Genomic DNA, 126,088 nt, shown 5'->3' with positions numbered 1-126,088 from the left:
GATCACCTCTTCCTGAGGCAGCACCTTCAGTTGGTAACAGGAGACATTCGGGTGTTGGGGGCAGGATGGGCTTCCTTCCTCCGCGTTTTCCTCCTCGCCTTCTCGGGCAGCTCTGGCCGCTCCTCGGGCTCGGCCTCGGCCCGCCACTCGTCTGGCCTCTCCCAGCCCCCACAGCGCTCGCTGCCCTCTCCTCCCTTTCCCTTCTTTCCCTCCCCTCCCCTCACCCCGCCCCGGCCTCCCTCCTCCCCTACTGTCAGCCCTTTTTGGGGTGGGGGCTTCGGGGAGGGGGCAGACAAAAGGGCCCGGACGAACTCGGGGGCACCCTCTGAAGCGTCCCATCACGTGACCCCTCCCTTCGCGGGCGGCGTGCAGCTGCCCCTCCCCAGCCTAAGGTCTGGGGAGTTTGGGCCCCGAGGCCTCGACCTTTCCCGGCCTCGTTCGCGCCATTTGCTCAGCGGCGGGTGCTGAGCCTCCCGGTGCCTAGAACACCAAAGAATGCACCGGGAGCGGGTGGGGGAGACGCTCCAAGGACTGAGGCCGCTCTCTCGGTTCCCAGGCTGAGCACCGGTCCGCCTGGGAACTCGGGGAGACTCGGGCCTCAGGGTCGGAAAGCTCCCAGTCCTGTGGGGTGACAAGGTCTCTAACCTCAGGGAGCCTGAGTCTGATGGGAGAGATTCAGTCACCCTCCCCTTTGCAGGACAAACTCAGTTAAAAAAAAACACAGATGAATCCAAAAGTGTGCTGAAAGTGCCCTGCCAAAGCAGGGTACATGTTCGTGAACTTCTGGCAGAACCAGATTGTTTCCCTGCCCATCTTGCCCAGCACTGAGCTTCTGCTCCCAAGCCTACCAACCCCAGATGCCAAATTTTGGAATTAGAAATGAACTCTCCTCTCATTCCATACCAGGGTAAATTTTTCAACAAAGGCCATTTAAGATAGAAGTTATCAAGTGAATCAGACAAAACATTTTCAAAGCTGCGTCACTGTAAATGCACACTTAGCTAGTGGCTATAGCCAGGGTACTAGCCTGGTCCTAGACACCATGGGTATGCATTTGAGAGCCTGTGGGAGGGACAGCTTCACTGAGTGCCCCCCCAGGTGAGCACTTAAAACCGTTTTTTGGCAATAAAACTAAATTCCCTCGGGGGATATTGCCTGTGGCCAGAGCCACACTTGCTGTACCTTTGGCATACCCCAGGCCAATTCCGATTACAAATTACCCAAATGCTGGGAGGGGAGGGGTGTCAGAGGAATTTCATCTCTCCAGGATCTTAGGGAGGGACATGGGCTGAGAAATGCTCCAGGCTTGACAGGTACCAGGCAGAACAAGACTTGTTTGCAACGAAACCTAAGAAGAATGGTTACTACAGCCATAATTTATTGAGCACTTACAAAGTGCCAAGTACATAGTACACATCATATTTAATCCCCATAAGTCTCATGTAGTAGGTACTATTATTATCCCCCTTTAACAGATAAGGAAACTAAGGCTCAGAGAAGGTAACTTGAAGAGATGGTGAAGCTAGTTAGTGGCAGAGCTGGGTTTGGAATCCAGGTCTGGCCACAGCCCAAGTGCAGGCCCTCAACCATTATGTTATCCCACCTCTTTCCCACAGGGAGTGATTCTAAAACTCTCCCAGAAGGAACAAGGACAATCACGGGTCAGGGCACAATCTTGCTGGAAATGAGCTATTTACCAAACTGTGGAGGGGTCAATAAGGGCCCATAGTCATCCTGCTGGCTTTGTGAATGCCACAGACTCCCAAATAAAAGTACAGACGCCTAGGTTCCTATCCTAGAATCCAAAGGACATGTCCTATCTGCCCATCCCCACAGAAGTCATCCCACTTCCTGTTTCTGTTGTTTCTGGGTAGTGGCCAGATTTGCAGGATGCCAGGCCATGAGTGAGTTTCTTGGAGCAATGTTATAGGGGGGTGGGGGTAGGCTTGATCATGGACCCCCACTACCCCACCCCCAGTCCTCCCTAGAGGGAGGACAAATAGGCCCATTGATTCGAAAGTCTCCCAGAGGGCATTAGAGTAATGACTCTGGACTGTGTGATGCCTACACCACCTTTGACCTCCCGACTGACCCCTGCCCTGGGAGGTTCCAAAGGCTACAAATCTCTGTTGCTTGTAGGCCACGTGGTTTGTAGCTGGTTGTAGTTTTGGAAGGGAGGGGGAAACGATAGGGGTAGGGGACACTGCTTCTCACTGTGCCAGGCTTCCCCGAGAGAACTAGGAAGAGGAGGGCAGGGCCCCTTCCTAAGGCTGCCAAGACACACTACAACTACTGATATGGGCTCCATCATTTATTTTTGAAAGCAGCAGGGCTCTTGGCTCATTTGCATAAATGTTTGCACTGCTAGCTATATTATGGTTCCAGAGAAGGGCACCAGGGCACAGACCATACATAACAGATTTGTAACTGGGCAGCTCAAACCTGCCCCTGGATGGTGAGCTAACCAGCCAGCCAACGATGGCCCCTCACCCTCTATGTCTATTTTTGAAAGCCCTTCTAAGTGCAGAGTCCAGTACCAGGATATGTGGCAATAGTAAGATCTTGCCCCTAAAGGGGTACTTCTAAGCCAGTTGTGTGGGTGAATGGGAAGATAAGGCAGCATTTTGACTTGAAAATACCTGGGAGTCTAGACTCCTGATTTCTACTGTTCAATAAAGAAACATTTATTGGGTGTCATCTATGTGTCAGGCATTTAACTAGGCTCTGAGATAACATAATAAATATCAAGACCCTGTCTCCATCATTGAGACACTCATAGTCTAGCATGGGTGACAGAAACATAATCAAATAACCCTAGTGCGGTGTGCCATCAGAGAGAGGATAAGAGGATTGCTAAAGTAGCATTCACCTAGTTGGGGGCAGAGGCTGGAGAGACTTGGTGGGCGATGCAATTGCTCAGTCTGAATCTTAAGCATTGCCTCCCCGACCCCCCCCCCCCCCCCCCGTCTCCAAGCTGCGTTTTAACCTCTAAGATAACTGACTCCCTGTGTGAGCTCAGCAAATGTTTAAGTTCTCTGAGCTGCCTCAGTTTCTTCATCTTCAAAATGGGAGTAATAATCTGGGAAGTGCGCCCCTGTATGTCCTGTGTGCCCTACCCTCCATCTTGCCTGGTCCTATACCCAACACCGACCCCAGAGTAAAACTTCCAGTTTCTTCAAGATGCCATGCAAATCTGTGGCAGAGCGAGAAAGTAGGGAATATTGAGTGGGACTGGGAATGGAAAGGAGATGCAGTTACGTGCAGGGGGTGGGGCCCCAAAGTAAGGTGCGGGTAGATGTGCGGGTTAACTTTCTACGGATATAACCATCTTTATGTACCTAAGTCGCAGCGTCAGGGAGGAGAGTGGTTCTGCTGGGGAGAAGGCAGCGCTTCAGCCATCCTCTCCTCCATGCAATCCATCTTCAGGACCGAGGCACTGAGGGACGGGTTGTCCTTTCCGAATTCCACCCCTCAACGACTGCGATCCCCTTCGTTTCTCTCTGGAGTGGATCATTTGCCCGCACTTTTTAAAAATTCTAAATCTGGCCCACCTTTGGAGAGGGAGTCACCAGTTCCGTTACATTTTGCCCACGCTGAGTACAGAAGGTCTTAGGGCTTCAGGGGGGCGCGGGAACTCAGAGCCGGGCCGGGGCCCAGCCGGCGGCGCTGCCCCACCAGGATTTCCTGCACTCGGCGCGCCGAGGTCTGCTCGAACTTCGGCCTTGCACGAAGGCAACTGGGCTTCCCTTTAAACTACATCAACTCCGGGCCCCCGCCCCCGCCCCTGGGTCCGCCTCCGCCCCTCCCCCTCCGCCCCCGCCCCAGCGGAGGCTCCGCCCCAAGCCCTCGGCGTGGGGGCCACCCTGCCACCTGCCCGCTGCCCATCCGACATGCAAAGCGTGACCGCCTGGGAAGGCGGCCGCGCGCGCCCACACCGGTCCCGCGCCGCGGCGACCGCCAGCAGCTCGCCTACCTCGGCCGTCTGCGCTTACCCAGCATGCACTTGTAGGCCCAGAGCTATCTCGGAGCTGCAGCCCCGGGGTCAGAGCGGCCGAAAGAAACAGGAAGTTTGGGACGGTCCTAGTCGTGGGGCCGGGAGCACTAAACGGCAGGCCCTGCAATTGGCGCTGCCTCTCCCTCCCCCAACTCTGGCGGACTTCCCTGGGGGGCTGGCCTGAACTCCAAAAATCCAGATGTGCTTGAGGGTCATTCAAGGCACACTCCCAGGGTTCCCTTCGCCGTAGCATCTCCAGGCTTTCTGGATCGAGGGGTGGGAGTGGAGAAGTGCTCACGTCTTGGTGGGGTGGTAGGCCCCAGGGTAGTTCGTCTTCTACCCGCGGAGAGAGAGAAAGACGCTAGATGGGTGGAGGATGAGGGCTAGAGATTAGCCTCCCAGGGGCGCCTCTTGGGCAGGTAGGGTACGGGTTGGAACCGGGTGCTGAGTCTAGGGTTATTGTCTCCCCTCCTCTCTGCCAGTAAGCGGCTCTCATCTGCCCTCCACACTGATTACGCCTGCCCCACTATCCTCGACAATCATCTCACTAACAGGCACTGCTGTTCACCAGGGGCACGGGGCAAGGGAGAGGGGATGACCAATGCCCACTTCTTGGGCAGAAAAACGCAAAGGGCACACCTTGTTAAAGGTGTTCTCCATCCGCACATCCCTTTGGCTAGGCAGGAAGGACTGAAGTCTCAATTCCCTTGGCCTCCCTCTCAGTCTCCATCCCCACCCCAAGGTGAGCTAAACCAGTGCTGCTGGCAACTGCAACTATCCCCACTTGAGCCTCTCCCTGGCCTGTAGCTAAGAGGGACATGGGTAACGGTGGATCCCAGTGGGCCATGTTGATCCTAGCATGCTGCTTGGCCAATCCTTTTCAGGTTGTGCAGACAGGCCCTTTGTGTGGAAATGCTCATTCTCTTCACATAGTCTTACACTCCCAGCCAGGGACCCCTCACTTCCAGCTCACTAAGGGTTTCTAAGTTCTCCTGGTGTCCTTCACTCAGGGTGCAGCTTCCTAGATTTCCCAAGAGGAAGGGGTCGTGGTGGTGAGCAAAACGAGAATGAATATTTTGGAAGTAGGAAAGTGGAGATAAAACCTCATTGGCTATAGAATGATTGTGAGACTGTCACAGATTTGGTTTCTGCCCCAGACATCCCCAGGCAGAATTAATTGGTCTTTCTTGTGTGCTCCCATAGCATAGGATTTATACCTCTATTATCACATTATATTGTAATTATTTGTGTACATCCTTCTCCCCCATGCTAGACAGTGAGCTCCTGGAGGGCAGAAACTATGCCTTATTTATCTCTGCAGCTCTCCGCACAGATCCTGGATCACAAAAGGGCTGTTGGATAAATGAAGTAGAAATAGAAGGGATTCAATTAGATAACCTATAGGATCTCATTCAGCTCCAATATTCTGTGATGCAATTTAAATATGTACCTATAGATGCACTCACATGTAAACACACAGAGCAAAAAGACAAACACCATCACGCCATAGTCCATAGTCCAAGTGTCCGTGTAAGACCACTCCTTGGAAAGTGAACAGATGTTACATGATGCCAAGTAACTGGCCTTTTGAAAGTTGAATCGCCAAACCTAAACATCTGAAGTGTTGACAGCCAACGTCACAACTGGTTTGGCTGATTTTTTTCCCTCTGCCCTGACTTTTAAAGCAGTCACAGCCATAGATGTAGAAACAGTGAACATTCGAGCTGAAAGGGCCCTCTGAGATGCTCTGGTGTCTTCATTTTACAGATGAGAAGGTCCAAAGTCAGACAGGAGCAGAGATGTCAGTCCTGCATTCTTGCCACTTAGAGCATGCACATGTATGACACATGTTTGTATGCAGACACCTGCCTGGACCTGCACACATGGCTGCTGACATGCGTAGCCATGGGTGCATCCCCAAAACATGTGCCACCATGAAACCTGGGCACACCCTCCCCGCAACAACCCCCTAGCGAATGAGGATGGCCCCACCCCCATGCGGCTGCGGATCAGGGAAGGGAAGGCAGGGGTCACCTGGGCCTGGGCAGCCCTTGCCAGAGTGTGGAGGGGACAGAGAAGCCTACAGGTTTGCAGCTGTCATTTAACGTGCTCGGTTCACCCAGCTCCCTTCAGTTTGCCTCTGTCTGTAGAAGGCGAGGAGAGGAGACAAGGCGAGGAGAGGAGACATTCCGGGCTCATTCCAGCGAGCCTTGTGCACGCTGCAGGCATGGTATGCAAGTAAGCTGTGCATTTCCAGCTGCTGCCTTACACTTCAAGGGCTGACAGGCAGCCCCCTCCCCCCAAACAAAACTCCCTACCCACCGCTGGCCTCTCTTCACATGGGCATGATTAAGGCAACCAGGGCTGTTGCAAGCTCTTCTCAAAAGGAGAGAAATTATGGCTTTTTCTCCACTTCGCCTGCCGACCTTTTCCTTGGGGATCTCCTCTCTCAGACCCACCTCTAACTGGAAGCTGAGGCCGATTTCACACCCCACCCACCCCCGGTCGCCCCATTACATCATGCTCCTTTAATGCTCCCGTGGCTAGTTTGCACACTAAACATTGGTGCCTAGTCATTTTTCCCCAGCAGGGTCCTCTCTCCCACCTCCACCCTGCTTAGCATGAGCATCCCATCCTTGCCTTTGCACAGTGCTTTATAGTTTTCAAAGAACTTTCCCACACGTGTCTCATTTCACCTTTACCACAACCAAGTGAGGCAAGTATCAGTAGCTTCATTTTACACACCAGGAGACTGAAGCTCAGAGAAGATAAGCCAGCTGCCCAAAGTCACACAGCTAATACATGGGGATGGGGCAGCCACACCTCCATCTTTTACTACAAAGTGCAGGCTTTGTCCAGGCAGCCACCCTAATGCCCCGTTGATGTCCAGCTCCCCAAAGGGAGGGAGCTATCTTTCTGCTTCTTTGTACCTCCAGGGTACCTGATGTAGGACTGGCTCTGCACACAATGGGCATTCTGAAACCAAGGTAGACAGACAGACAGATGATACAACCAGCCAGCAAATCCTGAAAGCTCCAGGAAGGGAGAGGCACTTGCAGACTAACGCTGTGGTGTACCACCAGAGTCTTTCCAGCAGCCCCCACCCCTTATGTCTCTTCTCCGTCCTTACTGGCTCAGGGAAAGCGATTCCAGGGCCAGAGAGGAGAGCATTCCTACCGTGTAGACCCTGGCTCTCTCTTCCCCCTCTCCTTTGGGGCTTCGGAGTGTTCAGAGCTCATGAATAAAGCGAATATTGGAACTAGTCTTATACTAGTCAGAGAGGGGCTGTTGTCTGGATCCTTCTTTACAGGGACGGGTTGTGCCAATAGAATGCCCCGAGGCCCCAGCCCTCTCGGGCAGGCTGGCTCGAACTGAGGGCGCCCCCCCTTTTATGAGTCTCAGCTGATTTCCCTTGAGGGCGGCCCCACTTGGCAGCTCCCCCCCACCTCCCCACACACCAATCCGACTCCCTCACGGTACCTGGGCCCCGCCTCGACTGTCCTCAGGGGCGGGGCCAGCCTTAGGGCAAGCTGGGGCAGGAAGTGGTTGCAATTACACACTCCCGCCCCGCACTGGCTGCCACTGCCAGAGCGACAATGCTAACTCGGCCGGCCCCAAACGCCAGGTTAGAGGCTGGAAGCTGACTCGGCCGCGTGCTCCTGGGCTGGAAGAAAGCTCCTTTTTCTGAAGGAAGGGAGTTTCCCAAGGCTGGGAGAGGCTGGAAGCCTCAGTTGACTGCTAGTTACATTCCCTGATGAAGAGAGGGGGTCGTGGGTCTCAGTCCTCACCCCAGCATGGCAGCCACTTAGTGCCATCATCTCTTTTTAGCCTGGCCACTAGCTAAGAGCAGCGTTTCCTTGCTGTTTGGGCCCCCTGCTTTCAACTGCCAGGAGAGTGGGCCCTGACCCCTTCTACCTGGAGAGGACGGGCTTTAATCCTTTGCTACTCTGAACTACCAGGGCACAGTGGCTTTAAACCCCGCATTCCTCCCTAGTTTCTTGGGCATTCCCACGGAGGCTGACTCTGGGCCAGGTTGAGGGTGTAACTGGTGTGGCTACAGCCAAGGGCTAAGTACACTGTAGAGAGAGGGATGGGGGAGTTTGAGAATGTTTGGCTGGAGTGGCTTCAGGACTCTGGAGTGGGCTTTCACTGAAAGCACCTTTAGCTCGGAACATTGGGGCTACACTGGAGGAATGGAGGTAGAAGGGGGCTCAATGAAGAGAGTGGAGGAATTAAGACGATATGGGAGTACGGGACGGAATGGGATAAGTGAAGTAGGAAGGTTAATAAAAAAGGCCTAGAACCCAGTGGGTACAATGGAGTTCCTCTTTGCCCTTCACCAGGCATCTTCTCCTGCAAGTCCCAGGTTCCTTGGGTATGTCTTCACCCTACAAAGCCTGCACTCAGCAGTTGCCTCCCCAGCTTCAGAGTCCCATTTCATATCCTACCGTAAAAGCTTCACATCACCCTCCTTTCCTTCTCCTATTGACTCTGCCTGCCTTCTCCTAAGCCAGGCCTGCCGAATCTGCTGAGGTGGGTTGGAGTTCACTTTAGGGCTTGCCCAAAGAGGAGGGTCTCCCCTACCCATCCACCCATCTAGACAGGAGCCAAAGGCTTTGTGACCCAGCTGGGGGGGTTACTGATCAGCAGCCCTTTTCCCTGGGGTTCCAGGCTCCTGGGAGACTGGGAAGCTGAGTCATGGCAACTTGGAGCTCCACAGACAGCATAGCAAGAGAAAGAGGGAAGAAAAAAAGAAAAAGGTGCAAAATGACAAACCCACCATGATGTCTGTTACCAGGGGGCTGGAGGGACTCTTAACCCTGCCTTAGTCTTGCTTCACTAAATGATGGAGATCACAATCAGAAGATTGTCTTTGAATATGAAAGATGATGACAGGACATAGGATCAAATAAAGGAATAGGCATGGAAGTATTTTGCAAACTATTAAGTTCTGTACAGATGTGAGGGATTACTATTATTAATGTGCATTACAAATTTTCATTTTGCTTCCATGGATCTGGTTTATTCAATACTCTCCTTAATAGAGGAGCATGGAGTTTTAGAGGCCCTGAGTGAAGCATCCTGTTTGTGTGTGTGTGTGTGTGTGTGTGTGTGTGTGTGTGTGTCTGTGAGAGAGAGAGAGAGAGAGAGAGAGAGAGAGAGAGAGAGAGAGAGAGAGAGAGAGAGAGATGGGAGGGATTGATTTGGTGGAACCCCTTCCCTCAACATTTGTCCCCTGGCAAAATGGGGTTATAATGAACAAGGAGAGACTTGAAAAGGAGACCTAACAAATCACATGGTCAGTGAGGTCTAGGAGGCAAGTCTCATTCTCTCTGTACCCTCAATACACAGAACATGCTGGGGTGGGTGGAGAGGAACTGGAGCTCCTGATGTCTGTCTGCCCAATGAATGACTGATGGCACAAAATGAGGGAGGGCTGTTCCAACCCTACTGTCTCCACTGCTGCCACAACAGTGCTGATTATGTACAGATGAGTCTCAGCTCCTTGCAGCTGCAGGAGTCACGTCCTACCAGCCCAGTCCCCCAAGTGCTGGTGTGTCCCTGCAAGTCTGTGTCAGCAAGTCACTGTACTCCTGATGTCTCTACCACAACGAGAGGTCTGGTGTTCAGAGGCCCAGCACACAGACAAGGCCACTTGCACCACACATGTCACTGCTATTTGATTCTTCACAAGTCCCTCCAGGTTCTTGCAAAGCCGCTGGACAGCTCTGAACATCAATCTACAAACAAATGGGGTCACAGATGGGGAAGCACTTGGTGACCTGCAAAGCCCCACACAAATGCAAGGGATTATTGCATTGTATTACAGAAAGATTCAGATGCTTTGAGGGTTGTGGTTATTGGGATTTTGGCAAGCAGGAATTTACTGTGTTATAAAATCAGTATGTGTGGAAAGTATCTGCACACGTACGTGTTCAGTGATAAGACCCATAGATACTAGAAACCCACCCGGCCAAATAGCACAAACAAAGACTCCTTTAGACCATGCAAAGCCAATATTGGTAAATGAACAAGAAGTCCCAGGCCCTCTTTTTCAATATGTTTTATATAGGTGCTCTCATCAGTCTCCCCACAACTTTATGTCACTGTTAAGTCACTCTGACTTGAATTCAATGGAATAAAGCACACAGTCAGCTTGGAGTAATCTACTTTTGAGACTTGCAGGCTCTGAAAACTTTGCCTGGGAGAAATTTTCAGGCACAGAAAAACATGGTCTGTGTAGGTCCTGGCAGGGTGCCCCAGACTCATGCCAACTTCCCTCCATTCTCTGTCCCTACAGAACAGCTCTACAATGCCTCCATAATGACCTCCAGAACAAGAAGGCTCCCTTTCAGTCAGTCATGCAATCAACAAACATATTTTGAGTGTTTTCCTATCAGTGGCAGACCTTCTGCTGGGTGCCGGGGCTACAAAAATGAAGAAGCCTTCCTCACTCACCGTTCACTTCTCACCTCTTAAGCAACATGTTTTGTGGCATCTCTTCCCCTTCAAGGCTCTCCTTGATGTTCATTTCATTCTGTGGTGAAGCCAGTGTGAATGATTTTGAATCCAGCCTGGTTGTTTGGTCTCTGACAGGGCAACAAGAGACCCCTTTGGAGAGGGCAGTGATCAGAACATCAAATGGGGCTCTCAGATATGGGGAGCAAGTATCACAAACCTCCAGAAGGGATGCAAGCAAGCCTGTTTTTGTTTTGTTTTGTTTTTGTTGTGTTTTTGTTGTTGTTGTTGTTTTTTGTCCTCACTCTTGAAAAGTCAGGAGAAAAATCGTGTGACCAGCGTTGTGTTGGAACAATGTTCATACCTCAGGTTCTGTCAGAGCAGACACTTTGGGTCTGGAAGGCCTCTCTGGAAAGTCCAGCTTAGCCTGTCACCTTTGGCGGGACAGTTAAAGGGCTGTCATATTGGTTCCCAGTACATCGCCATGTGCATCCTTGGTGGGGAAACTCTAGTTTGTTAATTAGAACATTTCGCAGAATGACTTCCTGGATTTTGGAATTTTCTAATTTATTGAAGGTTCACCTCCAACTCCTTTCTTGTTTAGCTGCTTGGTGTGGAAAATCTTTCTAACATGCGTGGACCAATTTTCTAGATTGTCAGTAGAGTCTACTGAGCAACTTGATGGAACCTGTCTTTGTTGACTGGGTGTCTTGCAAGGATTTGCAATCAATGTATCCCAAACTGGGGTTCCTGAGCCCATAAAAGCCTGGGAGAGAGTCTATGAATTACGTCTGTATTTCATAAAGTCTAATGAAATGCACCCACATGAGGCTGCAGAGGTTAACTACAACATCAAATGTTTTTGGTTTTGGCTGGAATTAAATGACCTCTGTGTGGCTTTCTTGGGCTGATCTGAAGTTCTGGTGCAGTTTTATATGTATCCGATACATTTTTAAATGGCAAATTATTACTTGAAAATATATCCTGTTTAGGTAGATAAGTATTTTGAACACAGAAGGTTAAGAGCACATACTCTAGAACCAGACTGCCTGGATTCAGATACCGACTTGAAAATTTACTAGCTGGGAATGGATAAACAAATTGTAGTACATCCATATGATGGAATATTATTCGGCCATAAAAATGTATGAAGTACTGTTACATACTACAATGTGGATGATCCTTGAAAACATGCTAAGAAAAGAAGCCAGAAACAAAAAGCCACATATTATATGATTTCACTTAAATGAAATGTTTGGAATAGGTAAATTCATAGAAACAGAAAGCAGATAAGTGGTTGCCAGAGTCTGGAGGTGGGGGGAAATTGGAGCAATTGTTTAATGGGTATGGAGTTTCATTTTTGGGTGATGAAAATATTTTGGAGCTAGGTAGAGGTAGTGGCTGTACAATGTTGTGAATGTACTAAATGCCACTGAATTGTTCACTTTAAAATGGTTAATTTTATGCTACGGGAATTTGACTTCAATTGAAAAACTTAGTAGCTGGGCGACTTTGAGCAAGTCACTGAAACACTCTATACCTCAATGTCTTAATCTGTAAAAGGGGAAAGTAATAGCACTTACCTTATAGGGTTGTTATGAGTATTAAATGAGTTACTATTTGTAAAACCCTTCGGACAGTGTCTGGCATATACTAAGCGACATATAACTGTGTATTAAATGGAGTCCATGACGGGAAAGAAATAATAAAACCCATGGTAGTGAAAAGTTTGGGGACCTCTGGTGAAGATTAAAATGGGAAAAGTACTAAATGTCTTTCAAGGTGTAGTCCAAGAGTCCTCTGGTTCTGAATTCCGGGTAGAGATTGCTAGAAATTCAGAGGATGAGGTATCACACCCCAGATACCCTAGGTGGGAGGGTGCCTTTGGCATCTGACTTTTAACAAGCTCCCCCTTCCCCACCCCTCAATGATTCTTATGTATATTAAGGTTTGAGAAAATTTAGTGTGAGAGTTTAGACTGATTGTATACTGAAGGCAGGATACTGGCTCCCTGAATTTTTTAAAAATCTAAACCTCAGGTTTTAACTTGCTTTTTGAATCATTTTGTGACTTTCTTCCCAAAATAGACAATTCTTCCTCTGGAGCCCCTTGCAGTTTAACGAACAAGAACAGACACACAAGAACACATATAAACACACACGCCTGAAATAAGAATGGTATCTTCACCCAGTTATCTATAGCAGCAAAACTATGTGCTTCCTCTATTCTGTTCATGTTGGAAGCACTATGCTGGGCTGCATGGAGGACATAGTAAAAATGGCCCTCACCTCCAGATACTTACAGATTCTGAGACAAGATGGCTACTGAAAAGGCTGGTTAATTTGAGAAGTGTGATGTATGGGAGGACAGCAGGGTGGGCAGGACATGGGGAGTACCAGACCCCTCACTGAATGCCTACTGTCAATCAATCCCAAAGTATTCATGGAGCGCAGTCTGCAGGAACTGCTGCCAGGCACTGTGGGGGATGCTGCCTTCTACGACAAGGTGCCTGCCCTCAGACAGGGAAGGAGAATTAAGGCACAGAACACAGAAAAGTATTAAGAGCTAAGTCGTGCAGTACTTAATCATAGGGCCAAAAGTTCAGAGGCAAAAGAATTCAGAGGAAGCTTTGTGGACGTGGGGCTTGAAGGACTTGGCCAGGTGGAGGAGAGCTCAAGTATAGGCACACAGATAGGAGCGAGAATTGTATGCAGGGGTTCAGGAGGGCACTTCAGTCCCGTGCCAACATCCCTAAGCCTACACAGAATCATCACCACAGCCAGAGGAATGTGGCCACTGCAGGAATTGGAATTGGGTGAGCACCCATTGAACTGGGTGTTATTCTCAATATTCTTTAGACTTTTTTGGGGGGTGAGAAGTAATAATTTTACTGAAAGATCTTGCTAAATATTATCCCATTCCCCTTGCCCAAAACACACCTCTCTGTTTCTTTATGTTCAGATGGTGGCTTTTATTCCCGGGCTTGAATTAAGCAGGTGCTTCCAAGTTCTGAACGCTTTAAAAACTCCTCAAGTTCTGTTTGTTTGTTTTTTAACGACTATGGGGCTTCTATTAGGTGTCAGTGCTTAACATACAAGAACTCATCTGATCCTTGTAATATTTACAGGGGGTGTTTATTAGTCACCATTCTATAAATGAGGAAACTGAGGCTCAGAGAGAAGTTAAGTGTCCAAGGTGATATCTCTGGGAGTGGCGGAACCAGGATTCAAACCACCACGTCTGTCTAACTTCAGAGACTGTGTGTGTAACCACTAACTGGGAAGAAAAAGACAAAAAGAGACCAAGACTTGAAACAGTCTAACTGGCAAGAAGAGAAGCCAAGTGTGGGCCTCAGATTCCCCACTATAAAATAAGGGGGTTGATTAGATCATCCATTCATTCACTGATTTAACAAACACACGTGGGGGTGGGGGTGGAGGGGACACTGGAGGGAGAGGAAAGAGGCTGTGAGACACAAATGAGAAACACTGGGTCCCTTCAATACAAGGAAGTGAAAATCTAGTCAGAGAGACAGGCAGGGCGTAGAAGTGCTAAATAACGGGCCAAGCTCTGCATTGTGGGGTACCCTGAGGGGCAGTTCACTTCCTTGGGGAGGGAGCAGGGGTCAGGGAATGTTCCATGAAAGAGCTGGCTGGAGTAATGGTTGAGTAGGATTTAAACAAGCCAAGAAGGACATAGGAAAGGCTGAGGGAGCAGTCAAGAAAGCACTCGTCCAAGAAATGGCCAGAGGGCCGGTTGGGTGAGAACAGAGGCCTTGTAAGGGACACGAAAGGAAAGGAGATTGGAACCAGATCAGGGAGGGCCCTGAAAGCTAGGTGAAGGCTCGTGGACTTGATTTTGTCAGTGGGCAGCTACAGCAAGTTTTTCAGGAGGGCAGATGATCTCTTCTAGTCCCTTCTACCTCTAAGGCTGTCTGTTTGATTAAGAACGCTTGTTAAGTGCCTAGGAGTTTTAGGGAAGATGGACTTGACCTCTAGAGTAATTTTAGTCCCCTTTCTCATTTTCCCTCCTTTGCCTATAAAACCTAGAAAGGTTGTTGGCTGTTTACAGAGTTAAGTTTAACCAGACATACTGTCTCCCCATCTAGACCCAGGGCTCTGAGAACGCAGAGACCAGACCTTCCACAGCATGCAGTGGGCTGCTGGAATGCTTCTCCAGCAGCAACCTGCTGTAGTAGGGTTTGTGCATTTGAGATTTGGGAATAGCAAGTAGAGGCAATGAATTCTTCCCTTGGGCCTCTCCTAGGACATAAAGTGAAACACTAGAGAGCACGTAGTGTCTATAACTCATGGCCCGCTTTGCTGACCTAGTGTCTTCCCAGAGTTTGCAAGGTCCTTTCTCTACCTCTCTCTCGCTCTGGTCCCCTTTCAACTGGGGTGACATAGAATGAACCCTTTGGCAGTCCTGAGAACCTGAGTTCCAAAACTGACTTCATCTTCAACTGAGTGGGGTGCAGGAGATGAAGGGACAACCAGAAGATTCAAATTTACTTCATTCTGACACTCTACAGATCTAAACCACAGGAATTTTGTGGTTGTTGTTGTTGTTGTTGTTGTTGTTTTTGTAGGGCTGGGCTGTTTTATCAGACAGACAAGGCCTCTTATTGCAGAACAAAGCAGAGAATTGAAGGAATTATCCTATGAATTTAGGCAGAGGTTGGTTTGAGGCCTAAATTACCCTTGGACCCCCAAATGCCGTTTTGTCTAGTAAGCTTCAGGAGGGCAGGGCCCAGGCAGGTGTCACTCATGGGTCTCTGTGCGCACCTAGGGAGGCTGCTGATGCTGATCATAATAACTTCTGCATGAGTCCAGTAGTTTACAGTGTACAAAATTCTTTCCCATCCATTATCTCATTTGATACCCAAGGGTGTTCCTGTGAGGGAAGTAGGACAGGTACATTGACTTCCATATTTTAGAGTGGGGGGAAGACCCAAAACATAGTACTTGGCATCAGGCTGGTGCTACTCAAATGTTAGGACTTACTTAACAGATGTCCTACCGCTAGCTATCGATAAGACAGGACTGTGATCTGGTTCTTAGAACTCTCCAGACAGTCCACTTTCCATTATACCAAGTTGCCTGTCTGAGAGTCCAAGTCCAGGCCAGTAACTGCTATTGATGAGAGAAACAATTAGAAAAAAATCTGCCTGAAAAGGAATATTTTGGCATCAAATGGAGGTGTACCATATTGAAAAGAACTCTGAATGTGGAGTCAGGACTACTGTGGTTGAGTCCTAGCTCCGGAACTCACTAGCCACGTGACCTTGAGCAAGCCACTCATAGATGTTCATAGACTCAGTTTTTTTAATTACAAAATTGAGAGTTGTAATCAGAAAAAAATGAAATAACACAAGTGAAAGGACTTTGTAAACACTCTGATGGTATACAAAGGTAAGTCATTATTATTATGATTATGTTGTGCTTCTAGCCTCAAATAAAATAATTATTAATATCTACATTCTTTACAAGGTTTCCCACAGCTCTCCCAACCATGCTCCTTGGTTTTCCATCCTCTCCTGCAGGGCAGGAAGTGTGGCCCCCAACAGGAAAGGGCTCAGAGAAGCTAGAGCCTCAGCCAGGAAACAACCATCTTGCCCCAACTTTCATTTCACCAGGCAAATGATGTAGCCAAATGGTGAGACATAAATGAGTGTGAATGAAGCGGTCCAGAACCCATTTCAGCCTCAGACCAAGGAGCAAAGTAGCCCTAAGGCCCTAAGGGCCTTAAGAGAAGTGGAGATTTAGTGATTACCAGATTAATTAAAATCAGTGAAGACAGCCATCCCAAATCAAAGCAGAATTGGTGGGGCCTGCATTTCAGGCTCAATAGAGGTGACCCTCTCCTTAATAATGCAGTTTTGAGTTCATATGCTGATTAGTTTAAACAAATCCTTTCCAAACCTTTACTTTTCCTTGGTGCGACTTAGGCCAAAAACTTTTTAAGGTGTGTGTGTGGGGGGGTGCATGGCAGTGTGAGAGTGGTCAAGTAAAACAGAGGTTCCCAAAACAAAGTAAAATGACAAGTGTTATATTCACACTTCTGGCAATATATCCAAGGTTGGTGAGGACAGCAAGAGAGCTCACAGAACATCAGGTCTCAGACAATAAATAGCAAAGCCACTGCAGCCTTAGTGGCTTGCCATACTCCGCAATACTCACACACATCTTTCAAACCAGGTGAGAAAGACATACTAGGCAAGTCTCAACTGCCATCTCTAAAGTCTTTCTAAAGGAGAGAAGACACCCCATAACTTAGAGGTGGAACCTCTTGGCCTAGGACAGAGGAGGGGGGCAGGGACGAGGAGGAAGACATTAATCCAGCAGGGCTTCCTTCTAGTCCAAATGACCTTCTGGCTTCCTTAGTATAGATAAGTATATAATAAATAATATCGATATATCTGCACATAAAGACTTTTTTCAAATTCCTGCTATTCAGTTCACATTCCGCTTACAAAGCCGTGAACCTTCCAGGAACTGCTGGGCACCTCCCCTCATGCCCTCTAGGCTAAGGCAATACCTTTGAAGTCCCCACCACGGGCTCAGGGTTGGAGCTGCTAAGAACTACCCTAAGACTGAAAGCAAGTCTGCCGGCAGCTTCAACTCCTTTCGCAAGCTGCTCTCCTCTTCGGAGCTAGTGTAGAGTCATCTGAGTTCCAATGTGGACCACAGGCTTCTCAGCCCTTCAGTCCAGGGGACGGCCTGGGATGTAAACATATAAGAAGATTTATTCCTTTGGCTAGGCGGGGAGTCGTTAGGGTAAAGGGTAAGGGTCAAGGGGCTCGGTTTGATGACTGAGGAGCCCGGGAAACGCGGGCAGAAGCCCAGTCCTCTTCTAGTCAGGTTTTTGGCCCCGAGTCCTGCAGGCGTCCCCCTTTACAGACCTTTCGCCCCCCTCCTCCTCCTTCCTACCCCAGGCCTCTTGCTCCCGCCCCCCTCCCCCAGATGCCTCTACAGCCCAGGCTGGGGGCTGCCCTTTGAGGGCCCAGGGGTTTTGCAGCCCTGGAGGTTGCCACGAAGGGTGGGCCGCCCGGCAGACGCGAGGCAAGGCAGCGAGCCCCGGCATTTTCCCTTCTCCAGCACCTGTCCCACTTCGGCGCTGGGGCTGGGGCTTCGCCCTCGGGCTGCCTCGGTGCCCGAGCGCCAGAGCCTTGCATCGTGGTCGCCGGGGTTAGGGAAGTGGGGGGCCGGGAGCGGGGCGGGGCCTCTGGCGGGGGCGCCCCCCGCATGCAAGACCCTACGCCCCCGCATACATTAAGTCTAAACAGAGAGAGAGAATCACACATAAAGCATGAGCGAAAACGCTCGCTCTCCGACCCCGAGTGGCGTTGCTCGCCCCCCCTTCCTGGAGCCGGGGGCTGTCCAGGGAAGGTGGGTCCGTTCTTCCCCTGTTGCCAGTGCGGGGTCTGCGGCTGCCTGGTGAGGTTCCGGCTTCCCTGGGGCTAGCAGGGGGAGCCCCGAGAACTGCAGGCCCGCCCCCCCTTCCTCCTCCTCCTCCTTCCCCTCCTCCCCCACGTGTCCTCCGGGAGCCCAGCGGCCTGATCCCAGCACCCCCGCCACCTCCCTCCTCCTCCCGCTTCGCCCGCTTCCCCGGCGGCGTGGAGAGGAGCAAAGTTGCGACACTGGCCGGGGGATCTGCCCAGGTGAAGGGGGCTCTGGGGAGGGTGGGGGGACGATGCGGCCCTGCGGCGGGGGCGGGGGGAAGATAAAGAAACTTGCTTTTCGCGGCCCCCACCCCTCGCGGGTTCGGATCTTGCGTGGATCGAGCCCTCGTGGCGAGACGCGGCAACGCTGCCGGGACCGAGGCCGGCACCGGGACCCGGACCTGGACCGCGCTCCTGGGCCGGATCGGCGGGCGCAGGCAGCGGGCCAGGCCAGCACCCAGGCAAGGGCGGGGTGGGTGGCTGTACACCGGACCGAACCCGGGACTCCGGTGGCCTGGGCGCGGGCCGAACCCGGACCGAGCTGAGTTGGGTGGCGAAGTAGGACGTGGATTCGGGGGTGGGGCGCGGCAGGAGGGGGAAACCAGGCCGGGCCCGACTGGCCTGGGCGTGGGGGCGGGGGGCGAGTTCGGGGCACTTGCTGGGCTCCGGACCGAGCGGTAGGGCGGGGCGGCGCTAGGGGCTGGGTTGGACCCGCGGAGAGAGGGTGAGGGGAGGGGGAGCCGGGGGTGGAGTAGGGGCGTGGAGTTACGAGCGGGGTCTGGCCTCGGCCGGGGGCGAAGGTAGATCGGCGGGGCCGCCAGCGGAGGGAGGGAGGCCCGCGGCAGCGCGGCGGAGGGAAAGGCCAGCTTCCGCGGAGTTTGTGCCCTGGCTTCCCGGGCTTCGGCCGCCTCATGCGCACAAATGGGGTAGGGGATTGACTGGTAAGTAACTACGAGTGTTAGACGGTGTTCGGCAGCGATTCCTGCAAAAGCGAGGAAAGACACCATCTGCAATTATGCTGAACCCCCCACCCACTTCTTAGCATCTGGATTCTGCTCTCAGGGGGCCGCTGAACCTCCTCGACACAACCCTTTGACTCTCCAGCACTCTCACAGCCTACCCCTCCCTCGGCCAGCTGACCCTTCTAGGGGTATGTGTTTGGGGTGGATGAAGGCAGGGGGTATACTTCCCCTCCCGCCGCAGCAGCCTAGTTCGTATCTTATTCCTACATGTAGCGTCGCTTCGAGTCGTGTGGACATTGAGGTTTAGATAATCTACTACCACTACTCACCCCCCCCCAAAAAAAAGCGATTTGATAGATTTTAAGGACAGGGACGAACCCTGGATTTCCATACCTGGAATGAGGTTTGAGGATTGGGATTCACCCCCAGCTCACTTCCACTACCAACCCCTTTCCTTGTAAGCCATTTCCACGGGAATCCGAACTTGGGTGGGGGGAAACGGGAGTATTAATATGCTTCTCTATCTCTACACAGGGTCGGCGTGGCCAAGAACGGCTAGTCTCGGAAGGAAAGTAGCCACCGGTTCAACTCGGGTCGCCCCCTCTACTACCTCGGTGAGGGGGGCAACGCTAAGAAAGGGATACTGGTGGGTAGGGGCCCAGCATAAGGGAGACGGCTGGGTAGTCACCCCCGGAGGGACTCCGTTTCTTGGTGGGGAGGAAGACGTGAGCTTCGGCTTCAGGGAAGGGGTTCCAGGGAGGGGAATAGGGGATGGGGACGACGTGGGGGCTGGCAGGAAGAAAAGGGGAGTCACGCCCTGACAACAAGGGGAGCCTCCCTCAGTCCCCTGAGAGAGGGGACTCAACGTGTCTGCCCTATGATGCCCAGCAGGGGAGATCTGGGGTCTCTGGATTTGCACACTGGATCAGGCACCAGTGGCCTGAGAAAGTCAGGTCGGGGCAAAAGGCGGAGAGCGTTGGAAGAAAGAGAGAACCCCCAGGCCTTGGCGCACTGATCCTTTCCCTTCCTCAACCTCCTCCTTAGAGGGGCGTCGAGGGGGGGTGCTGGGGATCTTGCAGCCCCTCAGATGGAGCGCCCCCGCCTCTCTTGGGAGTCTAGCTTTTTGCCCGGCTTCCTGCAGCCACCGCTGCCTCGCTCTCTGGAATCCGCTGGGTCCTCACAGCGATCCCCTCCTCCTCGGCTCCCCTCCCAGTGTCACCGGGGCTGCTTGGCTCTGCCCCCTTCGCTGCCGCTTGCTCCTTGCTTTCGTCCCTCCCTCTCTCGCTCGCTCGCTCCCTTCGCCTCCTCCTCCCCATTCCTCCCCCCGGTCAGGCGGCATTCTGGGAGTTGTAGTCCCGTGGAACGCGGGCTGGCGCCGCCCGCGGACCCGGCCGGACTCCACTTCCCGTCGAGCCCTGCGACCGGCACCCACTCCACCAGGCTTCGCTCGCACACACAGACACACACACACACACCGCTCTCCCCCTCACTCTTTCGCTCGCCGCGGCTGCTGCCAGTGTGTGGCTCTGTCTCTCCTCCGCTTTGCTGAGCCCTCCCTTCTTCCTCTCAGTTCCTAGAGTCCGACCGCCGCCGCCGCCGCCGCCGAGAGGAGAAGGAGGTCGGTGGCGATTAGGGGCGAAGGGGGGCATCAGATCCGGGCAGTATGAAGCGGGTGGCGGTACTGAGGGGGTAAGAGAGAGCCCGGGTGGCGGCCTGAGCCTCCCCGCGGAGCCGACCCGGGAACAGGTGCGTCTTTTTTTTCTCTCCCCCAACCCCTCCACCCCTTTTGACTCCCCGGCTTTCTCGTATCCCCCTACACCCCGCTCCTTTCTATCTTAAGCCTTTCCTCAACCCTGTCCCACCTTCGCCCGGCGGCTGCTTTGCTTGCCCCCCGGGGCGCCGTCCTCTTCGTGTCGCCGGACGTAGCGCTCCCTGGAGCTCCCTCTGTTCTCGCCCCTCCCTTCGGGACAGCTCCCCTCCACTTCCCACCTTCGTACCCCATCCCTGCCCTACCTTCCCCTCTCCTCACCCCCTTCTCCCTCAGCCAGGTGAGACTTGTTCGCCACAATTCGAGATAGTCTTCTTCCCGGCTGGGCGGGGGTCTCCATGGAAACGGGGGGTCTGGTTGATCTTGGGGGGAAACCATTGGAATTACCCCACTCCTCGGGAAAGGAGGTGGAGGCTATAGTCTTGTTAACTACCTGGCCCCAATCCCCCCATCCAGGGATCCGACGATCGGAAGGGATGCTGGCCAGCAGGGCAGGGCGAGAAAGGGCTTGTTTTTTTGGGGGGTGGGGTGAGGGGTTGCTGTCCGTGATGAAGTCTTGAAGAGACCGGGAGAAAATACCCTCCAACCTCAGAGGGGAGGTGCGACGGGTGCTTTTCAGGGCTGCGTTCTTACCGGTGTTGGGGTGCAGGAACCTTAGGGTAAGGGGTACCCCTAGGTGGCGGCGGGGCCTGGGTTTGGGAGTGGGAGTGCTGTGATGGGGGCAGGGGCAATTATCCTAGTCCTTGGAAAAAAGGCGGGGGATGACTTCGGAGCGCCCTGGCTCCGCTGCCCTTGCTATAGGGGCGGGGGCCGCCGGGCCGGGCACCGCGGGGAGGGGGCTTAAATTGAAGAAGGATGAGATCGGGGGCAATTCCTACTAGCCCTGGCAAGCCAGGGGGGAGATCGGGCGTGCAAGCTCTCCACGCCAGGCCTGGAGGCAAGGGGTCTGAGAGCGAAGCCGAGGGCTGGAAGGAGGGAGGCTCCGGTTACGGGGCCGGGTTTCGGGATCAGGGGCAATCCCCCAGTCTCTGGAGAAGGAGGGCGAAGGATGGCCGCGAACCCCAGGGCTCCCCCACCTGGGTCCTAAGGGGCGTGAGGAACAGACAGCAGGCCCAGCGGAGCTGGATTCGAGCGGATCGCGGCTGGGGCGTGGGTGGGGGGGCTTAGTGGTGGGCTTCGGGGGGAGCAGTCCGGCAGCGGGGCGGGCGGGCGGGGCGTGGGGCTCCGGCGGGCGGCGGGGCGGGGCCGGGGCGGCGCTGCTGCCGCCGCCGCCGCCGCTGCCGCCGCCGCCGCTGCTCCTGCTGGGGCCGCCGCAGCCGTTGCCGCCGCCGCCGCCGCCGCCGCTTCTGGGCGGGGAACGGAGGCCAAAGGGAGTCCCGTGCCGGGGCAGAGGGCGCAGGCGGCGCGCGGTGGGGAGGGGGCCGTCCTGGGGGCGGGGGCAGGCCGGGGGTGGAGCCCCGACGGGGGCGGTACGAGCCCGGACAACGACGACGAAGAGCCCCGGGGGCCGGTGCATGGAGGACAAGGTGCTGGGAGAAGGAAGGGGGGGTGGGTCCCGCGACGGGCCTCGTGGGCTTGGCTTTTCGAGCTTCTGCTTCGGGACAGAGCCCTGCAGGGGCGTCCAGAAACCCGGGAAGGGACAGGTTGGTGAACTGGACGGTGGAGCGGGCCCTCCTTGCTAGGGTCCCGCCGAGAGGAAGGCTGGGCCAGAGGGACGTCCGGGGCAAGGCTGGGAGGAGCCGACCGCACCTCGGCTGGGGATTTCGCGTTATGGAGGTGCGGGAGATTGTTGTAGGGAAAGATGTGGTTGAGGAGAAAGGCGGGAGGGAAGCACACTGCAAATCCTGGAGGCCAACAGCATAAGCCGGTGGGGGTGCCCTTCTATTCCGCCCGCACCTCCCCCTCCCCCAGTGGAAGCACTATGTTTTTGTTTTATTGTTTTGAAATTTTCAACGTTGGTTGTGCGAAGCTGTCGATGTGATACTTGTCCATTCTTGGTGTCTACTAGAGTAGGCGAGTAAGGAAAGGCGTCCTTTGGAGAGGACGCATCTAGCACAGGGTTTAGGACCTCTTTAGGCGAGTATGGGAAGGGGGCCCAGTAACTTCGTGCGACAGCTGAATATTCTCAAGGCAATTTGGAGGTCGTCTCTGTGGCAGAGAGGTGGAGTACCTTTGCAAAAATCTTTGGTGACACTTCTGGGGTGCCGTTGTAGGTTAGCATTGCCCTGGTAGCCCCATGGTTTTTTTTAACTTAGAAGACTATTGCTCAAAGTCACACTGCTGAAACGTGGTTTTTTGTTTTGTTTTGTTTTGTTGTTGTTTTTTTGGAAATGAAGGGAGATGCATTTGGGGCTGGGAGTGGATTAGGTTGATAATAAACCTCCAAGGTTGAAGGAACTTTAAAGGTCATCTAGTTCTCTGTTTGCCTGTCTTATTCTTGAATGTTGGGATAGAGGGAGGTTTATTTTGGAGGGACATGGCAGGCAGGACAATGAAGGAGATTTTAGTTTAGTACCAAAGTACTTAAATTGGATGGTGATATCACCATGTGGTACCAAAGAGGATAGTATGTAGGAAAGAAATTTGGGGAATTCCACTGGAGAGTAAGTGGGATAACCCAATCCCAAGAATCACCCAGGGGCTCCAAATAGAAGTAAACGGTTGGAGGAGGAGCCTGTAAAATTTTGATGAAGAAGCAAAGTTAGTAGGAAAGACTGGGGGAGCTAGGAGGAGCAGGGGGCTTGGTAACTCAAATTCAGAGAATTTGAAGGTTGATGGAGTTTAGGAGGGACATGGCCATCTTGACTTAAGCCATGTGGATATTGAGAGGCAGACTCATTTTTTGATAGGGCAACTGAGGCAACTGCCCTCGGGGGAGATGTAGGGGACAAGAGGCACAGGTCGTCAGGCACAAAGCCTTACTCAAATTGACTTTTAAGAGGGCTGACCCTGTTACCAGCCTGTTTCAGCAAGGGTATGTAGGTTTCTTTCCATGCTGGCTCTGAGAAGTCATTGATAGAAGAAGGGGAGGGAGACTCTGATGTCTGGGTTAAGGGAGACTGGTTCTTTAGAACAGGCCAAGAAGGAAAAGGGTGAATTGTTGGGATTAGGGCAGAGGAAAGCCAGGTACCTGGCAGGCTCTGCTGTTGGAGTCTGGATTGGGCAGAGTTGAGGTGAGTTCCAGGAGAAATGGTGGCTGCACCAAGAACACTTGTAGATCTGACTCTTGATTTACCAGGAGAGGGGAGGGAGGAAGGATCCCTTTCTTTCTTAGTGGTGTAGACTTTCTTGGGAAGCAAAGGGTGCCCCTCCAGGAGTCTCTTTGCTTTGATCATGGTGCAGTTCACTACATAGGAAAAAGTGTTTTGTACAGGTGGCAGGTGATCTCAGGACATGACGATTCTGGATGATGGGTTTTAGAGAGGTGCTTCTTTTGGGGAAACAGAATTAAGGGAGAAAAGGACTTGAATACTGGAAAGAAGGGAAGTAAAAAGAGAAGTCAGGAGGGGGGGTTGGTTGGGCAGTAAAGGGGGAAGAAAGGTTATCATCATTGGTCCCGTGTTAGGGCCAACTAACATGGGAGAAAGTGGAACCTTGAAATCTCCAGGATAATGTTTTCCATAGTAAAGTTTGAAGAACCTTTAAGGCTCTTTACACTTTCATGATAGAATCACTAAGGTTGGGGCAAGAGAGAAGGATGATCCTGTGGAAAAATAGGGTTGGAGAGAAACTGGCATGTAGGAAGAAATATAAAAATATTTACCCATAAAGAAATAGAGAATCTAGAGATAGTGTACAGGCAGAATGTGAGAGAAAGAGAGTGGAATAACTAGCCAAAGGAGAAAGATGTGTATTCAGGTGTCATCTGGAGCTGGTGTTGGAGAAGGTAAAAACTTGCCTCTCCCTGGGGAGAGCCCAAGAAGCAGAGGTTAACTGAGATCCAGGACTTACAAGTCTAAGTAAGCATTAATTAGAAAGTCTATACAAAGTAAGGATAGTGAATGGGCGAAGGCATTCGTGGTCCTAAATAGAATGGTCTTGAAAGAAGAAGAAAGTAAGAATACACCAATTTTTCCAGTCTGCAAGTGGGAGGAATTCTAGATATAGGGAGGTGAATGATGAAAATTCTAGAGTGAAACAGGATAAAGAACAGTGGCCTGAGAGCCTTGGGCCAGAATTGGAGGGTGGGGTGGGAGCATGGAGGAGAGGTGCTATCCAGGGGTTGGGCATCTGGAGTGGTTCATTGATTCTAAGCTGAGCTAAGTGTGAGATGGAATAGAACAGCCACAGTGGGTAGGGAGCTGTTTTCCAGAGCCAACCAGCATCTGGGATTGTGAGAGGAGGAGCTCATGGTTGAGTTGGGTGGGAAAGTGAACACTAAAGTGAAAGAGAGAGAAAGCTAGGGAAAGTGGAAATTGTTGATGGGATAAAATAGACCGGAAAGTGGAGAAGCCCCTAATGATTATGTAGAGGGAAGGAAGACTCTAGACCTTTGAGTTTTTAAAAAGAAAGGAAATTTCTTAATGCTTGAGTTCCAGTTAGGTGTGAGTATGCTTGCCAGAAGGTTTAACTTCAGTACTGCCAAAGAGGAAGGGTAATAAGAGGTAATCTATCTTTTGGCCACTAGGATTCTAGTACAGTATTGTATATAATCTCACATGCAAACTAGGCTTTATTCATGTCAGTTTTTTAATGGTCATCCCTAAAATAGTGTAGACACTATTCTCTTTCTAAATCTACACTTTCCCATTATTTATAACTTAAAGGCAGTCTTTTATGATGAAAACTTTCTTTGGTGAACTGAAGTTGAATTCTGATAAAGAGTAAAATTTAACTCTGTTTCTATCCCCATAATTCAAACATGTTGTTCTGTTTCCCTCTTTTTTTTTTTTTTTTAAGCAAAAGCCACCCTTTCCCCATAAAACATTTAAAAAGTGGCTGCTGGCTGCATGTGAAGGTCATATTTTCCCTGGTCAATGAATTGTGATGAATTTGAAGAGAGATGATTTATTATTTATTTGTGAAACGTGGTAATTTTCAGATTTATTTGTGAGAGTATGTGAGCCAGGATACGTCTTTATTTGGATTTTAAGAAGACCTTAAGCTAAGCATTGAGAGTACTGAGGAGCAGGCAAAGCTTTGTGTTTCGGGTTTCTTTACCGACTGTCTGCTAAGAAATAAAATTTGGTTACCTCATTGCTAAGGTATGCCTAGAAATCTTAGTGTTAGTGCCATTTAAGGGTACAGCTAACTTTTGTTATAATGCTGGTATCCAGGGACAAGGAGAACAAGCAGATTTTCATTTTTCCAAGTTCTATAGAGAAGTGCACCATATGTGACTCTGATCCCCAGGAGGAGTCAGTGCGCTCTATACCGGGATCTATGAGGTGCTTAGGTATCTTATGATGACAAGGCTTTACTCAGTTTGACTTGGTCACAGCACACACAGGTTAGTATCTTGCGGTGGTTCTCAAACTTTAGCATGCATCAGAATTACCTCAGGCTTTGGAGACATACAGCCTTAGGTTAGAGTCCTTCCTCTTCTACTTCCTAGCTGGGTGGCAGGAAGCAAGTCACTTAACTTTCTTCAGCCTCAGTTTGTTCAACTATAAAACGGAGATGATAATGCCAATCTCTCAGGATTGTGAGAATTGCGTGAGGTGATATATATGTAGCACGAGGTTCATAGCAGGTGCCCAATAAATACCATCTATTATTATATTATTATCTAGTTTTTTTCTTGTTCAGTTGTGTCCTATGGCAGTACCTTTTATATTATACTGTGGTAAACTAGGTGGCAGAATGAAAACTGTTAATAGCTCCTGAGAACTCTCCTTGTGTCTTGACTTCTGTGCTCTTTCTCCATATTCCTGTTGTATTAGTACATATTTAGCATTTACAACGTGGTAGGAAGAAATAGCTTGGCTCATCACTGCATTATTGCTTCTACCTTTGAGGTCGAAGTGGCAGCTTCTTTAACAGCTGTGCTGTAATACTGCTCAATATTTCAGGGCAGGAACTGAAGAGTGTATATTTAGTTGAAACTTCAGGGGACATTTTGGCCGCATGCTTAAAAAATGACCCAAGCCTAGTTTACTAGGGTGACATTTCAAAAAAAACAACAACGACATTGCTTTCTGAAAAGGGATGCTGTGTTTAATTATGACTGTTTGGGCTTTCCAGCTGTCTCTAACATCTGGAAGTTCTACAAAAGCTGATATATAGAGCCCAGACTTAGTATGGCTCTATGACAAGGATGTTCGTCAGCGATTGGATGGGAGAGAGTAACATCTCAAACAGCTCAGGTATCATCAAACCGAACTTCTGAGAAGAGAAAAAAGATGGGCTGTAACATAGAGACCCTCTCTGCAGCCAGAATGGACTTTGATGCCAACAATCAGTTATGACAGTATAGGGAGAGAGTGATAGCAGGCCAATTTAAAACAGTAGATCAGTTAAGAATTACAGTTGACCCTGGAACAACATGGAGGTTAAGGGCACTGACCCTCCACAGTTTAAAATTTGTGTATAACTTTTGACTCCCCAAAAACTTAACTGTAGTTATCCCTGGTTGTCCTCGGGGGGATTGATTCCAGGACCCTCACAGATACCAAAATCTGTGGATGATCAAGCCCCTTATATAAAATGGCTTAGAACAATGTATACAGTCGACCCTCTGCATCCACAGATTCCCAACCTTGGATTGAAAATACTGTTTTCAATATACACTTGGTTGAATCCACAGATATGATATCCAGGGATATGGCAGGCCAACTGTATATTTATTGAAAAAAAATCTGTGTGTAAGTGGACCTGTGCAGTTCAAACCTGAGTTGTTCAAGGGTCAACTATAATAATTTCTGTTTGACTTTGGAAATGCGTTATTATTCTCTACCTGCCCCCATCCCCAGCAGATTTACGTTCCTATTTATATTCTGCTTAGGCAAATATTAAAATGACTTGTTCCTTGAGCACGAATCTACTGTAAGTGGTGGAAGGCAGTCCATAAGTAAGCTGGGTTTAAAAATTAGCTGTGGCTAAACCACGCTCAGATAATTGGAAGTTGATTTTATTGTTTTGCCCCATCTAATTTTATTTTATTTCTATAGTTGTCTTTATTGTGGAAGTAAGGAAAAGAAAGAAGAGAAAGTTTCTGAGAGAGCAAGGGAAGTAAAAGGAATCCATAGACCCAATGCTTTAGCTTGAAAGAAACCACAGGATCCTTGGTTTCTGTGTGATGTTGAGAGGATTTCAGTTTTTTTTCCAGTAGTTTAGCAAGTATTTATTGAGTGTGTATTGTGTGCCTCGTATCATGCTAGACACTATTGGGAGGGTGATTAAAAGAGTATAAAATATTCTTTCTGGCCCTGATACACCTATATACTGGTAGCAGGTTGAGCTAATACTGAGAGTCTCAAATTCTGTGAACTACTTGTGTGTGTGTGTGTGTGTGTGTGTGTGTGTGTGTGTACCTTTGAATGAATTATATATGTGTGTGTATGTGTATATATGTATATATACATATATACACACACACATATATATGTATATATATGTGTGTGTGTATATATATATGTATATATATATACACACACACACACACACACACACACACACACACACACATATAAAATGAGTGTATAGTCTGGGGTGAGAAAATAGAAAAGATAGCCTGATAATGACCTTTCCAAATATTTGTGTAAGAGGTCCAGGAGACTTAAAAAAACGAAAGGCCAAAGTTTGGTGAGGAGGAATCCTCTTTAGATTAAAAAAATATCCATATCATAAATGCAGTATATGGAAATGGAGATAGCCGAGGGCCACTGTCACAATTCATGGCAGAGAGGACACAGAGGAAGCATCGCAAAGGGGATTCAAGTTTCAGATTACAATGGCACAACTTTGGAGTGTGAAAGACACACCAAATATTCACGTGGTCCTACTGAAGACCAAGACTGAGGAAAGCCAAGTCTTATTTTTGATCTAGTAGAAATAAGAAGTGCTCAGAAGATGACTAGTTACTTAGGGTGACATTTTGAGGTGGCTTTGCATTTTGAAAAGGACTGATTTTGTGGTGATCACTTAGGTTTTTCTTGATATCTATGACATCTAGAAGTTGTACAAAATCTTACAGGTAGATCCTAGGTCTGGTATAAAGATTTGATGAGGTGTTTTCCTTAAAGTGAGTAAAATAATTTCTTTACAGCGGGAAATGGAAGTGAGTACTATTTGACTAATAGGGGAAAAGTATCATGGTCGTGGGTAGAAGAGCTAAACTGATCTGGTGGTATGAAAGTGTAAATGAGAGATTAAAACTTTTGCTTTTGCCCATCTCATTGTTGGAATTGATTACCTTTGGTCCTTTCAAGTGCTTTCATGTTATTCTTAGTTTTGAGTAGGGACTAGTTTTTTCCCATTTTGCAGATGACATAGTAAATGGACATAGTGAGGTGTGTCTGAGATGGTTGAGAAGTGGGGGCTGAAGATACTCTCCAAGTTTTTCCCCCACAGTTTAGGCTGTGGGTAGTAGAGTGTATCACACTTCAAGGGTGTTGCTGCTTTGTGATTAGCTGATCCCAAATGGATTTTGGCAGTTTTTAAACATCCAATTGAATGGATGGGGATCCCACACTAGTGAGGAGATTGAAAAGGGTGTGTTTTCGGTTGAAAAGGGTTTGTATGGTAATGCTCACCGAAGAAGTGCACCAGGGAGGTCGCAAGCCCTGGCCAGACCGTTGAGGTGAATGTCTAGCCTCCCAAGGTGACTACTTTGGAGGTAACTGCATTCATTTGAATGAATATGCTGGCATGTGTTTAACAGATAGTCAAGATTCCTTTGTATCCAGTCTCATAAATGTTTATAGGCAAGGTTAATAAACATTGAGGTACCCAAGGAGTCTATGAAGGTGTCCATGCTAGAGTTGTGTGCAGGCAATGATTTAGCCTTCTCAGTAAAGGACTGGAATTAATGTATCTGGGAACAGGACGCAATGCCCCTCATGAGACTGATTCCTTGGGGTAGAACCAGTGGAAATATATGGATAGGGAAAAAACAAAACAAAACAAAGGGGGAACTAGAAAGTGCTAGAATAGATTGTCAGGCAGAAGGTTGGGATGAACAGTGGAAAGGGTCCCTTCTGCCTTTCAATTACCCAGCAGATTATTTACAGTTGATTTTGTATGGGTGTATGTCTGTGTGTGGTGGTAGGGGAACCTGTTTTGCATGAAAGGAAGCAAAGTCAAGTGATTGGGGCATGTATGGTAGGGACAGATGAGGGAATATAGATACTGGGACTGGGGGGAGGATATTGAGGAGATTGTTAGAATAACCTTATATGGGAAATTAGTACATTAGAATAATTACATTGGGAGAGCTTCCTCAGTAGGAGATGAGGTTTGGCATAAGTAATTAAGTAGGGAGAACAGGAATGTTAGTCTGTTGAATACACATGGAAGAAGGCAGAGCGATAAGGAGGGTAAGATCTATGGTAGGGGTTCTATATCTAAAGCCAGGTAAAGTTATCCTTGTTGGGTATGTGTAGACTTTCCTATTGAAAGCAATGTTTTTGAGATGTTTAGACCTTTCTTTAAAGGCACTGTGGTGGCTGGGTGAAAGTCATGGCCTTTTCACTTTAGCCCTAGGATCTCAATGTCAGTGGTGTCTTGGATCTTCTTTGGGGGGTGTCTTAGATGCTGCTTTTCCCAAAGTGGGGTAATGGGGTAGCCTCTCCTTTGCTTCTGGGAAGTTTTAATGTGAATGCCTCTGTCTTATTGGAGCTTTACCCAGAGCTCTGGATTTCTATTGGAGCAATAGGTCCCAAAGTTGGTTTTCTTTACTCATTAGTCATCACTGACCCAACCCTCCTTCTTAAACTGTCTACTGGCCACACCTATCCTCTTGAGGACAGATTCAGGGTCAGGCTTCAAGATGAATATTTTCCAGCTCTTTCATTTTTTAAAGTCATAATTGCTTCCAGGTCACCAGGCAATGTGAACCAAAGAAGCTTGGGAGAGTACTACCAGATTTAGTTTAACTGAGACCTTCTTAATCTTGAGTTTCCAATTTACTGTCTCACTGGTAGAGTCCAATAGATGGTCAGGTTTCATGCTATGTTGTTCATGATTCTGGGGAACTTGTCCACTGGACAAGCACCCTCTCCGGTAATTTTCAAGGTTAACTTTTTAAACAATGCCTACCTTGATAAAAAGCATTTGTCGGATAGATGCTCTATTACCTCCTTTCCTGTCTTTCTCTTCCTCATATGCATGATGAGAATACTTTTGCTTGTAGTTGTTGTGAAATCTGCTTGCTTGGGCATCTTCATTTCAAAACAAAACCAAAAAATTCTACCAAGTTTGTAAAATCTTCTTTGAGTTTTAGTGCTGCCTGTCCCCTATTACCAACTCCCCTCAACCCTGACTTGGTCTATAATTTGATGTTCTTCCCCTTTTGATAGCACATTCTCTCTAAACTTTTCTAAAATGCCTGTCTTCAGTGCTTCCCCATAGTGTTTCAGTTTGGCCCATGATGGTGAAATATTTCAGGTTCCCCTATTTCATTTTTTCCCCTTTTGGTTGCTATATCCTATGGGCTTCTCCTTTATACCTTTCATGGCTGTCCTTGACTTCTAGGGGTTTTTTTGTGTTTTTTTTTTTTGGGGGGGGGTGTTGAGGAAGATCTCTGCTTCATTATGGTTTCTCTTCTACTATCTGTTCTCCCTCAGCTTAGCTGCTATTTTCCCCATTTTAAAGTTATTGCTCTCCTATTAGTCCAATTTTGTTTGGGTTTCCCCTGTTTTGTAGTGTGGTGATTATGTCTAGCTACTTATACTGCTGCCTGCTTTTTGGATTCATTCCCTTGAATCTTTCTCAGTCCTTCTACTAATGTGTACGTGTGCCTCCTAAATCGAAAAGTTTTGTTTGTTTTTTTCAGCCACATTTATCACTTTGCATTGGTGAGCATGTGCTCTCCTTTGTTCTGACCACGAATTGGATGTATCTTGAGTTTTCCTCCGCAAAGTGGGCATAGCTCACAGTGGTCCCATTACCTTCTAGGCAGTGACCAGCATTTGATTCTGGGGCTGTGCAGCTGTTCATTTCTTAACGATTACATGGCTGTGACATCTGGGAAAATCCTTTGAGGTATTTCATATCCTTGTGCCTGTGCTTCCTGGGTCATATGGGATTACCAGGTTTCTTCCAAGTTCCTTTTAGGAACTTTGCCTTTTGCCTTTGATGTGATGGTTCTCATCAGAGAGGGAGCGAGAGTAAGAGATTGAGAATGCCCACCACAAGTAAGTGCGGGTGCTGCGAGTGAAAGCAAGTGGTATGCAATTGTGTACAGCAGCAGAACCTACCAAGTGCGGCGTGTCTGTAAAGTTTTTCTTTTTTGCTCGCTTCTCCTGATAAGTAATGTACAGTTGAGTGGTTAATAATTTGATTGGACACAATAATAAAACCCTAGAATTTCCAGGATTGGGACATATGACTCTGTATTTTAAACAATCTCCTCAGTTATCCTGGCGTGGGAAACATTGGTGTCTGTTGGCCATCTTGAGTCCTCCTGTCCTAAATAGGCACTGACACCATCAGTGCCTCCCTAGAAGTTCCTTTTGCTTACTCTGGCTCAGGAGGGCACATCTTGCCTTTTTGTGTAGACCACTTATCTCGATGCTTTCCTGCCTGTGCTTTCCACCCCTCCCCGCCCCGCCCCGCCCCTCCGCAGCAAAGGCTGTTGTTAATTAGCAGCAGTGGGCTTCACATAGGAAGGGATGTTGCTCTGGTAAAATCATAACTGAAGAGTAGGAGGCCCAGATTTAAGCAGATGATCCATCTTTGGGATCTTGTGAAAATGGAGTGCCCAGTATCAGTTTTTCTTTCTAGGTAGTCATAAAATGTGTATCGTGTGGTAATTATTTTGGTTTTCACTTGGTTTTCTTTTTGTGGTTGTTATTATTTTGGGTTTTGGGGGGAGTGTAAAAACTCCTTTGTCTAGGTGATGATGATTTTATATGTTGTTCTGTTTCCAAATGCCAGGATCCCCCTCCTTTGATGTGTGTCCCAGGCCCTACAAGCTACTAACCCCTCTAAACAGAACAAAAACAACCTAAGAGTGAAAAAGCCCATGGTGACTGACTTATATCTGCTGCCTACAAATATTCAGGTAGCCACTATAATTTGTACTAGATACTGAAATTCATCTTATGGCAAGAACGGCCCCTTCCATGGCCTAAGTCTTTTAATGCTTTATAGAGAGAAAAGTTGAAAAAATTACCTGGAGTATCAGCCAACAGGCAGATCCATTGTTTCTTAAGCTGAGATATTCCAAGATATTCTAAGAAATAGTCAAAACTTGGTTAATCAGGATGTTCAGGGAATGGGATCCTGCTGAAATGATGTGAAGCAGACCGTCAATCCATTTGTCATACCCCATGTTGAAATCTTTCTAAAATTATGTTAACCCACATAACTGTCTAAGTAATATTAAAGATAATTTTCAGAAAAAGGTAAAATCATGAGTCGTACGGACATAAAAATGAACACGTGTTAAAGATTTTATTTTACTCATTAATCAACAAGGGAACCAGACAGATGTTATAGCAGGTTGAAAGAAAAAGTCCAAAAGCACAAATTTATATGGAGCAAAGGAATTGAGTTGCAAATGGAGGCAAAACTGGTTTTTCCACAGTGGGGAGGAAAGTCAGTCCAAACTCTATGGGACAAGACAGAGTTGGCATACCCATTAGTTACCTGTAATTTATAGAGGTGCAAAATAGCTTAAAGACAATGAACCAGGCTAGGATCAGTCAACTCCAAAGGGTGTACTATAGACAATGTATACTTTTTTCAGTGAAGTACAACATTTCTTTTCCTGTAGCAAGTAAGTGTGCATGGTGGACACATTTGTTTTGGTTGATTTTACTTCTTGACAATTTCTCAGGGTCATCACCTCAATTCTCATCCAGGATTCAGTTCCACACAACATGCAATTACTGAGTGCTTACTCTATGTAAGACATTGCAGAGGAACTAGAGACAAAAAAGACGGTGTTTCTTGTCTTAAGTAGCTGATTGTCTGGTGGGAGAGACAGACATGTCACATCCCCAGGTAACCACACTGGAGGAGAATAAGAATCAGGGCTGTGGTAGAGACAGGAATGAAATGTTTCAGAACCAGAGAGGGAGGAGGTAACTGACTATGGGCTGGGGCTGGGGAGAAAACATGATGACATTTAAGCTAGTCCTTGACGGTGACAGAGAGAGGAAGAGGGGGAACAGGAGAGAACATTTCAGGGTGAGGAAACATCAAAGTCATGAAACTGGATGGTCTGTTCAGGGAAGGGTCGGGATGGCAAGGGCAGCAGGGGAATGAAAGGATGTGGCAGAAAAAGAGACTAGAGAGGAGGTTTGAGGCCAGGTCATGGAGGGCCCCGAATGCTGTGCTAAGAAGCACAGGTTTGATTCTGAAGATGGAGGAAAACTATTGAAAGCATTGAGGAGGGAGGGGATGATGGGATCGAACTGGTGCTTTAGAAGATGAATTGATTGTAGAATCAAGAGATTGGAGGCAGAGGAATCAGTTAAGAGGCTATTGTAATATTCTGGGTGAGAGATGATGAGGGCCTGCGTCAGGATGGAGGTAGAAGGAGAGGACAGAGATGGCATTATTAAGGCTTGACTCCTGATTGGATGCAGGCAGTGGGGGAGAGAAGGAGTTGGAGACAACGACAATGCTGAAATTTCCAGACTAGAGGATGGATAGTGGTGCTATTAACTGGGATAGGTAACACACTGGGCGTGGGGGGTTTACGGAAACAGATAATGAGTTCAGTTTGAGACACATTGAGTTTGAGGGGCTCAGTGGACATCCAATTAAGAGTAAGTTGCTGGCAGTTGGAAATTCTGGTCTGGGTCTGAGGAGAGAGATCAGGGCTATACATACAAATTGGGGCGTCATCAGTGCACGAAGGGGCTGTGTTGAAACTGGGATCTCATAAGCTGAAAGAGAAGGAGGGGCAGGGTTGACATACCCAGAGAGGCGGGTAGTGGAGAACCAGCGAGAGCCACACTGACTAGTGAGACCGAAAGAGACAGAGAAGGAAGGAAGGCAAGAGACACAGAGGGAACCAGAAAGACAAAAGAGGGAGGCAAGGCTGAGATGTGAGGTAGGAGAGTGGTGGGGGGAGGAGGAGGAGAGTGGAGCCTGAGGGGAAAAGGAGAAAGCGAGATAAAGGAGGGAAAGGACAGGGGCAAGAGAGGTGAGAAAGGGGAGAAAGTTGGAGGCAAGGGAACTGTGCCAGAGAGAGATAGGAGATAAGGAGAAGAGAAGCAGGGGAGAAGGGTAGAGGGAGACAGCTGGGAGAATAATAGGGAGAAAAAGAGTAAGGAAAGGGGAAGAGATTGGAGAGGGTGTCAGAGACAAGCAGAGACTGAGTATGACGAGGGCCAGGTTTCTGGGGCAGGTGGAGGGAGAGAAGGACCCTAGAGAAGCCAGCAGGCACTGGATCCGGAGAGGGGCAAGTATAAGGAAAGGGGCGGGGCCAGAATCACCTGTGCTGCAGAGATAGGGAGTAGGGTGAGAACTGAGGAGAGAATGGGCTTATGTGGCTCAGCTCACCCCTCACTGCCTCTCCCCCTTTGCTCACTCTCTCTGCGCCATGCTGACCTGCTGGCTCTTCCTTGATGTTAGCAGGCAGCCTCCTGCCTTAGGACCTTTGTATCGTAGATTGTTGCCTCTGCCTGGAATGCTCTTCACCCAAATATCCGCATAGCTTACCCCTTTGCTTCCTTACAAGATGTTGAAATGTGTCCTCAGCATGACCTGTCCTGATCACCCCCTTTCAAACTGTAGCCCATTCTGCCCCCCTACCCGTACCATCACCATGACCCGTAGCCTCTGTTGTATACCACCTTCTAACATACTGTAAACAGAATCATTTAATGTGTTTATTGTCCGTCTCATCCCACTAGAATATAAGCTCCATGAAGGTAGGGAGTTTTTGTTAATTGTTGAATCCCCAGTACCTAGGACAATGCTGGCACATAGTAGGAGCTCAATAACTATCAGTTGAACGAATAGTGATATTGTGTTGCATATGGACAATCTCTGAAAATTGTTCAAAGAATAAAACAAATCCCTGATGTGACTATTTTATTGTGATTTGCTTCTTTGAAAACTGGAGAACAGCATTAAATTCTGATCAATGTAGGGTTCTGTTCAGTTGAGCCTTGATGATTGAGGCTTTCAGGTGATAAATCAACTCGAGAGTTGAAGGGTCTGAAGACAAGCTCATTGGAGAAATCTTTTTTTCTTTGCCTCGTTTTATCTAGAACGTGAATTGGCTGTGCAGTGGTTGTCAATAGCAAGAGCTGGACATTGGCTGGTGAAGGAGGTGGTAGGTCAGGGGTATGACGGGCAGATAGGAAGGGACAAGGACAGAAATATATGGTTCTTGACGGAACATTGTTTTCTGCTTGTTTATGGTCAGAGTACAAAGAGTATTGCATGATTTGGAGGAAGCTTTAAAACAGGTTAAATATAAGCATCATACCTATAACTCCCAACTTGAAACCAGAATAGAGTTAGTTTTGAAGGGCTTATAAAGAAAGTGTGTGCTTCCTCTGGAGAGCTTAAATTGGCTACGTCACTCAAATACTTCAGTACCTGGGCAGCCGGATGGCTCAGTTAGTTAGAACGTGAACTCTGAACAACAGGGTTTCGGGTTTGATTCCCACATGGTCCAGTGAGCTGCGCCCTCCACAACTAGAATGAAGTCAATGACCTGCCGCTGAGCTTCTGGAGGGGTGGCCAGATGGCTCAGTTGGTTAGAGCGCAAGCTCTCAGCAACAAGGTTGCCGGTTCAATTCCTGCGTGGGATGGTGGGCTGTGCCCCCTGCAACTAAAGATTGAAAACGGCGACTGGTCTTGGAGCTGAGCTGTGCCCTCCACAATTAGATTGAACGACAGCGACTTGGAGCTGATGGGCCCTGGAGAAACACACTGTTCCCCGATATTCCCCCAATAAAATAAAATAAAATAAAAAAAACTTCAGTACCTGTGGACTAGAGTTGATGAGAAAAAGATCCCCAGTAGTCTTTCAGTGCACTGTTCACGTAGGAGAACGACCCTATAATTGTAGTTGGTTAGGCTAAATGTCTGTAGAAAAATATACTGTCATCTCATTTGTCTGAAATAGATTGAATTTCCTCGAACACTCAAGCATATCTGTCTTTACGATAATTTAAAAATCACTCTAGGTGATTAACAGCATCTTCATTTCCATCCTGAAACCTATGGATTCCTGGAAAGCTGGTGCTCCCTCATCCCAATTTGGCCCTTCATTTCCCATAGCAGTCTGGCTTGTGAGAGAGACTGGTTTAACATTTTGGTGCTGTAACTGCCTTTAGTTAAGTGTTTCCTTGTTAAAGGTAGTTAAAGCAGCTGTCCCTGTTACGAGTTTTGATTTTTTTTTTTTGGGTTCTTTTTCCTCAGGGGGAGTGGCCACAGCAGGTCCTATCTGGTGGTGAGTGGCTGTCATGATCTCTACAGCACCGCTCTACAGCGGCGTGCACAACTGGACCAGTTCTGACCGGATTCGCATGTGTGGAATCAACGAGGAGAGGTGAGGAGGCTTCCAGTGAGTGGTACCTACTCACCAGAGGGATAGCCACAGCAGGGTCTGGGGAAAGGGTTGTTGGTCGTTTCTAATTTTCTTGAGATGCGATGGGGCTAGGAATGTGTGAGTGGCCTGCTCTGCTTTGCCATCCGTGTTCAGATGAAGGTGAGGAGGCCAAGAGATGACCTTTCACCAACCAGTATTTGTCTACTCGTTAAAAACTGTCAGATGGTAGAGTAAGGGGAAGCTCAGGCAATTGCAATTTTTATTTCCTACAACCATGTTTGGTGCCCACAGATATGCATAAGATATTTTTGGCCTTGATCTAAGCCTGGAAGAAAGGTAATTCTATCATTCAGCTTTGTACTGGGTACTGTTAGTGGGTGTTCTGGTGATCAGTGCTTTCCTGCCTCATGAGGCTAATGGCGATTTGCAGGGAGATCCTTATGAAGTATCAAAGGTAGATCAAACTGCTTAACGTAGTTTTCATACGAAATTGAGAGTTGGTGATGCCTGTTTGATCTCTGTGTGTTTTCAGTTCTCTGTTCACCAAAATATTTGGTTGACCAAGCTATGCCATTTCCTGATCATGCCCCATAGGAAAGGCACTCAAAATGGCCTTCAGATTTAATATTTGATTTTCATAATCGTTGGCCAAAGAACTGTGTGTGATGGTTGCAATGCCTCTCCCATTTTTAGAGATGGCATGGCTCCCCCATGCTTTCTGGTGTTTAGCTATTGTTTCAGTCCATCCATTGTTTGAGTTCAAATACATCTGATCAGTCACCTAGAACATGGAATGATATAGCTTTTCTTAGGATTCAAGAAATGTCATTTCCTTGGGTAAATCTTAGAAGTATGTGCATAGGTATGTGTGCGTGTGGGGGAATGTTGGCAATTTTGAAGGGAAAAGGAATGGACGTCTTTGTGTCTATCTACTTTCTTTTTCCATTGTTAACTGGAGAAGTGCGTACTTGTCTGAGGTTCAGGTTAGGAGAATAGACCTTTTTATTTTTTTAAAGCCATTTTTCATCTGATTGCTTAATGTTGTTTATACTGAGGAACAAGTTAGAGTGGACTTAAAAGGAATTTAATTTTAGAATATAAAAGTCAAGACCAAGGAAAATAAGGCAAAATTCTTTCAGATCTTAATAAGAAAGGTATTTTCCTTTGCATGTGAGGTATGTCCTTAGATAATTACTAAGGGCTGAACTGGGGGAAGGCAGGGTATTGGTATTGATTTGTGTAAGTCTTCATTGGCAACTAGTTAGAAGTGGTTGAGACTTTGATACAGAGATCTTGGACTAGAGACTTCAAAAAAAAATCAGTGCTCAAGTTACCTTGGTTCACTGTCCATTCTAAATGCCTTCTCAGAAAGGAGCAGGGAGTGGGCCCAAAACCCGATTTTCCCTCTTTATGGACCTTTCTGCAGATGTTAAATTACCAAATATGCCTAGTGGTTAAGATGACCTTTTAAGCGTTGTCACTTCTGATCTTACCTACCCTTTATTGTCACCTTCCTGCTGCAGTCTAGGCCATGCTACAGCTGATTTCCACAATGTGATCTTACCTTATTTAAAAACCATCTTTCTCAGTGTTTTACAACTTGTAGAACTTTGACATTTTGGTTATAAAGCCGTACCTGTGGCTTAACTCTTAAAGGTATGTTTGGGAAGCCTGCCTAGCTTCATCAGATGCAGTTGAGGACTGCAGGGACCAGGGGCAGGGGCTTTCTGCTGGCCCCAGGTGGCTGACTCTAGTTAAACCTCCCGCGAAATCTCTGCTTGCTTGCTTCCTTTCTTGCACCCATTCATTCCTTCATTCAACAAACTTTTGTTAAACCCATTGAGAGCAAACCAATCGTCACTGGACATTGGCGGTTAGTGCTGTAGAGTGGTATGTACAGATCCTGTGGGAGTCTAGATGCAAGAATGACAAGCTTCCTGGGGGAATAAGGGAAAGCTTCCCAGAGGCAGTGACAGCAGAGGCAGGGCTTGGGGGATGAGTAGGAGTTTGAGGTGAGGGTTGGCATTTCCCACACGGTGCGTTTGGGGAAGACCCTGCTTGGAATGAAGGTGGTCTTGGTGTGTGGTGACACTCGAAGCAGGGGAAGTCTGCAGGAGCTGGGGGATAAGGAACCTGGCGTGTGACCTGTAAACAGGGCTCAACAGAAACTGTTAAAGGTCTGTTCTGACAGTGGTGCTAGCCCTTAATAATTAGGAAAATGGCCTAGAAAGGTTGTGGTCAGTTCTGGTTTAAGTTCAACAAAGCATTGAGCATAACAGCCCAGGGTCACCTCTGTTGGGAAAAAAATGGCAGGATTGATTTTCAGTCCTGATTGAAGCCTGCTTTGACTCCTGCTCCCTCCTCCCAGCCACCTGAACCCTCCTAACCTTGCCTGGTTGACCCAGCTCTCTGGGTGTACCCCTCCCCTGCAAGTTATTCCTGTCCCAAGTTTTTCCCTCAATGGAACAATTTAATGTTTTCTTAGCTTTGCACACCCCAATTCTCAGAGGACTTGAAATGTGGCCTCACGACATTTTCCCAAAGCCTGGGGGGCTGGCACTCAGGTGTGGGATGGCTGGAGTAACCAGGACTGCTGCTCCTGCTGCCACTGCTGCTGCCACCTCCAGAGTCTCTGGGTTGGCGGCTGGCTCTGCACTCTCTGGTGGCTTCCTTGGAGGGCAGGGTTTCTGCTTTCAAGATGATTTTATGCTAGGTGGAAGCAGAGCAAGGCGGGTGGTTGAGTATGCAGCCAGCTCCCTTTTGCATGGTCAGGAGGGGAGGTAATGTAAATAAATAGCATCCTCCCTCTGCACTCTCTCATGTGGGGTTGGTGAAGAGGGGAGGCACTGCCGCTTGTTTCCCCTCACCACCATCCTTCCCCCCCCAAAAAAAAAAAAACCAAAAAACATCCCTGGCAAGTCTAGTTGGAACACTCTTCTCTCTAGCCCAAGACTGGGGATAGGTCTTGCTTTTCTGGTCTCTCAGGAGTTGATGTCAAGGTATGTTTTCCCTTTAATCTCAGGCCCTGCTTTGTCCCCATCTTTGAGACCCATGACTGCATCTCCAGCTCTTGCCTCTCCTTACCATCATTTCTGTTTGTCACCAACAGTGAGTGCTAGCAGTAGAACCCTCCCACTTCTGCAAGCTTAGCTTCCTTTGAAAGAGAACAAGCCTCCCCTCCCCCCTACTCCCCCTACTTAGACCTGAAAAGATGGGGAGAGGCCCCTGGTGATCACCCTTGCCTTTTTCGCTTCTCTTGCCCCAGGTACCATTTTGGAGTGCATCAACGGTGCCTCGTTCCAGCAGCAGGGAGGGAGTTATCAGGGCTCTCCCCAGTCTCCCCATGGGGCTTGGCTGCGGGCACCTGGACTGCCCTCTGGCTAGGGTGGCTGGTGAGGGGGATGCTGTCTTCTTCAGGGGCTCAGGGCGAGGCTCCAAAGAAGGGAGGCAATACTCAAGGCAGTCCACCTCCCGAACGGCATGCAGAGCATTCCTGTGCTTTGCCCCCTTAGGAACTGCTGTGTGGCACTTCTGCTGGAGCTTCATCCTGGCACCCAAACCTCCAGTTGGCCACTCACACCACTGCTGCTGCCCCACTGTGTCTTCCCTAGGACAGACAGTGGTACACTCTTCCTTTACTCAAACTACCAAACTTCCAGGGGGTGTTATCCTCTCTTCAACTTCACTCTCCCAGTCTGACTTTCTTTTTTGTCCGGATGTACCATTTTCTAAGATTCTTGTCTGAAATTTAGAGAAGACTTTTTGAGCATGTGGGGGCACAGTTAACTTTTCCTCCTTTGTAACCCAGCTCTCTGGTCTTGAGCCCTTCCCTCTGCGATACACCAACTTGAATTTAGGATCTGTGGCCTTTAAGGTCTCCCTTTAGGATGGGAAAGAATGTGGTGGTACTAGGAGGCCAAGGGAAGAGTGGGGAGCTGCAAGGGGTGGGACACAGGCAGGGTATAAAGGTAGGAGGGAAGGCGCTGGCCGGAGCTCGCTGGTATTCCAGAAAGAGGGAAGAGGTAGGTACTCTGGAGGGAAAGAAGTCGTGCCCTTCAAATGCCCCTCAGCACCCAGTGACCTGTTGGCCTTGAATCAGTATCATGTGTGCTAAAATGTATATGTGCTCTAGGCAAGCCCATCAGGTGAATAGGTGATGATTCAGATTTAGCACATGGAACACAGTGGAGGTGGTTATTTGTTTTAGGAAGATTACTCTTATGGTACCTACAGCCCGCTTCCCTTATAGACTTAAGATGGCATTTAAGAGAAAAGCAGTTTGCATGCCTTTTGAGATCTTCTGTGATTCACCTCTCCCCTTTTGGCAATGCCCAGTACCTTGTAGATGGTCACTTTGACGGGTAAGCTCAGCGGACAAGGCAAAAGTGCTGGGGTGTCCTTCACACTTCTGGCAAGAGCACTAGAAAACAGGATACACAGCCCAAGGAGAGTAGTCTAGTCAGACTGGCCTCTTTTGTGGGAACTTGCAAAGCTAGGCATGGAGGCTCTGGTTTGCGATTTGGACCCTCTAATTCCTTGTGGTTTCCCCCAAGCCACCAAGGGAAGCAAGACAGGAAAGTTTATGGGAACCCAGGCAGGCAGGGGGAATTCTGGGGAAGGTGGCGGTGGTCCCAAAACTAGGCCTCATGTCCCTTCTCTGGTTGTGTCTCCCATGCTAGAAGAGCACCTCTTTCTGATGAGGAGTCCACGACAGCTGACTGTCAGCGCTTTGGATCTCAGGAGTTTTGTGTCAGCAGCAGTTTTTCCAAGGTAAGGGGCTATGTGGAGCCACGTGCCACCTGCCAAAGGGTGGAGCTGAACTGCCTGGGTGATGTGCCCAGCCTGCTGTCCTCAGCAGGGGGACAGGAAGGGACAGGGTATTTCCCAGGAGTTGCTGTATGTGAGACAGATATTGGCCAGCTCCTCTTTGCTTCTGCTGAGACCTGGTTGGTTGAGATGCAAAGAGGACCAGCGGTCACCTCACCTGGGCCCTGGGACACTTGCACCATCCACAAAGAGTTACTAAGATGGGCACACTGCTCTGTTGTTGCAGGTGGAGCTCACAGCAGTTGGAAGTGGCAGCAATGCCCGGGGGACAGACCCAGATGGCAGTGCAACAGAAAAACTTGGGTACAAGTCAGAAGACAAGCCTGACAACCCCCAGCCGAAAATGGACTATGCTGGGAATGTGGCAGAGGCCGAGGGTCTCTTGGTACCCCTGAGCAGCACGGGAGACGGGCTAAAGCTTCCGCTTCCTGACGGCACTGAAGCAGGCAACAGCAGGCCGGACTGCTCCTGGACTCCCCTCAGCACCCAAATGAGCAAAAAGGTGGACTGCTCACCTGCTGGTGTAAAGGCTTTGGACTCTGGGCATGGTGTTGGGGAGAAGAATACTTTCATTTTGGCAACTCTGGGAACTGGAGTTCCCGTGGAAGGAACCCTGCCTCTGGTTACCACTAACTTCAGTCCGCTGCCAGCTCCCATCTGCCCCCCTGCTCCCAGTTCAGCCTCCGTCCCCCCGTCTGTTCCAGATCCATTCCAGGTTCCCCTCTCTGTCCCTGCCCCAGTGCCCCATTCGGGGCTAGTTCCTGTCCAGGTTGCCACTTCGGCTCCGGCTCCTTCCCCTCCCTTAGCACCAGTCCCGGCTCTGGCTTCTGCACCTCCATCAGTGCCCACGCTCATCTCTGATTCGAACCCCCTCTCGGTTTCAGCATCGGTCTTGGTGCCCATGCCAGCTTCTGCTCCGCCCTCGGGCCCCGTTCCCCTGTCAGCTCCAGCCCCTACCCCCCTCTCAGTCCCAGTTTCAGCTCCTCCCTTGGCCTTGATCCAGGCTCCTGTGCCCCCTTCGGCTCCAACCCTTGTTCTGGCACCTGTCCCCACTCCAGTCCTGGCTCCCATGCCGGCATCCACGCCTCCAGCAGCTCCCGGCCCTCCGTCAGTGCCGATGGCCACTCCAACCCCATCCTCTGGCCCACCTTCCACTCCCACCCTCATCCCTGCCTTTGCTCCTACACCGGTGCCTGCACCCACCCCAGCCCCAATCTTTACTCCAGCCCCCACGCCCATGCCGGCTGCCACGCCAACTGCCATTCCTACATCTGCACCCATCCCTGCCTCCTTTAGTTTGAGTCGTGTGTGTTTTCCTGCAGCTCAGGCACCAGCTATGCAAAAAGTCCCTCTGTCCTTTCAGCCAGGGACAGTACTGACCCCGAGCCAGCCACTGGTATATATCCCACCTCCGAGCTGTGGGCAGCCACTCAGTGTGGCCACACTGCCAACCACCCTGGGAGTTTCCTCCACTCTTACACTCCCTGTCCTGCCATCCTACTTGCAGGACAGGTGTCTCCCCGGTGTGCTTGCCTCCCCAGAGCTACGGTCTTACCCATATGCATTTTCTGTGGCCCGGCCTCTGACTTCAGATTCCAAGCTGGTCTCTCTGGAGGTGAACAGGCTCCCATGTGCTTCCCCATCTGGCAGCACCAGCACCCAGCCTGCGCCCGATGGGGTCCCTGGGTCTTTGGCAGATACTTCCCTCTCCACTGCTTCTGCCAAGGTGCTTCCAGCACCACAACCTTTGCTGCCAGCCCCCAGCGTAAGCTCAGCCCCACTCCACGCCACCAAGATGCCAGGTGGTGCCGAACAGCAAACAGAAGGGACTTCCGTCACCTTCTCTCCCCTCAAGTCACCTCCACAGCTGGAGCGAGAGATGGCCTCTCCACCGGAGTGCAGCGAGATGCCCCTCGACCTCTCCTCTAAGTCCAACCGCCAGAAGCTTCCATTGCCGAATCAACGCAAGACACCCCCCATGCCTGTGTTGACCCCCGTGCACACCAGCAGCAAGGCCCTCCTCTCCACGGTCCTGTCTAGGTCTCAGCGCACAACCCAGGCTGCTGGCAGCAATGTCACCTCATGCCTGGGCTCCACTGCCTCGCCCTTCGTCATCTTTCCTGAGATTGTGAGGAATGGGGACCCGAGCACCTGGGTGAAGAACTCAACTGCGCTGATCAGCACCATTCCTGGCACCTATGTGGGAGTGGCCAACCCAGTGCCTGCCTCCCTGCTGCTGAACAAAGAGCCCAACCTGGGCCTCAACAGAGACCCCTGCCATCTCCCCAAGCAGGAACCCATCTCTATCATTGATCAAGGAGAGCCTAAGAGCACTGGTGCCCCTTGTGGCAAGAAGGGCAGCCAGGCTGGGACTGAGGGACAGCCAAGCACAGTGAAACGTTACACCCCAGCCCGCATCGCCCCAGGGCTGCCAGGCTGCCAAAGCAAGGAGCTCTCTCTGTGGAAGCCCACAGGGCCAGCAAATATTTACCCACGGTGTTCAGTCAATGGGAAACCCACCAGCACCCAGGTCCTGCCTGTTGGCTGGTCACCATACCACCAAGCGTCTCTGCTTTCCATTGGCATTTCCAGTGCCGGGCAACTGACCCCCAGTCAGGGAGTGCCCATTAGGCCCACCAGCGTTGTTTCTGAGTTTCCTGGCGTGCCGTCTCTCGGCCCCACTGAAGCTGTGCATGGACTTCCCGAGGGGCAGCCACGGCCTGGGGGCCCCTTTCCTCCAGAGCAGGACACTGGCACAAAGAACAAAACTTGCCGCATTGCTGCCAAGCCTTATGAAGAACAAGTCAACCCCGTCCTCCTGACTCTCAGCCCTCAGACAGGGACCATAGCGCTGTCTGTTCAGCCTAGCAGTGGGGACATAAGAGTGAGTCAGGGGCCTGAGGAATCAGAGAGCCACCTCTGCCCTGACAGCACTCCTAAGACAGAAGGCCCTAAGGGGACTTGTGTGAAGCTGGCAGGAGACACAAAGCCTAAGAACCAAGTGCTGGCCACCTACATGTCCCACGAGCTGGTCCTGGCCACCCCCCAGAACCTGCGCAAGATGCCCGAGCTGCCATTGCTACCTCATGACAGCCGCCCCAAGGAACTTACCTTGGACGTGGTCCCAAGCGGCAAGAGGGGCTCCAATACACAGCTTTCGCAGCTTGGAAGCCAGGTGGACCTGGGGCGGGTAAAAATGGAGAAGGTGGATGGTGATGTGGTCTTCAATTTAGCCACCTGCTTCCGGGCCGATGGCCTCCCAGCAGCTCCCCAGAGGGGCCAAGCTGAAGTTCGGAATAAGGCTGGGCAGGCCCGAGTGAAACAGGAAAGCGTGGGGGTCTTTGCTTGCAAGAACAAGTGGCAGCCAGATGGGGTGACCGATGGGGTGACTGAATCTCTGCCACTCAAGAAAATGAAGTGTGGCAAAGAGAAGGATGGTGAGGAGCAGCAGTCACAAGCCAAGGTCATAGGCCGGAGTTCCCATGGACCCAAGGTTAGTACTGGACTGAGGTTGAGGGCAGGGCCCAGACATCAGTGGTCTGCTTTGTCCTGCACATGTCAACCTTGTTTAACTGTGGCAGTGTTCTTGAGTAGCTCTGTGAACTGACCTGATTGGAAGGCATGTATAAAGTGAATAATGACCTGCTCTCCCCTTTCTAAGTCACATTCTCCATATGTGGTATTTTAGCATGTAGAGGGGCTGGCGTGCATTTTGTGGGATGTAGGAAATGGTTTGGTCCCTGAAGCAAGGGAAACCATTGTCCCAGATGAGGTTGGAAAGCGGAAGAAGGTATTGGTGAGGGAAATCAATAACAGGCCCTTCCTTGCATAACCATTCTTCCTTTTCCTTTTCTAAGACAACCACTGGCCTTGAGAACTTGGGGCCCAGGGAGGGAAGGGGCCTTTGACAGGGTTGTTCTCTGTACCACTGGGGGAGCCTGCTCAGGATTTGCTTGGAGTTTTGTGGGGCTAGAGCCAATTTGGCTTCTGGGCTTATCCGCCAGTTTCCTACCCCCGTAATGCTTAGGGTGGCAGCTTTGGGGTTTCTGCCCATTGGGAATTCGGTATGCAAGGCAGGTGAGCATCTAGGTCTGGCTTCTTAATGAGCTAAGGATGGTGGCAGTGTTCTAAGCAGAAAGGTGGGTCACAAGGACTTGACTTGAATCCAGTGGTCCTCCAGAGAGGATCCGAAAAGCCACTGGTGATCCAAGGAGATTCTTGAAAGTCACTGGTGATCCGAGGAGATTCTTGAAGCAGTTGAGGATAGGGCTTATTCAAAATATGGAGCAATTTGAAGTTCTGTTAACAAGCCTTCAAATTGGATGTTGATATACACTGATGAATAGATTTCTAGCCAGAGCACCATGAATTTATTTGAGGCAGAAACTCTTAGTCTCTTTTGCACTATAGAGTGCTTTGAGAAGTGATGAGAGCTACGGACCTCAGAATTTTGCCAATAATTTCAAGGGGTTCATGGACCCATCCCCTCCCCAAAGCCCACCCATGGACTCCAGATTAAGAACCCTGGGGACAGAATTCAGATGGGGTTTACTCAATGACCTCACAACCACCTCTGTATGGCAGAGATGTGCGAAGTAGGAACGTAGGTCACAACAGTAGAACATATATACTACAGCATTTGCTCAGGTAGCTGCAATCTGCCCTTGATGGTAATAAGAATAATAATAATTCATGTCATTATAGTTGTTCCCATTTGTTGAACTACTGTCTATATACCAAGTGCTTCCTATATACATTTTCTAACTTAGTCCTTACAACAACCCTATGAGGTAAACACTACACCCAATTTACAGATAAGAAAATAAAGGAAACAGACTGAGTGGGTAAGTTACCCAAAGTTACACAGCTACTAAATGGCAGAGCAAGAACTCATTGGCTCCAAAGTTCATGTTCATCTTCAGTTATACCATACTATCTTCCATTCTTGTTATTATGCATAGCTGTTTTACTGACCACTTAGCAAGTGTGCGTCGAGAAGCTCGTACATGCCAGTCCTTCCCTGGCAGTGGGACTACATCGTTAGGTGGGTGGAATAGTGTTTTGGTGAGGAGTGTGCTGTCTGCAACCAGGCCCAGTGTCTGAGTTTGAATCTTGTTCCTACTTCTTACCTGAGTGATATCAGTCAAATTACTTAATTTCTCTGGCCCTCAGTTTTCTCATCTGTACAATGAGACAATAATAGTACCTACTCATAGGGCTATGTAAAGATTAAATGAGATGATGATGTGAAATGTCCAGAATAGGCAAATCAATCGAGATAGAACGTAGATTAGTGGTTGCCTAAGGCTGGTGGGGATGGGGACTGGGGAGTGATGGCTTCATGGGGACGGGGTTTCTACATGGGGTGATGAAGAAGTTCTGGAACTAGATAGTGATGACGATTACACAACTTTGTGACTGTGTTAAAAAACAACTGAATTGTATACTTAAATGAATGAATTATATGGTTTATCTCAATAAATAATACATCAACAAAGCTATTGTTAAAAAAAGATTAAATGAGATGATATACATAAATGCTGACAACAGTACCTGGCACATAGTAAGTGCTCAGTAAGTGGTAGCAGCCGCTGTTATGATTGTTAGTATTGCCAGTAAAATATTAGGTTGGTGCAAAAGTAATTGCGATTTAAAAGGTTAAAAATAATTGCAAAAACTGCAATTACTGTGCTCGCTTCGGCAGCACATATACTAAAACTGCAATTACTTTTGCACCAACCTAATAGATGTGGTCCTTGCTGTCACGGAGCTTACCAGTATGTCTTGCAGATGACTGGATGACAGGCAGGCACTGCCTCTTCCTATATTGGATGGACAGTTCACTGGGCCCACTGACACATGCAGAGGGCAGAGAATAAAGTTACAGGATCAGGGGCCTTGAAGCAGCCCTTAGCGATGGCCTGTAATGATTTAATAAATGTCCTTTTTTTCAGGAGAGCAAATAACTTAGGTCTTTCTTTTCTTATGTTCCATTTTCCTGAGAAAGAAACCATTGATAAGCAAACTATGGTCAGGGGTTAATTCAACACAGCCCTTTTCAGGGCATGGCCAAGAATCAGAAGAGTCACCTGTCTCCAACCCTACCTGCCCCAAGGCCTCGCAGAATCCTGAAGGACCTTCTGAATCATCAGAGAAGAAAGAATTCTACTTCGTCTGGCACTGGGTGTATATTATTGTCTTTTCATCCTTTGGAAAACCTTTCATACTCTGTTCACTGCAACATTCATCTGACACGGTCTCCCCATCCTCCCAACTTTTTGCCTAAGTTGGAATATTTTTACTGTCAGAGCTGCCTTTGCAGAAGATACACACAGAAATCCCTTCTAGATATTGTACTTGTTTTTATCTGTCTTAGGAAGTAAAAGTTAATGATCTGTACTTGAAAGAGCCAGCTAAAATGATATTCAGAAATAAATAGGACATGTTCATGGAACTGAAGTCCCTCTGACTTAAAATAGTTTTTCTCTGGCCATACCTGAAGGTCAGATTTTAAGCAGCAGTTTCCCATCTTCCTATTTCCTCCCCAGTTCTTTCTCCTAACACTTTGCTTTATAGGAACTGGCAGCAAACAAAGGGGGGAATTGAACTTGAATTTTCAGCTCAACCCTCTGCTGAATAAGGAGCATGAGGAATTCATGGGATAGTAGGAATCCCTGGAATTTGATGGGGAATGGTGACTTCCCTGGAGAACTCACACACACACACACACACACACACACACACACACACACGCCCCCAGAAAATGTTCCATCAATATGATATCTGCCATCCCCTTAGCTGGAGCTAGACAGTGATAACGTTCTAGAAGGTGGCATGTGGGTCTGCTTAGAAGGAAAACAACTCTTTCTTCCTAGAGCCTCCTGTCATCGTTGACTCGTTTTGCCTATTCTGCAGTCCCTGGATACTAGAATACTGCAAATCTCTACCATTCCCTATTTCTTGTTTGGTGGCGTGGAGAGACCTCAAAGCTTGTGAGAATATGTGACTGTTAGGTTGAGTGTCCTTGCGGTGTGTAAACGCAACCATTGTGCCTATCTGACGCACCAGGCAGTAGGCATGAGTGGGGCTGAGCCAAACAGTCAAGGACACAAGTAGGGAAATAGAGGAGTGAGAGATGATATGAAGATGCCCAGGCTATGAACCAGGAGCCCTGGTTCTTAGTCCCTGCTCTGCCAGTTTGTCACTGCAAGCACAAATGAGCTGACTTGTAGGTTTGTCTAGGAAGCAGCAGCCCCTGAGTGAACAGATGCCATGGGTTGCACGTTGCCCTGGACAAATCATTTAACTTCTTGTCTTGGAGCTTTCGTTTCCTTGTCTGTTCAATGGGGATGATTTCAGCTTCTCCTCTCAGGATTTTTGGGAAGATCAAATCAAATAATAGAGTACATTGAAAAGTTTAAAGTACTGCAGAGTATAAAGTGGCATTATTAATAATGCCTGGGCCTCTTCTGTGTCTTTCATAAGTGTGGGGAGATTTGAATTGCTCCTGTGTCTTGCCTTTCTTCTTGCCTTAGTTGAATCTATTTTCTGGTATTAATTTACACTTGAAAATAGACAATTTTTCTTGAGTTGGCCAGTGCCCCACATTATTTTCAGTTGTTGGTGTCAATACCATTCACAGTGAAGTTATTTGAACAATGTAGTCACCCAACTTGCAGAAGAGGCATTTTTGTTTTCTGCCCATCTCTATTGCTCTTTGGATATAGAGAGCATGGGTCCTGACTTTGCACCTTTTAAAATGGCTTTGGGTGTTTATTCGGCTTGTGAATGCAGACTCTGTAGACCTGTTTAAAATGATGGGGTGTGGAGGTCTATGGGGATTAGCTAGCACATAGGATTTCGTCCAGAAAAGCCTCTGTAGCCCACTGTGGAAGGCAACAGGTGGCCCCTTCCTCCAGCCCCCACCTGGGGAGCTTGTGTCCATGTGTCAGAATCAGGACACAGGGCTCAGCATTAGGAGAGCTTTCTTAAGAAGAGAAACTGACCTCAGACCTGACCCTCTCTATCTCTTCACAGTGCCGGAAGCCACCTAGTGACCCCCAGGAACCCACCAAGAAAAGCCCCAGGGAGGCTTCAGATTCAGGAAAAGAGCACAATGGAACCAGGGTAAAGCACAAGCACCGGAAGCCAACCAAACCGGAGTCCCAGTCTCCAGGAAAACGAGCTGATGGCCACGAGGAAGGTAGGCCCCCAGGTCCTGGCCCTCTGGGGTGGGCTGCAAAAGGATCCCTAGGGCAGGCTGGAGGGGAGGGGCTCTGAGACGGACAAAAAAGTGAGACTTCCTCACTCTGGAAGGAGGATATAATTGACACCTCTGAAATCAAAGGCAAGCGAAAAGAGAGAAGTGGCTTATTGGGCTTGCCCTATTCGCTAGAACAAGGCACACTGTGAAGGTGGAAAGATGTGGTTTTCAGACAGACAAAAGTTAGTCCTACAACAAGCATAGCCAACCCATTACCCTGCAATGGGTCTAGGTTCAGAGAAGAAACAGGTTTAATGAGGATTGAGACTAAAACAGCAGAATGGGGGTTAGTTACATTCTTTTCTCTACCTTTGGTGTATTTGAAAACTCGCTTTATAAAAAGCTAAAAATTAATAGCTAGCTAGCTAGTTAGAGGGGTTTAGAGAAATCCTAAACCCTTATTATTTAGGGACACACAAGATGTTTGAGGTGGGGAGGTGTGTACTTAACCTGTATTCTCTGCCGCTAATAGTTCCTTGGTGCCCTAATCAGAGAGAGAAGCCCAAGTATTTCTGCCCGCAGTAGCCTATGTTTATGGCCTTGCCCGTCTGACATGACCTGCCTCTTTCTAGTCTGTTCTTATATAGCAGTTTCCCTCTGTTCACTGATTCCTGCTCCCGTCTTCCTGCCTCACTCAATCCTCTAAGATTCATTGAGGTTGCCCTTCTCTGGGACCTACCCCAGCTCTGTTAGAACTTTCTGGAGATGTGGCAGCCACACAGTCATGCAGGCAGTCTGGCCTTCTACTTTCTGGCATGCTGGTGAATTGATTCAGTGCACTGCCTTTTTTGGTGTCAGCAAAAATGACCCAACTCCCAGTTTTCAAAAACCACCAGGAAATGCTCCTTCTCTAAAAGAGATACGTAGGTGATAGCAGCGTACGGGGAGCTGATAAATGAAATCAAGGAAAAACACAAAGCCTCCCTTGATTTTTCCACCTGAGCCTCTTGGCGTGTGGGGGGCTTTCCAGTCCTTAGACTCTGATTGTCACATTTCTGCCTTCTGCCCCCAAACCACTCATCACCAGGTTCCTTGGAGAAGAAAGCAAAGAGCAGTTTCCGAGACTTTATCCCGGTGGTTCTGAGCACCCGGACGCGCAGTCAGTCTGGTGAGTGAGTCTGAGGCTGTGGCCTATCTTGGCACTTCTCTGCCAAGAGAGGTAGCAATCTGGTCGAGTGATTTTGCCATTGGCCCAGGTGGAGAGTTGGAAATTTGATTCACTGTGCCAAGATTCCCAGCTCCTGGTGGAGAGGAGAGAGCCTGGGGTGAGGGTGGTGGGAGGCGGGTGTATTGCCCACGATTTTAGGACTATTTGCTTAGCTTTTCAGAATAGGGATTTGGGGGCCGGCCCAGTGGCTCAGGCGGTTGGACCTCCGTGCTCCTAACGCTGAAGGCTGCCGGTTCGATTCCCACATGGGCCAGTGCCAGATGGCTCAGTTGGTTGTAGCGCTGGCTCTCAACTACAAGGTTGTCGGTTTGACTCTTCAGCTCCTGCAAGGGATGGTGGGCAGCGCCCCCTGCAACTAAGATTGAACAGGCACCTTGAGCTGAGCTGCCGCTGAGCTCCCGGATGGCTCAGTTGGTTGGAGCGTGTCCTCTCAACCTCAAGGTTGCCGGTTCGACTCCCGCAAGGGGTGGTGGGCTGCGCCCCCTGCAACTAACAACAGCAACTGGACCTGGAGCTGAACTGCGCCCTCCACAACTAAGACTGAAAGGACAACAACTTGACTTGGAAAAAGTCCTGGAAGTACACACTGTTCCCCAATAAAAAACGTCCTGTTCCCCTTCCCCCCAAAAAAAAAAAAAAAGAATAGGGATTTGGCATCTCTTGTTGCTAGCCAGTGGTGGAAAGAAGAAAGGCCTGTGCCACTCAGGAAAACTGGCTCTATTCCAAGTGTTGGCATCTCATGATTATTGGGGCCAATCTCAGGCATAGACATTTAGCCTTTGGGCCTCTGCCTACTTGGCCTATGTGACAGGTGTCATAAAAATAGAGAATGGTCTTTGACTGGTCAGGGCCAGCAGAGTCATATTTGATCCCCTGAATTTGTATTGGTCAACCCCCAGTATTTGAAAAAGGATAGCCCTTTTCAGCCACCACTATTGTCTGCTAGCTGCCATGTTGGTATGTAGTACTAGAAGTGGTTACCCCATTTCACCCAGATTTTCATTCAAAGTGGGTAGAACGGGGAAGCAGGGCACAGTGTAAACTCAGTTATCTGACATTCTATTAACTGGCATCTCAGCACATAGAAAGCTCAGTGGTAATTGGGTCTCATAATGACAGTCTGGAGGCCTCACAAAATCCTGAAGTGTCTTCTGAATCATTGAAGAGTGATTACATTACAGCCAATCCCATTTTAGTGTTAAACACATTGTACCGCATTTGATTCTTTGGAAATTGGTGATTCCTGTGTGATCTCTATGGTGATTCTGTATTAACCAGAATATTAGATTAACCAGAACACTTTGTTCCCTTCCTGGTCCGTATAATGGGAAGTTTACTGGATATTTGCTGTCTTTACGTGGTCTGACTGACTTGAAGCTTTGGGTCAAGGGCCTCAAACCATTTCTTTCTTCTGCTGACCTCACTTCGCTTTGGAGTTTGTTGAGTTAATAGCCAGGCCTTGGGAGAAAGAGGGTGGTGTTTTTAGAGCAGTTTCTGAGGAAGATGTCAGATCTCCTGTAGTGCTAAATTGGGCCAATTTAGAATTGTACTTTTTGGTTGTTAGCAGAGTTGAAGGAAGGAGTAGGGAGAAAAATGGCCTCTTGGCAAGGTGGCAGAGGAGGGCAGGAAAGGTACCATCATTCTGGGGTGGTGGGGAGAGGAGGGGGAAATGCTTCGCCAGCAGTGAGGAGCAGTTGTAGTGGGGGTGGGGGATGTGCCACAGAGAAAGCTCCACCCCTGGATTCTTGGCCAATCAATTGGAGGTGGGGTCAATGTAAGGGAAGAGGGCCTGGCTGAGGAGCATTTGGGCAGGACTAACTCAGGCCATGTCACAGGAAAGGAACTCATTCTTGCTTTGCTTTTCCCAAGATTCTTCTTTTGTGACAGTTCTGCTTCTCTAGGTTGGCTCTGTCAGTGAGATTAGTGGTCACATAGTGAGCAGGGGTGGGGTCACCATGCCAGTCTGCCCTCCTTCACTCTCTGTTAAACCCTGATTTCCCAAAGGGCAGGGACCTATGGCCCTCTCCTGCCCCTCACACAATGCTTGGTGCCTTGTAAGCACTCAGTAAGAGTTTGTGGAATTAATTGAAGTGGCAAAGTGGATGAGGAAGGGTATGTGGTTTGGATACTAGATAGCTATGTGATACCGTGTTTCCCTGAAAATAAGACCTAGCCCGACATTCAGCTCTAATGCGTCTTTTGGAGCAAAAATTAATATAAGACCCGGTCTTATCATTATACTATATTATATTATATTATATTATATTATACCCGGTCTTATATAAGACACGCTATTATATTTTATTATATTACATTATACCTGGTATTATATTATACCTGGTATTATGTTATTATATTATATTATATTATATTATATTATATTATATTATATTATCTTATATTATATAATACCGGGTTTTATATTATAGTAAAATAAGACCGGATCTTGTATTAATTTTTGATCCAAAAGACACATTAGAGCTGATTGTCCGGCTAGGTCTTATTTTCGGGGAAACACGGTATATTGTAGTCTGTAAAGTGCTTAAGGGCAGATTGTTTCACTTGAGTCTCAAAACAGTCCTGTGAAGTCAGTAAGGCAGAAAGCAGTATCCCCATTTTATAGATAAGGAAACAGAAATGAAGGAACTTTTCCAGAGCATACAGCTAATAACTGGCGGAGCCTGAACTTGAACCCAGACCTTCAAACTCCTATTCCAGGGCACTTGCTTCAACACCATACTCTTTGTCCTTTGAAGAGGTACCTGACCATCTTCTGTACATCCCGTCCACAGGAAGCATCTGTAGCTCCTTTGCTGGAATGGCAGACAGTGACATGGGAAGTCAGGAAGTCTTCCCCACAGAGGAGGAAGAGGAGGTAACCCCCACCCCGGCTAAGCGTCGGAAGGTAAGAAAGACCCAACAGGATACCCAGTATCGCAGTCATCATGCCCAGGACAAGACTCTGCTGAGCCAGGGCCGCAGGCACCTGTGGCGAGCCCGAGAAATGCCCTGGAGGACAGAGGCTGCCCGGCAAATGTGGGACACCAATGAGGAGGAGGAGGAAGATGAGGAGGAGGGCCTGGTGAAGAGGAAGAAACGGAGACGGCAGAAGAGCCGAAAATATCAGACTGGGGAGTACCTGACCGAGCAAGAAGAAGAGCAGCGGCGGAAAGGGAGAGCAGGTAAGGCCGGCCAGGGGGTGCTATCCCAGGGAGCTGCTGTCGTCTGTCCCCAAACCACAGTGACTTTGGCTTCTGAGCACCCTTGGGCATCTTGGGTGTTCCCACCTTTGCCACCTCTACGCCTGTCAAAGGCCTCTGCACGCATGGAAATCTGGTGCTATGAGCTCCAGCTGCCAGAGGGGGTCACTCAACGCCAGTCTGAGGTTTCGGTTTGAGATTGAGATTGAATGAGTTTGGACTGACCTACAGGTGAACTGAGGACACATAGGCCTGAGCCCTCCAATTTCTTATAAAAGTCTGAACCTGTGGGCAAGGCCACAGAGACATCCTTGGCATGGGACAACTCGATACCACAGAGTGCTCTGGTTGGCTTGAGGGAGTTGGGTCTTTTAGGAGGTTGAACTCTCTCTCCTTGAATCCTGGATTCAAGAAGAAAGAGGGCATTCACTGACTTTTCTGGGATGCCTCCAGCCCCCAAACTAAAAAGAAGTACAATGGTTTTCTCAGCCCAACAGAAGAACTTCAAGTAGAAGTGGGCACAACTTTGCTTTCTTGGTTAAAGCCACAAAGGTTATTAAGAGACTTGGTGCAACTTTGAGGTGACCTGAGGTAGCATTATTTTTGTTGGACCTGAATTGGAAAAGCAGGCAGCCCAAGGAGAAAAGCAGGATTTCTTTGGCCACGTCAGATGGAATGGCAGACAGTGACATGGGAAGTCAGGAAGTCTTCCCCACATATTACATTATAATATGTAAGCATGGAGGCACAGCCTGTCACTGAGCTAATTATCAGTATGTTCCACTAAGTAGTGTTCAGGAACATTCCTATAATGGATTTCTAGATGAGCAAAAAGCAAATCTCTGGGTTCCATAAGAACACCTCTCTGTCTCTCATTCTCCTTCTCTGATCCCTGCTCAAAGCAACAATTGATTGTCCCCTGTAATGTATTCATCTTGAGCTGCTGCTAAATATCTACAGTCTCTTGAGTAGCAAAAACTGAATAACTGCATATTGAGTGGGTAGTAGATTCTAGACTTGCTATAATGCAAAGAAGGCTAAACCTCATTTCTGGTTATTTAAGTAGAGACACATACTGTGTTTCTCCGAAAATAAGAGCTAACCGGAAAATAAACCCTAGCATGATTTTTCAGGATGACATCCCCTGAACCTAAGCCCTAATGTGTCTTTTGGAGCAAAAATTAATATAAGACCTGGTCTTATTTTCAGGGAAACACGGTATGATACCGATCCCTCTACTTGAGAGTAATTGAGCTAATTTTCGTCAACTATTAGGTTGGTGCAAAAGTTATCGCGGTTTTTGCACACCTGTTAAACCACAATTACTTTTGCACCAACCTAATATGTGAGAGAGCAGGGGTAAATTTCCCTTTTTTCTGCCAGAGTCTTAATTGATTGGTCAGGAATGAGTTGTCAAGCCATTGGCCTCAGCCACTTGTGTTAGGATGAAGAGGAGCTTTTGTATCACCAATCTTCTCTAATGAGATCCAGTTTCCTAGAAGCTTGGAAGCTTCTCATTGAACTTATGGGCTTTTGGAAGCAGAAGAACCTTTGAGGTTGCCTGGTCCAGTTTTCCTCCCAATACAGAGATCTCTACTCTTGGCAGGCAGCCTTTACTTAAATACCTCTAGGACCATAGAAAACACCGCTTAGTAAGGCCTCCTATTTGACTTGAGGGCAGCTTCTGTTGCTGGCAAGTAGGTCATTCTCCCTGCATGTGTATGTCTAAGGGTTTTCAGCTGAGGCTGTTGTCTTTGACATATGGTCTGGTTACCTTCCTGCAGATCTGATGGTGACATTTTCATAAAGGAATTGCCTGGAAAATAATGCCTCTTCTCAAAACGCTTTGATCCCTCCTATTATTACTATTCATCTTTCAGGTGGACACCAGAGAGTCAGGCAGAGGCCAAATTAGATGGGTCACCTTACTCCCAACTGAGCCTCATGATCTTTCCTTTGGTCCTGGGCTTGTGTATGTCCTTTCTTGACCTGCAGAGGGAATAGGAAGAGCTACTCCCACTCACACACCTAGTACTACCTCCACTCTCTGTCCCTTTCTGTGCTACTAGGAAGCCCTTGGTCTGCCACAATTGAATAAACTCCAGAGCTTTCCCTGCCCTGGGTAACAGGGTAGGGGCTGTTGCTTTTCCTGTGGCGTTGAATGCTGTAATATGGCTTCCTTGTGTTTTCTGAGGTCCTCACAAGGCATGGTTCTATTCCTTCCTCTTTTGCCCCAGCCCAAACTTGTTGCATCAAAAGCCCTGGTTTAGGGTGTCCGGTTAGCTCAGTTGCTTAGAGCATGCTGCTAATAACACCAAGGTTGACAGTTCAATCTCTGCATGCATGGGCCACTATGAGCTACGCCCTCCTTGAAATTAAAAAAAAAAAAAAAAGCCCTGGTTTAGAATGTTCTGGCTGGAAGTGCCATTACAAGCCATCTAGCACACCAGCTCTTGGACAAGTGTGAGGACCCACTAGTGGGTTGAGGCTAGTTGGGACAAAGGATAGTATGACAGCTGGCCTTCCGAGAGCTTTGCATAACCCATGGCCAATTCCTCATGCTGTAATTATGGTTCCCATATCTGGATCTGCCCTTGGTAATGTCACACATGAGAGCACGTGCCAAGGTCCGAAGAGGCGAGTTGAGAAGTCTTGGATCTTGCTCAGTGCCCCCTCGTTTTACAAATTGGAGAAACCAAGGCCACAGTTATTCATTTCAGACATACTGATCCCCTGCTATGTGCTAGGCATGGTGGTCAGTCCTGTGGGGGAGATAAAGCACACATGCGCATGACCCTACCTAAAGAGCTTACACTTCAGTAATGTGATAATGATGCCTTACTCTTTATAACACTTTATAAAGGGATTTTGCATATGTTAGCTCATTTAATTCTCATATTAGTCCTGTGATTTGGATTATATCCTCCCCATTTCATAGGCATAGAAACTGAGGCTCAAGGAGATTATGACTTGTCTCCAGTCAGTCACACATCTAGTGGCCAAGCCACGTAACACTAATATTAGCTAAGAGATAAGAGCAAACTCAGTCTATCCCCTTTACACATGGGGTTTAGAACTGACGTGGGGGATGAGGCTCTTGTTAATGGGGTTCCCGGTGCTACTCAGGGATCCCTACTCTGGAGCTGGAAAGAGCTGTAGGAATCACAACCACACTTTCCGAAATTAGAAAATGCTTTGTTCAGTGAGCTAGAATTAGAGATGTTGCCCAGTGTGTTCCAGTAATTTGACTTCCAGCCAGGATTTCCAACCAGGGAAGGCAGCAGGTTTCTGTGATTGCCCACTTGCTAAGTCCCCATGGCACCTTCTGGTTTCAGGGAGATTCTGGGGCTTTGATCTTTGTGTCCTCAGAGTGATCACCAGGCCAGGTAGGTAGAACTTGAGGCTATAAAGGAAGCCTCCTACTATTTACTCTCTACCCAGTATACTTCATACTTCAGTACAGCAGAGCTTCTGAATTTGTTTTCATATCGGAGCAGAGAAAGAGATTAAGGGGATAAAGGGAAAGCTAAAAAGAAAGTTCTCATTTGCTCTGCACTATGAGGACATCTTTCAAAAATTACCCTCATTTTGGGGACAGCCACATGGGCTGCCCCTCCTGGCAGGGCTGGGAAAAGTTGCCTTCGTGTAGAGGAGGGACTTCGATGTTGAAATACAGTGTCCATTTGAGAAGCATTTAGTGGAATTGTCGGCACCACACTAGATACAGGTGGCTGATAGTTACACAATTTCGTACTGAGATTCTAATCCCTAAATTCCTCTGATTCATTTTAGAGGAAGGCATTGCTTGTCTGTGTTCCATTTCCCTGACATCCACTCTTTCCTGTTTCTTGTCTTCAGATTTAAAGGCCCGTAAGCAGAAGACTTCCTCCCAAAGTTCAGAGCACCACCTCAGGAACAGGAACCTTCTCTTGCCCAACAAAACCCAGGGGATCTCGGATTCGCCAAATGGTTTACTCTCAAATAACCTGGAGGAGCCAGCCTGCCTTGAAAATTCAGAAAAGCCATCAGGAAAACGAAAGTGCAAGACCAAGCACATGGTGAACCTCTCAGAAGAGGCAAAGGTGTGTTGCTACTGAGGGCACTTGGCGGGTAGAGGAGTGGGCTAGGGCTGCAGGCTTTCCACAGGCTTCTCAGTCAACAGTTCTCTGAGTGAATGAGTGAGTGAGTGAGTGAGTGAGTGAGTAGATGGGGAGGATCAAATTAACCCATATTTATTAAAATATTTTAAACTAGTTCTAGAAGGGTTCAAGGATGATTTGAAGAGAGGGAACTAAAGTTAGAGCTAACAATAAGCATTTGAAAACTAGAGCGTTTGGCCCATGATGGCTTTTCCTCTACAATCCTTGGATCTCCTTTGAGTTAAGGAAGAGTTAAAGAGTATGGAAGGATGTTAGCCTGAATAGCTTATTAACATCCAATCAGGAAGCTTTTGTCCTGGCTTAACTCACTGGAAACCAATCAGGGAGCTTTCTGAGTCAATCAAGGTAGAAAACCACTTGTAGGAGCAAGGATGTTGATGTCCAGACAGAGGTTGCTGGAGGGTGGGACTGAAGGAATTCCATGTGGGCCCCATGATAGCCACCCTTCCCCACAGCCACTCGCTAGTCCCTTTTCTTCAATGAGAACCAAAGGAGCAGGTAACTGGGCACTCACCAATCAGTAGCCAGGCAAATGTTCTAGAAATCCTGTTCAAAATTGACATCTTTTTTGGATCTGATGTTCATGGCATTGGTGTTGGGTTCCACATTGTACAATCCGAAAAAAATCACAAAGTTCTCATCCTGGGTAAGCTGTATATTTGAGAGAAGTGAAGGTTTGGGTTCAAAAATGCATACTTGTAATATGTATTTGTCAGTGATAACAAACAACAAAAAAAAGAGACGTTATATTGGGCTTGTGTTGGTGGTTGTGCTTCTTCCAATTCTTTCCAGCTCCAGTGCAGGGATCCCTAAGTGGCACTGACAAAAGGTGGGACACCCAGCTGCTCATCCCCCGCCTCCCGCTCTTTTCCTCCTCCCCTCCGCCTTCCCCATTCTGAAATCTGGTTCCAGCTCAGACAAAGTACTCAAGCCTATTTCTTCATCTTTAATAATGGAGATGATACTCCATGTCCTTTCCATCTCACAAGGGTCCTTAGGGGAACAAAGGAGGCAGTGATGTTAAAGGCTTTGATCATTGTAAAGTGCTCTCCGAGGTTGGTATACATCCTGAAGCTTGGGCTTCAGCCAAGACAAAAATGAGGGGACAGAGGCATGAGGCACGGAGTGGCAGGATAGCACTCCTCGGACCCCCAGAGGAGACAGGAGGAGGAGCAAGGAAGTCTGTGCTGAGTGCTCCACTTACACGATTGCTCTTAATTCCCACAGTGGCTCTTGGAATTAGGCGTTGTTGTCGTCTTTTCATAGTGAGGAAACTGAGGCTCGGGGAGGTTAAGGGACTTGTGCAAGCTGCTCAGTGGTCATGAGTAACAGTTGGGTCATGAAGTTGGCCTGGCTACCCCCTGGAACCCTCTGCCCCCACCCTACTCTTTCCATATTTCTCCACCCTGTGAATGGGTGGCTTCTGCCTGTATCCCGGAGATACTGGGGGAGGGGGCATCTAGGCAGGGAAACACCGCAACCCTGAGTTCTGGCAAAAGATGGGCATACCCTGGCCCTTACCCCTGCTCCTCCTGACACTCAGATGGCCCCATGCCACACAAAGATGACCAGCCACCTGATATTCAGGAGCACACGCTGATGCTTCTGTCTGGTTATTCTGTCTGACAGTGTATCCGCTGAAATGTTCTTCCCGGAGAGGTTTTCTCCCTTCACAGGGCCTCCCTTTCTCCCTCCTGCCTGCCTTTCTTTCTCTCCCAGTCACCACCACCTGCTCCAGTTGCCCCCATTGTGCGGTGCTCTATAGTGGGAAGCAAGGGGGGGGGAACTTGCCTACAACACTAAAGCTGGAGCATTGGCCAAAGGATTCTTCCCACAGGGGCTCCGAACCAGGAGGGAAGTGAGGAGAGGGAGGTGGCCCCCATTTGCTCTTGTTACTCCCCTTCTCAGTCTCCTTGGTCTCTGGCAGCTCTGGCCCCTAGAAGGAGAGCCACCCTTTGTCTCCTGGCTAGGCTTACCAAAAACCTGGGCACTTTACCCAGCATCCTTCAGAACTGCCATTATACACCTCTGTCTTCCTGGCGGTAGAGCAGCATTCTATGCTGAGAGCTGGTGCCTTCCTGCTAGTGATTGTACCTGTATGCCCCTTTGGGATGGGGATGGATAGTGGCTCTTGTCTTGCGATTTACCAGAGGAAGCAAATACCATGGGCCCTCCTTTCCTAGCTTCATGTCTTTCTAGGCAGTTTTTCTGGCTGCCTAGTGCTCTGCACATGGCTGGTTTGAATCAAGTCAACAAATATTTGTTGTGATGATGTTCCCAGCCCTGAGTTAAGTGCTGTAAGGAACAAAAGAGAAAATGACAATATGAACCCTGCTCCCAAGGAGCTTAAAACCTAGCAGGGGAGGCCAGACTTGCCCATGAAACAATGAAAGGAAATTAAGGCAGGCACCAGACACTGGATTATGTGATTCAGACTAGGTGTTCTGGGTATGCAGAGAATGAGGGCAGTGGGGACCAGAGTGTTGTGGAATGTTGTAGAAGACCTAGGATTTAAGTGAGACCTTGATGCCCTGATGGATTTGGATAAACTGAGGGATGTATTAGCTATATATTGTATAACAGATTACCCTAAAACTTAGCAGCTTCACACAATGATAAACATGTATTATCTCACAGTTTCTAGGGATCAGGAATTCAGGAGCGGCTTAGCTGGATCTGGCTTGAGGTCTCCCATGAGGTTGGAGTCAAGGTGTCAGCCAGGGCTACATTCATCTGAATGCTTGACTGGCGCTGGGGCTTTCCGGATGGTGCCCTCTCATGGCTGGCAACTTGATGCTGGTTGTTGGCAGGAGGTGTCTTGTCCTTGCCTGGGGTTCTCTCCAAAGGGCTGCTTGAGTGTCTTCATGACATGGCAGCTGGCTTCCCCCAGAATGAGTGATCTAACAGAGAGCAAGGCAGAAGCCGCATTGTCTTTTAGGACCTTGCCTTGGAAGTCACACACCGTCATCCCTGCAATCTCCTATCGGCTACACGAGGTCAGCCCTACCCAGTGCCAGACGGGGCTATGCAAGAGCATGAACATCAGCAGGTGGGGATCATCAGGGTCCATCTTAGAATCTGATGAGGGCACAGTCTGCCTTCTCTGCCCCCAGTGACTCATGTCCCTCCCACGTGCAAGTCATACATGCACCTCTCCCAAGGCCCCCCCAAAGTCTCAACCAATTATGACATCATCTTCAAGTTTAGAATCTCATCATCTAACTTAGATCCAGGTTCAGATGAGGCTCCTTGGGTCTGGTTCTTTGAGTACAGCGCCTGGAGCACAGTTCCTCTTGATACAAAGACCTCTGAACTAAGGAGATGAGTTACTTGTCCCCATAGATACAATATACCATGGTGGTACAGGCATGAGAACTTGCTCTAGACATTCCAGTTTAAATGGGAGGAAAAAAGAGACACACAGGAGTCATTCATGAAGAAAGGACTCTAATGTTTTGTGAGTACCCACCCTGTGTATTGTTCTGGAGGCTTTCTAGTTTATTATCTCAAAGACCCTGCAAGGGAGAAAGTGAAGCTCAAAGAGGTTGGGCCTTGCAGCTGGTGGATGGCAGAGGCAGGATTCAAAGCCGGCTCTGAGTCCTGGGCCTCAGCACTGTCCACTGCCCCGTGTGGGCATGAGTGACCCAGAGATGCAATGTGGTGGAAGATGGGGGAAGTCTGATGAGGGTTAGATTTAGATGTGGGAGGGAGGTTTTTGCAACAAGAGTAAAGGCTTCTGCAGCTGTGCCTCTTTAGTCAAAGATAGCTATCTCTGCTGCTCTTTACTCTCAGAGTTTGCTTCTGCTTATTTGTAGAGGTGACTTATAAAACCTCAATAAGAGGGGATTGAGTCAGGTAAATAACACATGCAGAGTGCTTAAGAGAAGCTGGGATGTCCCCTCACTCTAATTTCCATTCCTTTCATCATTCCTTGGTTTGTGTGGTTGAGGCTTTGAGCCCCTTCGCGTCTGCTCACTGGGTAGAAGTGGATGGGAATCTGTGCCGATCCAAGACTACATCTCTGCTTCCAGGGCAAAGGGCGTTGGAGCCAGCAGAAGGCCCGACCTCCCAAATCTCCCACCCCAATGAAACCCACGGAACCATGCACACCCTCTAAGTCCCGAAGTGCCAGCCTAGAGGAGGTCTCAGAGTCACCTACAGCCCGGCAGATACCCCCAGAGGCACGGCGCCTCATAGTGAACAAAAATGCCGGTGAGACCCTCCTGCAGCGGGCGGCCCGTCTTGGCTATAAGGTAAGGAGCATCCTGGCTGCAGGATGCCATTGCTCAAGCATCTGTGGAGAAACTTCTCCCATTGTCTCTTCTGTAGCCTGGGCGGGGCTTTGTTTGGGGCCTTCTACCGCCCAGATGGCCTCTGGGGCTTCCGTGTCTCTGGCATGTGTGGGTGAATGCAAGCTCATTTGAATGGCAATTTGGGACGAACATAATTGAAATAGAAACACAATATCATCCAATACATTTCTAGACCAGAAACAGGACTTGGGCCTTTTTATGTTGTCTTGAATTTCCCAGTGCAGTGGCTCCCCCACTCGGAGAGAACAGGGGTGATCATTGCTCGCTCTTCATAGCCTACTCTAGTATCCCCTCATTTCGGCTTCCAGTAGTGGAGGGGTCAGGAGAATGTTGGAGTGCAGGGCTGGGCTCACCCCACTGGATCAGAAAGAAAGCAGGAAAGGAATCTCTGGCATTTATTGAGCACTTCTTTTGTCATGTTAAGAGCTCTGATTACTTCATATCATTTCATCTCCACTATGAATCTGTAGGGCTAGGTTTTATTATCCCCATTTTACAGGTGAGAATATCAACTCTTAGCGGTGTTAAGTGTTATGTCTAAGATCACCCAACTATTGAATTCATATCAAGGTCGTTTTGATTCCCAAGTGCCAGGGTAGGAATGGAAACCTGACTCATTCACCATCATGAAATAACATTGTTGGACAGTTTGGTTGTTTCCCACTTTTTGTTGATATGAACTCCCTTGACTCTGTACCTTTGCCCACCCCACCGGGTATATCCTCAGAATTTGTTCCTAAGGGTGACGCTGATGGGTTATAGCACCTCTTTTGTTTTTTTTTTTCTTAAGGCTTCTGATGCCTATAACCAACTCATTTAAAGGTAGCCACACTCCCAGCCAGGCTGGTCTGCATAGGAGAGCTGTCTTGACAGTGTCTCAACTGCAAGCCACTGTCTTTCTTGAGCACCTAGTGTGGGGGTCTCGAGGACTGCCAAGGGAGATCTGAAGGCAAAAGAATGAGCAACCCCTGCCCTCAAGGTTAATTTTCTTTAACCTGGGGCCAAACCAGCCAAACAGGGCTGGAGGGTAAGCCAGCCTGTGTCACAGGAGGGAAGGAGGGGTAGTCTGTGGCCTAGGGGAGAGGTGAACATCTGCATTGGTGAGGAGGGTAGAGGGCCTCATGCTCCCCCGGGCACAAGTGGTGTGACAGCTCCTGTATCCAGGAGTCAGCACCCCTGGATATGTAGTCACACATGTTCGCTTGCTTGCACCCTTGCTCACTCGCTCTACCAGCCAGCCTGTGACGTAGCTGTCAGTCAGGACAGCTGAGCTGCCCCTTTCACCAGGGTCTGAGAACACTAATGATAGGCCCCCCCAGTAGCTGCTATGGCCTCTTCCCTTCAGAAGAGCTGCCTTTCCCCTCCCCCTCAGTTTATTCACTAGCTTCATCCCAGACTAGCTGGGGTGCTTCTAGGCCCATAGTTCTGCCTCTGGTCCTATTATTTCAGCCCAGGGAAGCTAATTATTAGTACGTGGATGAATGACTGCACTGTATTATACTTGGAACAATCCTGATTTGAGGGGAGGGCTGGGAAAAGCATCCGGGGGTAGTACTCAAAACTGAAAATCAGTACCCACGGATAGTACTTGAACCATTTCTTTCTTCCTTGTTCTCAAGTTACCCGAGGCTGTGCTTGCCACCACAAGTCTCATTGCTCTTTTATAAATCCCCAGACTAGGGAACTCGTGTGCTCAGAGAGGCCTTAGGGTTTGGGATCTGGATGGGTAGGTGAGTCTCTCTGAGGACCTCACCCCAGCAACTCACACCCAGATGAGTGTTCTTGGTCATAAGGAATGTCCCCACTGCCAAGAAAACATCCTTAGAGCTGAGGCCCTGGCGATGGTAGCTCAAGACTGACTTTGTTGACAAAAGATTTTGAGACTTGCCTGTCAGTCCTCAGAATAAAGGGCAGGCTCTGAGACTCTCTGGACATTTGGAGAGCTTTGAATCTAACTGGGGAGTTTCAAGAATTAGGCCTTTCTTTGTTCATGGAGCTATCTCTGTCCGCACAGGATGTTGTTCTCTACTGCCTTCAGAAAGACAGCGAGGACGTGAATCACCGCGACAACGCTGGCTATACGGCCCTGCATGAGGCCTGCTCTCGGGGCTGGACTGATATCCTGAACATCCTGCTGGAGCACGGGGCCAATGTGAACTGCAGTGCACAAGACGGCACGAGGCAAGAAGACTGTTCCTCCCACCACTCCCACCCTCCCCCAGCTCACCCGCAGTCTGGACCTTTGCATCATGCCAGGCTGCAAGTTGCAGAGAGGCCTTATCAGGAGGTGTTTCAGGAAGACATCTGCAGACTGCAGGGGGAACCGGGTTAGGGCAGGGGTGGGTGTGTTCCTGGCTGGCCAGTCCACATCAATTACCAAGGGGAGGCTGGGTGTTTAGGGACCTCCCAATCAGATAACAGCTTCGCCAGGAAGACTGCTTAGGCTTCCCAGAAACTGTCCTTTCTGGTGGTGCACCTGGCTCAGGCAGAATCTTGGGCTTTGGGAACTAGAAGGCTGACCTTAGGGTAACATCCAGATTTGATTCTTGATGTGATCTCTGTATACTTTTTAAAAGATACCTGCTGTGTCTTAAAGAAATCGCACCCATTCTCCTCTGCTCTATCAGAAATTCTACTTCCTGTGCAAAATTGAGACATGGGCTAGAAAGCAAGTGAGAGACTTGGATCAAAGGACGTAGGCTCCGCTTGGCTGCCATCTGGTTCGTGGAGCCACTCTGTTCATCCCTGCTCATGGGAGGTCATGCGCGTCCTTCTGTTCATACCCCAAGCATGTGCTTTAAGTTTATCCTCAGTCAGGGGACCGTTCTCTCCTAAACTCCAGAGCTGCCAGTGGAGCTCCATTGTGCCCAAGGGACTGTCTCAAGATGTGAGAGGAACATAAGAGAGAGAGATAGGAGGGAGGAGAAAAAGGCACAGAGAGAGGAGAAGGAGGTGAGGAGATGTAGTGGAGGGGTGCAGGCCAGAAGTGGTTCCCCCGCCCTCTCTTACCCACATTACACTGGGGTCATCTCATTTTACTTTCTCCTGGTGACGTAGCCTGAGGTCTAGACACCCAGGTTACCACTTGGGCCATATTGTCCTCACCCTGTATCACCTCTGCAGGCCAGTTCATGATGCAGTGGTCAACGACAACCTGGAGACCATCTGGCTCTTGCTGTCTTATGGGGCCGACCCCACGCTGGCCACCTACTCTGGACAGACGGCCATGAAGCTGGCCAGTAGCGACACCATGAAGCGCTTTCTCAGTGGTAAGCCCAGACCAGACTTGAAGCCATCATTTTGGGGACTGGCCGCTGATTCCTGAACTCCTGAGGAGATACTCATCTCCCTCCATCTCAAACAGCTTCCGTGAGGGGTGTCAGCCCTCTTCCCAGGATTACCTTCAAGGGTCTCAGAAATCTCTATGACCTTTGAAAAGCTCAAAGGTCCACTTCCTCTTGTCCCTGTGCTGTGAGTGTCTGTGTTGCATGCATCCTCTTCAGGGCCCTGGTAGCCCTTGGGGACACATTTCCCAGTGAGGCATGTGGGACAGGCCTCCTTGTGGAACAGCAGCCCCATTAATAGATTTAGCTGGGGGCAAAATGTGTTGACCTGTGCTTTGAATGGGATGTCAGTTACAAAGAAGTGACACTTAGTGTTTTGCTTTTGTTTTTGCACTTTCTCCTTTTGGTGATCACAGTGGAAACCATGGGATCCCTTCTGATGCTTTAGTCCTCATAGCCCTTGCCTGTGGTAACTGTGAATGTTCCCTCTGTGCCTCCCGCCCCCCCCCCCCCCCCGCCCGTTCCTTTCTCTTCCTGTCTCACCTGCCTGCTCTGGAAAAGTGTCTGGTGTTCAGGCCCATGGCAAGGGCCACAAGCCAATAAGCATTTATTTTCTCATTAGTGGATGTCAGCTGTTTGTCTGCACTTAGATAGCTCTACTGAGTTGGGCAGCAGGAGGAAGATAAGGAGGGAAGTCTAGCTTGGGCATGCTCATTGGGAATCTCCTCAGACCTGACCTCCAAAGGAAGGAACCCCGCCTCCTCAGTGACATCACAGCTTGGCCCTTGCTCTGACAGTTACTTCTTCAGATTGCCTAAGCGAAAGACAGATGGAGCAGATGGGAGTTGTGTCACTGACACTCCTTGGAGGCATTGATGTTTGTGGTCGAACCCCTCCCCTCTTGGACTGGGAGCACACAGGACCAAGGGCTTGCCCAAGGCCACTCCCTGGTTAGTCCCCACCCTACAGAGAGACAGTTCTGGGCTCCTAATCAGGAGCTCATTTGTTTATCAATCAAAGGTTAACTAGGTAGCTGATGATGGAGGAAGAAACAAAGGAAACTGAACTGAAGGTCCGCATGAAAGGGGGACTAGGTGAGAAGTGCAAGCAAATACTAATAAAAGCTAGAGGGGGAGTGATGGGAGGCTGCTGAGGGAGGCCTTGGCTTCTTCTAAGCCAGTCTCCATCCAGTCCCCAGTCAAGCAGACTAAACCCTGCAGTTGCTGGTCACTGTGTATGGGCCTCAGGCCTCACAGCTGGACCCAACCTCTCCCTGGCTCACAGAAGGAGGACTTCCTTTTACTTCCCCCAAGCTGTGGGGTCCCAGGCCTCTGAGGGGCAGAGCAACTTTGTGGTGCTCAGTTAGCCATTTATCCTGGGCCAGTGATGACTCCTATTCCTTTTAGCTGAACCAGGGCTCAGGGCAAGCACCCTTTGTAGCCTCCTCCCACGTACTGTGCTCCACATGTACTCTCATATATACACGTGTGTGGTTGTCTGCAGTTCACTAGATTCCCAGGAAAAGCTGACACAGATGACCATCCAGGGCATTTCAACTTGATAAAAACATCACATGAAGCTCTGTCTCTGATCAACAGCTCTAATCTAGGGCCTCTGTGGACTAGAGACTGCCCCCATGAGGGTCTTGGGGCCTTCTGCAGCCACATAAAGCTATCTCTGACCACTCGAGTAAGCAGATGAACTCTTTACGTCCCAGACCCCTTCTCCAAAATCCCGAAGGAGTTTGAATGTTCAAATTATTTTAGATTAAGAAATAAAAAATAAACACGTTTTTCTCTTTTCTTATGTCTATTAACTCATCTCAGCTACTAGTCAGCCTTTTGACACCTCCTTAAACTAACTTGAATGCCAGTCCCTGTTACAGAATCAAGAGAAGACTTAATTCCAGCACTTCCTAGCCTATCCAGGCCGAACACCTTCATTCAAATCTTGATATTGTTTCTCAGCTTTATGGGATGGAGCTATAGCTTCATAATGGCGGCCAGAAGCTGAAGGGACTGTTAAAACTGGGCCACCTCTTTTCTGTGCAAATATCAACTGGTGTTAAAGGTAGAGGTCTTTCTGGGTGTTATGGAGAGTGCTAGAAAGCCTGGGTAGGACCTTGGCCTGACACCCCAGTGAGGCAGGCATTGGCAGCAGTCAGCAGGCATCCAGGAGGTGAGACTTGGGCCCAAAGACTGTTTTGGGGGGGACGAGAGGACAATACTCAGGGCCTTTTTAAAAAATTGAGGTGAAATTCACCTAACAGCTATTTGGAAGTGAACAATTCAGTGATACTTAGTATATTCACAATGTTGTGCAACCATCATCAGGGGCTTTTTTTGGTTCCTTGAACTGAGTACTTCTCTCTCTCTCTCTCTCTCTCTCTCTCTCTCTCTCTCTCTCTCTCTCTCTCATCCTGGTAACCCTCCCCCCATATCTCAAGGAGCCACTGGGTAGAGTGGCATAGTGGCTGCAGGAAGCACCATGAGGTTGGAGTGGCAGTTCTCTCCACTGTCCCACATCCCCAACCCCTACACCTGGCTGCATTTTTTTTTTACCTTGCCTTTCTGACTGAGGTATTTAAAAAGCTTTTTTGCTGTTCATCCCCAAGCATTTGCCTGACCAGACTCTCCATAGATTAATTGTCTTCTTCCTCCCCTAGTGGCGATCCCACTGGGCAGAAAATGAAGGCGAATCCCCATAGGGTGCCAAGGGCTCCATTTTCTGCAGGCAGAAAAAGTGAGTGAGAACATCAGGGTTGTGCCTCATGTAGAGTTTCCCTCACTTTGTGCAAGGCCCCTGTTCTTGAAGAGTGTGGGAATCAAATCCTCTTTAAATGCACAAAGGGATGTCACTATTTACAGGTATCCTGTAGCGAATCCTTTTGTAAAGCAGAAGATGTTCGTATTCATCTGGGTTGTAAATGTGGGTTTCCCTATATTGGGTTGGCCTAAAGTGAGGCCCATTTCTCCTGAGATTATGAAGGATGTAGCAGCACTCCTTCATCCATTCATTCATCCATGCATTTATGGAGTCCCTGTTGGGTTTCATGTATAATGCCAGATACTGGAGGCCAGGCAGTGAGCCCTTTCTCTTTCCTTCTGGGGCTTGAAGCACCAAGCCATCCAAACCATCCCAAAGGCCTTGGGAAGAAAGACCTTATCCTTCGGCCAAATGACAGGCAGGCATGTGACTGATTTGCCTTTGACCCTTTGAAGATCCAAGCTAGCCAAGGGAAAACAGATTCGTTTTTCCTCCTCTGTTGGAAAGAATGTGGGGGCTGGGGGCCATTGTTGCCATTTGGTTTGGGACATGGGAGGAAGTGTCAGGACTGCTTTCCCTTCCACTGATGAAAGGGTTAGCAATTTACCACTTGAGGTCACTGAATCACAGGTTTTTGTTTTTCCTGCCAGAGACCTCTGCCATATGACCCCATGTCAACGACCACTTGTTTTTTGTTTTTCTCTCCTTTCATGGCCCTTAGCTGGCAACTTGATTGGAGGAGATGGGGAGGGGTATGATGGGACCCTGGGAAATAGAGAAACTCTAATTGCCAGGGTGATCGCTCACACTGAGTACTTATTTATTGTTTTATCAAGGCGAAATTCACATAAAATTAACCATTTAAAAGTAAACAATTCAGTGGCATTTGTACATTCACAATGTTACACAACCACCACCTCTATCTAGTTCCAAGACATTTTCATCACCCCAAAATGAAACCCCATACCCATGAACCAGTTGCTTTCCATTTCCCTGTCCCCCCAGCCCCTGGCAACCACCCATCTACTTTCTGTCTCTATGGATTTGCCCATTCTGGACATTTCATATAAACAGAATCACACAATATGAGGCCTTTTGTGTCTGACTTCTTTCACGTTGCAGCATGTTTTCAAGGTCCATCCATGTGGTAGTATGTTTAAGTACTTTCTGTTAAAGTTGAATAATATCCCATTGTGTGGATGTCCATTTTCTTTTTTCATTCATCAGTTGACGGGTATTTGGGTTGTGTCCACCTTTTGGTGATTGTGACTAGCACCACTATGAATGTGCGTGTACAAGTATTTGTTTGGGTACCAGTTTTCAGTTCTTTTCGGTATATACCTAGGAGCAGGATTGCTGGGCTGAGGGTACTTTTGAAGGAAAGGATAAGAGTGAAAGACTGAAAATTGTGGGAAGTGGCAAGGGAGAGTTAAGGAAAAGAAAAGTCACTCTTCCTCCTGATTGTATGTGAACACCTGTGAGGAAACATTACTCGCAGCTGTGCCATCAAGCAAACCTTGCAGTTTCTTCGCTCACAGGCTTGTTCTAACTTTTGCATCTTTGCTCACGCCAGTTAACTTTTGGCTGTCTCAAAAAGGTAAATTCACCTGCAGAGGACAAAGATTTGCTGTTAGTGAGGAGAAATAGAGGAATGAGCCAGGGGCTCTGAAGGCAGTTCCTAGAGAGGAGCCCTAGGAATGTGATGAGCTAGGGTGCTTGAGGGAATTCTCCAGCAACCTCTCAGGGGGGACTGCAGTCATTGGAATGCCTAGGTTCCAGCATGCTGGTTAAGCAAGCACATTACTTTATAGTCTTGCCCTGTAGTAATCCCTCCCGCCCTTCCTCTCTTCCCCACATATTATGCTCTTAACTGTGTGCCAGGCACCTGGGCTTAGGTGCCAAGGAGACAGTGATGAACAAGACAGATGTGGTCCCTGCCTTTTGGGAACTTAGGATCTTATTCCTTTATCTCCTAGGACACCTAGCATAGGGCTAGGCACAGAATAGACACCTACCTACCGAGTTTCCCGAAAATAAGACCGGGTCTTATATTAATTTTTGCTCCAAAAGATGCATTAGGGCTTAGTTCAGGGGATGTCATCCTGAAAAATCAAGCTAGGGCTTATTTTCCAGTTAGGTCTTATTTTCAGGGAAACATGGTAACTGACAAATGATTTAGGAAGAAACTACTGCTAACTTTCAAGAGGCACAGGGTACGGAAGAGCACATAAGCTGGCAGCAATGACCTCAGAGCTTTTTTCATGAAGTGCACAAAAGATCTAATGTACGTGACTGAAGGTTTTCCATTCTAGCTGCTCAAACATTACTTTGAAAGCTTCTCTCTGGCTGCCTTTTCCTACTGGAAGAAAGCCTTCATCTCCTAGAAGGTTGCTAAAAAAGGACTTCTTTGAGCAGGTCAGAACAGCTAATAGGCATCTTTTGCTGATAGGAAGGTATGTTGGAGTTCAGTGGTACCTTCCATTGGGGGAAACTAGCTCCACTCCTTTAAAAGTGGCTGACTACTTCCTCCTGGGATTTTGTTTTTAGGGGACACCCTCACCTCACCTGTGCCCTTTGGACTCTCTCTTGTTCTGTTGCCCAGGTATCACTTGAGGGCTGGTGGCACCCATACACAGCTAAATCAGCTTGCCGACTGTACTAGTTGGCATATTGACAACTGCTAGGCCACGTACCCACAAATGACACAATTGAATTTGTCATGAAAATCTGCTTTTTGTCCATGTGGGTTTCAGAGGTGAAACAGTTCCACTAGATGATGCTTAGCTAGGAAACAAGGAGGCTAAAGGGTGACCTAATATCTGTCCTCAGATCAAGTAAGCAAAAGGTGGTTCAAATTTTTTTTATTGTAGGAGAATGCTTATAACATAAAATGTACTATTTTAATCATTTTAAAGTATACAATTGATTGATATTAAGTACATTCAGAATGTTGTGCAACTATCACCACTATTGAGTTTCAGAATTTTTCTATCACCCCAAAAGGAAACCCTGTACCCATTAGGCAGCCATTTCCTGTTCCCTCCCAACCACTGATCTGCTTTCTATCTCTATAGATGTTCCTGTTCTGGATATTTCATATACATGGAATCATACAATATGTAGCCTTTTGTGTCTGGCTTCTTTCACTTAGTGTAATGTTTTCACGTTTTATCCATATTGTAGCATATATTGGCACTTCATTCCTTCTTATGACTGAATAATATTCCATTGTCTCGATATACCACATTTTATTTATCCTTTTATCAGCTGAACGACATTTGGGTTGTGTCCACTTTGGAGCTATTGTGAATAGAGTTGCTATGAACATTCATGTATAAAGTTTTGTTTGAACACCTGTGTTCAATTCTTTTGGGTCTGTACCTAGGAGTGGAAGCAAAAGGTTTCTGTCAGGATAAACTTGGCCATCTCCCCCATATTTTTCAAATATGAAACAGAGGAATTGTGCTTCCTTATCTTACTTTGAATTTGGGGAGATCATTATTGGATAAATGAACATTGTGACCAGCAGGGAATTAAAATCTTATGGTAGGTCTAGGATTCTGCTTAGAGAGTAATTCCCTACACCATTTAAAGCAGGGATCCCAGACCTAATGCCTTCATGTAAGAGAGCAGAGCAGGCTGGGTGGGGACTGTTGAATTGTAGAGCAGCACATGTCGCCTCTCCCTCTAGTCAACTGTTGACATGCAGGAATGTGGCTATAGTGTTGCCAGATCTGATTTTTTTTTTCAAGAAAAGTTGGAAATCTGGATTTTTTAAGTGAAATTTTTCAATTTTAAAATGATGGATGCTAATCTATTATTGTTGTTGTTTATTTAAAACACTGGGCCAAACCCCAGGTGGTCAGTGGGCTGCCTTTGGCTGCTGGCTGCTGGTTTGCAACCTCTGATTGATAGCTGGAAGCATATCACTCTCTTGTCACTCCCGGCCCCTCTTGTGGTCCTTCCCTTCTCCCATTCTCCTAGCCCCACATGGACGTACTTTGCTTCCAGATTCTTTCTCCAGCCTACCCTCTTTGTCTCACTGCCTTCTCTTCTTTCATCAGATCACCTTTCGGATCTTCAGGGCCGGGCAGAGGGTGATCCTGGTGTATCCTGGGACTTTTACAGCAGTTCTGTATTGGGTAAGCTTTCAGTGGGGTTCCCCTCTCCTCTCCCATGGCTCAGAGATGCAGGATTTCCTTTGGGTTTCACTGATTCTTTTCAAAGGCAGGAGTGACCCTGTGGAGGTAGCCCTTCTTCCCCTGTTAGTATCTTACAGACCCTTTCAGCCCAAACCCTAGTGTATACCTCCCCCAGACTCAGAACTCATTGACCTAAATCAGGAGATGCCATTGATTTGGACAAAGCTATCGCTCATTAGCCCTCTACTGCTCTCTATCCTAGGTATTTATTTTTAATTCTCTCTCTTCCAAGATCCCTTTCTCCTCCCTTGTTTTTTCCTAATCCTGCCAGAAGCCCCGCCCCTATGCACATTGTCACCTCATGTGGCATTTCGCACACTCAAGAGGGATCTAACTCCTCATCTGGCAGCTGCCATTTCCTCCCGCCCCTGCCCCTACATTGCACAGTTTCTGAGATAGCTGCTGTCTCTCGAGCCCTTAGCTTTCTTCTTTTGGAAGAGCAGCCAGTCTTTATCTGTGTCAGTCATTTGGCATTCACCATCAGGCCAAGGGCTGCAGATTGAGGGAGGCACCCACCCCTGAGCTTGAAGGAAGCTAGAGCAGGAGGTTGGGATGGAGTGAAACAAGCCATACCCAAACACGTGGCTGACACGTGGCTGGGGGAAGGGAACCGTCTGAGCCCCATCCAAGCTTTTAGGGATCCCAGCAAGCAATCAGGATGATTTGGGAAAGCTGTGAGAAGTGAAGGACAGGTGTTTCTTTCTGTCTTTCTTTCTTTTATTTTATTGGGGAGCAGTGTGTAAAAACAGGACCCATCAGCTCCACGTCAAGTCATTGTTTTCAACCTAGTTGTGGGGGGGCGCAGCTCAGCTCCAGGTCAAGTCGTTTTCAGTCTAGTTGTGGAGGGCGCAGCTCACTGGCCCATGTGGGAATTGAACCGGCGACCTTGGTGTTATGAGCACTGTGCTCTAACCACTGAGAAAACTGGTGCCCTGAAGGACAGATGTATTTACCTTGCCTTTGACTGTGGGAGTATCTTTAGGCTTCCATCTCCAACAGCTGAGCAGCTCATCCTTCGCATCACCTTGCTTTTTTCCGATTGAAATGTGGAGGAGTATAATGAATCTCTGGCCACAAAATACTGTCTTCCAAGACTAGAACGTTCATGTGCTCTCCCAAGGATGGGAACTATGGGATTAGCACACCTTGGCCCACGCCAGGGGGCTGTGGACTTGTTTATCAGGAGATAATCACCCACCTTCATAACCCTTTGTCTCGTTGGAGCATTTCTGTTCTTCGGTTTGTGCATGTAGCTAATTCCTAATTCCCTGTGTGCTCTCCTTATAGAGGAAAAAGACGGGTTTGCCTGTGACCTCCTACATAATCCCCCTGGGAACTCTGATCAAGAAGGAGATGATGGGGAAGAGGATGATTTTATGTTTGAGTTCTCAGACAAGCCTCTTCTCCCTTGCTACAACCTCCAAGTGTCAGTGTCCCACGGGTAAGTGTCTAAGAGATCTATGGGGACTGAGGACCAGGATCCTGGCAACCCCTGGCCTGCTTCCCTGAGAAGGGTAGAGTTCTCCAGAAGGAAGCTGAAACCTGGAGAACAAATGCTGGAGCATGGGAAAGATAATATATATGACCAAGGCCAGCCTGACTTTCCAGCCCAGATTGGTTATGTTCATAATAGAAGCTGTAAGCTCTAGATACATTGACTGTATTTATTTCCCAAACCCCAGATCTAGATTCACTCTCTAAAGGGTTTTTGCGTTGTACCTGAGTGTAAGAGATAATCTGGGAGATATTTGGGCTGATGAACTATTAGAATCTCTGGAACATTTTTGTGGTTTTGGGACAGCGAGACAGAATTCTGAAATTGAGAATCTTGGAAAAGCCGGGACATATGGTTGCCATAACTATGGGGCCAATGGTCCATAAGTAATCTACAGGCTGGTTTCTCATAGCCTTAATGCTGGCAAGATAATGACAACGGCGCTGTCATCTCAGACTACTATGTATTTATAACAGGGTTCACCCACTTTTGGAGACTAGAATATACCTGACACTTAACATTAGACTGAACCCAATTTAATCTTTATTTGATGATTCAGAAGGGAGCTGGACAGACTGCAGGGCTGTGGTTTTTGTTGGGTTCACTGTATGGCAACAAGTGGCAGTGCTGGTTAGGACGATGCAGGATGAATTGTCCTTTTGTTCTTAGCCTCCATCATTAAGTATTTTCTTCTTTTTGGTCTATTCACATATTTTAAATATCTTTGCAAACACTTTTAAGGATACTTTTTTTGATATCTATTCTTAAAATATCAGATCCTACTTTTTGTTAAGTGAAAGAGCATGAAGTGCACATGATAAAGAAAGGCGTGGACAATGGATTATGAACCATTCAACTGAGCCCCTCTGTTGACGACTCTAACCACTTGACCACAGTTTCTTTGCATACCTTCCCTCATGAACTGATAAGAATTAAACTAGCCTATATGATGATACTAGTAGAGATCAAGTTTCAGGGGCTTTTGGTCCTTATTCTTCTGCACATAAGCTGATCCTGAGGGCAGGGTTAGACCTCTGAGATATAGTATTGCACAGTTAATTCCTCCAAAGTATTCAGCACCTCCCTCTCTGAAACAGGATCTGGGGCCCCAGGCATTAAAAGGACCAGGGTAGTATGCTTTAGGTGCGGACAGAACACCGGCAACCAGGGCTGTGCACCACTTAGCAAGCAGGTGGCAGGCAGGCTTTCGGTTGAGAGTTAGGTGCTGCCAAAGCTGCTTTTCCTGACGTTACATCCTCCAGCACCTCTTCTGAATCTGTCCGTCCCCACAGCTGCAGCACGATGTGAAAATTTTGTTTTGCAAGAAGTAGTAGGGGGTGTAGAACAATGACTCTAAGGCCCTGTAGCATTCAGAAGTGACTTCTGTATCGTCAAAGCAAAACTGAATTCTGATCTTTCATGTTAATGTTTTGGGGTTTTTTGCATTCTTTGAAGGTGAGGTTCCAAGTGTATGGTATCTGTAGTCCCTTTCTCTTACCCCAGAACACTCCATTCTCTGATTGTGAGATGACAGAGTTTGTGCTCATTTGGAAGAAATGTTGCATTTTAGGAATAAGGATTGTGGGTCTCAGTAGAAGTTTTAGGTGCAGTACAGAACCTTCAGTTCCATAAACATGTCGTAAGCAGTTGCACCAGGTCAGATTCTGAGGACCAGAATACAGTTCTGGCCTTCAGAGAGTCTCCAGTCTAGTGGAGGAGACAGACAAGTATAAAATTAACCCTAATAAAAGGCCAAATGTCCTAAGCAAATTTATTATTGTTAACAACTCAAACAGTTCAGAAGAGTGTCAAGTAAAAAATAACAGTTCTAGCCCACCCTGAGCCCCCATTCCTATGCCACAGAGAGAACCAAAGTTTACGTTTCTTTTGTATCCTTTCCAAAATGGGCTCCATTAAAAACAGTATAATAGGGGTGTGAACCAAGTGCCAGAGACTGGAAGATGGGACGAGCAACCAATTACATTGGGGGAAGTCTTCATGGGTGATATGGCATCTGATCTGGGCTGGAGAGGAGAGGATGAAGGAGGGCATGGCATGAGAAAAAGGCACTAAGACATACACGTTCATAAAGCAGGGCTCGTCCTTCCTCAAATGGCTGGCACTTGGTAGAGTGGGGGATACAGTGTGTGTGTGTGTGTGTGTGTGTGTGTGTGTGCGTTATTGAGTGGAGATTGGGCTGAAAAGGTTGAATGGGGTCATGTTTGGAAGGTCTTGCATAATATCATGTGAAAGAATTTGGATTTTTTTTTTTTTTTTTTTTTTTGCTGGAGGTACTGGGGATCCATTGAAAGCTGTTTAGGGAGTGAATGAACAGGTCAGATTTTCTTTTTAGAAAACTAATAGTAACAGAGGTTCCAGTGTGGGTGCAGGGGAGGGCAGAAGAGTGACTCTTGGCAGTTAGGAGGCTGATGTAATATAGTCCAGGCCAAAACTGGTGTGGACCAGACCTGGGACAGTAAATGGCAAGAAGGGAAAGCCCAGGAAACAGAGACCACTGACATGAGGATGCAGCATTTCTTCCTGGTTTAGTCAACGCCAACGTTTGGCCTATGACCGGCCTCTCCAGCACCCCTCCCAGCTGTCCCTAGCCTGCCACTCAGTCGGGTGTGCTCAGCAAAGGCAGACTTGCTGTAATGTGAGCTCCAGCCCTGCAGAAACGATGGTGCTGCCGCTGGAGAAAAAAAAAAAATCTTGTCTAATGCATTCCAGAGCCAAAAAGAAATGCCTTTTGGATTACCCGCAGTGTCGGCCTTTCTCCATGGCCCCCCTCTGCTGGGGAAGATTTTGGAGAACAAGGAGGCAAGGGAAGCAGGAGTGAGAACAGGAAAGGGAAACCAGCCCGGGCTGGCAAGGGTTGGTGGGGAGGAACTGGTCCTAGCAGATGATAAATTCCAGGTCATGGTTGTAGGTAAGGCCTCAGGAAGCCTGCTAAGAGTTTTAGCTTCTGGAAGACCCCTTTCCCTCCTGCTCCCACTTTTTGGAAGAGGTCAGTTATGGGTTGAGTGCTCGCCATTTAGCTGAAAGCTGGGCCAGCCAACAGAGGGGGCAGTAGCAAATTTTTGCCTTAGCTACACCAAAGAAGCGTCCAGTTTAGTGCGGGTAGCCAGACTTACAGCCTTCCTGGGTCTTCCAGAGTGGTCCCAGTACCCCCGCCACTTCCCCTCAGCCTCCTTCCCTAATTCTCATCCTTGCCTTTTCCAGGCCCAGCAACTGGTTTCTCTTTACCGATGTCCTGAAGAGGCTGAAGCTTTCCTCAAGGATCTTTCAGGCTCGGTTCCCGCACTTTGAAATTACCACCTTGCCCAAGGCTGAGTTCTACAGGCAGGTGGTCTCCAGTCAGCTGCTGACCCCTGCTGAGAGGCCTGGAGGCATGGACGAATGCCCCCCAGGCTCCTCTGAGACTGTGGAGCTGGTGCGGTATGAGCCCGAGCTACTTCGGCTCCTAGGGTCTGAGGTGGAGTTCCAGCCTTGGAACAGTTGACCAGGAAAACGGCCCCTCCCTTTTCTTCTTTCTCCTCCCAAGTTCACCCACCCTTCCCCACCTCCTTTCCCCCCCCCCCCCCCCCCCCCGCCGAGCACCAGACTGCAGAATGAGGCAATAATACGGACCAACAAGAAGCCGCCTTATCAATGCCAGCATTAGTGACTGGATTTTTTGGGGGGAGGGCAGGTTACAATTAGTTCTCATCTCCCTGTCATCATTATTGTTGTGTGGTTGGTGATGAGGGTGGAAAGTTGAACTCCACGTCTGAGGACAAGAGGTCTCTGGGGTGGTGGGAGGTGGCACCAGGTTCCCTTAGACTGGCCTCCTTGTGTATGACCAAGACAAAACCTTGGCCCTGGGTGGCTGTGGCCTGCCTGGAGGAGAAATGAGAAAAGTTAAATCTCTGAGCGCCCCCTCTATTCCCCTTTGTTCTTCTGTCTTCCATAGTATTTATTTTATTAGTATTTAATTTGTATTGTTTCATTGGTTTCTGATAAGTCTATATCACTGTGATGATTTGAGACAACTTGTTGTATTGAGGGACTTTCTTCACCTCCTTTCTTTGTTTTTCTTGATAAGCTCTGGAGCTGCTCCCTCCCTCCCTCTCTCCCTCCCTCCCTCCCTCTGAGAGTTTCTCCCAGGTTCCCCCCCATCACTGGGGAGGGGACAGAAAGGGGTGGGTGGCCATCGACTTATGACTGATGAAGATGGCTGGTGCTGGCCAAGGGCTGGGGGTTGGGGGTAAATCCTGAGGCTTTGGTGCTCCCCCACCCCCAGTTTTTCTCATTTCACCAACCCCTGCCCTTTGCAGCAGCCCTGATATCTTGAGATTAGTGCTTACTGGGGATGGGCGAGGATTGTGGGAGTGAGGGGTTAATGAGTTACTTTAATAAAGGAGAATTGAGAATGGGCCTGAAGGATAAGGTTGCCCCCTCCTCATGCTTTCTTCTGCTCCCTCAGAGTGCACAATATGAGTTTGTTCCTGCAGCTATTCCCCTTGCACCCCTAGCCACCTCACACAGGTCTGCCTTCACCCTCTCTGGATACTCAACCTCTCAACTCCCAGCTCATGCCCCCCATTTCTTCTTACCAGACTCGAAGCACCCCTTTCCTCTCTCTTCTCTCTCTCCTCCCCCCTTCTCCCTCTGCCTTCCATTCTTCCTTGGAATCTGTAGAGGGCTCTTTGGTTGACTGCCAGATGTGAAATCCAGGCCTCAGCTGTTTCCTAGGTGAGGGCAGCAGACTTGTCTCAGGCAGGGAACCAGGCTGAGAGCTTGGCCTTGGGCCTCCAGCATTGGGCTAATTCAGGGAGAGAGAGGGAGGAGCTTGGGCTGCTTCCCTGTCCCCGCCCCCCTCTGTGGCATTGTCTTTCCCATTCTTGTTCTTATTTTTCTACCAATTGCTATTTTTCCGAACAATCCTTGTAGAGTATGTGCCATCCAAAGGCGGGAGGGCCTCACTGTGGCCGGCTCTGGTTGGAGATGGTACAGTTTTATTGTACAGGTGCTAAAACAACAACAAAAGAAGAAAATGGAAAAAAAAGACAAAAATATGCCAGTTTGGGGATAGGACAATCTGTTCTCTGGAGACTCCTGACCCATGTGGGAGCATTGGTGGTTCTTTTCTATGTATTGTTTGTTCTTGGTTCCCAGGGGGAGGTTCTCAGCCCCCTTCCGTAGGACTGCTCCCCACTCCCATCATACTGCCCCCTTGGTTTTGAACAGTTGTTCTCCCTTTTGAAACATACCATATATATATATATATATATATATATATATATATATATATATATATATATATAAAGGGGTTTTGGGTTTTAATTTTTTGGTTTTGTTGGGGTTCATGGTATTTTGTGGTTTATTTTATGTTTGCCTTTACTTTTTTGCATTTGGGTGTGTATTCTGGCTGCCCTTTATGTTTCATTTTAAGCAACTGGCTGTGGAGTCAAAAACACTTGCATACTGAAAAACCTGTGTCAGGGCTTCTGTCTCCTGTCTCTCTTTACTATTCTCCCGTATTGGCTTTTCCTTGGTTAAAGAAGATGGGCATCCTGATGAGGTTAGAGGGGGAAACGCTGATACTGCTTTGCAGTTTTCAGTTTTTAAGGGTGCAACAAAGGAGGACAAGGTGGAGTGGCTAGTGAACATTTGGGTCACTGGGGCAAGATCTGGGAAGAAAAGGAAAGGCAGAGGGACAAATCTGGGGGGCTTGGCTGGTGGGGAGAATTGCTTACCTGCACTGGTTTAGGAGTGTGTGTGTGTGTGTGTGTGTGTGTGTGTGTGTGTGTGCGCGCGCTCGTGCACATCCCTTGCTTGCCACAGGAGTAGCAGGCTAGGAGGGAGGAGGCCTCTTTCAAATGGTTGTGAGGAATGATCCTCTAACTCAAGGAAATCACCTGCCTGCTGTCTGTCTTTCCTGCCCTGGACCACCCATATAGGCATCTGACTACATGGTCTTATCACTGCCTTTACTGTGTGCCAGTGTCCCCCTTGCTCACCCACACAGTGCAGACCTTCTGAGGTCCTGGTTTCCTAAGTCCCAGCTATTATGGAGTCAAGATGCCCAACTTTCCTGGATGCCTTGGATTTTACAACCTTTGTTGCCACTTCTGAAAAACAGTGGGAGAAAGCTATGATTCCTTCTGACCACTGGCTCCAGAATGTGCCTGTTACTGTTTGAGGGGAAGGGGATATTTGACAGACCTGGAATGAGTCCCTTTTAAGCAGAATTCTTAGGGTCTCTCACTATGGCTTAAGTCTCTGGAGAGCCTTGTCAGTGTATAGGCCAGGGGATCTCTGTGTCTGGCTGACTGGAGTCCAGTCATCCCCAGAAAAGAACTGTTAGCTGCTCTTTTTGCTCAAGCCCCAGGAGCAGCCTTGACCCGAGTCTTTCTGCCCAGATGGAGGAGCATCATCCCCTTTGGGGGATGGAAGAGCCCCAACATGAATAGTCCTCATTGGCGTTTTCACTTCCCTACTTTCTGATCCAGAGGCCCTCTGGAATAGGTGCTTCCTCAGGTTCCCAAATAACCCTGTAACAGTACTGATTTTAGGTCAGCCCTCTGCTTGGCACTTGCAGTTAAGAACTCAGACATGTCAATAGGTCATGAAAGCCATATGGTGAATGCAAGGACTCAGGTAGGCAAGATGGTCTGGGAGCTTGAAGGGATGGGCAAGGGTACTGAGGTGTTTGGAAAGACTTCCTGGGAGAAGTGATGCCTGTACACTTATGTAGAGAAGTAGGAATTAGGGGTGGCAGAGAAGAATCTTTGAACTGAGGAGATAATCTGTGCAAAGGCTTGGGGACAAAGAGGGTAGTATACGCAGGAAACTACAGTCCACTTCCGTATTGCCTCAGTTGACAGGGACAGATGGGGAGGGTGCAGTAGCCCTACTGTCCATGCCAAGGCGTAAGGCTTAGACTTTTGCCTTAGGTGATAGGGAACCAGAGAAAACTTTAAACTGGGTAGTGACAAGTTTTTTTGTTTTGTTTTGTTTTAATCAGTAAAAATTGTTGGAGGTGGGACAGGCAGAGGGAAGGAAAGAAAGGAAAGGTAATTGCTTGACATTCCAAAGAAAGGATGAAGGAAGAGTGGGGGCAGGGATTTCCTTTTAAGGAAGGAAGGAGATGCTGTGGGCAAAATGAGAATGACCCCAAAGGAATAGGCGATGGGCCTTTGGGGAACTGTGGACAGCCATGGGCAGTTGGGTTTGGGTATGTGGGCGTGCACACCCCTTTATTCCCCTGGAGAAAGCAGGAGAGTTAAGTGGAACCAAACAGCTGTTTATTCTTTACTTGCTTTTGGGTTCCTTTCCCTACACCTTTTCTGGAGTCCTGTCACTGCCCTTCAGACAGCGTGGTAAGATCAAGGCAGGAGGTAGGGACAGTAACATGAAATGTGCATCCCTCGTCGGGACTGGGGCAAGGACGGTGGCCTCTTATTAAATGACCTCCTAATCCTAGGGGAAAGCACCTGCTCCACCACTTACCACCCAGGCTGACCTTGGGTGAGAGCCGAATCTTTCTGAGCCTTCCTTGCTCCATCTGCCAAATGGAGCTCAATTTACCGACCACAGAAAAGAATCATACTAAGTAAACACGGCTGTTTAGCTGAAGTTAGTTCCTCCTACGTGCCGAGGTCGTGAGCCTACAGTTAATGATGGGCTTACCAGAATGTTCCTCTTTAGGATGCAGGTTTGAAAGGGAGGCCCTGTTCAAGTGTCCGCGTTCCAGGAGAAAGGACTGTCTGCCATCTCTGCGTCCCTATTTGGGTGGGTGGGTGAGGGGCAAATTGGGCACTAAACTCCTGCCCCTTCCATATTCTTCTAACCTATAGCGGGGAAGCTTGCTGGGTGTTATCGTGTCCAGCCCCTGTCAAGACGTGAGAAAGAGAGACAGTGGGTCCACCCCAAGGGCAGCCTGCTTAGCTGTCGGGGGAGGCGCCCGGTGCTTGGGGCTTTTGGACCCCGCCACGGGGCGGGCCGGGACTCCACGTGTTCCCCTAGACCGCGGGTTTCCACCGCGAGGGGGACTGGCAAGCCAGCAGCGTCGGGCCGCTGGGTGCAGACGCCTCCCAGGTCCTGCGCGGGTCCTCCGGTAGCTGGGGCTTATGCAGCGAGAGCGGTGCGGGCCCTCCGCTGGCGAACGTATGTCGTGGGCGCTTCCATCGCTCTCTGATTTCAAGGTAGAAAGCGGCGCCGCGTTCAAGTGTAAAGGCAGGCCATGGAGGGAAGCTGGGCCAGGCTGGGCACCCTGCGGCCGGGGCTGGGATGGCGGCCCCGGGATCACTCCCGCCGCCCAGGAGAGAGCTGGAGGCAGCCGGGCTGCGGGGCACGCCGCGTGTTCACCTGCTGGTTCTGGAGGCTGGGGGGAAGGGGCCGCTGGGGCGGGGCCGGGACGCGACGGGCCAATGGGGAGAGGGCGTTCAATTGACTGCTACATTTCCCCTGGAAGGTGGAGGGGGTTGGGGCCAGGGTAAAGTTCGGTTTCAGAGCAATGGAAGGCCTTGGTCGGGGCCGACGCCGCCCAGGGACAGTTTGGGGCACAGGGTCAGGACAGGGACGTAAAGATGCCGGCCGCGGCCGACTCCACCGGGAGCGACAGGCCACGCCCCAGCCGCCGTTCCCTTCCCGGGTTCCGCCGGCCGGCGACCCGCTGTCGTCAGTCCCACAGCGCCCCCTACTGGACATAGGCCCCCCATGTGTGGCGTGCCAGGGCCGCGGCTCCCGGGGGCTGAGACCGCGTGGGCCTCCCAGCCTTGGGAGCGGCCTGGCGGGTAATGAACTAACTTACCTTGGATCCAGAAACTTCGGAGCGGGAGGCAACGCCTCTTTAAAAATACGTGATGGGGTCAGAAAGACCTATGTCCCTGACAATAACTTCCTGTCCTGCCCCTCCCACCGGGCCTGACCTTTATATCACTGCCATCCAAGAATGAGGAAACAGTGAGGAGGCTGTCCCAGGAAGGTGCAGCAGCAAAGGGCAGGAGTTCAGGAGTCACCAGCAACACCTGGTGACGGCAAGGCGCAGCTGGAAACAGTCTTGGGCTCCTTGAGGCCAGACACGGGCAAAGGAAACAGCTGCCTGCAGTATTATATGAGGTGAAAAAGCTCTGGTGGCCCCCAAGTATGGGTCGTCCTTCTCCCTCGCTTCTTGCCTGCCATACTATAGGGCTGAAATCCCTGTTACTAGATACAGGACTCATTCATTCTTTCAATAAACATTTATTGAGCACCTACTGTGTGCCAGGCACTGTGCTAGGCGCTGGGAATACATCAGTGACTAACACACAGTCCCTGTCCTTGAGGAGCTCACAGTCTATTGGAGGGGAAACGTATATAAACACATAACTCAGGTGCTACCATTTGCTAAGTGCTACAGTAAGAGGTATATACAAAGTGCTGTGGGAGCCCAGAGGAGGGAGTAATAAGTCAGCTGCTGGGGGCAAGAAGCGAGTCCCTTGACTATTAAACTATCACACCGGCAGGGATGTTATTGCCACAAGACCCTGGTTAAAACAAACCTGTCTCCTGAGGTTCTCCTCTAGCCCTCTCCCGTAACTATATCAGCATAGGTTAGTTTATCAGATTAGTTCAACACTTTGAGTTAGGAAAGAAACTGGACAGGGAAGTTTCTTTAGGGGTAGAGGGGTGTTTAAAGTAGTAACAACTCTTGGGTGTGGAGGCTGGGGGGAACCACGAGGGCACTGAACCAGGGAGCACAGGCCCTAGGCAGTGGAGCACCTGGGGTGAGTGCCTGTGCAGAGGGGAGGTTGGCGTCACCTACCTCAAAGTTTGGTCCCCATCTCTCACCAGCTCAATCAGTTTGCTGATGCTCACTAGATGGTTTGTATGTAGTGTGCCCTCCTCTGTGGGTGAGACAGTCCCCGACCCCTCAGAAGGTAACATGCTAATTGGGGAGACTAAGTAAGTCCAGATCATTGAAGATTTAGTAACAGTTTGTGATTATAATAGAGGAGATGTCACAGGTTGTTTGTGGTCAGTTGCCAAAAGAGTGGCAATTACTACAAGTTTCAAATAAAGAACTCTGGGGAGGCAGCTTTCATGAATTGAGTCTTGAAGGATGGATAGGATTCAGTTGGTACTAATGGGGTGGGAGGAACATTCTGGTTGAGCCAGAACCAAGTAAAGCAAGAACACAGAGGTGGGAAATTTGAACAGAAGCTTGTTCAAAGCCCACCAAGTCCATCGGTTTGGCTGGAGCAATACATTGGGGGTGGGGGAAGCAGTATGAGAGACGAATGGGGAAGTCAGATAGGACCTGATGATGAAGGACCTTGCCAGAAGGTCAAGGACTTGGAAACTTGTCTGAAGACTGACGCTGAACTCAAAATACTTTTGGAACTCCTGCTCTGAGCCCTCAAATGCCCCCTTTGCTCCTCCTCCAGGACCCCTGGACTGCCTCGTGATTCAGCAAATGAAGTTAATGCCCAGCTGCCTAAAATGGATTAGAGGTTAAGTATTTTGAGTATCACCCCTACCCACAGGCAATGAGGAGCCCTCGAAGGTTTTTAGCAGATCAGAATTGTCACCCTGGCAGATTGGAGGGGACAAGGTCACAGTAGGGCTATGGATGTGTCTAGAGAGGGGGATAAGCTCTGGGTAGTTTGAGGCTCTGGGAATGTAGAGGGCCAGATTGAGAGACATGGCAAATGGCACTGGACTTCAAGAGATGGGGAGGGGGGTGGGGGAAAGGTCAAATGAATGTAGCCATCAGATGGCTCTGAAATGTCAGGAAAATGGTGGCACCATTAACAGAAATAGGCAAGTCATGACAGCTTTTTTTTCTTGGAAAGGTGTGTGTGTGTGTGTGTGTGTGTGTGTGTGTGTGTGTAAAGACTTTCGAAATCGATTTTTGGGAGACAGGCTGTCTTTGAAGGCCTGGCAGCATCTAGGTAGAAATGTCCAGCAGGCCCCTGGACATGTTAGCCAGGAGCTGAGAAAAATGGGGGCTACAGCTCTAGATTTTGGACTCATCAAGGAATTGCTGAGTCAAAGCCAAGCGGATGGATGAGACATCTGGGGGATAGTCACACTGAAATTGTAGATGCAGAGCCAGCACATGCGGGCTCAGAGTAGGCGACAGAGGGCGCAGTTAAGCCTGGCTAGTGCTAGAGAGGATGGGAAATAGTGTCACGTGCTATGAGGGCTCACAGGGGCCAAGAACTTTGAAGACATTTGATGTCACCATGAAGACATCAGCGACCTTCAAATGATAAGTTCTGTGGAGTTGAAGTGGGGGCCAGGGCCACCCCTAACCCATGCAGCACCTTTATGCAATTGTTTTTCAAGGTGACTCTCAAGATGCTTTACTTTCCACCATCATGAAATTGTCACAATAAACTGATTTTATTAGAAAAAGGCACTTTAATGCCATATGCTGGAGACATGTAATAAATATACCTGCACAACTGTATATGGTTCCCTCCTGGGGGCAGGGAAACAAGAAGAGAGTGGGAGAGAATGATAGTAAGCTTGACAGTGATGAGGAGAGAGAGCAGAGCAGCCTGGGGAGGTAGTTAGATCAAGTGGATGGTTTTGCACTGAGGACAAAGCAAAGGTCCTGAGGCACCGATTCACATTAACCAAATTCACCAGACAGTGTAATTGTTTCTGAAGCTTGACGTGTCTTCACTGTTAGCCTTGCCCCCAAACTTGGCAGGAGAGAAGCAAGCTCATTCAAAGAAGGGACAGGGGACGGAATCCAGACCCTAAGGCAAGGAATTGTCTTTCAGAGAGAATCAGCTGACGCTTCCTCAGAGAGGAAAGAGGGAAGCAAGGAGCCATGTAGAGACAGAAGTACCATGGGAGCTCACATCTGTTGACTTCTGTCTTCTTGGTGAAGGAATCAGGGCCAGTTGTGAAAGTTGGAGAAGAGGGGCAGTGGTCCACTTGCATGCCTGCTGTAGCCATGGTGGGGGCAGGTGGGTTGGCAAACTTATAAAGTGAGTAGAAGGCGGGCTCTGTGGCAGGCATACATGAATGGGAGTGGAAGCAGACCCAATCTACACTGCTACACAACTATCCTCAGCAATGCCTGACAGCAGGAAAATATCAGGAGCAAAACTAATCAAGAGGGAACCCAGGATTCAGGATGAATGCCAGACGCAAAGACTGATCTTACAGCCCCAGACCTCAGCGCAAACATTCAATTAATTCAGCTCCGCTTAAGGACTTGGTGGCTGAGTCTAACCCTGGAGGAGCACTTGACTCCTGTGTAACCCTTCAGCATAGCCCTCTGGGGTGGCCAAGGTTCCAGCATGCTGGCAAGTGACTGGTGGGCAAGGAGGCCGATTCGAGGAAGAGGGCCTCAGTCTAGGCTGGGGAGCTACTCCCCAGGGCTGAGTTTCCTTCCCTCTCTTTATGACTTGGCCTTCTCCTGTCCCTTAGAACTGCATGTGCTCCAACACACATGCCAATCAAAGCTCTACTACCCTGGACCTGCTCCAGATTTGGGTGATCCAACCTGTACCCCATAGTCTCAGAGCAACTCAATCTTGGTTTGTACAAAGGGAACTAGAGAATGTTTTTCATTAAGACAAATCTTCATCTCTGCGACTGACCCACAGAGAGAGACACATTCTTTAAGACCTCATAGTTGTACCCTCATCCTCTCCAAAGAAATGATACAGACCCAAGAGTACACACAAATATATACCGAGATATTCACATACGGGATAGTAAGTTCCCTGCAGAGGGAACATAGATGGTGAAATGCAGCCAGGCAAAAAAGGACTTTTCCTGTGAAGCCCCTGCACCTCCCCTGGCTACCAACTTTTTAGGAGGTTATGCTTTCATCACCACATCAGCTCACTACTCCTGACAAAAGCATATCCCCTAGTGCTCTTGAAGACCATGGTCTGACACCAGAGATGCTCAAACTGGGCATGGCTTGGCTATGGTGACATCAGGCAGGGGTGGGCGTTGGGGGGTCTGGTGTATTGACATCCCACCGAAATGTAAGGGCAGGTGAGCTGCTTCGTCAGTCTCTGCTAGAGGCAGTCCATATACAAATGATGCTCAGCTTTGCCTGGTGGGTCACAGTTGCCCACCCCCTCCATTTATATGTCGTGGGGCTCCATCTTAATGAGGGAAGTGGGATTGAATGGGGAGAAGGGGGCTGGAGTTGGGGATCTAGTCAGCAGGCTCCCAGATGTGGTTACACTAGACTCAGCCATAAACAGGGACCCTGAGCCTGAGGATAGCTCAAGTTCAGCCACCGGGGTCAGCCCAACAGTGGGGCGGCTAGGAGCAGAGCAAGTCTGGTTTCCCAGAAGGCTCGGATTGTGGGAACCCCTTGAAACCATGTGGGTTGGAAGTGGCTGAAGGTGAGCCTGATCCCTCAGGAGCTCCCTCAGGGTCTCTTCACGAACCAGCAGCCCCTCCATGGGGGCCCCAGTCACCATGCCCTGCACATATGAGGAGGGCCTCAGTGGCCCCTCCTTGACCCCAGGGGCTGCTGTGGCACCGGAAGTCCTGATGAAGGCAGCAATGACAGTCCCAGGGGGCTGAGAGCTGGGCCCCGCTGCTCCAGCCCCTGAGACCAAGGGTGCTGCTGGATTAGTTGGACAGTTGGCCCCAGCCAGAAGTTGGGGGAGGCCACTGAGAATCACTGGAGTCCCTGGTGCTGCCACCTGGTTTTCTTGGAAACTGGTGCTCAGGGGGAAGGAGGCCTGCAAAGTGAAGGTGTCCTTCAAGGTCGAAGCAGGCGGAACACTCTGGAGAACGAGCTGGGTTGAAGCAGTAGTACTGGCAGGAGGCCCGTTGGTCAGCACTGTGGTCAGAGGGATTGTCTGCAGGGTTAAGGCTGAGCCTGACCCCACAGGGGTCACTCCTAGGTGGATGTTGCTGGGCACTGGAGAAGCACTGAGAAAAACAGACAACAGATTTTATTAAGGCAGGAGGCATCTCCCAACGGGCTAGAAAGGAGGGCACTGGAGGAAAGGAGCCGAACGTGTTTTGTTTCTTAGTTACTGTTTCAGCTAACATTTATTGAATACTTAGTTCAGGGACACTCAAAATGGTTGACACGTGGTAGTTCCCTCAATCTTCAAAACAGCCCATGAGTTGTATTAGATTAATAATCTGATTTTACAACTTGAGGAAACTGAGGCACAGAGAGGTTATGTCGCTTGCCCTAGACCACACAGCTAGTAGCAGGGACTCACCTGTAGGCTTTCTGACTCCAGAGCTCATGTTCCTCACCACTTCACCCTGCTGCCTTCCCTCCTTAGAAGAGCATCTCAGCAACCCATGCCAGGGTAGTGAGAGCTACTACATACACACAACCCAGACAAAGCCCAACCTCTTCAGGGAAAATTAGAAGCACTTAGTGTGGACAAGAAGTATCAAGAGTTTTCTGGGTGGGCGTGGAGGGCCTGAGGAAAGCAGAGTGGGCCTCTCTGTAACATTCTGTTGCTTCTTTTCTGGAGTGGGGGAGGCTTGGGGGAAGGGCCCAGATGTGGAGGCCCCTGATGGCTGCTTGTGGAGCATTCTGGGGTAACAGCCCCAGCTGGCAGCAGAAGTCCCCCAGGTCAAGTGCTGGCTTTACCATTACTTTGGTGTATGACCTCAGGCAAGCTGCTTTACCTCTATTAACTAATGCCCCGCTGGCTTCCCAGGGATTCTGTGAGGATCCCATAAGACTAGACACACACAAGAGCTTCGCAAGAAGTTGAAAACTGCCCTCCAACCTGAGGTACTATGGGAAGACTCGTAACAGCTCGGGTGCCCTTACCTCACAGCTTTGGTGAGTTTGGCCTGGCCCTCTGGTGGAGAGACAAGCACGGTGGAGGTAGTAGGGATCTCCTCATCTAGAGACAGTCCTAATTCCAGACTCGCAGATGGCTGTAGACCAATGTGCTGAACCCTCGGCTTTTCCCAGGGAGGGCTGCCCTTGCCCTGGGGGGCGGGCCTGGATGAGACCCTGGAGCTGGCTCGCCGAGCAGTGCTGGTAGAGGAGGTGGAGGCAGTGGAGGCCTGAGGGGATGACTCTGTGACTTCATTTCTCTCCTCCTCATCTTCAATCACCACTAGGTCCTTGGGCATCTCCTTAAACTGGTACACCAGCCTCTGTCCTTCCACTTTGGCAAGAATGCCCCTTTGGTAGTAATATCTGGGGTACAAGGGGTGGGAAGTTAGTCAGGGACACACTGCCCTCCAGGGCAGAGCAAGCATGAGGTGGAGGCTGGCCAGGAGCCAGACGGAAGCCCAAGGGCAAGGGCAAGGGCAAGAGTTTCTTGGACTTGAAAGGCTTTTAAGAAATTTCTGATATCTACCCTTGAGGATGCAAAGGGTCCATGAAAAGGAGTTTCAAATGCCAGTCCCCACTCTGCTTTGAGGCAGAGGAGGGGGTGAGTGAAGGATGGGAAGGGATGGATGAATGATGGGGGATTCAGCAGTCCTCCAGGCTGAGAGACCAACTGTGGATAACTCTGGCCCACCTCCCTAGGTCTCTGGCTTGAAGAATGTAAAGGAAGCTGTTCTTGGGGATGGAAGGCCCTAAAATACTCTTCTCCTATCAAAGGGGGAAAAAGCCAAGACAGAGCTGCAGGAGGGAGGGGATTGTTTCTCCCAGAGGGGGCCTGGGGAATGGGCTTAGGGGCAAGCAAATGAGAATGTTAGGAGACCCTGAAGTGGGAAGGCCTTGCACACATAAGGAAGACCTTAGTGATTCCCCCAGGGCAAGGACGCCCCACCAACTCCTACCTGAGTGCCCGCCCCATTGTCTCATAGTTCATGTCAGGCTTGTTTTTCTGTTTTCCCCATAGCTTGGACACAGCTTTGGAATCCACCAGCTTGAAGATGCCTTTCTCTCGCTGGGTCCACTTGATGTACTTGGGGCAGGTGTTCCTGTCTTGCAGAAGCGCCAGGAGGAACTCCCACAGATAGATGGTGCTGCCTGCAGAGGGGCAGGTGGTGATGGGGCAGTTCAAGCACCCTGGCTTCCTTCCCACCTCACCTGACTCCCAGCCATACCTTTGCCATCCTTAGATTTCTTCCGTATGGGGATGCTGGGGTCAGTGACAGGTGAGGTACTGCGGTTACCCTTTGTCTTCCTGACTGTGAGGAGAAGGTGAGAGCAGGATGAGGCTGAGACCATGGCAAGCATTCCAGGGCCGGCTCCCAAGAGGGAGGGCCTGGAGCTTATCAAGTTGACTGACAACGAAGACAATGAAGAGCCAAGTCACCATGGCTGGAGGCCCAGGATCACTCTCCATGGTCACCTCCCTCAGCTATGTGCACGTGCCCAATGGCTCACCCTCATTTTCAGGCCCCAAAGGTGGACCAGAATACCGCTACAACGTGGGGCAATGTAGTGCTTGCACATGAGTCACCCTTAGAAGAACAGAACCCACCTAGCTTAACTTTTTAAATGAAAAGGCAGCCTAAAGGTGTGTCTGAAGTGTGCCACTGAGGTTTTGGTTGCCATGCTGACAAGGCAGTATCAACCAGCCATCACCCAAGTAAATCAATAACAGTGGGGCTTGGGAAAGCCCAAAGTCCTCTTCCATATATGGCCTCAGCTCCATGAGCTCCCAGAAGGAAGATAAGCGCACAAAGCACACAGCAGAGGCCCCCAGGGGGCCAGTGACTGGCCAGGGGGCCAAGCCTGGTGTCTAAACACCCAGCTTTGGATTCAACCCATTGGGGTCACTGGCACTTCTGGAAGAGTTTACATTTATGCTGAGCAGACAGGAGTGGCCTGGGAAATGTCAAGTTTTGGGCAGGCCAACTGATGAGGCCAGGTTTAACCAAAGAAAGGCCTTTTCATCCATTCCTGCCATACCAGAGAGCTGTCCTCTTAATCTATCTGTGAGCCTCCACCCACTTACCCCTATGGCCTCCCTGACCACCCCTCTCCTACCACCCACCCCCTTGAAGACATATACACACGTACATACAGTCTCTCTCCCTCCCTCCCTTCTTCCCTCTCTCCCTCCCTCCCTCCTTCCCTCTCTCCCTCCCTCCCTCCCTCCTTCCCTCTCTCCCTTCCTCCCGCTTACTTCTCTTCTTTGATTTTCCAGTGTTCTTGGCACTTTCTTCTCTGGGGACCTTCTCCTCCAGAGAATGCCCCTCCTGGTCACAAGTGTCACCAGCCCGGTTCAGGGCATTGGGCTCAGAGACAGTAAACAGGTAGTTGGGCAGAGTGATGGCTGCAGCAGGGTCTGAGTCTGGAAGCATTTCAGAGGTGCTAACTGCAAGAAGAAAGGCCTGAGGTGGCTGGGGCCCAGTGCAGGGTGGGAGTGTGGTCTACAGAGCTTGAGAGAATGGGGGGCTCCTGAGGAGGGTGGGGGTGCCATTCCCCTCAGCCCTAGAAACAGGATACACCTGAAAATGTCTCAAGTGTCTCACACCATGAAAAGAAACATCTGCAGAGCTGTGGTGGGCATGAGCTGGCCCCAATCACAGCTGTCACATTTCGAGCCCACTGCTGGTGGTGGGGAAGTTCCAGGCGACACCCAGGGTAAAGGACCACCTTGATTTAGTCATTCACTCATTTTTACAACTGGAAGGGGCCTTAGACATCATTTAGCCCAATTTTCTGCTTTCCTGATGAGGAAACTGAGACCTAAAGATGGCAGGGCCTATGCCCAAAGTCACGCAGCAAGTTGGTACCTGGTAAATGTAGGCACTCAGTAAATATCTGTTGAATCCTAAATGAGTATTAGTGACAGAGTCGGTATTAGAAATGCTAAGACTCTTAACTTGCAGCTTCAGGACTTTCTTTCCCGCACTGTATCCCAGCTCCCCCTTGGAAAGGGGCAGTTAGGGCCAGGGATCCTCCTGTGGAGTCAGGGCAAATGTTTGAGGGGGCCCTGGGGGAAGAGCCTGCCTTGGGGGCCTTCTGTGGAGGGAGGGCCAACCTCCAAGAACAGAGAAGGGATGAGGAGGTTCCAAGCCTGGTACACTTTAAAATAAGCCACACCCTGCATAGCCCTCCTGGGAGCCTGGTAAGGGAGCGGAGCAGCCTGAAGGCACCCTGGCCAATAGTATTCAACCTTAAAAAGGAAGGAAACTCTGACAAGTGCTACAACATGGACAGACGAGGAGGACATTATGCTCAGTCAAGTAAGCCAGTCTCCAGAAGACAAATACTGTATGATTCCACTTATACGAGGAACCTAGAGTAGTCATAGTCATGGAGACAGAAAGAATGGTGAATGCCAGAGATTGAGGGGAGGGCAAAATGGGGAATCATTTAATAGGTAAAAAAGTTTCAGTGTTGCAAGATGAAAAGAATTCTGGAGATGGATGGTGATAATGGCTGCACAACAATACACATGAACTTAATACTGCTGAGCTGTACACTGAAAAATGGTTAAGGTGGTCAATTTTATGTGTATTTTCCCATAATTTAAAAATTTGGGGAAAAAATCACCCTGGCCACCTTTTCCTCCGCTGTGGTGCCCTCTGGCCCCCTCCCATTCCAGTCACAGCTCAAGAGCACATTTACGTGTATATCAGTGGGTGTGGGTACATATGCCTACATGCACATGTGCCTGAGAATCCAATACACGGATTCAATCTTTTTAAATGGCATTTTGTATTGCCTTGAGTTAAGGCACCGGAATTCAAACTTACAGATTTGCTTCTCATCCAGGATGTTGTTGGGAGACTCTACATTGAGCAAGACTTCAGTGGTTGACATAGTTTGTGAGGTTGCATCATTTTCATCTGGTTCCAGGTTCCATGGTAGGGGGGAGAAGAAAAGTTCTCTTAGGGCACAGGGCAGGGGGTACAGCCATAAGTAGGGCCAGCCCAGAGAATGACGCTAAGGAGCCAATGGACCGCTGGGAAGGGAGCAGCACACCACCTCCCACCCTAATCGTCCACCTTTACTCTACATTCACTCCAGCTATCTCCACTCCTCATTGTCCCCCTCCATCTAGAAAGATCATTAATCCATTTAGATGGCTTCCTGCTCTATGAAGTGGTACTACCTTTTGCTTGCCCTAACCACCCCATCTAATTTCCAACTGTTGGGGGCCTTGCCCTTGCTGCCTGTGTCACTAGGAGCCATTGTATGTTACTGTTCCCTGAAGACAGAACCCCTTTGTCCTCTACACCTTCCTTGCCCAAGAAGGGGACAGACCTGCCAGCAAAAAACTACCCTCTAGGATCTGATCCTGCGTCATGCACAAGGTCCGGTCCGTTATGATGCCATTGTGAACGTCGTCCAGCTCCAGTCCTGAGTACAGATGCAGTAATTCGGGGTAGGGTACCTGCTCCACAATCACAGCTGGGAACACTGAGGGGTCTTCCAGCTGTGGAGAAGAGAGGGATCTGGTTTAAGACCCACCCGCCTCTTTCAGGAAGCCCTCACTACCAGAATCTGGCACTTATTGCCCTTCCTAATTCTTAGAGCCCTCAGAGGCTGTCCTTTGTATGGGATGACATTATTCTAGGTCCAACCTCAGTAGGTGATGTTTTCAGTGAATTCCTTTCTTTTTTTTATTAGTTTCATGTGTACAAAACAATGTAATAGTTAGACATTTATCATTTATATCCCTCACAAAGTGATAACCCCCCTCCCCCATCCACCACCCCTCTGACATTGCAAACAGCCATTACATTTCCACTGTATTCCTAATGCTGTACTCCGCTTCTTGTAACTATATATATAAACACACACACACACACACACACACACACACACACACACAGACACGTAAAATTGTAGTTGACATTCATTATTATTCAGCTTCAGGGGTACAGTGCAATGATCAGGCATCTACACCATCCCTGAGGTGTTCTCCCTAATGAGACAAGTGTCCATCGGATACCCTACAAAATCTTTACAATATTATTGATTGCGTTCCCCAAATTGACTTTTGTATCCTCATGGCAATCTTGTGGTTACTGACTGTGCTTTCTAATCCCCTCACCTTCTCCCTTATCCCCAAATTCTTAATTAATAGAGATGGGTTAACTCTGCACCACCTGCACTCAACGAAAGACAGGCCGTTTTAATTGGTTGTAGTTACGGGTTAATCCATGGCCAGGGTGGTACTCAGTCTATGAGAAGGGTTAGGCTCATTTTGAGGCCAGTGGGAAAGGATTGGTCAATGGCAAGGTCAAGGGGCTCAATCTATAGCCGGGTGAGGGACTCAGTCAGGGTCAGGGACCCAGGGTTAGGGGATCAGATTGTGGACATCTTAGGGCTCAGTCTGTGGCAATGAAGATGGAAAAACAGAAGCATTATAGAAGTAGAAAGGTTCCAATTTACAGCTTGATTCAATGGGTGTATGGGGGACACTGCTCATGCTAAGGGGTAACCCAGGAGGAGGAGAAACAGGTTTTTGGAGAAAGGTAAGGGGGGTAGTGTCTGGATATGGTGAGTTTGAGGTACCTTAGAGATATTTAAAATGGAGATACCTCTCAGGGAGTCAAAATATGTGTCCAAAGCTCAGAAGGGTGGTTGCTAAATCCATTGGAGTGGATGAAATTATCAGGATGAGAATTCAACCCCTGAAGGACATATTGTTCTACAATCAAACAAAGCTAAATAAAGAAGGAGTGTGACTGCAACTGTTTTTTTTTTAATTATATATCAAAGGAAATATACCAGAATGTTCATAATAATTATATTTTGCTTGTGGGAGTTTGGATGTTTTTTCCCCCCCCTTTCTTTCTACTTTCCTGTATTTTCCAAATTTTCTTTCATGAGACTGTTAATAATTTCTTCATGGAAAAAGAATGAGAATGCTTAATTCTGCCTAATGTTCCTGAAGGATCCAGAAGAATAAAAATTGATAAAACGCCTTTGGGTTTGGCCACTGGGCAGTCACCCTGGCCAGAGAAGTTTCAGGGGAGTGCTGGGGTCCCAAGGCACATTACAATGGATTGCAGAGAGGACAGATGGAGGCAGGCAGTTGGGTGTAGTGATTAAAGCCATAAAGTTAAGAGCTGTCTCTCCAATATGGTAGCCACTAACCATAAGTAACTACTTAACATAAATGCCAAGTTTTTCAAGATTAAAAATTAGTTCTTCAGTTGTACTAGCCATAGTTCAAGTGCTCCATAGCCACATGAGACTAGTGGCCCCAGACTGGATAGCACAAATATGGAATACTTCTAGCATCTCAGAATATTCTATCGGATTGTGCTGGTCTAGAGCCAGATTGCATGGGTTTGAAACCAACCTCTGCAACTTACTGGCAGTGTGATCTTAGGCAAGTTACCTGACCTTTCTGTGGATTGGTTTCCTCATTTATAAAACTGGGGTAATCATATTATGGTCCCCATAGGTTGTTCAAACGGATCAATACATATAAAGCATTTAAAACAAGGCCCAGCATAGAGTAGGTTTTCATTGTTTTAGGTACCAGGAGCTTTTAGGAGACTAGTAACATTTTATTTCTTAACCTGGGTGTTGAGTTCATGGGTGTTCATTTTATAGTTATTCTTTAAATATATATGCCAAGGGTGCCAAAAATGTATAAAATGGACACTTTGGTCAACGTTGCCGCTCAAGCAGTAGTTCGCCAAAATCAGAAGTATCTGGATGCTGATGCACCTCTTGTAATTGCAGAAGTCAAATGTGACTTGTATTCATCTTGTTATTGGTATATATTGAATATTACAATTTTAATACAGTTTTCCTTTCTTAAAATGTGTATATATTTGTGGCACCCTCTGTGTGTGTATGTGTGTGTGTGTGTGCATGTATGCACATATATGTGATTTATACATTCTTTTGCATTCATGATACATTTTGCAATAAAAATTGTTTTCTAAAAAGAGTGATAGAAGGGAAGTGAGAAAGTAAACACAGAGGGTGGAGACTACGCTGGGGAGAAGAAAGGTGCTAAGAAGGTGGTATTTTGAAGGAGCTGGGCGGAAGAGAGGGAAGGTTTTCTTTTAGGGTTGGGGAGACCCAAAGATGTTCTTGCTTGAGGAAAAACATCTGGGATGTCTGAAAGATATAAAAGAGAGGAGGTGATCGATGGCTTGAGGTCTTGAAGGAGACAGGAAAGAAGAAATGAGGTATGGGGGCAGGAGTTACCCTTGGAAGGAGGAGGGACACTTCTTTCTCCCAAGCCAGTGGAAAGGAAATAAGAACAGTGATGTTATCAATAAAAGGGAGGAGGGAGGGAAAGTGAGGGCATCCTTGATTTTGAGCTTCTCTGTGGATTGGAGGAGAGGCTGTCTGCTAAGGGTGGAGGAGCACGTGTGTGGTTGGGAGGTATGGGGTTGGAAGCTTCTGTGAACAGCCTTTATGAAGAACAGCAACAGTTGCTGAGTGAACTAGAAACAAGTAGAAAATGACTAGAAGCAGTGAGAATCTACATAAGGTTAGATTTTTTTCCCCCTTTCTCCTCCCATAATGCTTTCCACGAGGCGAGGCACCTCAGAGGTGTTCAATTAAACTGAGCAAGCAACTTTAGGTAAGACCCAGGACAGAAAGTACAATGTACTCAAAGCCCACTAGGGGGCAGCCTTTCATAGGCCACTAGAGATTGGACAAAGTTTTCTGCCCTCCAGAGGATTTAGGGTAGAGAGTTTTAGAATTAGGCTGAAGTGCCCTTACACATAATCCAGCTGGATCTCCTCTTGCTGAAGATGGGGAGATGGCATCCAGATAGGGTAGGGGACAGGGCTTGACTAGGTAACACTGTGGCCAAACTGGGATCAGAACCCAGGACTCTTGACTCCTGATCTTTCGTTCCTTCTATCGTACCTGGCCCCTCTTTTCCAGTTTGTGGACAGAGGGGAGTGGAGGGTGGCGATGAGTGTGCCAGGACACCGTCTGATGGGTACAGATAAGTGCACAAAAAAACGTGCTCTCTTAGCCCCAGTGCAGGGCAAGGTATGAAGCGGCGGGCACCTGAGTGCTGAAAATCTGTCCTATTTTCCAACTTTCTCCCACCAGAAGACCCCACTTCCAGTTTATCCTGAATCTCAGATCGAGGCTAAAAAGACGGTTATGGAAAGGTTCATCATCCAGGGTAGAGACATGAATCTGAAGGTGTCGGGGGTTGGACTCTATCCTGCGATTCCAGCTGTCAGTGTTCACTCTTGCTATGTGGTTGTCCCAGCAGTTTCTCACTGTGACACTCGGGGTGAAAGGAAATAGCCAAAAATGCACAGGAAAGTTAGGACACACCTGTGCAGTCAGCCACGTTGCTGACTGGCTGACAGCTCAGCCGGTATACTTAGCAGCTGATTGGCTAACTTGGTGACTGTACGTGCCCTATAATTGCATGTGGGCAACTGGCTCACTAAATGACTGCCTGATGGTTACTGACTGGCCGCATGAGTGACTAGCTGGCACACAGTCTGGCTGGCAAGCAGGCCCAGTGGCCCTGAACCTAGGAGGTGTTTGATCAGTATTTGCTGACCAGCTAGCCGGCCAGCCGGCTGGCTCACTGGCTCTCTGCCTGCCTGTCTGTGTCTATCTGATCATCTGTGCTGGCTGACTGGGCTCTGTTCTCTGGGGCCATACCTGGTGTATGTCATCCATCCCGTTGCTTGCAAACTCAAAGATCAGGTCACTGGGCTGCAGGGTAATAGCCATGCTGTCTTCTCAGAGCTGACAGCAGGACTCGCAGGGCCCTCTGGAGCTGCAGGGTTTTCCTGATGAAAAGATGTTGCTCAGGTATCTTGAAGCTTAGAGCCTACACCCTGAGCCACAGTAGAATAGGGAGCTGGAGTAGGTGGTGGCCTAAGCCAGGTTCAAGGCTGCATGCTGGGCTGGGCTAACCGCAGGAGCAACCTAGAGAGAAGGGAAAGATGGGAGCAGTGAGTAAGTCACCTCCCTCGACCTCTGTTCCCAAGAAAACTGGCGAACCAGAGGGACCCTGCCATGCCAGGGTACACTGCCAGAAAAGGGACGGCTGAAAGGAGAGGGCAATGGGAGAAGGTGGAAGGAGAAGAAAGAAGACAGGTAAAAGAAAGAAGGAAAAAGAGGAAGTTATCTGAGTCACCTCCAGTGGGAAGTGGCCAAGCCTCAATGCCAGTCTGTCACCAGCATTTGTACCTGAGCTGGCCATGAACATACACAGCCTCCCTCTCTTCCCTCCCCCACTCCTCTGGAGAAAGCGACAAGATAGAGGGACTTCGGTCTCTCTCTACCCTGAACATTAGTCCCCAGGGTGTGGCCGCAAGGGAAGTCAGGGCCTCATGAATGGGGCAATAGCATGAAAAAGCCCTAAAATTCCCCTGGCTAGGGAAAGAATCTTGTGCTGGGGTGTGGGAGGGACACACGGGTGTACAGTGTGCTTCTCCATACTCTGCTTGGCTCAGTTTACCTTGAGAGTGGGGGCCACTGAGCTCTGAAGGCAGGGTCTACAGTGGAAGAAATGTCTTGTGAGGCTTGCGTTGTCAGCCTGAGCCGACTTGTGCGGATGGGGCTCTCAGACGTGGCCACGCCTACAGAGAGCCTGGAGACACAGGGACAGGTGGGCCACATGCTCTGCACACTCATCACCCCGCCACCACCTCTGCCAGCCAGAGACTGGCCTCTGTGCTCCTTGTGGGTTTGTGTTCTTGGTTCAGCTTTGCTTTCAGTTTCAAGACTGAACTGTCACCCTGGGAACTTGTGAGAAGAGCCCGGGCTGAGAGAGGGGCCCAAGGAACCTTCCCCATGCTCCAGGGCCCGATCAGCGCCCCCTCCCCCCTTTTCCAGGAAATCTGTCTGCTGTAGCCCACATGTCTCTCCTCTCCCTGAATGCTTCTCATGCTCACAGTCTGCACCTCAGGCATTCACAGGGCTCCTGGGCCTCCAATTGTTTCCTGTGCTTGCTACTCTTATACGTGCTGTGGCTGTGGTCACACCCATGCTTGCCTCCTAGAGCCTAGCTCCTGCTCCCACGTCCCTCCTGCCAGCCTGCTAGCTCCTCCAGCCCTGAACAATTGGGCTTCTTCATTTCCAGCTGCCAGATCTTTGGCACTTATGCTTCTGTTTTTCAGTGGTATTGCGTGTGTGTGTGTAAGTGTAATGGGTCTACATGCAGCCTGGTTCAACCATGAGCGCCTGAAGAACTGGGCCCACACACCACAGTGGGAGCAACACACTTGACCCCTACCTCCTTGACACTCCTTTGGCAGTGCCAGAGTGGCAAAACCTTCTCCTGGCCCGGAAAGAAATGAGGAACTTCAGAGAGGGGCAAAGGGGAGGGAAGGGAGGAGGACCACGGGTGACCTCCCTGATGACCGCTCTCCCCCACAGGAGACACCCAGGCCTCTCCCACTTCCTTTCCGTTAGCCCACAGGGCTAGCTCCGCCCTCTCCCCACCCCCATCATCACCCCCACACCTTTCCATCCACCCCCAACAAAAAAGTTTGAGAAGTCACTCGACTCAACCTGTTAGGTCTGAGTTTCCCTTTGGGTGAATGAGACTGGTGGCTGCTAGGACAGAGAGGAGGCACCAGTGAAACCACGGTGCTCCATCCTCCGTCCTTGGTTCTCGCCTGAGTTCCACCCCTTCCACCGTACCTCACCCCACCTGACACTGCACGGGACCCCATCTCCAGCTCCGGTGGTGGCCTGAGAAGCCTCCCAGGGCCATTTATGCTTGGAAGGTCTGTCTCCCTCAGCCAAAGTGCCCAAAGCCCGCATTCCTGCAGCTCCAGGCCCTCCCACAGACTGCTCCCAGGGAGCATTCTCAACTAATCAAATGAACGGCTATCACTTTCACCTAATCCTACTTTGTCTAAACACGAAATTTCTGAAACTCCTGTCTGCTCCTTCCCCCCCCCCCCCCCCGGCCCCACGGTCATTCCACCATGGGCCTTCCCTCCAAATTAGTTCATCTCTTTGGCTTCCCCTTCAAAGATCACTATTTCATGTTTGTGAGTTCACTGCCTGTGAACTCCCCCTGTGGAACTTCTGTGTACCTTCCTTACCTTTCCCATTGGACAACGGTATCCTGTGCTTGGCATGTAGCAGGCGCTCAATTCATGTGTGCAGAACGAACGAACACATAATGAATGAATGAATGATACTGGTCAGTCAGTACCTGAGGCGTGTTTTCTGGGCAATAAATATATCCATGTGTATACTAGGTGTGGGCTGGCTTATCTGACAGTGAGAGGAATGAGTGCACTCTGTGTTGCATCTGTATATTTTTGCATTGTAATTTACAAGAGGAGTACACTGTGGGTGTGCAAACACACCATAGATATACGTATGTGCAGGGTGTGCCCATGTGTCCCAAGTGTGGGGACCTGTGCATGAGAGCCTTTGTGTGTCAAAGGGCTGCCATGCTCAGGCCAGCAGGATAGGAAGCTCATTTGTCGGTTCCTCCCCACACCCCCAGCTCGTGCCAGGTAGAAGAGGCTACACTGAAGATGGGAGTGGGCTGCCACCACCGCTCCCCCACCCTGAAAATTCAAAGTTCTATGCTGCCCAGGGAGGGAATGTCTGCAGAAGAATATGTATGTGGCCCATGAGTCCCTGAGGTGAGCCCCCTAAGGTCCACTCTGCTAGGGAGGTGGTAGTAGTGGGGAGGCAATACTGTACGATATCACATGGAACCCTTGGCCATCAACACGAGGAGAGGTTTGAAATAAAAGAGACTAATCCAATTGCATTTTTTAAGTGTCCACATGTCTAAGTCTCTAAATTAAAGACTTGGTTGGCGCATGTCCCACTGGCCCAGGACTGTGAGTACTGGGAGGCTGCACCCAGCACCCACTGGTGCTGATCCTGGTGTCTTGTTCTGCCAGAGCTGAAGCTTGAAGCTAAGGTGAAAGGGTGTAGGGGGAGGAAGCAGCTGTCCCACTTGTCCTACTCTATTGGCCAAGGCTAAGAAAACTCTCCCTTCCCCTCCCCCAAGGAACCTTCCAGTCCAGAAAATTTCATCCCTCCCCCTTCAGATGTTTGAGGATTTGAAAGTGAGAGGTGGGGAGAGGCTCATTTGCATGTTCAGTCACTCTCCCCGGCAGAGGAGTGAACCACCTCCCCAAGTCCCTCAAAATAACCTCCCTCTCCCAGGAACCTGAAACCAAAGAAGCCGTCACCACAGAAGGCCCACCCTGCTGTAGATCAGAGAGGCCCACACCAGGGGCTCCCCTCCCCAGTGTCCTTATAGACATATCGGGGCACAGATTCCGTGGCCCAGAGCCCTAGGCACTGTCTTGCCAGCGAGTAGGGGGCTAAGGACTACACTCAGACACTTGGCTTAAGGAATTGAGGTGCCTGGAAACCCTTAATAACAGGTGGTGAATTTCACCCCACCCCACCTCATCACTGTACAGCTCTAGTCAAAGTCCGCTGATAGGGTGGCAAGAGCTCCGCCCCCTTGACTCCCTTCGAGGCTACTGTAGGATCCCTGGCTTCCAGGGCCTGTGCTACTTGGGCTGAAAGCAAAGCCTCTGTGAGAGCATATGGCCCCTGGATGCTGTTTGCAAGTGTGTGTGTGCCACCGGAGGGAGCAAGCAAGCGAGGGCGTCTACATCCCCCCGCCTGCAAATGCACACCTCTGGCTCTCTGTGGTTCTGACTTCATTTCAAAACAAAACTAGCAAAACACAAGTGGTTTGGGCTGCTCCTGCGTCACCACAGCTGGGCCCCCTTCTGACGTAAAGACCCTTTCTGGGGTTGTCACTGGAACACGTCAAGCAGTGTCCAGCACCCACCTACCTGAGCCTCCTCTATAGGAAGCATCTCCTATGTGAAAGCCATGTCCACAATCTCCGTGAGTGAGTTTAAATCTACACCAGTTCAGCTGAGCCAATGGCTCTCCCTGCATTGGTAGTAACACCCATGGCATTTTCACACACACCAGGAAACATGGGGGCCAGATGGTCAGCTGGGCTACAAAGCTGAGTTCTCCTCCTCCAGTTCTTTGTCCCCTCTGAGCCAGCTCACTCCTAAAATACCCAGTCCCCCATGAAACCTTTCTGGAATTCTCTGGAAAGGAAGTGACAATTTCCTTCATGCCATTTCCCACTCCCTCAACACTCCTCCCCCACAACCACAAACAAAATGGAAACTACCCCAGGAATAGCTGTACCCTCCACTGAAAAACAGCCCCTCGTCAAGCTAATAGTCATCCAGCAGCAAATTTGCATGCTGTACCAAGTGGCCGGTGGCATGTATTTTTAAGAGACAGAGGGCCAGAGTCAGGGATCCAATCTCTAGCCATGGACGGAGCAGAGGTAACCCATCCATGGGTTTCCCACACAACCTTGATTCAGATCACGAGCTGAACTCTCCTCCTTGAGCAAATGCCCAGTGAAGGGGCCTCAGCCACAGCTATTTTGTCTCCCCTATTCCTTTCTTTCCACCACCTCCTCCATTTGACATGAAATCAGGAAGAGGGTGGGGGAAAATAAAGGTTTTGCAAGCTGTGTTGTTTGGGGTTTTTTTGTACTTATTTACAAGAAACCCAGTTTCCCTCAGTCACTGCCTGATTCCTGCATAGGGCTTGTCACATCTCTGGTGGTGAGGCGGGCCCAGAGCTCTTCTCCAGCTGCCCCTGACCTTTCTTAGCTCCAGTCTTGTCCCTACATTCCCAGGCCCTGAAGTGTCCCAGTGGAGGGGCAATTAAGGCTGCAGAAGATAGCAGACCACAAGTAGAGAGATGTCCCCTCCTCTTTCTCCAGGAGAACCACCAGCCCACCCACGGTGTGTGGTATACGCTGTCCAGTTTGGGGGAACAGGAGGTAAGCCCTCTCCTGGCTGAATCCCAACAAGATGTGTGACCCTGGAAAAGTCAGCCATCTTTCTGGTCTGTGGTTTCTGTCATTCTTAAAGCCGGTGAGGGCTCAGGGTAATCTAGGCTTAGCAGATGCTCACCAGGAAGTCTTTGAAAATTAAAAAGCACTCATCCAAATGGTGAGTTTCAGGTGGCCTCCCAGAGAGCAAGGGAGGCTGGAGACCCCATGAAGCCCCCCCACCCCCGGAAGTACCCCCCATTGGCTCCAGAATATAGGATGGGGCTGGAGGCTTCCAGTTGTTGGCTTGGAAGGGGCTGGCTCCTTGCCTAGGCTGGGGGCCCCTCAGGGAGGGGCAGGCTGCTGTGGTTGGAGGAGTGCTCCCAGTCCTCTGTCCTCACCACCTTCACCCCGCCCTAGCCCTTTAGGTTGTGGTTATGTGTCAAGAAGAGCACTACAGAAGCCCAATGGGGAGGAGGGGTGGAGGAAGGTGACTGAAAAAGGGAACCTATTTCCCCAGCTTCCCTGACTCCCAGGGCCCTTGCCTGAAAAAGCCAAAAGAACATTCCCTGGAGGTGCCTGTGGCCACCACGTCCTTGTCTCTATTGCTCCAGGAAAAGGGAGGAGGCAGAGGTGCACTGAGTAAGACCTTCTGGAAAGTGAAGGACAAGCTAATGAGTGGGAGAACACACTGCAGGGAAGGGGGGCAAAAACAAATCTGGGGCAGCTACTGAACTCCAGTATGGTGGGCTGCCAGCTGGAGCCTAGGGGGGACCCCAGAAGCCCCAGCAGACCATAAGGGCATAGGCCTTCCAACCCTAAGGTCCACCTTTGCCTTATGGTTCAGGACAGTCCCTTCCTCCTCTGTGAAATGGGGATACCCACACTTGCTCAAAGAGTGGTTGTGACAAGCCAGTGAGTTAATGTAGGTGAAAACTGTCTGTTATGTCCCAAACATGTTTTTCCATTTCCCGGTCTGATTTGTGTCTTTTTGGCCATGATCACTCATTAAGTAGTTAGCATATCTTTACCTAGATGGACGGAAGAAAGGGAAATGAAGACGGTGCAATGAAATGAAAATGGAGGGGGGACATAACCAGCAACCATAAAACTTAAGGCAGAGAGAGGAAACCAGCCTGACTATGGGGAGAGGGGACTAGCTGGGGAGGAGTCAGGGAGATCAGCTGGATAAGTGCATGTGCCCGACAGATACCAGGTAGCGGAATGTGAAGATATGGAAAGCAACTGGGAGTTATTGCGGACTCCTGATTAAGAGAGGGGCACAAAGCAAGCAGTTATTTGGGAAGATTGGTTTAGTCTGATGTATGTGTGGAAGAGATGAAAGGAGACCAGGTGGGGAAGCTGGAACCCAGGAAGTGAATCCCAGAGCCACCCCCAAGGAGAAAAATGACAGAGTATGGAGTAATACAGTTGTTGTAGCGACCCCAAGGTATATATAGCCTGCTCTGGCTGTAAGAATGTTAAGAGATATGAAGTGATTAGGGCAGGTAATATGGCAAGAAGATGAGTTCAGCTTGGGCATTTTGAAGGTAGGATTATCTCAAAAAACCCAGGATTAATGGAGGAAAAAAAGAGGACCCAGGGAATAATTTTCTAAACACAAACACACACAGACACCTTGACAGGCCTTCAGTGGCCAAAGGAGCAGGCCTGGCCTGGTGAGGCTGGCAATCTGGACAAATACTGTGGCAGAAATTCACACATGCTGAATGAAAAGTGGCTTCAAATGGCACACACCTCACCCCACCACGCCCCCAGGAAGGACTGCTTGCTTCCATAGGAGTGTGGGGAGTTGAAAGAGGGAGGGAACAAAAACACTGACCAGACCAAGCGGATGGATGGCTCAGTTGGTTACAGCATGAGCTCTGAGCAACAGGGTTGCCGGTTTGATTCCCACATGGGCCAGTGAGCTGTGCCCTCCACAACTAGAATGAAGACAAGGAGCTGCCGCTGAGCTCCCAGGCGGCCGGATTGCTCAGTTGGTTGGAGCGTGCACTCTCAACCACACGGTTGCCGGGTGCGACTCCCGCAAGGGATGGTGGGCTGCGCCCCCTGAAACGAAGATTGAACAACGGCAACTGGACTTGGAGCTGAACTGCGCCCTCCACAACTAAGATTGAAAGGACAACAACTTGACTTGCAGCTGATGGGTCCTGGGAAAGACGCATTGTTCCCCAATAAAGTCCTGGAAATACACACTGTTCCCCAATAAAGTCCTGTTCCCCTTCCCCAATAAAATCTTTTAAAAAACAAAAACAAACACTGACCAGAGACTTATTAAATCCATTAGTGGGTTTTTTTAGAAGCTGGGGTAAATCTGTGACTCGGCACTGACAGTATATTAAGTCAGATAATTTTTACTGAAGGGACAGTGTCTTTTGTCAAAGCCCCTGCCAGCATGTGTCCTAGAAACTAAGGCAAAAAAGAAAAAAAAGAAAAGAAAAAAAGGAACTAAGGCAAAAACCTCCTTGCTCAGATCTAGGACTCCCCCAGGTGGGGGCGGGGCACACTGGGTTGGCTGTTTGCTTGCTTCTGGCTGCCCTTCCAAATGCACCCTCTCCCCTGGCCACTTCCCAGGTCAGCAAAAGCAAAGGGAAATCCAGTGTTCCCTGCATAGAGGGGAAGGTGCAAGGAAAGATGAGGTGGAAAGATGGCCTGTAGTGGGGTGGAGGGGGGACGTGGACACATAGGGAGGGCAGCTTCAGCTCTGATGTCACCATGAGCTCCCAGGGGTCTCCTTCCCTCTCACCCACACTGCTAAAAGCCTCTCCTTGATTCAGTCCCAGAATATCAAAGTTAGAAGGGACCTGAAAGATCATCACATCCATCCCTCTTATCATCCAGCGGCAGTCACTGACTTCCCGAGGGAGAAGTGACTTGCTCAAGGTCACACAGCTAGTTGCTGTGACTCCCAGGGGATCTTTCTTCCTCCTCTCTTCATTGTCTCTCAGCATCGTCAACAAAGCCAACCCTTTTCCTCTGGTGAGCATCAACAGCAGGCAAAGACCCAGGGCTAGCAAATAACAATGAGGCCACACATGTGCAGAACACACTGAATTTTTGCAGCAACTTCCCCACCTCAGTGCTTTTATTCACACTGTCTCCTAGGCCTGATATATCCTTCCCCAATTTCTGCGACTCCAGTTCCCACACAGCATCAAGATCTGAAGCAAATGCCTTACCTGCTTTCTCCCCACCTGGTATATTCTTCTTTCCTCCTCCTCCTCCTAACACTTTAGCTTGATTTCTTAGACTAAAGTAGGGATCATAAACTATGACCCAGGAGTCAAATCCAGCCTGTCATCTGTTTTTGTATGGCCTATGAGCTAATAATAGTTTTTACATTGTTAAAGATTGGGGGAGAAAATCAAAAGAAGAATCTTTTGTTCCACATGAGAACTATACAAAGTTCAAATTTCAGTGACCACAAACAAAGTTTTATTGGAACACAGCTGCTCTCATTTATTTACCTACTGTCTCTGGCTGCTTTTGCATTATAAGTTAGGTTGTTGTGACAGAGTTCGTATGGGCCACAAAGCCTAAAATATTTACTATCTGGTCCTTTGTATGAAAAGTTTACTGACTCCTGGACTAAAGGTTTTACTCCCCTTCAGTGTGAATACATTCACCAAGTTCATTTCTGAGAAGAATATCACAGAGACTCAAAGGTGTCGGGAGGGAGGTGTGGAACACCAAATACAAACTTGGCAGCTTTTCATCACAAAGAAAGTCCTGGCCCTGTCTTTGCCCATGGTATGACCTTGAGCAAGTCACTTCTGTTTTGTGGGCCTCAGTTTCCTCAGCTGCACAATGAGGAGGTTGGGCTGGATGGTCTAAGGTCCTTTCTAGCCCTATGATTGAGAAAGTCAGCAATCTGTTGCATCTCCAATTCACACAGTTTTGAGTAGGCACAATCCTGATGATTTTCTCTCAGAACACGAGCTTACAGAAGATTCCCCTGCCCGGCTGTGGTTTTCCGCTGCCAGTGTGGGCCTCCCTGACTCCATACTCACCCGGCCCACCCCACCCTTCCCTTCTGCTGACCAGTCTGCCCTTCTCTCAGAATTTCTCTCCCTGCAAAATGAAGATGGCCTTCTCCGAGAGAGCTTCCCATCTGATCTGGTGGGCCAGAAGCCTCCATTTTTTGTAAGGGGGTGGAGGCAGGGAAAGAAGGGCTCTCAGTTCTCACCAGCCTCCCAGGGCCCACAGCCAAAAGGCAGGAGGTAGGGCCAGCTTTCACCGCACCCCTACTCTGCCAGAGGAAACAGCCCCTCTCTGCCACTTCCTGTCCCAGGGGTTTCAGCAGTTTCCCCTTCAGGGCCTGCTGGCCCTCCCAGCCCCGCCCCCGCTCCACACAGGTCAGAGAGCACAGAGAAGGGAGGGGCCTTTTGGGTGAGTGGGGAGGATCCCTCACAGGAAGACTGAGGAAATAGCTGTCTATACAAGGGGACACCCCAGCAGTTCCTCTGCCACCTTGCTTGGGCTGGAGGAGCAGGGACCTGGGAGGGAGTTGGGGCTGTCTCCACAAACCCTCTCTTGTTAGCAGATGAGAAGAGGTGAGTTCATCACCTTACCTAGCACTTCACCTCGGGGTCAGAGAGAGCCTGGCTTTAGAGAATTGGCTAAGAGACTGAACTATAAATGCTGAGGTCAATGTCCACCTGGGCAGCCCTGGTGGCTTCAGATGGAGCGGTGGGTTGAAGCAAGAGCCTGGGAAAAGCAGCCAGTAATGGGGGTTAATTTGGAGGGGCAGGTGACGCTAACATCAATGTTACTTCACAATTTTGCATGATATTGTCCGTAGCACCAATGGACTGAGGCAACAACGGAGAGCAAAGTATTCTGTGTGGGTCAAGGGTCCGGGTATTTTCCTGGGTGATACAATAGGAAGCTATTACATTCCATAGCCAAGGCTGATTCGGTGTGGTGACTTCCACTTGTAAATGCCTCCCAGATGCCCTTGCAAGGTGGGGCTCCTAGCAGTGGGGCTCTGTGCCCGTGAGGAATCCTGTGGGCAGGTGACCAGCTCTGCCAAGCCTTCCCAAGGCTATGGGTCAGAGGAGCAGTAGCAGCTTAAGGCCCTGGACCTCTGCCCAGTTGCCAGTCCTCTTGAGGGCAAAAGTCCATGATGATGGTTCTAGAAGCCTTGATGCCTGGGATAGGGGCCTAGTAGTGGATAGACACAATCAGCTTCGTCCGCCTGAGGTAATATTTTTCCACGAGGTTCAAGTAGTAGTGAGAGAAGCTAAGCTGCCCCCAGAAATGATGGTTCTGGGCATGCCAACAAAAAATGCATGGGAAGATGATCTTCACACCTCTCTTGGCTCTGAGAGATCATCCATCCTTTTGTGCCTTTGGCCAAGAGCCCTGCCCAGCCAGGCCTCTTGTCAAAAGAGCAGAATCTTGCTTTCCCTCTTCCCACTTCCTCTACAGCCCCCCAGGGCAAATAGGACCCAGCGACCCAGTAATAGGGCCTTATGGCCTGGGAGTGCCTGCTCCACACAAGCCTGTTTCTTCACCCCTGCAACTTGTATAAATATTGCTTCACAGCTGGTATACAGGATGCCAAGGAAGCCTCAGAGACAACATCTGGATGTGCACCTGGGTTCCTGCCAGCCCCTCCCAACATCTGCAGTGCAAACCCAGGACCAAGGTTTGGTTAAAAGCCCAACTCAAAGCTGGTGGCACGTGTTTGGAAAGCACATCTAGACTGGGCGGAGGGGGTGGAAGCACTTGAGATCAGTGCCAGCTCAGGGCAAGTGCTTGTGGTGTTGGCACTGATCTGAGCTAGTGCTGGACCCAGGATGGCGGGTGTGGCCTCTGTGACCTCGGCCATGGGACTGTTGGGCGAGGGACAGAGGGGAGTGGTTACTTGTTTAAATGTAGGCAAGATTTTCTTTTGCACCCTCTGATAGCATTTCAAGTTGTTCCCTCTGCTTTTGGGGAAGGGGGCCAAACAGCAAAAGTTATAGGGTAACAGGGTGGAGCACAGGGAAGGTGGCAGGGACCTACATTTACTGGGTACAAGCTGTGGGGCTGGTGTCGTGCCAGGCTCTTTACTACGTGGGCTCTGTCCTTTACTTCTTACAACAGCCCTACAAAGTAGCTAGTCAGCTGGGGTTTGAGCCCAGGTTCATTTCCAACTATTTTGCCCTTGGAACTTTGTTTTCAGTGAAATTTCTTTTGGTGAGAATCCTCTTGTGTTAATAGTTCCATTTAAAAAACAGCAGAAGTAGAACAAACCAACAACAAAACAAAGAGGCAACCAACAGAATGGGAGAAGATATTTGCAAACAACACCTCCAATAAGGGGCTGATATCCAAAATATATAAAGAACTACAACTCAACAAAAAAACAAACAATCCAATTAAAAAGTGAGCAAAGGACATGAACAGATACTTCTCCCAAGAAGACATACAAATGGCCAACAGATATATGAAAAGATGCTCAACTTCACTAGCTATTAGGGAAATGCAAATCAAAACCACAATGAGGTATCACCTCACCCCAGTCAGAATGGCTATCATCAACAAGACACATAGTAACAAGTGTTGGAGAGGCTGTGGAGAAAAAGGAGCCCTCATACACTGTTGGTGGGAATGCAGACTGGTGCAGCCCCTATGGAAAACAGTATGGAGGTTCCTCAAAATACTAAGAATAGAAATACCATATAACCCAGGAATTCCTCTTCTGGGTACCTACTCAAAAAATGTGAAAACATTTACCCATAAAGATATATGTACTCCTACATTCATTGCAACATTATTCATGGTGGCCAAGACATGGAAACAACTGAAGTGTTTTTCGATAGGTGATTGGATAAAGAAGATGTGGTACATATACACAGTGGAATACTACTCAGCCGTAAGAAAACATGAAATACTGGCATTTGTGACAACATGGATCTTGAGAATATCATACTAAGTGAAATAAGTCAGACGGAGAAAGTCGAAAACCATATGATTTCACTCATATGTGGGATATAAAACTGAAAGCAACATTGGAACAAGACAAACAAATGAGAAACAAAATCTCATAGACACAGACAACAGTCAAGTGGTTTCTAGAAAGTAAGGGGGTGGTAGAAAAGGGTGAATGTGGTCAAATATATGATGATGGAAGGAGATTTGACTTTGGGTGGTGACTTGAAACCTATATAATTTTATTAAACAATGTCACCCTAATAAATTTAATTAAAAAAACACCATATTTCCCATAAGTATATATACATACACAAAATTTAACAATTTCTAAGGAGAAAAAATTAAAATTAAAAACAGCAGAAGTGAGGCTCAGAAAAGATTAGGTAGCATGACCAAGTTACCACTGCCTGTCAAGATTGGAGGCAGAACTCAAACCCAAGACTGTGTAACCTTGATCCTGCAAAGGCCATGCTTTCCCAACTGCCCCATGCTGGTCAGCATGTGCTCAGATCCCTAGCTCAGGCCTTGCTCACCCAACTTTGAAGGTTCAGAGCCTCTATGATGCCCTTTCAACAAAAGCTTCCCAAGCCAGTGTCCCATCCCCCTTGAGGCCTCAATTTCAACTAAAGCTACATGTGATAAGTGAATCCTAACTTCCTGGGCCAAGTCTGTACCAAAATGGTGACAAATTGAGCCCCTGTAGCCAGCTGTGGAGAAAGGGTATTGTGGAGCAGGAGGCTTCCAGCTCTGTTATGAAGGAGGCTGATGCTATTCCTGTACCTCAGGGGCCTACAGTTTCCAGAGAGTTCCTGGCTCCAAATCTGGAGTGGCCACGGCACGGTCCCTGCCCCAAAAATATACACTGGCTCTCGGCTTACACATAATGTAAATGTGAGTTCTTATCTTGGGGTGTTGGTTCACATGTTTATTCAAATATTTATGGAAAGTCAGCCCTGAGCACTTCACAGGTGTCAGGCCCATGGCCAGGGGTTTACCACTGGGCCCACCCTATTCTTCTCTGTGGTAGAACTTCATATCTAAGTTTTCCGTAAGCTGGGTTAGCCAATCTGCCTGAACAACTTTGCCGGATTTTTCCCCCCGAAACAATATTGTAACAAATCTCTCTTCAAAACTGAGCTCCAGAGGTTGGGGAGAAATTGGGAGTGACTGTTACTGGGTACAGAGTTTCTATATACGGTGATGAAAATATTCTAAGATGGATTATAGCGATGGATGTACAACTCCCAGTATACTAAAAGCCACTGAATCATACACTTTAATTGGGTGAATTATGTGGTATTGAACTATATCTAATAAAGCTATTACTTTAAAAAACAAACAAACAAACAAACAAACAAACAAAAATGAGGCCCAGAGAGGGGTAGCAGCTTACTCAAGGCTACACACAAGTTGATGGAGCAGCTCAGGCCAGACTCCAGGTTTTCTGATTTATGACTCTGGGGCTCTTTCCCCCTATCAGCCTCCCCGTAACCCTAAGCAAGGATAACTGCCAAGGTTCAGTGAGTGTGCAAGGCAGGGCCAGCCCTACGTGTGAGGGCTGGCAGCTGGACCTAAAGCAACAGAATAGGCAATGGAAAATGCTCTAGAACAGGAGCTTTAATTTAGGTCTGCCATGAGTGTGGCCATGCCCCTATCTGGATGCCAATGTCCCCATCTGTAAAGTGAAGCAGATGAGTTTGGTGACCCCTTGCAAAGGTTCCACCAGCTCCGAGGTTCTAATTATAAAGCACTGCAAGATGGAATAGAATGGCATGTCAGCTATATGGTCCTTCTCGGAGTGCTGCAAGAGGTCTTGGACACAACTAGGTGTTCCAATCAATGCTCCTCACTGCTAGTGATGACCAAGACTTTGCCGTGAGAGATAAATTCTCTCATACAATTCTACTGGGCCTTTCTCCATGGTGAGGGCAGGGGGTAGCTTGGTCCTGGTTTCCTTGCCAGCAGTGCTAGGTGGGAGAATAACCTATAATAGAAACCAATTGATCATGCCCTTTGGAAACGGCAGGAACCAGGTTCTTGGCCTAGCAGGCAGCCCCACCTTGTGCTGAGCTTGCCTCCACAGTGAAGGGAGTGATCACTGATGGATGCTGGTCTAACTCCTGCTGGACAGGATGTTTCCACATCAAGTCCCACTTCCTGCAGCTAGGCCTGGCCTCCGGTTCGCCCCTTCTCCTGCCATCTGGTCGCCTGCCCTCTGCCCCCTCCCCTTGCTGGGTGTTTACAGGCTGCCCTATCAGCCTGGGGAATCTGGGCCTCACCCAGCTGGCTGCCCCGCCCCACCAGCCTGCTCAGGGCCCTACCTGCTGTGGTTTCGTCACTACAGGCAGTCTGGAGAGCCCCCACTCCCCACCCCCACAGGAAGGGGGTGTGGATGACGGCTCTACTGAAACCTGAATATTCATAGTGCTTTATCCACCTTGCCCAAGCTGGGGGAGAGCATGCTTTATTTCTTCTATATTGTCATGTCTGTCTTCAGGCTGCTGGGGCAGGAATGCGGTACTTGGGCTGCTGAGGGGACTCTTTGGCTTGGAGTGCCCCTCAGCTCTTTTGTTCTCAGCCACTAAGAGATGAATGGGGATAACACTGAAAAGGCTCTGAGAGGACAGGCAGAGTTTTTTTGTTGTTTTTTCTTTTTTTTTAACAGCAGAGTACCATAACCACTCCAAGCTAAAGGTGGGGAGGAATGAGGAGCTGCAGGCTGAGTGTGGTGGCGGAGGAAAGGCAGGAGAATCCATGGGCATGGCCTCAAGCAATCCATGCCCAAACTTCAGAACCTCATGGGTCCCACACTGTCTCCATCCCACCCTGGGATCTGCTCACCCACCCAAAGTCCAACAACTTTCCCCCAGAACATAGGGCTTAGATTTAAACCAAGGAAGGGGACAGGATGGGGACAGTAAGCAAATGAACATGTTGCAGGTAATAGATTTCCCTTCCAGCATTTGGAGTAAGATGCTGAAAGTCCAAGTTCTGACCAGTCCGTTGGCAGGTCCCACAGGGACAGGGCCTGCTTGCCAAAGCTGACCAAGCTCCACAGCAGGAATCAAAGCCACAATCCAAACCTTGCTCATCTTCCAGGAGTTTCCATTTCATTCACTGATAAATCAATTAAATATATTTAGACAGTAGATTGCAACACTCACACTTAAGATAAAATGCCATATACTTCAAAGAAATTTTTATGAGACTGTGTACTTCTAGGTGTATAGCAAACAATTCAATAATTTGGAGCACTTGAGTGGGAAAGTTTGGAAAAACTCTGCTCAGGCAATTTTGCCATTAATGGGCTATGTAACAGGCATGCCATGTCACGTGGCTCTTGCAGCCTAGGGCCTCCCTCCCCCCTCTCATGCTACCCAGAGCTTCTCTCAAGCTTACTGACCTCAGTAGCAGCCAGGGCTCCACAGGCTGCCATCCCATCTCCCCAGGAATGATTTTCCCACCATTCAGACATATAAGCCATTTAATGTTCATGTGTTAATGAGTTAATATGTCACCTCTCTCTTGAACACATTTTCATTTTAAAACACCATCTGGAGCTACCTTGCTTTAACCTAAGGAGTGGCTCCAGAGCAATAGGGTAGGTGAGCCAGGGGTGTTTCTTGGTGGCTCTGCCTCCCGTCATACACATATTAGCCACGGAGGGACAAGGCCTTCACTATCTATTCCCAAAGCCTGTGGTCTCTGTTAGGAAGTCATACAGAGTAGATGTGAAAGCCTTTGAAAAAGCTAACAACTAGGCATGGTGCAGCAGAAAGCCCACTTGACTGGGTGGAGATTAAGTTCCAGTCGTGGCCCTGCCTCTGCCTACCTCCTCCCTCAGCCTTTGAGCTGGTACCAACTCCTACTCCAGGGCACACGTTTAGATCTATGGCTATGGCCACACCAGCCATATTCGGCAGAGCTCTACAGTCCAAACTCATCTACTTGGTTTCCAAAGGTCCTTTACAGTCTGACCCCACCCTACCTACTCAGCCTTGTTTCCCATGATTTCCCAACTCAAGCCTGGGCTTCAAGCCCAGTGGTCTCCTCATGGTCCCCTGAGGAAACATTCCAGGCTCATTGACAGAGTTTCTCAGGCTTACCATGCCCTTGCTGCTCTGTTTTGGTTTATCAAATAGTACGCATCCAGCAAGGTCCCAACCAAGTTCCCCAAACCCATGGAGCTAGTTATACCCTGATAACTAGAGTTCACACCCATGGAGCCTCCTTCTCTAAACTCCCATAGCCCTTAAATTCCACAAGATCTCTTAATCCCACAAGTCTTGAATTGCTCTTTAATTGTTTCATGTGTATGTCTTGTTTCCTCAACAAGCAGTAAAATCCATGGGATCAAGGCCTATCTCATCTTCTCTTGACTCTAATGCAGACATGGGCATTCATTAATTAAGTCCATGTCAATTCTCAGCCTGCGTAAGATCTCTAGAAAAGAGACCCCAGGTCCTGATCGGTACAGTCTAGGGGTGGGGTTAAGAATAGTTAGAGGGCAAAGGTCTCCAGGTTCAAACAGTACTTGTCCACTTTTGCTGCAAGCCTCTGTTAGGGGAAACACATAACAGCTAGAGCCATTTATTCCAAGCAGCATCTAGAAGGCAGCTGATGATCAATCAGGTCATCATCAAAGCACTGTCTCTTTGTACAAAATCAGTGCTTCTACCCCAGGGATACTGGGTACTGATTTCGTTACTGGACCCTTGGAAAAGACTTCATGATGCTGGATTAGTTCTAAAAGCTAAAATGATTCAAAAGAATGGGATGGATGGATAACTATATGAGAACAAGCTTTTTTTTTCTTTTTCTTTTTCTTTTTTAAGAGGCCTTTTGTTGTCTAGACAGACAAGACTGAAAAAGGACATGGCTGACATCTGTAAAATGATGTATAGAGCAGATAATCATGGACCCATTCACCAAAAATGGATTATTCTCATACACCGTTGGTGGGATTGTAAATTGGTGCAGCCACCATGGAAAACAGTATGGAGATTTCTCGAAAAACTAAACAGAGCTGCCATAGAATCCAGCAATTCCACTTCTGGGTATTTATCTGAAGAAAACAAAAACACTCATTCAAAAAGGTATATGCCCTCCTATGTTCATGGCAGCATTACTAGTAACAGCCAAGATATGTAAGCAACCTAGATATCCATCAGTAGATGAATGGATAAAGAAAATGTATTACACACACACACACACACACACACACACACATTATTCAGCAATAAAAAAGAATGAAATCTTGCCATTTGTGACAACATGAATGGACCTAGAAGATGTTATGCTAAGTGAAATAAGTCAGAGAAAGACCAATACCATATGGTATCACTTACATATGGAATCTAAAGAAAAACAAAAGAAATGAATAAACAAAAAACAGAAACAGACCCATCGATATAGCGAACAAGCTGATGGCTGCCAAAAGGGAGTGGGGGGATGGGAATAAAACATAAAAGATAAAAAGATAATAAAAATAAAAAATAAAAGAATGTTAGGAGCAACATATATAATTATAATTTAGAACAGACCCAATCAGTTCTTTACAGATATAATACTCAGATATTTACAAAAGGCCATAAATATTAGTTTGGTGCATTACAAAAAATGGGTTATAAATGCAAAGCAAATAAATAGTCCTATTTTGCAAATCCATAGTAAAGTTAAGGAATTTTTTAGACTACCAATGAGAAGATTAAGCATCTTCTAAAATGACAGTAACATCAGGGTCACCCATGGTTATAAAATAAGACCACAAAAACACAGCCAAGCGTATCTGTTAAAGCAATTAATAAATTCAGATATAAAAAGATGATATCAACAATCTGATTCTAAAATTCATATGGAATTGCAAGTGACTTAAAATGGGGGAAAAAGAAAACAACTTTGAAAACGAACAAAGTTGGAGGGCTACCACTACTGGATTTCAAGAATGATTATAAAGCTACAGTAATCAAAACAATTGGCAATGGTATAAAGATAAATAGTTCAATCAATGAAACAGAATATATAGAGGTCAGAAATAAGCCCACATATATAAGGACAATTGCAGTAGACTAATGATAGCTTTTTCAATAAGTGGGGATGGAATAATTAGATATTCATATGTAAAAAGAAAACAAATGAATTTGGATCCATACTTTTCACCGTACCGGAAAATTAACTTGAAATGGATCATAGACCAAAATGTAAAGCATAAAACTCTAAAACTTCTCAAAGAAATTACAAAGAATCTCAAAGAAATCTAAAAAAAATCTCAAAGAAATGTCTTCTCAAAGAAAGACAAAATATTCTTGACTACGTGAAGAGTTCTTAGATACATACAAAAAAATAAAAATTGATTAGTTGGACATTATCGAAATTAAAAACTTCTGCTCTTCAAAAACACTGTGAAGAGACTGAAAAGACCAGCCACAGGCTTGGAGAAAATCTTTGCAAAGCATGTCTCTGATAAAGATCTTGTATCCAGAATATATAAAGAACTCTCAAAACTCAACTACAGGAAAAAGAAAATACAAGACAATTTCAAAATGGGCAAAAGATTTGAACAGACATCTCACTAAAGAAGATATATGGGTGACAAATAAGTACATGAAAAGATGTTCAACATCATCATTCTTTAGGGAAATACAAATTAAAACCACAAGAGATACCACCGCACACCTGTTAGAATGGCTAAAATTAAAAAGACTGCCCACACCAAGTTTTGGCGAGGATGTGGAGCAACCGGAACTCTCATATACTGTTGGTAGGAATGTAAAATGGTGCAGCCACTTTGTAAAACGGCTTGACAGTTTCTTCAAAAGTTGAACCTGCAATTTCTGTATGATTCAGCCAATGCATTCCTACGTATGCAACCAAGAGAAAGAGACATATATAGCCATAGAAAGATTTGTGCAGAAATGTTTATAGGTAGCAGCTTTGTTTGTAATAGTCAAAAACTGGGAGGGGAACCCACCAAATGTCCATCAACTGATAAATAAATAAACGATGTATGGTATATCCGTACAATAAAATGGAATGAAATACTGATGTATATAACATGGATGGATCTTAAAATAAATAAATATGCTGAATGAAAGAAGCCATACAGAAAGAATGCATGCTATAATGATTCCACTTTATATAAAACTCTAGACAATGCAAACTATTACAATGAGTAGTAAATAAGCTGTAGAGCTCTAGTGCACAGTATAGCGAATATAGGAAAATATTGTATTATATTAATTAAACTTGCTAAGACACTAGATCATTACCACCATCACTAAAAACAGATAATTGTGTAAAGTAATAGGAAGGTTAATTATCAGAATGGCAGTCATATTACAATATATAAATGCATCAAATGAACATGTTGCACACCTTAAATTTACACAGTTATATATCAAATATATTTATAATTAAAAAAAGAAAATGCATACTAATCAATAGTGACAGAAAGCAGATAAACCGTTGCTCATGATGAGCATGAGGGACTGCAAAGGTGCACAAGGAAACTTTCAGGGTGATGGTTTCACAAGTATATACATATGTCAAATATTATCAAATTGCACCTTTTAAATATGTGCAGTTTCTTGTATGTCAATATTACCTCAATAAAGCCCTTAAATAAAGAGAAAGTAAAAGGTCCCCATCCTGGATAAAAGAACAGCAGCAAACACTTAGTGTGTAAATTTTACTAAGTCACATTACAATGTAATTTAACTATGGAGAATTTTATTTTGTAACAGCAGTAAAGACAAAAGAAGCAAACACCATGTTCTCCTAGAAAACACATTCGTTGGTGCCACCAGTAGAGACAAATTCTGAACCTTGGGACTTACTGAGTGTGCTGATTCTAGTGGGTTTATGTTGTGTTATCTTTTGCTCACTCTCATGCCAATGTTATTGTCCACATTGCTTGGAATGCCCCTATAGCACAGTCCATGCTTTCTCTTTCCTCTTTTGAAAAGCCATCTGCCCTCTCACTTCCAAGAAGTCTTCCCCAGTGAAGCTGAGAAGAAGAATGATCTTCCTCTAAATAAGCCATAGGCCCCATCATCACCCAATCTATAAACCTGAAGTGCCCTAGGCTGGTTGGCACTTCAGCTCTGCCTGCTGTGGGGCTAAGTGCGTATGTATTACTACAGCCCTAGAATTGGGTTTAAATCCTTCACAGCAGAGGGCTGGGCGGTTCTGTGTGTGCGCACGCGTGTGTGTGTGTGTGTGTCTGCGTGTGTTTAAGATTAGCGTGGCGCCAAAAGTGGTCACCTAATGAGACAGGTGTTTTCTGTGCATGGATTCTCAGAGAATCAGCAGAGCTGAACTAGTCTCTTATCCTCTGAGGGCATTATGGGAAAAAAGATATTATCTCTTAAATGTATGTCTAAGTACCTCCTTGTTATCAGGTCATCAGGAATTTGGGGAGGTTAAGACTAATTGCCCACTGTCCCATCCCCTGAGGCCTAGCAGCTCTATACTGAGGGATGAGAACCAAGGGACTAAGTGAAGTGGCTCAGGGGTGGTCCAAGTTTATCCTGGGCCTCCTGGCCCTGCGGGTGGCCACAGGCTCTTCAAGTGAACAGTGCATTTGATAGCAGATGGAACCTCTAAGTTCCTTTCTGGGAGGCCTTTGGAATGGGAATGTCTAGGAACTCTTCTGGCCAAAGGCAGTACCCCAACCACAACCCCAGGGCTCTGGGCTTTGGGCCAGACTGGAGCCATTATCTATTCTAGCAAAAGGAGGGAGAAAGTGAGCAGTGTTGGCCAGTTGGCTCCCAGAGGTTAACATTCAGTAGTGTAAAAACAACAAACTGATGATTGCTAAATATTTGCCAGGGGTAGAATGTGAGTCCTGCCCTCAGAGGAACTAACTTACTCTGATTCCTGGACCAAATGATACTCAAGATGAAAGTGGTGAAAAGACGGTAATGTTAATAAAAATATTAAAGACTTGGCTTTCACTCTTCACCACAGCACTGCCTGCCACTAGGAAAGACTATAACACACACACACACACACACACACACACACACACACACACACACACACACCTTCTTCCACATCCCCTCCTTATCCTGTGTGATGAGAGCATTAGCAAAAAGTTAGCAGAAAGATCTGGAAAATCTCCTTTTTGATTTTTGAAATGGGTATGACGTGCCCTCCAGCACTGCCAAAGAACCAATTGATCCCTGGAGCCTGACGAAGTCAAGGGTGTATGAAAGGGAAATGATAACAACAACAACAATAATAATAGCCACAAGAATAATAAGTTAGCATTTATTGAGTGGTTACTATGTGCCAGGCACCATGCTGAGTGCTTTACATGCATTTTTCCCTTTAATCCTCACTCCAACCCTGTGAGGTGAGCACTGAGACCCAGAGTGGTTAAGTGATGAGCCCACAGTCACACAGCCAGTAAGTGGTAGGTCTGGGATATGAAAGCAGAGAGCCTGTGCTATTCCCCTCCTCTGGAAAATATGCTTCTCATATTGGGTTAGACTAGAAGAGGAAAGGAAGCTTCAGGAAGGGCAGGTGGACTGAAAAGCAGCAAGTGCCAGAACCGGAACAAGAAAATGATCCATCAGGAACGTGGGATCCTAAGACAAAGCTTACTCAACCAGAGCAAGGTTGCTTCTTGCTGGTCTGTCTGAGAAATGTTCTGGCACTTTCCCTTGCAGACCCTCCTGCATGAAACACCCTTCCTTGCTGCGCAATCCTCCTTCTTACCCTGGAAGCAGGCTGGGGTCTCTTTGCAAAGAAACTCACTTTAGGACACAATTTCCCAGCCAAGAAGTCAGGGCACTCTGGTGTGTTCCTGCGGTGTTGCAGTGTCCTAGGGAGGGGGCAGGACAAAGGGGCAGTGAGAGAGGAAAAGTGATGCATGGAGGCTGTATGTGTATGTAGGTGTTTATATCCAATTAAACCCAACAAGGGCCAAGTCCTCCGTCTCCACCCAGCCAAGGGAGACACAAAAGCAGCAGAACAAATATATGGCTAGTTTTTGCCCTTGCCAGGTGGTCTGGGTAGCAACACGTGGGACTCTCCAGACCCTTTGGTTCCCAGACGGATGAGAAAATAAAAATCGCTGTCCTCCACCCGAACCTCTGGGCTTCCAAAGAACTCCCAGAAGCCTGGGGAAGTTGGGACCCAACCAGCCTGTGCCTGCCATGAACACCAGTAGCATGTCAGTCTTCCAGTCCCTTTGGTGCCCCCTATCTTTCTTTTCCCTCTCTTCTCACCAGGGCCTGTGTGTGTGTGTGTGTGTGTGTGTGTGTGTGTGTGTGTGTGTGTGTGTTGGGGGGGTTCAAACTGAAAATCCCCTCAGCTTGGGTGGCAGGGAAAACCTGGCCATCCTTTGTGTCTTTATCAATACAGGCTGGTCTCCTAGTCTGGGCCAGCTACTTTATATCTCCTGGAATAGAGATTGGGGTCTGCACAGAGCTACCCGCTAGCTGACCTGGTCTTTTATGTGACATGCATTTGCCAAACCAATTATCCAGGCTTCCAAGGTTAGTCTATGGCCAGGGAAGGGAGAAAAAGGTGTGTTTTCTTCCCTTTCTACCTACCCAAATCTCCCCCATGTTGCCCCACCCCACTTCAAGGCCTAGCTTGAAGTGCAGCTCTCACAAAGCCTTCCCTCCCTCCTCTAGCTGCTGCTGACCTCAGAGCCCTGGCTGCCTCTGGCCCCTGCTCCAAGGAGCACAATTAGCACCTGACCAACCATGGGCCTAGCTGCTTGTCTCCCCTCTGATTGTTTCAGTGTCTTTGTCATCTCCCTCCACCTCCTTCGCACCTCCCACACAACACCTAGCACAGGTTGGGCACACAGTAGGTGTTAATAAATGTCTGTTGAATGGAAACTCAGCAACCCGTATGAGGTCGGAACCCTCACATGCTCCTCAACCATCAGTTCCTTGGCAATCAGTGCTGGGGCCCAGGCTACAGGGCATTAGTGGCAGGGCCACGATTACAGGCCACACGAAGCTCGGCAGCCAGAGATTTGCAGGCAGGTTGGTGTTGATGAGAAAAGCCCCTGACCCCTAGGAAAGCGCCCATGGGATTCTGGGTACCTCGGGTGAGTTTCTTTTCTCCCCTGCAGAACTAGTTTTCAGTCTGCGAACCACAAAGAAAATAAATGGGCAGTGAAGCCAGAAACATCTTTATAGTTTAGAAATCCCACAGAGATAACCAAGCCCATGTTGGGGTCAGACCCAAGACTGAGGAGAGAAGGCTGCCCAAAGCCCTTCCCAGCTCAGCAGGGACCTTTGGGAGATGCAGGGGACATGACAGGCATGGGTCCTGCCACTCCCGGGACTAGAAGAGTGTTTGGGGTTCACCCTAAATAATGCCAGCCTGCCCTGGAACCCAACAAATGATGCTACTGAATGCTCGTCACCTGCAACCCATGCAGGAACCAGGTCTCCCAAACCCAAGGACAGGTCTCCGTTCAGGGGAGCATCCAGACCAGAACCCAGCCAAGGGTACCCAGGCAAGGAGAGGCCTCCAAGTCTGGGGTACCTAGTTCCCCACACTGGCTCAAGGATTCCAGCCTGGCTTTGACTTATGGTTATTTCTATAGATGACCTAGCCACTCTCCCCGGCCCCTTTCACATCTCCCACCCCAACTGTAGCCCACACCAACCATATATACAATCTGAGAACGTGGGCAGTGTCCTCTTCACTGACATATTTTCCTCACTGCCACTGGTGCCTGGTCCGGGGACTAGCTCTTAGTAAATGCTTGCTGGGTTGAATCTGAGCGTTAGGCACTGCATTAGGCAGTATCACCACGCTAGCCCGCACTTACTGTGTGGCATACATGTTTCTGATAAGCAACTTATGTGTATTGATGTATTCAACCTTCAACTCAACCTTATGAGGTAGGTCCCATTAGACAGATGAGGAAACTGAGGCATGCAGTTGACTGGGATCACAAGGCTAGTAAATAAGGAAGCTGGATTTAGATGCAGACAGTCTGGCTCTAGGGATTGGAGGGAAAAATGAGAAAGTTGGGGGTGGGTGGTGAGGACCAAGGCCAAGCTTAGGAGCAGGGATTTCTCTGGGAAAGCACTCTCCTCAGCCTTTGTCTGGCAGGGCCTCTTGGGGACAAAAGCCCTGATTTTTGCAGGCTAGGGGCATTTTTGCACATCCTACCAATCAGGCCCATGAAAGACAGACCACAGCACCCTTATTTTTAACTCCCAATATAGGATAGAGGCGACAGAAGCCACAGTGCTACCACTTAGCCCTAAGTAGGGGGAGGGTGGGTTACAGGCCCCCAGCTTGTCCAGGGGTGGGCGCCAGTTCCTGAGCAACGAGGGAGCAAACAGTGCAGCAGTGGGAGGAATGCCAGACATAGTTGCAAACAAGCCACTCCTTCGGCTCACAGTGGAGGCTGGGTGAGGGTGGCAACGTGGAGCCTACTCAATGCCCCCCTCCCCCCACAAGACATCCCAGCCTTTGAACCCAGGCTCAGTGACAACCATATGCAAGGAAGCCTCTTCCCTACACCAGCCGGCATAGGAAGTCATCCAGGACAGCTCAGTCCTTCACTTAACTCAAGATAACTCCCTGGTAGGCTGTTTCTGCTCTGGGTCCACTGATTTAATGTGAGAAAGCGCCTTACAACTGGTTAAACTCTGTAACTAACTGCAGGGCATTCTTGCCAGGCATATGTGTTCCCTGGGCATTTTCAATGCCAAAGGGGAGAGCTAGATCTGTTCCCTGCACCCCCTTCCCACCTGGCACTCAGGCCAGGGGTCATCTCACGGGGTGAATCCCCGATGGGCGTGCCCACCAGCTGTTCAGGGCCCAGCAGTGGCGACTCAGGCCCTGGGGTGGTGACCTCACTTCCGCTCCTACCTCCCCACCTCCCCAGCACTCCTCCCATTTGAGGCCCCACCAGGCAAAAATCGAGAAGTCCAAGGTTAACTGTTCCTCCCCACTTTAAGAGCTAATTAAAATGATTAGCCACAATGAACTGTCAAACATTAACCAGAAGAAGCTGCAGGACCAGACAGGCCTTAATCTCCGTCAGAGGGATGAGGGGCAGGAATCAAACGGCTATCAAATTCCCTGGCTGAGGTGTGGTGGTGGTGGGAGCAGCCAGGGAGAACCTGGCTGAGCCAGGAGCCAAGGGGTCAGGAGGTGACTCTGGTCGTAAAGGCCACGGCCCCGCACACAGTAGTGAGGAAAGGGCGGCAGAGTTAGGTGCGGTGGAGGGACCAGGAATTCATAAGGGCACTACCGCCTCAGCAGTCTCCAAAAGCACGGCACTGTCGGCAGGGGATCCCGCGCTGTGTGGATGCGGACTTCCCTAGCCGGCAGCTGAAGAGGGAACAGAGAGGCGGGAGAAGTCGGGAGAGCAGCGGGAACGCGGCAGCGGGAAGGCAGGCGGCTGGCTCACACGCAAACTCCAGTCCCCGCCAAGAGGTCTCTATTTTGGCTATTGAATTATTCGTGTGTGTGTGTGTGTGTGTGTGTGTGTGTGTGTGTGTGTGTCTTTTACCCTAAGACGCCTGGCCCCAGTTTTTGTGTGTGTAAATTACCCTACGGCGCCTGGCCCCAGAAACCCCATGGGCCACCGGATAAATCTTAACAGCCCCGCTACAGTCCCGACCGACCCCCTGTCCTCGAGCACCCAGCTTCTGGGGGCCTGTTGTCGCGACCGAACCCGTCAAGGAACCCGGGCTGCCCAGGGCACGGGAAAACTAGCCCCCCCACCCCGACTCGGAAAGTTGATTCTGCTTCTAACCCGGGATCAGGAGCCCAAGTTCCCGAACACACACACGGTGGGGCGAGGCAAGGGCGGGACTCAACACGCCGCGCTCTCCCCGCCTTCCCTGGGCCCCTCAACCCCTTCACTCTGGGGCCCCGGCGCCCCTGATCCCGCCTTCAGGCAAACTTTTCGAGGTCCCCGAAGGCTCGGAAGAACCCGCGCCATCGACGTACCTGAGGCGGAGTGGGCTCGGTCGCCCGGCCAGGTCGGTCGCCGTGCTCCCCTCCCCGCTCCGGGGGCCGAGACACGGGTCCCCAGCCCCGCCAGCCCGCCTTCTCCCCTCAGAAGCCTGGCCGGGCAAGTGGCGCCGGGACTTCGGCGCCGGCGAAAGGAGAAGTGGAAGTTGAGCGCGGCGCCGCGTCGGTCCCCGCGGCCGCCCCCTCCCTTCTTCCCTCCCTTCTCTCCTCCCTGCCCGCCTGCCCCCGCGTCCCCGCGCCCGTGACTCACCTCGGCGCGGGGGCAGGCCGGTCGGGGCGGGCGAGGCGCAAGGGCTCTCCCACACGTCGCGCCGCCAAAGGCAAGTTGGAGGGCGAGATGCAAATACCAGGTGAATCGGCGGCGCCCCGGAGAAAACGACTCCGGGGGGCGGGGTGGACTCGGGCGGGGGGGCCAGGCCGGCGGCAGGGGCGGCGGGGGCTCCCGGGGAGGGGGCGCAAGCCAGCGGAGACCTGCGCTGAGACAACCGAGCGAAAGGGGAAATTGCACCAGAGCCACACACGTCCCCGCAGGCGGCTGCTGGGGCGGGCGCGAAGGAGGCTGGGCGGGAGGGAGGGAAGAGCAGGAGGGAGGGACCGACGGGAGGGACCGCGGGCTAGCGGGGTGGGGGAGGGCGCGAGGGAGGGAGGAGGCGTCTTGGTGGAAGCAGCGTCCCTCCATCCGTGGCCCGCTGCAGGCGACAGTAAAGCAGGGAGAGCCGTGCCAGGGTGGTGGTGGGGGTCCCTCGGCCTGTCCTTCCCCATTTAGACTCTCTCGTCCCCCGGGGACGGCGAGGGCAGGGCTGCCGCAGAGCCCAAGGGAAGTCGAGCCTGGGCCCTCCTGGTTTGGGAAGGCCAAGAGGATATGAATGAGGTAAAGGTTGGAGAGAGAGGAGCTGGCACAGCAGGTGCAAAGGCAGCCAGAGTTAGGGTGCTGGAAGAAAGATCATGTCCCCTTCTGTCCAAAGCCAGGCCGCTCTGCTTGAGGCACCCACTTGAACCTCGGTCTCCCCTTCTCTCCCCCACCTTATGCTCTCCTCTGACCTGCCTTAGCCTCCACACCAGCTCCTCCGCCCCCACTGATCCCACAGCTAAGAGGTTCTAGGAGGGAGGCGCTGGGAATTGTGACTTCTTAAGGCTGTACAGAGTCTGGAGGAGGGTGCCAACCAGGCCTCAGCCCTGGCATCTCTTTGGCAGAAAGCAGCCAAGCTGAAGGGGCCCCAGGGGAGGAGGTCCCTCTGAGGGGCAGGGGTGGCCAAAGGGCCTGAGGTTCAAGGACCTGCTCAGCCACTAGCATCTGCCTGCTTTCCCAGCCCTGGGAAAGGATGGGTGATGATGGTGATGGCAGCTGCAGATTACAGGTCTCCAGGGAAAGAAAGACCTAAGGGCTGCACTGGGACACTGGCCCTTGAGACCTCTTGGCTACCGATAGCCACATCCCTGAGATAAACTGCAACAGCAAATTTCCACTTTTTTTCTTTTGTAAGTGGGCACGCTTTACCCAGGGGATTCTGGATCCTGGCGACAAACAGGTGTCTGCCGGCCTCTTGCCCATGAGGCTCTCCTCTCAAAATTGTGGTAGATCCCAGCCGTCTCTTAAGCTCCCTTTATCTTGACTTTGAAACTC

At 48.9% G+C, this 126,088-nt stretch overlaps 2 protein-coding genes across 8 annotated transcripts; one reads left to right on the top strand and one right to left on the bottom strand.

Moving 5' to 3' along the window:
• The first annotated feature begins 18,003 nt into the window (after positions 1-18,003).
• Positions 18,004-79,047, top strand: BCORL1 (BCL6 corepressor like 1). 5 transcript variants are annotated; one of them, XM_033111064.1, is made up of 15 exons: positions 18,004-18,113; positions 19,391-19,470; positions 37,116-37,245; positions 41,925-42,015; positions 42,299-45,565; positions 50,110-50,275; positions 51,363-51,443; positions 54,296-54,685; positions 58,562-58,785; positions 62,895-63,116; positions 65,191-65,357; positions 66,300-66,445; positions 73,291-73,368; positions 74,716-74,869; positions 78,146-79,047. In XM_033111064.1, exons 3-15 carry the CDS (start codon positions 37,160-37,162, stop codon positions 78,423-78,425), a joined length of 5,352 nt encoding a protein of 1,783 aa, XP_032966955.1. In that variant the 5' UTR covers positions 18,004-18,113; positions 19,391-19,470; positions 37,116-37,159; the 3' UTR covers positions 78,426-79,047. The 5 variants fall into 5 exon arrangements, with proteins under 5 accessions (XP_032966955.1, XP_032966962.1, XP_032966983.1 ...); XM_033111071.1 differs by lacking the exon at positions 18,004-18,113 and adding an exon at positions 18,711-18,835; XM_033111092.1 differs by lacking the exons at positions 18,004-18,113; positions 19,391-19,470 and adding an exon at positions 19,480-19,502.
• Positions 79,048-84,149: 5,102 nt separating this feature from the next.
• Positions 84,150-124,961, bottom strand: ELF4 (E74 like ETS transcription factor 4). 3 transcript variants are annotated; one of them, XM_033108283.1, is made up of 9 exons: positions 124,715-124,961; positions 98,397-98,666; positions 94,044-94,215; positions 93,533-93,625; positions 91,954-92,145; positions 90,926-91,009; positions 90,656-90,848; positions 89,685-90,062; positions 84,150-88,813 (listed from the first exon to the last, which is right to left on the bottom strand). In XM_033108283.1, exons 2-9 carry the CDS (start codon positions 98,466-98,468, stop codon positions 88,009-88,011), a joined length of 1,989 nt encoding a protein of 662 aa, XP_032964174.1. In that variant the 5' UTR covers positions 98,469-98,666; positions 124,715-124,961; the 3' UTR covers positions 84,150-88,008. The 3 variants fall into 3 exon arrangements, with proteins under 3 accessions (XP_032964174.1, XP_032964166.1, XP_032964181.1); XM_033108275.1 differs by lacking the exon at positions 124,715-124,961 and adding an exon at positions 124,441-124,580; XM_033108290.1 differs by lacking the exon at positions 124,715-124,961 and adding an exon at positions 124,441-124,580 and having other exon boundaries at positions 94,062-94,215.
• Positions 124,962-126,088: the final 1,127 nt, after the last annotated feature.

The sequence above is a fragment of the Rhinolophus ferrumequinum genome, chromosome X (genome assembly GCF_004115265.2).
Source record: "Rhinolophus ferrumequinum isolate MPI-CBG mRhiFer1 chromosome X, mRhiFer1_v1.p, whole genome shotgun sequence".
NCBI classification, from domain to species: Eukaryota; Metazoa; Chordata; class Mammalia; order Chiroptera; family Rhinolophidae; genus Rhinolophus; species Rhinolophus ferrumequinum.
This window is presented reverse-complemented; position numbering and strand designations above follow the sequence as displayed.

What these genes read in the sequence shown, in the direction of transcription:
- BCORL1 (XM_033111064.1), top strand. Translation starts at nt 37,160, where the DNA reads ATGATCTCTACAGCACCGCTCTACAGCGGCGTGCACAACTGGACCAGT. An exon ending in TCAGCAGCAGTTTTTCCAAG is followed by an intron (nt 42,016 to 42,298) that starts GTAAGGGGCTAT and finishes CTGTTGTTGCAG; the next exon opens with GTGGAGCTCACAGCAGTTGG. An exon ending in AGTGCACAAGACGGCACGAG is followed by an intron (nt 65,358 to 66,299) that starts GCAAGAAGACTG and finishes TCACCTCTGCAG; the next exon opens with GCCAGTTCATGATGCAGTGG.
- ELF4 (XM_033108283.1), bottom strand. Translation starts at nt 98,468, where the DNA reads ATGGCTATTACCCTGCAGCCCAGTGACCTGATCTTTGAGTTTGCAAGC. An exon ending in GGGTAGTTTTTTGCTGGCAG is followed by an intron (nt 93,626 to 94,043) that starts GTCTGTCCCCTT and finishes ACCTGGAACCAG; the next exon opens with ATGAAAATGATGCAACCTCA. An exon ending in ACAATGGGGCGGGCACTCAG is followed by an intron (nt 90,063 to 90,655) that starts GTAGGAGTTGGT and finishes CTTGTACCCCAG; the next exon opens with ATATTACTACCAAAGGGGCA.